The following is a 143833-nucleotide window of genomic DNA, read 5'->3' on the forward strand; positions in this document are numbered from 1 at the left end:
TAAACATTGGAGAACTCCACGTCCAGTCTTGGGCCTCTTCCCTGTTCATCACAAGCACTGCTTAGGTGACCTCGGCCACACTCATTGTTGGCCACAGCCTCCAAACTGGCTTTGTTGCCTCCACACTTGTCCCCCTGCCCTGACCACGCAGCCAAGGTGACTGTTAAAATATGAAGCAGATCATGTCACTGCTTGGCTCAAGCCCCTCCAAAGTCTCTGCTCTCACTCAGAGGAAAAGCTAAGGTCTTTTTAAATTTTTTTTTTTTTTTGAGATGGGGTTTCACTCTTGTTGCCCAGGCTGGAGTGCAATGGTGTGATCTCAGCTCACTGCAACCTCTGCCTCCTGGGTTCAAGCAATTCTCCTGCCTCAGCCTCCAGAGTAGTTGGGATTACAGGAGCCCACCACCACACCCAGCCAATTTTTGCATTTTTAGTAGAGACTGGGTTTCTCCATGTTGGCCACACTGGTCTCGAACTCCTGACCTTAGGTGATCTGCCTGCCTTGACTTCCCAAAGTGCTGGGATTACAGGATTGAGCCACCACACCTGGCCAAGCTAAGGTCTTTAGAACGTTTCATTCGGTGCCAACAGCTCCATCCCCCAACTCCCGTCACTTCTCGATTTCTCTTTGGCCTCCTCTGTTGCTCATCCATCCTTAGCTCACTCATGCCTATTACGCAAGCCAGCCATGCTCCTGCCTCAGGGCCTTTGCACTCGCTGGCTTCTCTGACTGGAATATTTCTCTGGTAATGCAGATGCCTCTGTATCCTTGGAGACGTCCTTATCTTAATTGCCAACTGCCCTTCCTCGCAGTACTAACTTCTTTTCTTTGTTTATGTTTTTCCTTCAGCCCATACCATTCATTATCTATATATTTTACTTACCTTGTTTATTTTCTCTCCTCTAGAATACAAAGTCCACAAGGGCAGAGATTTTTGTCTTTTGTTTTCATGGTTCTGGACTCAAAACCTGTAACAATGCATGGCAGATGGAACATGTGAGAATTTGCTGAATATCTGAATGGCACCACGTGGCCTCACCTAAGGATAGCGATGAAGAATGGAAAAGTTTACTGTGCAAAGATCAATTCTCAATAGCTGTCTACATCTCAGAACAAGAGAAGTTAGATGTAAACCATTGCACAAAGGATTAGATAAAATTTTTAAAAAAATCAGACATTGGAGATGAGTATTGCCATAAGCCATATAAGCAAAACAATCAAATCTCTGGAGACATTAGAAAATAAGATGGAATCTAAATTTGCTGGTGATGTTTACCATTGCTTTGCATACAGGCAAAAGGAAGAGCTGCCCAATTTCTCATGGTTTTTCAGCTCCAGGTGTCTACGGCTAAAATAATAGACAGAGGAACACTATAAAACTTGGCTGAGGTGGGAGGACTGCTTGAGGCCAGTGGTTCAAGATCAGCCTGGACAACATAGTGAGACTCTGCCTCTAAAACAAAACAAAATAAAAAAGAAAACAACTAATTCTGTTGTTGTATTTTTGTATTTTTAGTAGAGATGGGGTTTCACCATGTTGGTCAGGCTGGTCTCGAACTCCTGAACTTGTGATCCGCCTGCCTTGGCTGTTTTGTGTTTTTTTGTGTTTAAACACACACACACACACACACACAAAACAGCAAACTTGACTATAAAGATTATTGCCAGGTGCGGTGGCTCACGCCTAAAATTTCAGCACTTTGGGAGGCCACGGTGGGCGGATCATCTGAGGTCAGGAGTTCAAGACCAGCCTGGCCAACATGGTGAAACCCCGTCTTTACTAATAATACAGAAAATTAGCCAGACATGGGGGTGCATGCCTATAATCCCAGCTACTCGGGAGGCTGAGGCAGGAGAATCACTTGAACTTGGAGGTTGCAGTGAGCCGAGATTGTGCCACTGCACTCCAGCCTGGGCAACAAGAGTAAAACTCCATCTCAAAAAAACAAAAACAAAAACAAGATTATTTTATATAATTTATTCAAGGCCTATATGACTCAGTTCCCTTAGAAAAAAGTCATAATTTTTATTATATTATTGAATATTATTGGCATTATTTGTGTAGCCCTCTTAAGTGAAGTCAATACCAGGATTAAGTAGCATGTTATCTTCATGTCAGACAAACATTATTTGGATTTTATAAGTTAGGGTGAGATACAAATAAGTGAAAATACTTTGTCTAATGAATAATGATGAATCTAAAATAGGATTGACTTGGCCAGGCATAGTGCCTCATGCCCGTAATCCCAACACTTTAGGAGGCTGAGGCAGGAGGATTACTTGAGGCTAAGAGTTTCAGACCAGCCTGGGCAACAAAGGGAGAACTCTTCTATAATGAAAATATGAATAAAAAATTAGCCAAGTGTGGTGATGTTCACCTGTGGTCCCAGCTACTTGGGAGGCTGAGGCAGGAGGATTGCTTGAGCATTGGAGTTCAAGGCTGCAGTGAGCTGTGATTGCACTCCAGCCTGGGCAACAGAGCAAGACCCTGTCTCTAAAAAAATGATAATAATAAATAGGACTGATTTGCATATGTATGCAACTCTTTTGTTACCAGTGACAGAATATGTGTGATTATGTTTTCTAGTCTTGTGACTGCTTTCTTAGTTGTATGTTTTATTTTTAGAATTGTTTCCAGGCTGTGTGGTTTGGAAACTCAGCTCACAGATGTATGAATCTGATTCCAGGGTCTCCAAGAGCTAGAAAGGGCCTCAGAGATCGTTGAGACTGATACTCTTGCATTACAGGTCAGAAAATGCAACCCAGAGACAAGAAGAAACTTGCCCAAGGACGTAACAGCCAGCCTGTGGCTAGGCTGATATTAGAATCCTGTTCTTCCCACTCCGGTCACATGCTACTCAGGAAACTCACCAACAGACCCAAATACTGAGCATTTCCTACCTGTTACATTAGCAGGTTTTGAGAAAGATATATATTGTAGTTAAACTAATCAGCTTTGGGAAAATATGGGTGCAGCATGGAAATAGAGACTGCAATGAGAATCATTGCAGAAATGGCAAAACCCTGGGAATGACGAATGGGCACTTTGCTCTTCCACCAAACTGAACTGTAGCTCTAAGGACAATGACTTCACATCTGTCACTCTAAAGCCTATTCTAGGGACACATCCCCTCTGGCTCTCCCTCGATACATACTTCTGATTATAGTTGGTAATCATGCCCATTAAATGTCTTTGGTTTCTTGGTACACAGAGAGAAGGTAAATAATGGATCATGATTTAGGTAAGAATACACAAATATTTTCCACACTATAAATCTGTTTTCTATTCAGTTAAATATTAGATCATCTGGTAACGGAGAAAAATGTTTGAAAACCCACCTAAGTTAACTTAATAAATTGCATTTCCTGCCTTTGGGGCTTCGAATTTTTAAGTTTCATGTCTTAATAGATGGTGATCAGGATAAAAGTAATATCTCTCTCATATGTGTGCACGTTTAAGTCTGTGTACATCTGCATATAATTCATAGAGCAAGTGCCATGCCAGTATGCTTAGGAAACATAAATGTGCATAAGTGTGCATAAGTGTGCAAAACATAAGACTAGAGTCAAGTTCCTCCAAGCAACTCGGGGTATGGTCACTTATCCATTGTTTTGTCAGGCAGAGTTTGCTGGTGTATGAGTATTCTGGCATAATGTTATGATATTGAAAGTAGGAATTATAAACATGAGTAGGATTTCGAATCCTGTGTATCAAGTGACAATGAGTACATTCATGATGAAAATGACAACAAAAGCTAAGAGTGAAAGAGAAGGCCTTTAAGTGCAGGAGTTTTCAAACACCAATTTTTTTTATTTTTTATTTTTAGTGATGGGGTCTTGCTGTATTGCCCAGGTTGAAGCGCGGTGGTACAACTGTAGCTCACTGCAACCTTGAACTCCTGGGCTCAAGAGATCTTCTTCCTTTATAGTCAGCCTCCTGAAGTGCTAGGATTACAGGCGTGAACCACCATGCCCAATCAAAACTTTTTTTTTTTTTTTTGAGACGGAGTTTCGCCCTTGTTACCCAGGCTGAAGTGCAATGGCACGATCTCGGCTCACCGCAACCTCCGCCTCCTGGGTTTAGGCAATTCTCCTGCCTCAGCCTCCTGAGTAGCTGGGACTACAGGCACGCACCACCATGCCCAGCTAATTTTTTGTATTTTTAGTAGAGACGGGGTTTCACCATGTTGACCAGGATGGTTTCGATCTCTTGACCTTGTGATCCACCCGCCTCAGCCTCCCAAAGTGCTGGGATTACAGGCGTGAGCCACCGTGCCCGACCCCAATCAAAGCATTTAAGCCACTAAAGCTAAATGTTAAAAACAATCATCAGCCAGGCTCAGCGGCTCACACCTGTAATCCCAGCACTTTGGGAGGCCAAGGCGGGTGGATCTCACCTGAGGTCAGGAATTCGAGACCAGCCTGGCTCACATGATGAAACCCCGTCTCCACTAAGAATACAAAAATTAGCCAGGTGTGGCGGCACACACCTGTAACCCCAACTATTTGGGAGGCTGAGGCAGGAGAATTGCTTGAACCTGGAGGCAGAGGTTGCAGTGAGCTGAGATCATGCCATTACACTCCAGCCTGGGTGACAGAGCAAGACTGTCTCAAATAAAATAAAATAAAATAAAATAATAATAATGATCACATGGAAGATGGTGATAGTAAAAATAACATTAAGAATTATATATTCCTCAGGAAGAGCAACCCCAAGGCACATAATTGTCAGATTAAAAAAATACAAAAAGGCCGGGCGCGGTGGCTCAAGCCTGTAATCCCAGCACTTTGGGAGGCCGAGGCGGGTGGACACGAGGTCAAGAGATCAAGACCATCCTGGTCAACATGGTGAAATCCCATCTCTACTAAAAATACAAAAAATCAGCTGGGCATGGTGGCGCGTGCCTGTAATCGTGCCATTGCACTCCAGCCTGGGTAACAAGAGTGAAACTCCGTCTCAAAATAAATAAATAAATAAATAAATTTAAAAAAATAAAAAAATAAAAAATAAAAGAATTATACATATCACGACAGTTTAGGGATTAAGTTTGTATGCATTCTAAGAAAAATCTCCCTTATTTTTAGGTTTCATCTTACTCAGGTGAAATAAGGCATTTTCCTGGCTATGTGTGGTGGCTTATGCCTGTAATCTCAGCACTTTGGGAGGCTGAGGAGGGCAGATCCCTTGAGCTCAGGAGTTTAATACTAGCCTGGGCAACATAGTAAAACCCCAGCCCTAAAAAAAAAAAAAAATAGTGATTGAGTTTAGTGGTATGTGCCTGTGGTCCCAGCAACTCGGGAGGCTGAGGTGGGAGGATCACTTTAGCCTGGGAGGCGGAGGCTGTAGTGAGCCAAGATCACCCCACTACACTCCAGCATGGGTGATGGAGTGAGACCCTGTCTCAAGAAGAAAAAAAAATCTACTTATAGGTTATTTCTGCCCCAGTCCTTATTTTATATTTGCAAATAAATGATGAACTTCAGTTTGAAGACAGAAGTGAACCAAATAATATTCTGAAATTATATCCTCACACATTTTACTGTGGAAACATTTATACACCCACACAAAATCCCACTTATAAAATGTCCCTGTAGGACACTAGCAAAATCCCATGGGATCCCAGGGTTTCAGGAGCATAGTTTGAGGAACCCAGTTAAAAATCTTTGTGCTGGCCGGGCGTGGTGGCTCACGCCTGTAATCCCAGCACTTTGGGAGGCTGAGGCAGGTGAATCACCTGAGGTCAGGAGTTTGAGACCAGCCTGGCCAACATGGTGAAACCCCATCTCTACTAAAAATATAAAAATTAGCTGGGTGGGTGGCGCATGCCTGTATTCCCAGCTACTCGGGAGGCTGAGGTAGGAGAATTGCTTGAAAAGGGAAGGAGGAGGTTGCAGTGAGTGGAGATCATGCCAACACACTACAGCCTGGGCATCACAGTGAGACTCAATTCCAAAAAAAAAAAAAGTTTTGTGCTTACTTCTTTAGAACTATCAGTGTTATCAATTAGAATGATTTTGGCTCCAATTATGCCTTTCTTTTTTTTTTTCATCTTTTAATATATGTATTTTTTTTGTAGAGACAAGGTCTCGCTATGTTGTGCAGTCTGGATTTGAACTCCTGAGCCCCCATGACCCTCCCACCTCAGCCTCCCAAAGTGCTAGGATTACTGGCATGAGCCACCACACCTGGCCTTCCAACTATATGTCTTTTACTCACATTCTTTTATAATAAGTCCCGAGTTAGGATAGCTATAGTATCACTTAACTCAGTAGCTTAACAAGACCATCAAAGACTGGGAATTCTTCCAATCTTTCAACTCTGCCATGTGGAAGCTTCCTCTATGTGGGAGCTTCCTTTATAGTCACAAACTGGCTGCAGCAGCTCCAGACATCTCATCCCTTATATCCCCACTTGGTAACAACCAAAGCCTGGAAGACACAGTAAAGACACAATCTTCTGTTCCTTTTTAAGTCTGAGGAAAATGATCCAGTAGTCCCTACTTCCAGTCATATTTCCCCTTAAATCTCACTGGCTAAAATATTATATTATGTACTCATTCCTAATCATCAGAAAGGAAAATGGAATTATGATAATGACTTAGATAAGTGATTCACAACCCAAGCTGCTCACAGCATCATTTGGGGAGTTTTCAAAAACTGTTAAACTCTAAACCAATTAAATCAGAATCTTTGGAGATGGGCCTGGGCATTAGTATTTTTATAGAGCTCCCCAAAAGATTCTGATTAACGGTGAAGGGTGAGGACCAGTGACTAGTCTAGTTCTTAGATGAGTCGAAGTTCACCTCCTTGGGCAAGGGAGGGACCCAGCCTTTCTTTAAACACGTGGTTGACCTGGAATAGGGAGAGAATGACTTTGCCATGCCCATCACGGTATTGTGGAGATTTAAAAATTAGTGGCCAGGTGAGGTGACTCATGCCTGTAATCCCAGCACTTTGGGAGGCCAAGGCAGGTGGACTGCTTGAGGCCAGGAGTTCAAGACCAGCCTGACCAACATGGTGAAACCCTGTTTCTACTAAAAATACAAAAATTAGCCAGGCGTGGTAGGCGTGCCTGTAACCCCAGCTGAGGCAGGAGACTCACTTAAACCCAGGAGGCAGAGGTTGCAGTGAGCCAAGATCACGCCACTGCACTCCAGCCTGGGTGACAGAGTGAGATTCTGTCAAAAAAAAAAAAAGGAAAACTAGTCAGAGCCGTTGAGGCACCGGCTACTGATACATACTATAAACATGGAAGATGGTTTTTATTTTTGTAATCTTGAGCAGGATACTGCATAATCACTGGACATTAAAGAAACAAATTCCTTCTTGTCTCCTTAGGCTCAGAGCCACTCAGACATTGGGAAGCAAGTTTGTCAAGATGACAGAGAACCAAGGTAATGGATTCCAGTTATGAAACAGGAAGTTCATTCATGAGTTTCTGGCACCCCTCCAAAGTGACGTCTTAGCCAGAAATGGGATAACTGGATTTCCCCACTTCTCTTTTATCATCCTCAATGAGAGTGATCAGATATTAGAGCTAGATGGAACCTTAGTCAAAATCTGGCTACTTGCCCCGTCCCACCAGGTTGCCACCCATTTCAAGTCTGAAGAGACAGAGACACCTGGACCTTATGTAATTACTGGGGATTACCTCAGGAGTCTGTGGCAAAAGTCAGCTTCTCCCCTTCCTGCTTCCCCGCCCTGTCTCTGGCGCGTTCCACAAACGCGCGGCTGTTTCTGTGATCTTACTTAAGCGTATGTAACCTGTGAATGCTGTATAGGAGGTCCTAATGAACATGATTTAGCTTTAACACTCAGTTTTCTAAAGGGACACGTGGGGGCAGCAAATGTTTAGGAAAAAAAAATTCCAGTTCTAGCCTGTACTGTCTACATATGTGTATATACTTGGGAAACGTGTGGGAAAGGGATATTTGAGAGCTTCTTTTTCTTTTTTGTGGTTTACTTATTTGATATTGAGATTGTTTCTGAGCCATGTGCCTCAGCATCGGATTGGGGATTTCAGAGAAAGTGTTAGTCACCGTGATTCAATTTAGCTTCCAAATGTGCCTCTGCTAAGAGACTATTAAAAGCACTCATAAATAGGACATGTGTCTTCTTTGAAAGGAGTGTTTGTTAATTTTGAGTCATATTTTCTTTTTAGAAATTCATGAGATTTGATGTCACAGAGACTGGAATAAGTATAGTCAAACTTATTAGTGAAGATTTCTTTAGGTGTTTTCATAATCCATTTCCATTGTTATGATTATTGATGAATAAAACATTTTCTTTGGTAGATACTTCTTTTTTCCCCCACCTTCATTTAATGTTTCCATTCTTATTGTCAAGTTTCTTATCACTCCCTAATAACTCTCAATCAAATAATGATTCCTGGGTGATTATTCCTGTTTTCCTACTATCACCTGTTGATTTGGAAAGGCAGAACAATACCGTAAGAAGCTTTGCTAATGTATTGAAAGATAAAACGATAATACTAAATACTAAAAGTGATACCAAAAGTGGAGTCCTGGCACTAGTATTATATTGCCACAAAATATCAAGCATGTATCCAACTGTTCAAGACACATTAAAGACACAGGTAATTTGCAGACATATTCAGGCTTGCAGTTTGCATTTTTTGGTTTTCTTGTGGATTTCAGTGGAAGTTGAGGTCATTCATGGGAACCAGTCACCAAAGAAATGTCAGTATTAGAAACCCAAGAGCCATTTCTCTAGCTTCTTCCAGAATCAAGGCTTTAGTGGTAATTTCTATCAACACTGGACATTTCGTTTGCAATTAACAATGAACACATAGCATTATGTTTAATTGCAACCCGTTTAAAGCTGATTGGATGCCCAGGTTTAAGAACATTCTTCAGTCAAAAAGGTCTTTTAATCAGGTCTTTAATCCTGAGCACAATCTAGGACACAGCATCATAGACTAACTCATTGGAGTGTCATCATCTAATCCTAACCACCCCCACCACCAACAGGCCGAATAGCTCTGGGCTCAGTACATACATTTGTACTGGGCTCAGTACACACATCTAAACTAGGCTCAGGATGCACCACTCACAGTGAGGGGCCTTTTGTAATGAGAGCTCTAAGGCTCTAAAATTCTGTTTCTGTTAGTTTCTTCCTCAGAATAAAACTGTGGAACGCATGGTGAATTCCCTCTCTTTGGGAAGTTTGAGCCAGGCCGATATTTAATCACAAACATCACGACTCAAATTCTTCCTACCTAGTGTTGGCAATGGAACACACCAGAACTGCTAAGGCCAAGGAAATCCCATTTTTTGAAGAGGGTTTCCTTTGTTAGCTTCTCTTTCTAGTAGTAAAAGTAAAAGAAAAAAGATGTTAAAGATGTAAATATCCTAGGGTTTTTTGGGTTTTTTTTGGTATAAATATCTGAACACAACAAGAGTATGTAATGTAAACTGGATATGTATTTTTTACATTTTACTTAATCTGAATTTTACACAATCTTTGCTTGAATGCTCCAATAATGAAAGGAGAAAATGTGTATTTAAACCATTTTTAAGTATTTATTCTTTATTTAGTACACTTGAGTTTCATTCGAGCTATATTTTAAAATGTAAAAATGCTAAGAAATTAAAAGCAGTCAAATGCTTTTGTCTGAGTCTTTGTTCAAGGAAGTATCGTAGACAACTTTGCCTTTAAAAGTTCTTGAGGCAAATGAAAACCAGTTTTTCAGAATTAGAAAGACCACAATTAACTTAGTATCCTATAACTTTGGTATTTTAAAAAATAATTCTCAAAGTGGTGAGTCAAGTCAGAAAGGGAACTGTGTGTAAATTGTCAGGTTTTGGCATTTGTTTCCAACTACTTCCAGAGAGAAATTTTCATTTTTATTCTTCTCAGCACTACATTTCAAAGGAAAATCATACAATTCTTACAGTCACAATACCACAGCTAAAATTAATCATAAAGACTGTACAATTTACATCATAAGATTCAGAAAGAGCACATTTTGAGTTTGAAAATAAATGAAGTCATATGTGCTATGTCCATTATTTAAAAAAAAAAAAAAAAAAAAAAAAAAAAAAAAAAAACACCTCATATACCTGATCAGGCCTTGTTAAATTGTCAACATAAATTTCTAATGCAACTTACTATGTTGACATAAATACACAAAAAAGTGTCATTTGAACAGGGCCTCCCCAGGGTTCCAGAGCCTGGAACAATTTAATAAAAAAATTAAGTACTGTTTTATTGAGAGGGGGGAGGAATGAGCTTTTAAAACAAAACAAACCAAAAGCAAAACAAAACCAAACCTCTCCAGACGGAGAATCTGTGAGTTTTGAGCATGTGATTGGAAATCCAGAGGTAGCTTGATTGTCATTTTGAGATCCTTCACAAGTAACCTTGCAGAGCCTCAGACGACTGATGGGCACATCTCTTTTGCTGGATAGCCTTGCAGCAATACGTGTAAAAGTAGTGAGGCTTCACTATTAAGACATTACCAGAGATTAAAACATGGAAATCTGGCAAGTTTTAACAGCAATCGAAGTGTGTGGTTTGGAGAAAAAGCACTGGAGTCTGGAGTCTACAGGTCCCGTCGAGCACACGTGGAAAGGATGTGCTTCCTTTGGGAAGGCAGGAGAGGCTTAAGAGAGTGTCTTCACTTTAAAAAAACACAGCCTTACCTCGTCTGGCAAAATTAAAGTGACAAATCCTGGAGAAAATCTCAGAGCACGCATCACAACCAGTCCCGCCATTACTCAACTTAGACAAACTGAAAGTAAACGGAGCCTTGTCCGAGTCTGTCCGCGACCCTGGGCCCCTCCAGGCAGCGGGAACACCGGGAGGACCCCTCAGGGCCGGCACCAAGGGAACCAGGACCGAGCCCGGCGACTGCCGGGGCTTTGCAAGGCAGAAGGTTTTCAGACTTCCGTCCCAGACTTTCAGGAGACTGGCATCCATTTAGGAGACTCTCTGTCTCCACCAGCCTCTAAATTCTGAATGGGAATAAGCCCAATCGGCTCCCCACCCCCCAGCCCGCCCGGGTTTGGCGCCAGAGCGCCCTCCAGGCAGAGGCCCGATTGCAGCGGGAACCACCAGCCCAGCGGGGGCGCCCTACCCTCGGCACGGCCGTCCCCGCCTCCCGCCGCAGCCCGAGGGGCCGGCCTCCGAGCCACCCGGCTGTGCCACCTGGGAGCTGGCCCGGTCCGCAGAGCAAAGTGGCGGCGGTGGGGCCGGAAGCTGGAGCGCGCTGCGAGCCAGCGGCCAGCGCACCGCCGGGAAGCGACGCCCACCTGTTTGCTCAGATATTGCCATTTCCAGGCCGTGACACTTGGACCCTGAATGGTGATCAGCCTCCTCACCTGAGGCAAGGCCGAGCCGCGGGGCACACATCCTCGGGTAGACTTAGTAGCCAGAGGGTCAGCGGCCGAGGCCGCCAGCTGCGCGCGGATCTCGGAGCACAAGGCGTGCTCGCCTGGCGGTGGTGCCTAAGGCTGGGGTTGCTGCAGGTCCCCGAGGCCCGCTCCAGGAAAGCGCATCCGAGCCTCTCCACCCAGCGACTCAGGGACCTTTAGGTACAAATGTAGGCCGCTTACATCTCTGGTGGAGAGGATATTGTAGAGGGCGCTCTGCCATTGGGTGCGCACCTGATCAGCGAACTTAGCGAGTTTAGGGATGGAGAAGTAGGATGGAGAGGAGAGCGAAATTTCACTCCCTCTAATTTAGCGGGAAGAAGTCTATGATCGAGGATTCCTGGCTTTCCGGACTTTAGATTCAAGGAACAAGGCCCAGGCGCATAGACTTATCGAGCCAGACGGAGACTCCAAGGTAGCGCGTGAGGAGTTGGGAAGACGGGAAAGAAAAGGCAGAAGAGGGGAAACTGGAGAAAAAGAAGCCCAAAGGTGGAGTAAAGTTATGCCCGGTCCCAAGTAAACTTTATTCTAACCTAGAGGCTGTCGCGATTTCTTAGACGTAAAGGCACCCTATGCTGTGCTTGTAAAGCAGTGTCCCACGAAAACCGGGAACGCAGCCGAGAGATATCGGGAAACGCCGAGTTTGTAGGCTCTTGCTTAGCAGTGCTGTTCGACTTGTTCTTAAGTTGGCTAATTAGAACGCAGAGCAGTTTGAGAGGTTTAGTTTTGCCATACTTAGGACTGAGACATGCCCTGTTTTTCAAAGGAGGGACAGATAAAGCCGGGGTCTGAAATTTTTCACAAGGCCAAAGATGAGGAGTGGCTGCAGTTTAGAAAGTGAATCCCAAAACTCTGCTACAGATGGAGGCACACTTTTCCTACATAGCTCCCAAATTTGGGTTTTACTTCCAGATACTCTGATTTCTTTGTGGTGTTGACCCACTCAGGCATCGGGACTTACAACCCTCCAGCTGATTCTAATATGCAGTCAAGTTTGAAAGCCACTGCCCTAAGACATCCATTACCCCCAGGAAAGGTTTTTTGAAGAAGGAGCAGGGACCTGCTCCCACTTAGCTCTTGGCAATTGTGCCAGCTCTGGATCTAGCTCCCTAGTCATCGAAAAGTAGAATCCTTCACCTTACAGGTGTTTTGTTTTTCAAAGTGACACAGCAAAACATTGACTCTCCAGTGGCATCAGCCATGCAGGAATTATGAAAGATGAAGCCAGCTCCCCCAGGCCTTCAATTAGTGCAAATGATAACTTAGCATTGAGAATTCTGCCTGCCATGTACAAGCTCTTTCAGCCACCCTGACTCAGGATATTCCATTAGGAACCAAAGTAATCTCTCAGGGCTAGTGATTGCAGACTTTTCGAGCTCGTGTTAAGGAAACTCAGAGTCTCAGATTCAGGCTGGATCACATGCACTTTCATCCAGATTCCCCCAAGCATCCAGACTCCTCCAAAATGCATCTGCTACGTTAAGACTGGCTACAGAAGAAGCCTCGCTGGTGTCTAGAGTGTCCAGGAGTGGCACTGGGGAACGGAGGTGAGGGGGTGGGGGCAGTATTGGATGTCCAGGATCGTTCATGTACAAACTGAAAACCTGGTTATATTAAGTGGTGAATTACTGATACCAAGACTAGCAAAATAGCCCCTTTTCAGCGGATATGGAGGGGAGGATAATTCTCTTGACCTTTCCTAAAGGCAACTCCAGAGGCAGAGGCACCACATAGAACCCCCCCCCCAAGACCTCCCGCCCCCACCAGGCACCCAGCTGTGCTTGGGTTTGGATCCCTAAAGCGTTTATCACCTCACTCTAGACAAGGCAGAACCTGGAAGGAGATAACCCTGGGTGGCTGCGTTGGGTCAGGGATTACTTATAACTTCCTAGGATTTCATTCTCTCTCTCTTATTTCTGCACCATTTATTTGCAGTGAGAACTGCCTCATGCTTCCTTAACCTCCATCTCTCCAAGAACAAGTGCATAACATGGGAAGGGGGGACCAGGGATTGGAGGGAGCAAAAGCCTCCTCCACTGGTCAAGAATTCCCTGCGTACTCCAGTTGCTGAGGACGAGAAAAGGGACCTTACAGTCTTCAAGAACTCGCTTTTTTACTCCCCCCACCCTCAACGCTTTCTGCTGATCTATTTGGGGGCCTTTGGGAGCATCTTCAAAGACGCTAGGAAAGCAAACATTGGAGAGGGGGCTGCAGATGTGCCCATTCCATAGATACAAGAGAGCCAATCTACACTCTTCCAGCCCCAGGCCCAGCCCTGGACGGGGATCCTGGTCACACCCCGGCTCTGCAGCTCAAGGTTCCCTATGTCTTTCCGGGCCAGTCTGGACAAGACGCGTCCCCGCGATTTATTCTGCATAAAAGTTGGGAGAGTTCCCCTTTCCTCCATCCCTCCCCGGTCCCCTGCCCCCCCACCCCACACTCTGCTGCGGTTCTCTGCTAGGGTTTCCCTCGGGGCAGATTACTTTATGACAGGGTGTGATAAGTGGTGATTTTGTTCCTCTTTTGATGGCAGGATTGCTTTGTAAACAGAAGCGCAAACCCGTTCCGATAGTGGTTCCGCACCAGTGCTCAGCAGCCGCCCTGGCACAGCGGGCAGCCGAGACGGCTGCTGCACCTGTCACCTAGGGCCTAGAGGGCCGGGAGGTCGCTCCTGGAGTGGGCGCACTGACCAGTGACGCGCTCCTCCAGCCTCCAGGGCGTTCTTATGTTCTGGGCCTCTGGGCTTCCCCGCTTGCTGCACACCTCCGGCCTGTACCCATCGCTGTCAATTGAAAGCGTGCATTCTGGTGAGCCACAGTGGGACACCCCTAATGTACACCCTCCCTTCTTCACCTTCTCCCTGGACGCCTTTGCTAAGGGATTTGGCTCATTTTCTTTTCCTGTGGTTGCTGGTAATTCTACTGGTAATTCCTCTGGTCTAATCCAATTGGAGAGTCAAGAGGGCTTCTGTGCCATCGAGGAATCGGTCTGATTGAAGACCCGAAATCCCAGGGTGGGAAAATGCCACTCGACTTCCCTCACCTTCTCCTTTGAGTAGCCCAACTTTCCTTCTTCCTGGCCCTGACCCTGAGGGCCAGTTTACTACTCCAAGGGGGACCAGGAAGGAACTAGAGTTTGAGTTAGGTTTGCTCCGCCAAGGGCAGGGAAGACCAGCCACTATAGGAGATGGGGGAAGAGGAGAGACCAGACCGGCAGCAAGAGGCCACTCAACCTGCCCAGGGATCTTCAGCTCCCCAGGGGGAGAGTGAAGCTGAGGTCATCACCCCAGTGAACTCATTGCTCAGACTGGGGTCCAGATATCCAAGTTCCTTTAAGAAACGTTGGGCAAAATCGCCAGGGGTATAGTGCTTGATGGTAAGTGAAGAGGTGGAGTGAAAACGTGGCTCAAGCAGGATTTAACCCTAAGGCAGTGATTATTCCCTCAGCAACTTTGGCGTTGATGGCGCTGGGAGGAGGATGCGTTCCACCGGCATTTCTGACACCACAGGCCTCAGAGAGCCTGAGCTCAGCATTACCTGAAGCTGGGAGCTCCGCTAAACTCGATACTATGCCATCCCACCCCTCCCCGAAGCTCAGGCTTCCCGCACTGAATGGCGCACAGAAAAGTTTGCGATACGGCCCAGTGTCCCAGGCCTGTTAGCTACGAACCTGCTTCGTGGTGGCAGCGCCAGGAGTGGCTGGGGAACTCCCGCGGCTCTCCCTCTCCCATCCCAGGGGGAGGAGAGGGGATCCGCGGATCTCTGATTCAAAGGATCCCAGAGCCCGCACCTCCCGAGACATTTGGGGTGCGGAGGTGGGTGGCCAAGTGCAGTTAGTGGCCTTGGGTCTGCCCGCACTGGGCGCAGCTGGCTAACCAGACTGGCTGCCAGGAACCTGGAGAGCTGAGGAGGCTGGGAGGCATTTCCCCTCCCCACCAATCGTGGCACCCCCGGAGGTGGCGCTGTCTTGCTGCTGCGGAGCTGCGGAGGAGGTCCGGGTGGGGAAAGGCTCTGAGCGGTGCAGCAGGTGTTTGAGGAGCGAAGGGAGGACGAAGATCTGGCAGGACTGGGGTTCTGAGGAGGAAATCGCAGGAGGTGCAGATGACCAGTTCCCGGCTGGGCTGCGGTGTGTCTAAGAAGGGGCAGTGGGGTTTACATCATCTTGAATAGAACAGGTCTTGGGCGCTGTGAACTCTTCTTGGACCGGGCAGTGTAGACCGTCCTGGACAAGGCTCCGCAGCCTTTCTTGAGCGCATATTGCTGGCCCGGCGCTGTGCTAAGGCTTTTGCGCACATTCCCCTATTGAATTCCCACCAATTGTCCACTTTACAAACCAGGAAACAGGGGTCAGACAAGGTCAGTAACTTCCTCGGGATCACACAGCCAGTACATGTAGATACCAGAGTTGAATGTGGATCCCAAGTGATCTCACTGCAAAGCTAAATTCTAGCTCCAGCATTCCACCTCTCTCCCACGTCGTCCTCCCCCTAGGACGTGCATAGATTCCGAGGGTCCTCTCTGCTAAGGCCTGGGCTGCTTCACTTCCAGTTCACCCCGTCCACTGTCACCCAACCCTATGTGGCGCCTTAGCTTCGCACTTAACCCAGCTCTCAGCTCTGCCTCCCGCTTTCCGCACGCTCGGGTCCCCCACCCCAAAAGTACCTGGGGTGGAGACGGCGCACCCCACGCCCCACCCTGGCCCTGGAACGCGCCCGCCCGTCCTTCCTAGGCTTGGTCGGGCCTGTCCCGCGGGGCCTGAGGTCGCCTCCAGCCAGGGTTTCCCCCGCGCGGGCTAGAGGAAGCGGTCGCGAGCTGAAACCTCCGCTCACTCTTAAGAGAGCACAGCGACCCTCGTCTCCATCCCGGAGAGCAGCAGGTGCTCCCTTCGCGCGTCTTCCACTCTGAAAAGTTAGTCACCACTCTATTTCCACCGTCTGGAAAAAGCAGGGAAAATGTACTGATGACTAATTTATTTACATTTTCACCAAAACAAAACAAAACAAAAAAACTACCCACAGAAACTCCCAGACTTGAGCAAGATTCTAAGGCAGGTTCAAGAAAGTTTTAAATCAACTAGGTTGGGCACTGGGCTGAGAGTCCTTTAGTCCAGGGATGAATAAAATGCGGAAGCGATGAGGGGACTCCAGGGAGAGGCACCGCTACCCCACCCCTGGGAACACCGAGAGGGTGCAAAGCCTCCTGGACAGGGCCCTGGGTCGGAGGCTCGAGAGCACGGTTAGAATGGGGGAGGTTTTGGTGCCTGGGGGACAAGTCTCTGCTCCACAGCGTGGAGCCGACCTTTTACACATATTTGCCTGACGTGTTAGAGAAGACGACTTAAAATTGGTTCTTTGTTCGTCTCTAAGTCTCTGCGACAGCAGGCAGGGAGGGTAACTGGGCCTGCCCCAGGCGCCCCAGGCCCAAACCCAGGACAATTCGATATCCTTGCCGCGGGAATGGGACTGGCACCCTCCCTGCGAGAAAGTGGCCCGAGGCCAGTCTCCTCACCGTCACCTCCCTCCCGGCCAGGTGTGGCTCCTGACGGAGGTGAGCTCCGGGAGCCCCAAATCCTGTGGCTTCTTTTAAGGCTCCCCTCTAATTAGAAGCAGCGGTGAAATCACTTGAGTGATTTTATCTGTCATGGGAAAGCAAACCCTAAACCAAACTTCAGTTGCCCATCCCAGAGCCACCAACGCCCCCAATTCTTCCTTTAAAAAGTTCTAAATGGGAAGATAAAGCTCTGGAAACCATAGAGGAGTGGGGGAGGGGCGGAGAACTGTGAACGTGGGAAGAAGGGGTGGACCTCTGTACAGAAGTGCTAAGTGTGAGTGTGTAAGAGACAGAGTGTGTATGTGTGTGTACAGTTTCTCTTCTCTGTCTAGGGTGGGAGGAGACCAAACCTAGAAGCCAGAAGTGACACAGAATCAGGAACGTCTTCACCTATTGAGCAACGCTTTCATGTGGAATCTAACGCTGAAGTGGCCCTGGGGGGTGACAGAGTCGGATCCGCTAAGGCCAGCCGCGCCCTGCGCCTCGTAGGCGGGTGGGGAGGCGGGGACGGCGACCCATCCCCACTCTGTCCAGGTGCGCGGGGATCATCAGGTCTCTTCTACTGGTCTTGTCGTTTCCCAACCCCTGACCCCTACCCGGGAGTGGAGACTCCTCCAGCTCAAAAGTTCCGAGGGGAGGGGAGCCATGGGTCGAGGCTGTCGAAGCACCCACCACTGGAGTGCGAGAGCACACACACTCAAACCCGCATCGCACCCAGCACACTCCAGCAGTCAGTCCACTTCGGTTCCCGGGCCAGGGACTGACTGGGAAAGCGGGTTGGGGCTGTTGGGAAAAGCTGGAGCTGATGGCAAGATTGCCGCGGCTATAAATCCATCACTTCCCAGGTCAGCTCGGTGAGGCGCTGGGACTGCAGCTGGCGGAGTGAATTCCTGGGCCAGCGCGCATGCGTCGGCAGGTAGCAACCCAGCTCTTTATGACCAGGTGAGATGTTGGTGAGCAGGTAAAAAAGGAGGATTTGCCTAAGCGATTCCAGGGAGCGGGCCCGGCCGAGCCCTACAGCCCATGCCCGGCGGGGACCAGTCGCCAGGAGCGCCAAGCCGCGATGTCCATACTTGCCAAAATGGGGGACTGGCAGGTACGGGGGCTTTGCCTTGGCTGGGGTTGAGGTGGGCGGGGGTGGAGTAGGGGAGGGGGCCGGAGCGGGGAGGAGGAGAGGAAGCGCCGTGGCCCAGGGCAGGGGAGTCGTAGGTGAGGCGCTTCTGGCAGCGCCCAAGAGAGCTCCCAGGAGACAGCAAAGACAGGAAAAGCAGGCGGCGACCGCGGCGCTGGGGGCAAGGCGCGCCTCCCGCGGGGCCCCGTGCCGGGGAAAGTCCGGCGCACGCTCCACAGGTGGCCCGGTGGGTCACTTGTGGTTTGTGCCGTGGCCATTTCCCCCACCCGCCTCCCTACTCAAGCAGAAACTTGGGAGGATGACTAATTCGGAAGGGGGTAGGGCGCAGGCCTGGGGTTGCTGCGCGCGGCAGTGTACGTTCCCAGCCTGCCGCGCCTTCGGGCTCGCGGTAGACCCCGGGGTTGAGTATGGGACAGATCCTGGTGCACCTGTCCTGGTACTCCCAGGTTTCGGGGGATCTAGGATGTGTGGCGAATAGAAAGGGGTCCGGATGGCCGGGTCGCGGCGGCAGAGTGTTTCTTTGGGAGACACTTAAAAGAGTTTGCCCAAAGTTTAGCTACCAACTCACTCCGCTCCCTGAAATGGGTTTTTGCTGCCTGGGGTACGGATGAAGGAGTGTGTGAATGGGGGGTGACGAGGCAGGAGGTCGCGAATTTGCCAAAAACAACGCCTGCGGAACTTGGCTCTGCTAGGCCGCGGGCAACACAAGGCGTCCAAGGCTTGCTCTTGTCCTTCCTGAGTCCCGGATTCCGACCCCGGCCAAGGAAGCATTTGTCCAGTGCTCTCCTTCCAACTTCCAGACGTTTTCTCTTTGGGAAACTGCGGCTTTGGCCAGGTTGGTGGAGGTAAAAGGCTCTGCCTCTAACCGATTTCATCATCAAAACCGCGAGGCCCTGTTTTCGCCCCAACCAAGGGAGACCTGGTTAGGGGGAGATTCTGTGTGCCCAAAACCCCGGGGGACAATTCGAATCTAATGCCCTAAACTCCCCACTCCACCCCAACCAAATCGAAGCCTTGCTACTCCTGGGCGAGCTCTTCTCTTGTTTCAGATTTAGGCCATTAAAAGTAAAGTTCTGAGAAGTGCAGTTCTCACTAAGCTACCTGGAGTTGGAGGAAGAAAGGCCTTTTGCATTCTGTACTTTTCCCCCTTGTACTTATTAATCAAGAGTGAGCTGTTTTATATTCTTCCCCCTAGCTAAGCCTCACTAAATGCTATTTCATCCCCAAGGTTAGGTGAATCTTGTGGTTTAAGGATGCAAATCCCATACCAGACACAAATCCCCAGGAACCCACACCTTGCCCTCCCCGCCCTTGTGGGCTAAAGGCCCTTCCTACCCCTCTTCTTTCGAGGCTGAAGACGGGGAGTCTTTTGATAGCAGTCTTTGGGTTTTGTCCTCAAATCCCAGTGAACTTCGCTGCAGAATTCCTAGGCCTGAGAAGGTGCCTGTTGAGTAGGTTCGGGCCGGGACTGGGCCTCCTGTGGGTTCACTGAGGTTTAGAAGCCGAGAGACGCCGCAGGAGGAGGAAGAGGGAGCCGCCGGCCTGACTCCTGCGGGCTCATAGTTAGGCAAGTGGCTGGAGGCCTGGATCTCGGGTGGGGCCAGCGCATTTGGGGCCCGGAGGGGCCGAATCTGCTGTGCTGGGCCTGTTGGGCTCCCGGCTCCCGCTGGGCATTGACAATCAGGGAAAATAGTCATTCTGGCCCCTCACTGTCTCTTTCTCTGTGACTCTGTCTGTCACACAAATATTCCCCCTTCACCCCCACCCCAGGCCCTTTTAATGTCCACCAAGTCAGGCCTGGATCTTCGACCCCCAACCCCAGGCCTGGCGCTGCTGTCCCGGGGTTCTGGCCCTGCCAGAGCATTGACATGCAATGAAGCGACTTAGCGTGGTAATGACGCTGGCACGAATGCAGCTCGGCTGGCTCCGGGGTCGTACCCGCGCTCGTCCCGGCCTTTCATCAGCGCCTACACCGACACCAGGGGCGGCAGCCCAGAGCCAGCAGGTCCCAATCTGCACCTCAATGGCGCCCTCGGCGGGATTACAAAAACAGTTTAGCAGCCCTGGCGGGTGCGGAGCCGAAGATCTGCGGGGCGCGGGGAAGTGGGGAATTGGGAAGAAGGATTGAAACGGGGTTGCAGAGGATGGAGGGGAGTCTTCACAAGCCGGCAAACAAGGAAAGAAAGCGAAACTTGGAGTTCCCTTAAGCACACTGTGGCGACGTCTGCGGAGTGTAAAAACCCGTGCTCCCAGGCCTAGGATTTGGCCTACTCAGGCTGTGGCCGCTGCTGGGAGGGTGTTGTTGCTCCTGGCAGCCCAGATCCTGACTTCAAGCCACTGCACTGGCGACAGGCCGGGACAGCCCCGCAGGGTCTAGCCCTGGAAAGTCGACCATTTTCTGGACGGAGGGCGGCGCCAAGCCTCAAGGCCGGTTCAGCCCAGGGATTGTGCTCAGTTCAGGTGGGGCAAGGGAGGCCCAGGGCATGGGGAGGGCTCCCTGGGGCTCTGAGGTCCCCTGCCAGCTCTGGCTTCTCCCTAGCTTTTTGGGGCCTTCCGCCTACTCTGCTAGGTTTGGGGAGTTTGCTGGCGTCTTTGGAGGGAGACTTCCCCTTCTGCAGCTTTGGGTGGAGGGGGGAGTTCTCCCTGCTCCTGCCTTCCTTACACCTGTGAAGGAATGCTCCGATCTGCCACAGCTTCCATCCTTTTTTAGGTAAGCCAGGTGGAAATCTGGGCGACTTGGAGATTTTTGAGAAACAATCCCAGATGAATCAAAGGTCCTTACTAGAGTAACTCTGGGGCGGGACCTAGTGTAGTTACGGAGTTTGCGCATATCGCAGAGAGAAAAGACTGAGGTAACTTTCTTTTGGAGGACAAATGAGGAAGCTCAGCCAGGAAAATTAATTACTCTGTATTTCATAGTGTCACATTAGGTCCTTTATTATTATTTTTTTCTTACTTAAAAAAAAAAAATCCCGAAAAGGAAACGGATAAAAAAAGCCCCAGCGGAGCCAGCAGGCCCAGATGAAAAGTCCAAAAGCCCGGACTGACCCATCTGGACAAGGAGGTGGCTTTCCAGGCCTCCAGGTTCCGCGTCAGCCGGGCTTTGCCTGGCGAGCACGCCCGCGTTAGTAGCATCACCAAATCATGAAGGAACTCTCCCTGCTTTAATTAAAAAGGGGAATCTTGGGAAAACTGGAGCAGATTAACACAGCGAAGAGTCTGTTCCTGGTGATTTATTTTGATGCATGCATGAGACGGTATCTAGGCTTGCAGGCGCACACATGTCTATTTCGGCTCAACTTCAGAAGCGGGTGTGCAGCTCCATAGGAGTTCTGTATTCGTGTCCACGTCGCACCTAAGAAACCTTAGCCTGAACACCAAGTTGAACTGTCAGTTGGCCCTAGCTTCACATAGACGGGAGGAAAATTATTTAACCCCTGGAGCTGTCAAGTAACCTCTTCAGGGTACAACTTTTATTTTACATGCCGCAATTAAGGGATCGCAAACCCCAGCAGAGCCACTGGAGCCGCTTGGCAGAATCTCCAACCTGGGGGAAAGCTCAAAGCCAATAAAACTCCCAGGGCGCTGCGGCCCGAGGGGGTGGCTGCTGCGAGCGGAGGCGATCCCTAGTTGGGCAAAAACCCTGGAGTGACTTCGCCGGTCTTGGTTTGGTGGTTATGTTTAATTGCGAAAGGGATAATGATTTCTAATAAAATTGCACGGGGCCAAAAGGGCAGCTCGGATCGTAGTAGCAGAGTTAAGGGAGAAGTGCAAAAAGCCGGGCCCCAGGCGTGGCGGCTCGGACCTGGAGCTGTGCCGGGCTTAGCACAGGGCATCTCTGGAGAAAAGGAAGCGGAGAAAGAAAGGAAAGGGAATGGGGCGGAACTGGGGTAAGAGAGGGGGCGTTGGGGCAGGGGCGCGCAGCGGAGCTCAAGATGGTTTCATCAGTTCGCAGGCAGGAGTGAGCTCTAGAAGCAAGTTCGCGGTGTAGACAGGCCTTTATACCTGGGTCGGAGCGGCCGGCGGCAGATTGCGGTACTGGCGAGCAATTGGACTATTGTTGATATGCTAATGAGGCGATTAGGCTGTTGGTAAAGAGCTGGAAAAGGGAAAAGTTTCTACCATTAGAGGGAGATCTCCGAGCGCACACGGGAGCTCCTTCCCGTCTCTCCTCCTCCTCGCCCTTCTCCTCGCCCTCCTCCTCCTCGCCCTCCTCTTCCTCCTCGCCCTCCTCCTCCTCCTCCACCTCCTCTCCCTCCTCCTCGCCCTCCTCCTCCTCCTGTGCTCACCGCCGGCAGCCAGCACTTTGCGCTTACCCAGAGAGTAGCTCCACTTGGGTGCGAGACGGAGAGGGGCAAATCCATTCAAGCCGATCCATGAAAATGCTTTGGAAATTGACGGATAATATCAAGTACGAGGACTGCGAGGTAAGCGCGACGCCAGCTTGATCATCCATGCGGCCACAGGCTCGGAGCTCGACCCTCCCTCTCCTCCTCCTCTCCTTGCAACCAGCTGCGAAACGCGGGTGGGACAAACTTTCCCCAGCGCAGCGCCCGCCCCTCAGATTCGTCCGAAGAACGCGGGGGAGAAGCTGGAGAGGGAGGTCGTGGATGCTCCCTTCTTTGGTTTCCCTACTTTGAAGCCCGTGTTCCACTTTACTTCCCTTTCTGACCAATTTTGGCTGTGCCTAAGAGTGGGGCGAAGAGAAGAACATGGGCTTTTGAAGCGGTCGCTGGCAAATGGGCACGCGCCTGTGCACTCCTCGTGTATCTTCATCGAGATTCTGAGGGCCCAAGTCATGAGGAACAGAAAGAGAAAACTCTTTTCCCTCTTCAACTTCCTCTCCGATATTTAATATTCTTTCTTCTATTCATTCATTCATTCATTCTTTCCTTTTTTCCTCTCTTCCCCTCACCCCCCATTCTAAAGCGATACTCTTCTGGGCTTTGGAGAAGGGCCCCTGCACTTCGTTGTGAGAAGGGCTGCATCTTCCTGTAAGCGGGTTCAACTTGAGAACACTCATCCCAGCTGCGGGGCTCGCCCCAGAGCCTCTGTGCTTCAAGAAGTTCTAAGTAGCTTCTCCCTCTGAGCTACAGGATCGACGCACCCCACCGGGGCGCGTGGGGGTGGGGTGGGAAAGGTGCTACACGGAGTCTGCTGGCCGCTGGGTGCCGGAGCGCCAGCTTCAGCAGCAGCAGAGAACGACCGTGGGAATCCTTGAGCGGCTGCGTACACCTCTGGTGCCGCGAGCCCGCTGGGCCGACAGAGCGCGCCGCTTTGGAACCCATTTTAAAACCCAGAGTCCCCCGAGCTCGCCTTCTTGAGGCAGCAAGGAGGCCCTAGCGCGACCGGTCCACCCGCAGGAGGCGCTGGGAACGGTTACAACCTTCAGTGAAATGAGCAAGGAGTCCAAGAGAGGGGTTGGGGAGTGCAGGGCTGAAGATTACTTAAATAGGTGGCAGTCCCAACTTTTGCTGGTTTTACTTCTTTTTTGGCATTCGAAGCTGAGAATGTTAAGCAGGTCTGTGTGCAGGCTCAGAGGCGGAGGTCTTGACTTCGCTCGAAACCAAAAATTGGGTTTATGCGAACGATGTGTCACCCGCTCCCTCCTCTCTTTTCTTTCTGAAGACTATTTTAAATCTTTCTCCTTTCAGGCCCCCCACCCCGGTAGATGGGGCACGGGGTGACATCCCAAGGGTACCGGCCCTTCTCTGGGGGGGTCCTGTCGCGCTGGGGGAGGGACGCAGGGATCCCATGTCAGACCAGTGGCTTTGTTTTCGAGGCTGGGGGCGAGCTTTGCAGGCCGGTCGGAATGAAACTGAGCACCTCAGTCTCATAGGACAATTCATACAGTCCTGGTCTGGGCTTTGGCCGGAGGCTGGGGCATTTCACTTTCGCAGAGGCCGAAACCCAGCTCCAGGTGTGGGCGCCCTCGGCGGGCGGGGTCCGAACCTCCGCGCAGCTCTAGGTGCCGACTGGATGGGGTGGGTGGCTAGGCGGGGGATGTACTTGCACCCTAGAGGGATCCTGTGGGGGCAAGTGTGAATGCGTGTGTGATTGAGGCCAAAAAAAAAAAAAAAAAAGAAAGAAAGAAGAAAGGAGAGAGAGGAGAATAAAGTCAAAGCTGTTTCTACAACTTTGGCGGCGGCGGGCAAGCGCCGGAGCGGGGATTTCGGGTTTCGGAGCTGGCTTGGGGCAGTCTGATTGTGCCGGGGCTCTGTAGGGACACGCAGGAGGCGAGGTGCCGCTTGTTCTGACAACCTGGCGGGTAGACTGGCAGAGGCAGCACGCCGGGAGAGCTGGCCGTGTCATCTGGGGGGGCGTCGGGCGGGAGTGGCCCAGCCAGTCGAACGGGTTTTTGCCGGGAGCTGCGAGCCCGTGCCAGCGGCGCCCGGGCTGGGCCGCCTCGCGTCTGTGCGCGCCCCGGCCCGCATCCCGGCTCCCGGTCCGGAATCCCCGGCCCCAGAGAGCCGAGGGCAGAGCGACGGTGGCCGGGGAGCGCGCGGCGCCCCTGTGCGAGCGAAGCTCAGGAGGAGGCTAAGGAGAGGGCCAGCGCCGCGAGCGGGCCGGTCCCCGGAGGGGCGCCGGGTCATGGAGGAACCGCGCGGCAGCCGGCAGCCGAGTCCTGAGTCTCACGCTCGGCTGCTGAGCCGAGGACCCCGCGGCCAGGGAGGGCCGGGAAACGCCTGCCGCGCCGAGAGCCCCACGAGCGCCCGGACGCGGTCCCCAGCAGCTCCTGCCCGCTCTGCACGACCCCCGCTACATCCCGAGGTCTGCCCCAGCCTTTTAGGTCTGATTGTCCTCGCTCGCTTCCTCTCCCCTTCCCCCTCCCCCGCGGCCTCCCCCTCCGTGCGCTCGGGCTGGGCCCCCTCCCCCCTGCCTCTCTCCCTCCCTTCCTCCCTCCCTTTCTCCCTCCCTCTTTCCCTCCCTTCCTCCTCTCGGGCTCTCCCTCCTTCCCTCCCTCCCCTCTCCCCACTCCGGGCTCCTCTCCCTCGCCCACACTTTCTTTCTCACACATGCACGCAGACACATTCTCCCTCTCTGCGCTCTCTCCTTCGGTCTCCCTCTCTGCCTCTTTCTCTTTCACTTTTGCATGCCCTGCAACCTTTTAAAATGTTGCCCCTTCCCTGTGATTCGCCAGACGCCGCGCCGCGGCCCCCCGCGCGCTCGCCCGCTCCCTCTCTCGCCCGCTTTTTGTCTCTCGCGCTCCCTCTCCCCACTCCGATTTGCTACACTGAGACTCCCGTCAATGGACTGCATTGAGAGCCGGCTCCGGCGCGAGTTGCCTCTCCGCTTCACGCTCGATTTCCAGGCATTCTTCCCTTATTAAGTATTCTTGTAATATTAATAGTCATGAATATCTGCTATTAGGAGGCTCCAGGAACGCTGCCCAGCGCGGTTATTAGAAGCTCAAGCGAAGCCGCCGCTAAGAAAAGAGGGGGAGACACGGATTAAGGAACACGCACGCACCCACACACTCACACATACTTTTTCCTTTTTCCTTTTTTGGGGTTTTTCATTTTTAAAGAACTTTGAATCATAACCAGTCGCGGCAGGATAGAGACCGTGGGTTCGACCAGCTGAAGGCGCCGCGCGAATCGGTGGTTCAAGTTCGGATGGATCCGAGCGGGGCTCCCGCGCTCGGGGGAGCGTCGGCGCCGTGACTGGAGTCCTGGGTGGCGCGGGGCTCTCGGCGCCTTTTGTGTGGCGCGCGCTCGGGCGGCGGGCAGCCGGGCGCTCCAGGCTTGCTTGTTTTTTTCCACCCTGACTCGTTACCCCAGACTCTTCGCAGATGTTAGTTCACAGTTTTTCAGCTATGGTGAGTCCCACCCCCACCCCCGTTCCTGTTTCTTTAGGAATTGGATTCTGGAAGCCTGGTGCTGTGGAACTGCCCGAAACCTCGGGTTTTCACGCCCAGCTTTCCTTCAGGACACCCCCTCCATTTGCATCTCCCACCCCACCTTCCGCCTTTCTCTCGCTCTTTTTGATCCCTAAATCCAATGCATTGCCCCCCACCCCAGCCCCCGCTAGACCTCTCGGCGCACGCAGACCTACCTAGCCTCGGCTTCCCAAGGCGTGTTTCTCCCCACGTTCATCTTGATTTTCTTGCGTCTTCACTTGTTCCCGAGATGTTCTCAACATTCGGTGGTTAATCTGTCTGCAGGAAAAGTGCAGCCCGGTGTACCCCTACCCTCGGGGCCTGCGGCTGAACCGCCGAGGGTTCGCAGTCCCTGGAATCAACTCTGTTCGCTTGTTTTGCAAGCGAGTTGTAATAGAGAAACATAAAAGTCAGGCGTTTCTTTTGCCCTTTGGGGCTGGGGTGGAAAGGGCGGGGGCCTCCGCCCCGGGGTGCACCTCTCTCTTTTAAACCCAATAAGGCTGAATCTTTCTATTTTAAACCTTGACGCCCCCCTTTCCCCCATCCAAACCAAAATCGACTCTGTCGAGAAAAAGACTCCTAACTGAGGAAGCGGAAAAGACAGACCCCGATCCTGCAGTTAAAACCTTCTTTAAGCTGGTAATTTAAACGTGTGTTTTCGTTACAGCCCCTCTGCGAAATATGTTTCTATTTAAATAGTAATGAAAGGGTAATAGTGTTTGAACGTTTATGATTTTTTTTCTCTCCAAATAAATGGAAGAGAATAAACAATAACGCGGTGGCAGACAGGTTCAAATCGGGGGAGGGGGGAAAGGGCTGCTTCTGCTGTTTAGTATTTAGGAAAAATTTTAATTTTGCTTAAGAGCGGTTTCATACTGCAGCTTAACAGGCTATGTTTCAGGAGACCCTTTTCTATCTTTTCCCCCCTTTGAAAGAAACGCCTGAAGAGAGTCTCTTGTGCCCCTACATATGATGTCTAATTCCTCTGCGTTTTTGGAAGGGTCTGTTTCACTTCGGGGGTATTTTCTGAAAAGAACTTAGAGCTGTTTTTTTTCCCGGCGGCCAGCCAACGGGAACAGGAGATTTCCCACGCAGGCTTGTCAAGTGGATTTTGTGTGGATAGTTGTAGCTCGACGCCTAATTCCTTGTTCTTTACCTTTCCTCTCGCTGTCTTCTAGGACCGTCACGACGGCACCAGCAACGGGACGGCACGGTTGCCCCAGCTGGGCACTGTAGGTCAATCTCCCTACACGAGCGCCCCGCCGCTGTCCCACACCCCCAATGCCGACTTCCAGCCCCCCTACTTTCCCCCACCCTACCAGCCTATCTACCCCCAGTCGCAAGACCCTTACTCCCACGTCAACGACCCCTACAGCCTGAACCCCCTGCACGCCCAGCCGCAGCCGCAGCACCCAGGCTGGCCCGGCCAGAGGCAGAGCCAGGAGTCTGGGCTCCTGCACACGCACCGCGGGCTGCCTCACCAGCTGTCGGGCCTGGATCCTCGCAGGGACTACAGGCGGCACGAGGACCTCCTGCACGGCCCACACGCTCTCAGCTCAGGACTCGGAGACCTCTCGATCCACTCCTTACCTCACGCCATCGAGGAGGTCCCGGTAAGAGGCCGCGCGGGAGGGAACATAGCCCTCTAGTCACTTACCCCCAGGAAAGGATACCGGGAACATAGTCGGTGGGTCCGGGTTCTCCCCAGTATTTCCTTTTAAAAACATTTTATTTGGGGGCGGGGTGGGGGGACGTTTTGAGGAACCACACAAAGTAGTTGCGAGTTCTGCCCCAGAACAATGGTTCCTGGAGCTCCCTCAAACAATGCCTGAATTACCATTTCCACCAACACAAATAAATCAGACGAATGTCACCATTAACAATATCTTCCTCTCGACGACAGTAAACTGTCTCAATTGCTAAAAGATCTACTTCTACCGCTGAATCTGGCCTGGAGATTTCTCCCTGTCCTGGGAATGATGTTAAATGCAACCAAAAGAGCTCATTAAATGTTCTCAAAATGTAAAAGGAAGTGTAAAAGACATACTAAGAAGATCGGTTTTAACCGGATTTTATAAGCACTAGTGAAACCTAAAAGTTATATGTACACCCTATTCTGATTAAAGAAAAACTCAGTAGCAAATCCAAGCTAAGAGACTTTAAAATGCAGCCGCCTTCTCTTCCTAGGGGTGCTAAGTGGTGACCTCATAAATCATTAGCTGGGTTCCCAATGCCTATCAGAACCTGCTACACCCCATATTAAATTAAATGTTTTGAGACTATTGGGTAATACATTATTTGAGTTCTAATTCAGTTATCAATAAATGCAGTTTAAAATGATTTCTAAATAAGCATGGCATTAGCACATTTACTATTTACAGTGCAAACCAGGCTACTGATAATTTGAAAATACTTTCTGAAATTAAACTTCAACCAGTACCTCTGCTTTAATTCTACATATTTATGGTTTCCTCACAGCCTTCCTGAAATGGAATTAGAGCAAACCAGTAATTTTATTAAAGCTGTAAAGGTTTCTGTTAAAGCTGCTTTTCTTTGGAGAGGAAATGTATCTGGATGTGATTTTTGCTAAAATGCTATTTCAAATTACTGCATCAAATATTGCAGCAGTATGTCCGTTGACAGTTTAATGATTACTACATTAGATTGTAAGGAAAATGGTCAGATGAACTTACCTGCTTGCTTGGTGAATTTAAAACATTATTTAAGTTCCATAGGAAAATAGAAAATTTATTACATCTCTCATTTGGCCCAGTCAGTCACTGAAATTTGTTGGTTATGTTTAGCAGCCCTTGCATGGAAAGCAGGAAAGTAGGCACTTGATCCAGTGTAAGATTTAGTAACCATTGTGTGTCTGTGTGTGTGTGTTCATATATGTTTTTAGAAACTGACACTTAGCAGTGCTTTTTTTGGAAGTGAAATGAGAGGAGCAATAATTTATAAAAGAGCAATTTAAAAATGAACTGGGAGTTATGATCATTTTAGTTCCCTTTTCCAAAGCACTCTGAATCTTTTCCTTGCTTGTTCTTTGAAAATATTTGAATTGCAAAATAATGTTGCAAGCTTTTGGAACTACTGTGCATTAGAATTGCTCTACTTTGCAAAAATATCAAGGTGAATTCTTAACACCTGTGTACTCATTCTTTGTGGCAAAATTGGTCAGTAGGAGAAATTAACCAAAAGATTAAATAAAAACAAGGAAACCCAGTTGTTGTTCTTCCCTCTCCCTCCCCCATCTTTTAAGAAAAAAAATTCTTTCAAAGGAATTTGGGTCAAGAAGAAGGTTGTTTTCAATTTTTTTTCCCATTGCTGCAACAGTTAACCTTTAATAAGTATAACTGCTAAATATTTAAGAAAATCAAATCTATGATGAAAATTATTTAATCATTAATATCTCGGTGGGGTTTTAAACTTAACAGTCTTCCCTGTACAGACAAGGTCTAGAAGTAACACAAATAAAAGTATTATGCCACACTACATTTACTTTATGGGTTTAGGGTGCATGCATAAAGGGATCATATTTCCCCATATAGTTAAAACACAAGAACTGCAGCAGTAGTCATTTCTGCACATTTCTCAATTTAATTATACTTAAATCCAGAAGCACTTTAGGCAAGTTACAAATGAGAGCATTGAGTATAATAAAACCTGTAATAAAGCAACTTAGTACCATCCACCCGGAATCATTGCGATCAGGCACAATTAACAGGAGCATAAATCCAAGACAGAATGGAAAATGTTCGAATCAGTATTATTGTTGGACAAAGACTAGAGAAGGAAGTAATAGTTTTTTAAATGGTAATGCCTGTGTTTGGTAACGATTGCAAAATCTTCTATCTCAGCAGCCCTGGTGCTAATTTGTAAACACAGCCAGACATTATATTGCCTGTCAGTTTCTGCATTAGAAAACATGATTTCATTTTACTTTCTAATCACGTTTTGACTCTAGCGTACACACATATAGCCATCCATCTGTAAAAAAAAAAGAAAGAAAGAAAAACACCCCATATCAACGACAAACCTGCTGTTGGATAACAGGAAAGCAAGCTCAAAGGTTTTTTGTTTTTGATCATTTTCATATTCCTGTAATATCCAAACTGAGGCAGTAGTCTTTTTAAAAATTTATTTGGAGTTTTCCATAAGTAAAGGTGTGTATGTGTTTGCTCTTTATTATACTATCTAAACCTTTTCCAACACTCTCCTGTTACTCCACCCCTGTCATTTCTATTGTGTTTCCTTGGCTTTCGCTGCCTGAACACTGGAATTGCTAAAGTCAGAAGCCGCTGAGGCGCCAATCTAAAGCTAGGTACATTTCTAAATGTTGAACTGACTGAGAATGATTAGGTGCTCCAACACTTGATTCAATTTCCAAAGAAAGTTTTATTCCCCATCTCCACCCCCTTTAAACATGGATTATTTGCTGGAGGAGGAGAAATTGGCCATTGGTGTGCAGTGAAACCTCTTGAGTTGCAAAGCCCCAAATTCCAATAAGCCAAGATGAGATGTTTATATATAAATGTCATTATATGGGAGGAGGAATTTTAGTTCTACACCTTCCCCTCCTCCCATTTTGCAGGGAATATTCATTTCCTTTTGTTTTGATTATACACTTACATCCATGTGTATCCTTTTGTTGCAGCATGTAGAAGACCCGGGTATTAACATCCCAGATCAAACTGTAATTAAGAAAGGTAAGCCATTTCCTTCTGCATTCCAAGCATGTCCTTACAGGCAGAGTGCTATTTAAAAGAACTTGCAGAGCTGTGTTTATTTTTTCCAAATAGGATTTCCTAAAGGCTCAGAATTAGCAAATAGATAGGCACAGAACAGCAATGCTTAAATAATCAGCTCTCAGTATGTTGGTAATGCTAACAGGCTAGCTTTGTTCTGATTCATGATTTGACCATTTAATTTAGTTTAATGATATTTGGACAAACACAAAATGTACAGTAGTTGAACTGACTTGGAAGTAGCATTTCAATTTTGAAAGAGTTTAATAGTTTAATCCATTTCATGGATAAATGTTAAGAAGTGTATAATGCTAAAATAGTACAAATAATTTATTATTAGCGTTAAGGACAGAGATGGTGAAAAGCACTCTTTAGCAGAGAAAAAAAACCACTCATGTTCTTCAGTTCAGCTTCTTGTTAGCTGTTTAAGGGTCTTAGAACTTTGTGAAGTAGGTTAACTAAATTTTAGCTTTTGGTTAAAATTAGCATCCTGAAGATGTGAGGATTATTAGCATATTTGTTCAGTGCAGAAACTGTTAGAAAAGTGTCAAGTGATTTGAATGGACTTGCAATTTGTGTTGTGTTTAGTGAGTAGAAATAAAGCTTACTGGATTAAATGGCATTCACTCTTGGTAGCAGCTTTTTTTTGGTTATGGTAGCAATGTTACATTTCAGGATTCTAGGCACCACCAGAGGACGATGCTATATAAAACTGTTCTCATTTCTAACCCCAATAAGTATATTGTTAGCTAGTTTAAAGTTTCATTTTTTGCATCTGTGAAGTCTTTGTCACGTCAAATTAGATGTGCAAGGGATAAATCTTAAGAGATGCTCTTTCCAAGTCGACATGATAATTGGCTCTTTTATTAGTAATCTCTCAAGAGTTCGTTTAACTCCTATTGTCTCTATTAGCCTCCCCAGAGCTATTAATGTCACAAGTGATCTATCCAAAACCTAGAGCCCCCCACCTCCCTATACATCTAGCATATCCCCATTAAAGAACGCATAAGGAACAACACAGTGATGAGATTGTGTGCATATTATGTCTCCAAATGGAATTTTAAATTATAATGCATACTGTATTCAAATGGTTGTGAATGCATCTGAATTATATTGGTGCTGAGAAACGTTATGCATTAGTATACTTTCTGCCGGTCTTCTGTTTTTGTTTTTTTTTTTTTTTTTTTCTAACAATGGTGGGTCCAACAATAAAGAGCCTATGGTTTTAACTAGAAGTGTATATATACCCACTTTCCCAATGAAGGCGCTTTAGCAGAGGGACTATTAAGCATTTACCTAACAAAAGGGCACGTTGCTAGTATTTCACTGTAGGCCTGTGCGTCCCTCCCTACTCTCCAGTTCAAAACTGGCCTTGGAATAGATCTCCAAAACTGAGACGTTTTCAAAATTGAACATAGGAAAGGGCCTATTTATCAAAGAGATGGGACTTGTGGTGTGGACAACAAAATCCAACACTTCCCAGCGTGGTGCTTCAATTAAAACGGTCGTTTACAGGGTACTTTAGCCATCTAAATTGTCAGCTGATTTTAATAATGGGTCTTTGAAGCAATTCCCCACCACCACACACACTAAACCCCTCACCCAGCAAAACCCCTAAAAGTACAAATAACTTGCTCCGGTTTGCAAATGTAATTCCCCTGCACCCTGAGCCCGTGCTGCTGGCCCTCATCTGGGGCCCACTCCGCTCGGATGCTCAGAGCCTCAGGGGTCACCAATTTCACCACCCATCTCTAGAGAGCACCCTTGACGGCGAAGGGGAAAGAGTCAAGGCAGAAACGCAGGCCAGGCTGGTTGGGGGAGTGCTGGTCCGCCTCCCGGCGCCCGGTGAGGCAAGGAGCGGCTCGAGGCCGAGGAAGGGAACGGAAAGGGAAGTAGCAAGATGAGAACAGAGCCACAGAATTTCCGAGCCGGACGGGAAAAAAAAAGCGGGGGCTGTGGCCCAAGCCTGGGAGCTGGCCCTGGCTGGGATGAGGACCGGGATCGGACAGGATTTGGGGGGGATTCACGACGCCCACACGCGGCCTCCCCTCTGTCTCCGCAGGCCCCGTGTCCCTGTCCAAGTCCAACAGCAATGCCGTCTCCGCCATCCCTATTAATAAGGACAACCTCTTCGGCGGCGTGGTGAACCCCAACGAAGTCTTCTGTTCAGTTCCGGGTCGCCTCTCGCTCCTCAGCTCCACCTCGAAGTACAAGGTCACGGTGGCGGAAGTGCAGCGGCGGCTCTCACCACCCGAGTGTCTCAACGCGTCGCTACTGGGCGGAGTGCTCCGGAGGTGAGGCCTGTCACGGCCCCGCCCGTCCCGCCCTGCGGCCGGGGGAATCACTGCGCTTGCGCTGGGGCGGCGGAGGCGACGCAAACCAGCCTCGCGCCGCGCCCCTCCCTACGCGGGAAAGGAAAGGGGGCGGGGAGAAGAGCGTAGGGCCAAGTGGGCGGGATTGGGGGAGGTGGAGGTGCGGCGAGCGAGGCGGCGCGCGTCAGCGCTCTCCGCTGCCTTCCTGCGCGCTCCCGGGTTCTGGTGCGCGCCTAGTCCGCTGCCGCGCGCTCGCGGGGTCCTCCGCCTCGGCCTGCCTTGCGCAGGCGCAGTTCGCTCTGCCGCGGGCTCAGTCCCGGCCGCCGCAGCCGCGGGGCGCCGTGCAGCCAGCTTTTCACTCTTCTCTCACACCTTGCAATCCCAGGAAAAGTTCCTCTCAGGCACCTCGCTTTGCCTTACCTCTGACTAGGGTCTCCGAGGGTAACCGGTCGTGTCTGGAATAGGGTTTTAATAGAATGGCTTTTAACTAAAGGAAGAGAATGGTGTCCTCTTGAGTCCACACGCCGTGTCCCCCGGTTGCTGTCACCTCCCGACTCCCGTGCTATAGGCGTTTGCATATGACTGTTCCTATGTACTGGGACCCTGATGTGTGCCAGGCTGCGTGCGAGCATGTTTACGTGCATTGTGTGTAGTCACTACCAAGGAATGCAGCTGTTACATACATGGCCAGGGATTCTTACCTCACCCCTGCGAGGTTTGAATGATTCATTTAGTAGATAAGATTTTATAAGGGTCAGCAAGGTAAAGCACCTTTTCTCAGGGCAGATTTCTCCCTGCTGTGGGCTTCCTCCCCCTAGAATTCCACTCCACTTTGTGAGTTGTGGGGCTTGTGTTGAACTTGCCTGGATAATATGTTTCTTCTCCTCTTTCTTCTTTAATCGTGCTGAGAACTTCATTGTTTTGAGTTTTATTCATTTACCTATCTGTTAATGGACCCACAGTTCCTTTCTAAAGGCTATGTCCCATATAAAGTGCATAAAGATCATTTTCTGGAAGGTTTTAACATCAACCTTTCTAGTCTTTTCTTCCTCCTGCACAGTCATTTTGCTTTCCCTTTGTAATCTTTCACTGACACAGATCTTTTCCCTGCCCTCTGCTTTTTCCTTCCCTTCCCCCATCCCCAATATTGGAGACTGTTTACCTAGGGGAGTATAATCTAATCCACACAATTAAAGAGCACTTGAGTAGGGAATAAAATCTGAAATTAATTAATTTGCTGTTTTATTTAAACAATTTATCTTAACCACTTTCTGATTATGGGATTCTATTTAGACATCTGTTTAGAACTGCCTCCATTGTCTCTGAAATCAGTGAAACTTTTAAGGGCTGATATCAGCCTTTGACGTTTCCAGTTAGGCTGGTGACATGGCATGTAAACAGTTGGTGAAATGAATTTCCCATTGGGGCTAGAGCCAGAGCAAGAAACATGAGAGTGATGATAACTTTGGTTACTCAGAACAACCTAACAGCATATCTTGCACAGACAGTTTTAAAGACCCTGTTGGGATTTGTGTGATTGTAACATCAGAGAAAATATACAGTAATCAGTTGAACTCAAGAATACCTCAAACCCTAGAGATCAGGCTGTGTTTGTTTGTTTGTGGTTCTTCTTTAGAGAGTTGGGAAATCAAAACTTTTCAACCTGCCACAAGTGTTGCAATAATAACTAAACATAGGGAGTGCTTTACAGTTTAACAGGCATTTATTTCCTATGAACTTGCTGTACTATTCCTAGGTTTTCCTCCTTTAAATGTCTTGGGGCCAAGCTTCTCAGTTTTTGAAAGCACAGTTTAGGAAGCTTTCACAATGATTTTAATGTAGTACAGAGCAACCCAATGTTTTCTAAATCCCTTTCTTGCATATATTTGTGAAACAGGGCGAAGTCTAAAAACGGAGGAAGATCTTTAAGAGAAAAACTGGACAAAATAGGATTAAATCTGCCAGCAGGGAGACGTAAAGCTGCCAACGTTACCCTGCTCACATCACTAGTAGAGGGTAAGCGAACCCACTTGCTAACTAGAAGGACCTACCTTTTGGGAAAATGAATAATATTTAGTGGCCAGATGTTTGGTTGTATTTTGTGTCAGTTGGGCAGTTTCATCTTTGCAGAGAATGTAGCCAGATGTGAACAGAATTCTTGCATGGCAAAAAGAAACATTTGCATATACTCTTATACCTTCATCCTTCCTCCTCCTTCTCTACCATAAAGTTAGACCTCTCCAGCCTAATTCTGACCTAAACAATGCACAAGTTTAAGAACTGCACATTCTCCAAGTTCCTGTCTCCTTTAAAGGGCTCAGCAGTAAATCACTTACGTTATTCTGACATCTGCGTTTGAGAAATGCGTGACCATTACTTCCTGAATTAATTTGGGAATCTTTGACCTGCGTCCTGATTTAAGACCGTCCTGAAAGCTGAGGGTAATGTGCCCTTTCAGGTTTTTGTTTTCCAAACATATGCTCCCTTATCTCTTGTTTAATTGTGCTTTTCTCTTGGAGAAGAAGAAAAGTGAGCAATTTTTGATTCTAGATTGTGTGGATTTGGAAAGATAAAAGAAACATAAGCATTGCAAAAAGTTCCTCCTTGCAGCTGTAAACACACACACACCCTTCCAAACGCCTCAAAACAAAAAGCCAACCCTCATCCTCACTCCCTGCTCTAGATAAGTGTCACCAGAAGCCACTCACATTCCTGCTGCCTCTAGATTAAGTTTTCTGATACAAGATTGGCCTAGGTTTGGGTGTACTGAATTGAATCTGCAGCTCTCCTGTTTTGCTTTGTGTCCTTTTGTAAATGTCTCTCGCTAACAGGGAATAAAAGTTACTTTAATTACCAGACAGATTTTAAAACTAGCATGTACATTTAAAGAAGTTGTTTTATCTTATTCACATCTTTTATTTGAGGGGATACATAACAATTAAAGTTGTAGTTTGTAAATTATGCTTTAAATGTTTAAAACCATATATTTGAGGAGGAATCCTATGAATTCCATTTGTTGATAATGTCAGAGATTGATAGTAATATAACTGTTTAGAAAATCAGCAATAGTTCAGTGCCAGAAACTGAGCTACAGTAGCATTACATTAAAAATCGTACCAGTCCGTAGAGAACCCACTCTTCATACTCCCAAAAGAATTATATGCCAAGAAAATGGTAGTGGTGGCTTGGGGTATAGCGTGAGAGTTTGTCTGGGTTTGGGGATTGAGTTCTGTAGCAGGGAGGCAGTTTCTGGAGAACTGTTATTGTTTGTGATCCGCTCCATTTTATGGAAACAAGCTCTGCGGAGAGGGCTTTGATGCTCTAATTGGCGCATGCGTTCTTCCGGAGCTGGAGCTAATGGCAGGAAGCCCTGCAGTAAAAACCAACTGGTTCAGGAAATTAAAACCAAAGATTCGAAAATCAACAACACAGACAGACTCAGTGGAGTGACCCTCAAATCCTCTTGGTTAATCGGTTTGGATGAACAGATAATTTATGTGATCAAGTTAAAATGTAACCCCTCAGTTGTTCCCTTCCAGAAAAGCTCAAGGAATAATTATGAGTATCATTTATGAATGTGTTGATAGGTGTTGAAGCTGGAATATAAGAAGCATTTTAAAAGAGAATTTGGAGAAATGCTATTTGGCATGGGGGATGGGACTGGAAGTTGGTGGATGGGATTTACATTTTCAAGTCTTCCTGGCCCTCTAGAACAAGTGGTCATTTTTCCTGATAAATGTATCCACCAGATCCCACAGAGAAGGAAGGAAATAAAATGCCTGAAATGAGAAAACAAGTAGTTTGTGTTTCCTGCCGCATTTGGGGTGAAGGGAATAAGGGAGTTGATAGTGGGGAAGAAGTTGGGATCCCTACTCTTCATTCTCTTGCACTGGCTTCCTCCTCTCCCCTCTTGACAGGAGAAGCTGTCCACCTAGCCAGGGACTTTGGGTACGTGTGTGAAACCGAATTTCCTGCCAAAGCAGTAGCTGAATTTCTCAACCGACAACATTCCGATCCCAATGAGCAAGTGACAAGAAAAAACATGCTCCTGGCTACAAAGTAAGGCATTTACCTCTGCGGGGTCTCTGGGTCTCATTGTCAAGAGAAACAAAAATTGTTTTGCTCTTCCTTCTCTCTTGTTTTCCATTTGTGTTCATCAGCTTTGTTGCAGATATTGAAGTTACAACACCGTCTTATAAATCATAGTCTATGTTAAGGGAGAAATACAGGTGGGATTGTTAGGTTGCTCCCAACTTTTCTCTCTCATCTCTCCCACCTTCTCATTTTTATTTTTTTAAAATGAGTGTGTATGGGGGTGGGACGTAGGAGAGGTTTGCTGGAAGTTGAGGATGGATTTGTGACTACGTTCTTTCAGAAAGACCAGAATCAAATCCTCAAAGGGGTAACAGGCTTACCTATATCACTTTTTGTCTCCTGTCAATATATTCTCCAAGGGCAAAGATTAAACCGTGGCCTGTAAAATGTGCAAGCCAGAAGCTGTCCTAGTTTCAACCCAAATCCTTATTCCATTTCTTACCTTCCTTTCACACCCCCTTCTCGAAAGTACTACAGAGAGAGAGAGAGAGAGAGAGAGAGAGAGAGACAGAGAGAGAGAGAGAGAGACAGAGAGAGAGAGAGAGATACACACACCCCACAGAAGTTTTACTCTACAGGCGAGAAGTCAAATAGGTTTCAAAGTGGCCCAAGTTATATTCCCATTGGTGCCTAGACTGAATAGGCTTCTCCAGGTGGTGTGTGAAAAGAAAATGACTGTTTTGATATTTTTCTGGAAATTAAAAGGCTTGTTGGGAAGCCCCTAATTATCAAAGTTGATGTCACAGGAGGGCATGGAAGCAGAGGGCATAAGCTGAGGCCTTGGGTGAGACCCTGTTTCTGGCCTGGGAACATGAGCCGGCCTTGGAGAACTGAGCCAGCCCAGGTTCCTCGCTTATCCCCCTCCCCAGCCCCCTAGGCCAGGCTGCTGTGGCCCTGGGAAGGCCCCAGCGAGGCTTTGCCTCCCAGAAATCAGAGACAGAGCTTCCTGAGTACAGGCCTCATCTACTTCTGTGAGATTTCAACTTTTTCTTTTCCCCAGGGTTCCAGAGCACACCCATCTTCACAATTTGCAGTATATTTATTTTGACCTATGTGGGGAAAGAGGAGAAATGGGAAATTAAAATGTCTGTTTCTTCTTCCCAAACACTACTTTGAATTATCTCCAAGTAACAGGGTGTGTGTGTGTATGCCTGCTGGTTTTCGTTACTGTTGTTGTTATTTTTTAAAGGCAAAATAATCCCAAGCAAAGTTTTGCCTTTCTGTCCAAATTCAACTGAATTTGATTGGAAGGTGCAGGAGTGGGGACTTCATTCTACACACTGCTGCCGAGGTCTCTCTAGAGGAGCAGGGAAGACGGTCTTTAGGACGTTTTGAATAGGAAGGCTGACGGCTGCAGCAGAATATTGGCAGGATGTTAGTGTTTCTGACTTCCGGTCTGCCTGACTTCTTTCTTTCTCTTCTAATGTGTGAAATGGTTTCCTACGTCTAGGACTAGGACGTCTAGGACGTTTGGTGTGAGGGAGAAAGATGGGAATGGAAGTTTAACATATCTGAGAGGAGAAAGAGAGAGAGTCATTTGTGAAGGTAGGAAGGGCTTGCATTTTAGTAAAGAGAGATGGTTTAGTGACCACTGAGAGGTGCCTGGTTCTCCCAACGTGTGGTCGCACGGTCTGTCCCTGGGGCCTTAGGTGATGTCAGGTGCGGGCGGGATCCCAGCAGTGGTAGCTGCAGGGAGAGAGGTTTTCTCTTTGCTGCTGGTGCTGCCCAAGGTGGAGCCTTATGTCGCTCTCTCTGCTCCACTTGTGCTGCAGACAGATCTGCAAGGAGTTCACCGACCTGCTGGCTCAGGACCGATCTCCCTTGGGGAACTCGCGGCCCAACCCCATCCTGGAGCCCGGCATCCAGAGCTGCTTGACCCACTTCAACCTCATCTCCCACGGCTTCGGCAGCCCCGCGGTGTGCGCCGCGGTCACGGCCCTGCAGAACTATCTCACCGAGGCCCTCAAGGCCATGGACAAAATGTACCTCAGCAACAACCCCAACAGCCACACGGACAACAACGCCAAAAGCAGTGACAAAGAGGAGAAGCACAGAAAGTGAGCTCTCCTCCCGCCCTGCGCCTCACCAGCCCCCGCGCGCCCACCCACCGGCGGGTGACAGCTCTGGGATCAGCAACCCTTCCTGCTGCTGCTACTGCTGCTGCTGCTGCTGCCGCCGCCGCCGCCACCGCTGCCCTTGGGTCCCCCCAGTCTCCGGGACTGCTCTCTCGACTGTCAGTGGGGCAGCCGCTCCGACTCCCCCCTCGACCTCCCCACCCACTCCTACTTCTACACCCCTGTGCCCTCCTGTGGAGCCTAAGAGAACAGAACAGGCCGTGAAGCCAGCAGAGAAAAGTTCTGCCGAGTTTATGAACCCCCCCCTTTTTTTTTAAACGAAACAGCAAATCAACAACAGCAACAGAAAAAAATTAAAAACTTTTTTTCTAAAAAAAAAAAGTAAAAATAAAAAAAAATTATATGCGCTTCATGGGACTGAATCACCACCTTCCCTTACATACTTCAGTTCAGATTGTAGCCATACTTTAAAAAAAAAAAAGCCAAAAGGATGATGACAACATTTTTATCAGTATTGTGAATAAACTTGAACACAAATACACGAAGTTCCATGTCATGTCTTCAGTTGTAGAAGTTTTTCCTCTTTAAGGTAAAGCGACCAACTTGAACTTTCTCTGGCAACACGATTCGCATTTATATAAGGGAATCAGTGTTCACGTCTCTGTATATATTTATTTATGTGTAATTTAATGGGAATTGTAAATATGGTGAGTCTGTTTTAAGCCTTTTTTTTTTAATTTATCTGATCTCATTTACCTCTTGTTTAGTGGGTTTTGAATCTTCCTATTAGTTTTTCATGTGGTTCATGGTACTGATTTAGAAATCCAATGTTTGGGGGATTTTTTTTTCTCTGGGATTCATGAGTTTCGCCCTGTTGTAGCATGTTAAAGGTGACAATGAAACAGCTGGACAAATTTTTAAAAAGTAAAATAAAATTTATAATTAGTATTATTACGTTTAGCTTTTCATTGAACTGAAAGAAAAAAAAGTGATATTGGACCCTGGAAAGATTTTTAAACTTGAGTGGTTTGATAACCCTTCTATGTATTGTAGGGAGAAAAAAAAAAAAGTTTATTTTATTCCACTGTCCTCCCTTAAAAGCATTTGAGCAATAAATGAATATTGTCTTTAAACCAAGGGTTAGGGAATTTTCCCCTCTCTCTCTCTCTTTCTCTCCTCTCTCTTTTTGTTCAAAGAACTTCAAACATTTGGGACCACCTGGTATTCTGTATTTTCACTGGCCATTTTGGAAGCAGTTCTAGTTGCATTGTATTGAGTTGTGCTGGCAGTAGTCTCCATGCCTGTCAATGTATCATAGTCCTTTGTTGCCCAGATAAATAAATATTTGATACGCTTTATGTCGATTTTTTTTTATTCAGTGGCTGTCTTTACCCAGGCGTATTTTTGTTCTTGGCAGTATTTTTTATTCAGTATGGTTACAGTAATTGAGTTTAACTCTCCCTTGGCAATTGCTCCTTGCAATAAGCAGCTGAACCCATTGTTTCCCTCAAGTATAATAAAAACTTACTTTCAACTTGGAGTTCAGAGCAGGGTATCATTTCGATATTCCACTGAGTCTGTATTCAGACAAATGACACAATAAAGCCCGATGTATTCTTTTGGATAAAAGATTGTTTGTACTGCTAAAGGAATGACATACTGTCTTCTCCTTACTAGAAACATTAATTTTATTATTAAAAATAAAGTTTTATTTTATTTATGTTGATCCTTTAGGTTTTCATTTGTGTTTTGGAAAGCAAAATATAAAATCTACAGGACCAAATGTTAAGGATGACCAGGAAGATGGAGAAGAGAAGAACAGAAGAAACTTCCCACCAGCAGCCCTCCCCTCCCCCCCACCCCTGTCTAATAGCGCCCCCCCCCCATAACTGCTTTGGAATTTGTCTCAGAGGATAACTGAGATTTAAATTGTTTGTTCATTAGCACAAACCACTTCAACGTTCACTTGCTTGCCCAGGCTATTTGGTGGCTAAGACAAGCAAATGAGCTAAGACCAGCTCCAGTTTTCTGACAGAAAAGGAATAGTGGCAGAAATATACATAGAGCAGGGAAAGAGAGGGCAAACTGTCTCCCATTTATTTTCATATTTTATTTAGAGATGTTCTCCTGTAGCTCTCGAGGTAGAGACAGGCGTTAGGAATGATGTTGATCCCTTGAATCTTTCCTGCTTGCCCCCTAAATGCCAGCCCACCCTTTCCTATCACCAGAGAGCTCCTCTTAGGACCTTTTAGAAATATAAAACCTTCTCTGAGGTGGGGTGGGAGGATGGGGGAGGGCTGTGAAGCCGGCCTCTCGTATCTGTCTTCTACAATAAGAGGACTGTGTGCTGAGCTCTGAGAGAAGGAAGGACTTCCTGTGCGTAAAGATGGCGAATCCAGACCTTTGTAAACTGATTTGGAAATTCTTTGCTTTGGAAGGGAAGAGGACTTTTTAACAAGCAAAAGGAGGTGGTTAACTGGAAGGTTTAGAGGAGCGATCACAGAACAAGTGTCTAGGTAGACAGACTGGTGGAGATTTAACATTTGTTCCTGTGGTCTGACATTGTGAAGGACCAAGGAAGCAAAGCATTAGAGAATGTCCATTTTGCAGCCTTTTGCTTTCTAATCTCCTTATGGAAGGCAGTGTAAAATCAATCTCGACAAACGAACGAGAGTTGGTGGAGTCTAAATTCTATTTTCTGAAGCCAGAAAATTCATAACAATGGTGGGTTTAAAAAAGAATTCAAATGGAAAGTGTATTCTCCGAACGCAAGGCGGCAATTGTTTTTTAAAGCGGTTATTTATTATTTCCTAGAGAGACTGGTTAACTGTAACGTAGATGTAACAAAATAATGAGGCGAATGAACCCTAACTGTACATACTCTTGACAGAAATGAAATGCACACAGCATTGTAGCAGGTGAAGTGAAGCATTGTCTATCAGGGCTGTTTTTCTTGGCTGCATCTCAGATTGTGTGGGGGATCCTAACCTCAGGCACAATAGCATTCATAAACAGCCATACATTGCTGCTCTGTCTCCAACGACACATAAATACTCATTTTAAAACGAAAACAATCTTATTAAATACCATTCATTCATATCTGGATTTACAGATGCTTGTTATGTTGGAAAACCTGAACCCAATATAATCCTTGCATCCTGAGAAAGACAGAAAGGAAATGGTGGGTTAGAACATTACAAGGTCATAATAAACAATGGTTTCCAAATGCAGAGAATTAGCTATTTTTATTCGGTAGTTGGACATTTTGAGGATCTTGATATTGACTCCTTCTCTTTTTCTTTTTTGTTAACAACAAAAAAATAGAAGTTATGTATATTTTTAAGAAATGGGAGGATTAGAGAGATTATATTAAAAATAACTTTTGTTGGATTCACCAAAGGCTATGTAGATTTTGGCTTTCTCTGTGGTGACCGATGTATACTTTCTAAAACACATGGTGATTGCTTGACAGGACAGGTGTTTGTAAACTAACAGCAGTGATTCTTTTTGGACTAAGCTAAATTAGGATACATAGTTGAATTATAAGGATGCTTGCTGCCAGGCTATGCTAATTACCACACCCAATTTTTATGGAAACACAATGCCCCTTGGAGTTTGGTAGTCATCATTACCTCCTCTATTCTCTAACACCCTTTAAAAATTGCAATCCCATCCATTCCTCCCCAAAATCGAATATTAATATAATTTGTGTTCTTGATGGAACTACCATCAGGACTGCAATGCCCCGCAGCTGAAATAATATTTAAAATAGAAGGGATTTGACATTTGAGAAGTCAGTGGCTTGAAATACCCAGTTGTACTTAGCTAATTCAGTCCTTAACCTCTGGTTTCAAATAAATCAATTACAGTCGATTCCACTTCAGTTCAGAAGTGCACAGGGTTTTAGTTAATTGAATACATTTTATTCACTTGCTAGGAATATTCATTTATCAAAATTCCAAATTTAATATACACTTCTTTACAACTCAGGTTATGTTAGACTGCACAATCAGATCAAATTTGCCCTGGTTTCCCCAAATCCTGCTGTTATAACATCTACGTTTTACCACTCTTTGAAAGAGACAATGTCTCCCCATACCTTTTGTCAGCCAAAAGTAAATTCACAATAATTCCATGTCAGGCAGGAGAGCTACTTTCCCCCACGAAGAAAAAAATCATCTGCGGTCATCAGCCTTGTGTTAAGTTTAAATAGGTTAAGAACAAAGCTGGATTAATTAAGTTTTTTAAAAGTATAGACTTGAAATAAAAAAAAAATTACGCATGGTTTCCATTAGAGCTTAACTTTGCAGCAGCTGACAGGTATGACAGCATTTTGTGGTCTTAAAGCCACAGGCTCCTTTTCTTAACCCTCTCTCTTTCTCTGCCTCCCCCCTTGGCTTTTGGAGAAGTACTTGAATAAATACCCAATTTTTAACTGAAAGCAGTACAGTTAAATGTGCCCAAATGAAGTTGTGCTTTAAACAGATATTGATGTATGCAGTGTTTTATATTTATTGTTTGTAGCATCCTGCTGGCAGCAGTTTACTGTTTGGAAAGGAAAGGGGTTAATTAGCGTCATTATCAATCACTAATGCTTGCCTAACGTGTCCAAAGAATAATCAAGTTAGAGGACGGCATGAAGCCAACAGCTGCATCATCCCAGTTACAGATCTCCTAAGCCACTCAGTTATGGGGTTGAGGGGCAGGGGGAGGTACAGTGGGGAAGATTCCTCATTGCTTGGGTAAAAGGGCTGCAAAAATCGGGTCAACTCGCTAGAGATCTGAGAGGCAGAAAGTACAAAATAAATAACCAGCTTTTTCATGGTCTGCGTTACAGGTGCAGAGATGGCAGCAGTTCTGAGGCGAGAGTACTGAAATTTGTTCTTTAATTTACTTGATTATCCAAGTTGTGCATTTGAAGAAACACATCCATGTTTCCCTGTTGCTTAGTGCTATGGGGGGAAATAAATCCAAAAGTCAAGCAGACAAGAAAAAAATGAAACCCACGCATACCACAGACAAGCCCAATTCAACTCCTAAAAGCACACAACCACCCCATTCCAGAAGAATGAAACCATGGAGCACAACAGGTAATATCAGTTCTCACACCTTTGCAACTCTTCTTAGGATATTCCAGGATATTTTTCCTTGTGAATTTCAGTGAACAATTCTTTTCTGTACGAAACTTGGTTTACTACCTGAATTGCAAAGGTATGCCATCTCAGCTTCCCATTATTATTACTACTCTTTTTTTTTTTTTTTTTTTTTTTTTTGAGACAGAGTCTTGTTCTATCGTCCAGGCTGGAATGCTGTAGTGAGATCTCGGCTCACTGCAACCTCTGTCTCCTGGGTTCAAGCAATTCTCCTTCCTCAGCTTCCTAAGTAGCTAGGATTACAGGCGCCTACCACCACGCCCAGCTAATTTTTGTATTTTTAGTAGAGATGGGGTGTCACCATGTTGGGCAGGCTTGTCTCGAACTCCTGACCTCATTATCCACCCACCTCAGCCTCCCAAAGTACTGGATTATAGGCGTGAGCCAGGGCACCAGCCTATTACTACTCTTAATAATACTCTCCTCCCTGTGACCCCCCTCAGGTGGGAAACTGAAAAAATTTGACCCTGTTATGGGTTCCTTTTTTCAATGTCTTTAAAAACATTATTTGCCAGGTTAGCCATGAGTTCAAACTGATGATCCCATTAACGATCAGGATTGGTTAACTGTTTTTCTGAAGGCAGGGGAGAACAAGTCTGAGGTGAAGTATTTATTCACATGAACCCTTGTATGATTGAACAAGACATTGATTTCTTTCTACAAAACCAGTAGCCCAGACTCATCTTTGCCTGTGTGGACACAGATGAGAAATATTCATAATCGCATCATGCACTGAGTCTTACCCTCAAAGAAGTAACTGATGTTTCACATGGAAAGCATCAGAGCGGGAAGAGAGAATGCTGGGTTGGAAAACTATAATTCATGTCTATGGGAAGACATGTTTGAAAAATAATAAGGAAAGGTGGAAAGAAAAGTGATTTCAGGCTGAATTTGGGAGGCCTAAAACTAAACTTTAAGTTTTATTCATGTGTAAAATTTTTCTTTTTCAACTTTGATGCCCGAAAAGGACTGCTCAGCACCAACTTAGTGTTCACAGAGAGGTTTATTTCTTAACAAAAGAGCAATATTTAGTATATTGCTGGAGAAATCTGGAGAGAAACAGTGGCCCAGGGAGATGACCTTTCCACAGTGCACACTTGCAACAGGGATCGCCTTTTTTCTCTCACCAAAAAAAAAAAAAAAAAGTCTATAGGACTTTGAGGAAACTTCCCAGTCTTACTTTGACTTTCTTTTAACGTCCACTTAAAGGGGTGGGAATATTTTCAACAGCAGGGAGGGAGCTTTAAAAAGTGACCCAAACTAAGCTATGCTTTTGCGGCACTTGATTTTTCTATGGCAATAAAGATCACTTCCTTTGAATTCCCATAACAAACCTAAACACATGCCCTCAACTGAAGGTGGTCCACAGCCTCTGTAGGAGCGATCCTGGCGTGTCTATCACGACTAAGTTTTACAAGTCAAAAAGCCCAGACCCTCCCGGTGTTTTTTGTTTTTGTTTTTGGCCTGAGAGCAAATCTCTCCAAACTCTCTCTAGAGTTGGTCTCATCACCGTTTTAAAAACCAACCTATCCTCGGGATATGGATATATACACACGTGTGCGTGTGTGAATGAGCGTGTGTGTATTTGATCAAACTAAATTTAGCTAATATACCTTAAAATAATTTTCCTCCCTGGGGCACTGAGTTAACGCTAGGATCAAATTTCCTGTTGCTTTGTCAGCTACCAAATCCTGTTTCAGGATTCCCCCCTGTCTTTTTGGAGTCCCCAAGTCTGGGCTGCGCCTTTGTCCGCAGCGTGGAGTCAGTCCCCAGCGCCAGAGCTCAGCTCCAGGCTCCTGGACCCCTGCCTAGGAGGAGGGGGCGCGGTGCACATCCCCCTCACTGGGTCCCACCTGACCCGCCCAGGACCCCTCCTGCTGGCAGGGCGCTGTGCTAGCTGAATTCCCCGAAAAAATCCTGCCGCGCGCCCCTTTGTATTAGGAGCAATTCACAACTTGATTTTGACGGTCTGGCGTTGGGCGGGGAGGGTGGGGTGGGGGGAGGGGGGAGGGGACTGGGTAGTAGAGGTTGCGTGGGGCGGGAGGTTACAGTCTTGCCTGGGCTTGGGCGGCGGGTAGAAGGACTGGCAGGGGCTGGAAGGACAGCCAGGGAGGGAGGGAAATGTGGACGTCCTGGGCGGCGGCCACTGGCACTCGCGTCCAGGTTAGACCCAATTAAACCCAGTAAAACCCCGAGAAATAGGTTTGGGACTCGCTCGCGCCTCGCGTCTCCCTTAGCGCGCTTGCGGGAACAGTGAGCGAGAACCGGGAGGCTCCAGGTCAGAGTTTGAAGGGCCTTCTTTTTCCACGGGAAGGGCGCTTTAATTAATGAGTGAAGGCAGGACCTGGGAAACTTTCTGGCTCCAAACTCCCAAAGCAGCGCGAAGTTTCAGCATCCCTCGGTCGGGTGTCTAAGCAGATAGAGCTGCGTGGGGACTGGTCTGCGGCACCCGCACCCGTTCTCTCCCACGCGGCCTGTCCGAGCTTCCAGCCTCGACCCATTTCGTCAAATATCTGACTGTGGGAGTCGTCTTCCGGGGCCTTCCTCCACCTGGGCCCAAGACATGGCGGGGAACCCGCGCCGCCCTCCCAGCGCCTCCTGCCCAACGCAGTCTTGACCATTAGGCATTTGCATCTTTACAGTCATTAAAACCTTGTTTCATTGCAACGAATCGGTTGACCCTCCAATACGCGTTCGAGCGGACATCCCGGATACCTTAGTAGTGGGAAATTCCATAGGGGAGCATTTATTTGACCCCCACTGGGTCTTCACACCCATCCCGGACGCCCCCTCGGGATCTCTGAGAGGAGAGCCTGGAGGGCCGCTCCTCGGGGATCCCAGGGCCATTTGCACCTCTGGGCATCTACTCCCCTCCCTGCCCGCTCCTCCCCCAGCCCTCTCTTCTCCGCCACTCTTCTTTGTAAAAAATGCACTCCGACTTTTCCGGGGCGGGGGCGGGGAGGCAGGCGGGGTTGGGCTGAAAGGGGGGGCTTCGCAGATAGTTGATATTCCGGGTCCAGCCGCTCTCCGCGCTCCCATTCTCTAAGCTCAGCCGGGGGGAAGTGTCGCCCCGGGCCAAACATATGCTTCTTTCCAGCGCGCTAATCCACCTTCAGCGTGGAGGCATAATTGCTCGAGTGTCCATGGATTCTCGGCGCTTTGTCCCTCGCTGGCTCCCATCAGCCCTGGCACACGCCATTTCAATCAAATCTTTTCAGAAAACTGTCTCCTTTTATCAAGTCCCAGCCCCTGCGAACGACGGGAGCATTTAACAAAACACCCTCCGTGTTCCGCCCGCCTCCCTCGGCCCTGGCGGAGCAGGGAGCTGCGATTATTGCATCAACTTTTCACTGAGTTCAGTCTCTGAGAAAGGGGGTGAGGAGGATGCAGAGAGACAGACGGAGCGAGAGCGAGCACAAACGAACGACCAAAAAGCAACATCAGCACCTCATACCCCAAACGGGTCTTTTCTAAGCCCTTGGTGTCAGGTGTATTGGAAAGAAAGGTCAAAGGTCACCCTCAAAGAGAAAACATGTTTCATCTTTTTAATTTTTCTTTGAAACCACAGAAATCGACAGCTTCTGTGGAGTGTCTGGGCAGCCCAGTGGGATAAAAAGACAGAAACCAGCTCTGTGAAATGGGCCTAGCACCTAGAAGGGTCCTGTCTAAAGGGCATTATTGGTGGTCTCCAACTCGAAACGCTTTGACAAAATATCTCCAGTTCTGATTTCCATGTACATATCCAATCTCTCTTTTCCTGCCGGTGACAGGCTTGAATAAAAGTTGAATCTGAAGATTTCTGCCTCGGTTAATGCGGAAGTCTCACACACTCCTGATTTTGTATTTTGGCTGAATTCCTAGCTTCAAGAGAAAAAGCTTTTCATTGATTAGGAGAAAAAGAATAGGAGGAATGACAGTGAACAGATGAATTCTCAAAAAGATCTTAGAAGCAGATAGGAAATATTTTTGACGCTGGAGAAAAAAAGTCAAATGGAAAAGACTGGACGTGAGGTTTGATTTTGTGTAGCAATTATTATGCAAATAACACACAAACAGAAGAGATTGTAGTTCCATAATGAGAACACAGCCTTGCTGCTTGTTTATGAAATGAGAACGTCAGGGTAACATACAGTTTCCTTCAAATCCCCAAACACTCCATATTGATACTGATTTAAGTGACTTAGGTAGTTACTTCTGCAGCATTTTTTTTCCCCATGATGATCAAGGGGAGGAAGGCAATGTAAATGGACATGGTTCCTTGTTGTACAGTCTTAGAGCACAGTGGGCCTTGGTGGCGTGAAGTAGCTTCTTGGTGAGTCTCCCATATGTCCAGGCTCATATGTCCAGGCTAAGGAAGACTGTGAAGGGCTTGAAAGTGATCAGTTGTTTCCTCTTAAATGGACCCTTCAGTGCCAGCCCTGCTGGCCTTGGTCCACTTTCAGATTCATTTGAAATCATTGCAATCTCCTGGATTAACTATGGATGAGCCAAATTCACTGTTAACGTTGACATCCAGGTGTTTAAGTCAAACCTCCACCATCACAGTTTTAAGACAAGGTTGGCAACATGCTGCCTTAAGTCATCTACAGAGTTCATGCTGTGGGATGAGAAGTGATAGGACTTTGGGGCAAAGGCTGTCCTGACTCATCCTGAAAACTAGAAAATGAGGTACATTTCATAGCTTAGTAGCTTCATGTCTTAAGAACAAGAAACCACTTTGTTATGGTTATCAAACAGTAAAGGATGGATAACATCCTTCAAAACCCCAACCACAAGAACTGCCAAGAGAAAGTGAGGGTGATTCTTAAATTTTTATTCATTTGCTTATATTATGATCTTTTTGTAATTACAGAAAAAAAGAAAGACTCAGTAACACCAAGACATCCTCCAATCCCCATTTCCACATCCCTATGCTTACTTGGGGGTGAGGGTGGGAGTGGGCAATGGATTCGGAAGGGAACAGTGACCTTGAAAGGAAAAAAGAAGTTAAATACTAACCACCAGAATGGCAAGGGCGAAGAGAGCCCCCGGTGCGAAAGACTATACTCAACAAACATAGTTTTTGCATATTCTATTTCCTACCACCACCCTCCATAGCCAGTTGAATGGAAGTATCCAAGATAATGGTTCCAAAAAGGCTATTTCCAGGGACTATAGGCAGCATGGGTGTGTTGAGTCTTAACCTTGAGGATGTTGCTTCAAGTCAGAATGGTCTTGGGAGAGTCTCATGAAGTTCAGAGACTGGGAGACTGAGTAGGTTTCTCTTCTTGCAACATGAGACATGATCAGGTGGTTCCAGCTTCTTGGATCTATTAGAACAAGGTGGGCTTGGGGGAGACCCATTATTAGGAGACAGCGAGTTATCAGGAAACTCTAACCAGCCATGGGACTGCATCTATTAAACCATAGGATAAAGTTCTGATGAGAAACTTCTAAAATTAAACCAGCCTCATTATTAAATGAGTCCATTCTTGGAAGGCTTCTTCTTTTCAAACACTCAAAGAGATCAAGGTCTCTCCAAACCCCATCCCCACCACTGCTTCCCATCTCTGCGCTTTATAAGGTTCTGCAGCATCTTGCTGGTTTAGCTCAGGAAAGCCAGGGAGAGGGCTGGGAGGGAAGACTGGAGTGGCACTCCCTTACACGCTCTGGGAAATCTTGTATTCCTTAGTGACAGCTTAGAAATGGGGAGAATCCACCTGCCTGTTCCTGCAGGGGCCTTTTGCTACTACCTCAATCAGGAGATTTGGAAGGAAGGCTGTTGCTAATTGAACAGGGGGGTACCTCGGGGAATCCTGGGACTGGAAAATCCCTTGCTATACCTTCTAGTATAACTCCCAGCCCTTGAAAATTAGTGCCATATCAAGAGAATCAAGTCACTGGTCTGTGATTGGAATGTTGGGTTACTTAGGAAAACCATCTCAATTCGTGTTACTAAGTTTGAAGAAAGCTCTTCTAAGGAAAGAAATCTAGAAACAAGAGTTCAGAGATCCCTCTTGAATCTCCCTCTTACCCATCATCTCCCCTGCTCCCCTCACTGAGCATTTTGGCTGAACTTACTGTTTCTTTGTTTTTCCCTCTTTGCTGAGAAAACTTTAAGAACCTTCCACTAGGCTTAGATTTAACCACAACCTTTACTGAATCTGGCTTATGAAAACCAGACTTCTCTAAGAGACGGGTCTTCTGGCAGCAATTAGTCTGACTTTTCTTTAACAAAATTCTTTTTAATGCCATTCAGAAAACAGGTCGGTGGGTAGGAGTCTGTAGCAGGGAGTGTGTATGTGTGTGGGTGAGTACAGGAGAGAGTAGCTGGGGCGAGAGGATGATGTTACAGAGTGCCAATTTGTATGATTTGGTGGAAAAAAGTCCCAATGTTAACACATTAACTTTGGGAGCTGTGAAATATTTAATTAGTGCACGGGTTGGGATCCTATTAAAATTGGCTCTATTTCTGAAGGCTGCCCTGAAAATCTGCTTGTTCCTTTCAGGCAAAGTGTAAAACAGCGTTGCCATCTCTCCTTGCCACGTAATTATTTAAAACAGTTTACTACAGCAGTTTGTCTTTAAAAAGCAGAGCTGCCTAGAACAAACAAAAGAAAGATCCAATTAGTGAATTTTCAAATGTAGAGGATTCTAGGGGTAGATATGAGGGAAGGGAGAGAGAACTTGGAGGAGTGAGGGAACAATAGTATGTCATCAGCCCAGAAGCAGCTTTCTCAGTTTCTGACTCCTGGGGCAGCAGCTCAGCCCTAGAGAGACCCTCCTCCTCCCCACACGTATTTAAAAATCCAACCCCACAACACACACAACAAACAAGAGACCTATTCATTGAGTCTGCAAAGCCACCTTCTTCTCGTGGTTATGCAAATATGAAATTGAATCAACTGGCTATAACTGTTCAGTCCATTGCTGAAATATGATAGAAAAAAAAGTTGAGTATTCCAAGGAAATTGATTCCAACAGTTCATTTTCAGTTGGTGTGGATGTCTGCGTGTCTGAAGGTGGAGACACAAACACATTTTGTTAGAGTTGAGGCTGCCATTCTGAAAAGCAGCCTGCAATTTTAGATATCCCCTCTACCTTCTCTCCTGGGGAGATAAGAATTTGAGCCATTTGAGACTCAAAGCACCAAACTCTGGGCAGCCCATCCCCTGGGGGAGAGGACTCCTCTCCGAACTCCCTCCTCCTCCTGGTTTCCCTTCCTTGACAGGATCCGAGGTCCAACTGAATGAAGAGCCCACCCCGGTCGGGAAGACAGTCAGCTCCTGCATTCAATCCTGCCCATAGGAAGGAAGGGTTGTGGAGACGGCCGGCGAGCCCGCTGGGAGCAAACACAGGCTACCCTTCACGTTCAGACCTGGGGCCAGGACTTTCTTTAGGCTAGGGAGATTGCTGCGTCTTGTTCTGGAAAACCAGGGGACACTTAGGGGTTCTTTGACTTCTCTAGGCCTCTGGAGTAGTTGGTTTAGCAAACGTATGGACAGCCATGCCGGCAGTACCTCAGTTTCCCTAATGCGGAGACTAAGGCGGGAAGTTTTTGAGAGGACCAGGGAAACCCTTGTTTCTTGGGAAATCAACCGGAGGTGGGGAGGGCGGCAGGAGGAGGGAGATCAGTCTCTTCCCTGCAGTCCAAGGTGGTGTTTCCTGCCGCGGGACCTGGGCAGAAACCCAGTAATCCAATCCCAGCCCAGAACAAGACGTGGAGCAAGCTCTCCGCCACCATCTTCATTTTACTCCTTGTTAAAAAACAACAACAACAACAAAAAAAAAAAAACAACAAGAAAAAAAAAAATCTTTCTGCACACCCAATACATCATTTCAATAAGAATGACTTCACTTTAATAAAGATTTAATACGTTAAATCTGTCTTTGTCGCTGATTGATGCTCCTTTGTCTTGAAAACGATTTGGGTTTTACTTATCAGGAATTCTGGGGGAAATGCTGTAATTCAGAGTCGCGGGTTGCTATTATTGTTTGGTAACACTTCCTGAAGAGGAAAACATCCCCGTGTGCGCGCTGACACGCACACGCGCTCACGCTCAGAGGCCTGCTGGCTGCTTCTCCTTAGGCTCTCCGGCGTGGAAACCTAGAAAGCTTTCCTGAACTGCCTGGGACGTGGGGGCAGGGGAGTGCGAGGACAGGAGGGGGCGCGGGCTGGGAGGGGTGGGATGTGTAGCCGAGCGTCTGTCGGAGAATCATTTGCCCTGAATCACAAATTTTCACGGCTTAAAAAGAAAAGGTAAAGCTAATGTCTGGCTCAATTAATAAACATGGTAATTTCACACCCGGAGAAGGACATAATTTCATCCGAGCGCTATCGGCGCCATCACAAAGGGTCAGGGCGCAGCTGCAGCGAACCCAGGTCATTACGGAGTCGCGGAGCGGCTCCCGCGCCCCGGCCCAGCGCGCGCCTCGAGGCGAGGAATGGCTGCGGGCGAGGCCGGGGCTTCCCCCGATAAAGGACTTACCCACCGTGCGGGAAATGGAGCCGCTTTCAGACGAGGAGTAATCAGCTCGCAGACGTAGCGCCCAACACGGCTCCCCCTCCTCCCGCCTTCCCTATTTACTTTTAAAAATAAAAGATGAAACAAGCAAATACCCTCTCCCTATCATCTCAGTCTTTCTCTTCCCTTCTTAGGTCGTTTTAGAACAAAACCACGACCAACACAATATGCAGACGCACACATACCTATTTTTATTTTTTGGAGGCAGTCTTTGATTCGCTGTCAATAGAAACCTATTGTATTTGTAAATTTCAAGACAGTTGTAGTTGATAAATTTCTGGTGTCAAGACTTGGGGCCAGGAGCTGGGAGACAAGATATTAGCTTCAATCTCATAATCTCTTAATCACATTACACTTTAAGTGAGAATGTGTAATTTCACCCATCAATGATTTATTTAAGCATTTGGAGCACAATTACTTGTCTCATACACAAATAGTGACTGGAGCATTGTTTGCTACAAAGGCACCCTGAGATTTGGGAAACAGAACATATCTTTTCCATTCCATTACGTGCCCCACCTCGGAATCAAAATTCATCTGTAATCGAGACCCGCAGGGCCAGTCTCCTCAAAGGAAAGGGTCCCAAAGGTAAACCCACCCGAACCACAAGAGGGACGCCCTTCCCCTTTCTTTGGATTTAGATTTTTAAGCAGATCTTCAAAGCTAAAATAAATGCCCATTAAATAGCTACATGCAAATAGGATGGAGCTGGGCAGCTAAACACACAAAGCCCATCTCACATAAAACAAAAGCATGATTGATGGCAACCCGGATGCTCGTGTGTTTGGAAAAAAAATTATACTTGTCCAGTCTCCCAGGTGTCTAAATTATTGAAGAGCGATGTGCATATTTCAATGGGAGAAGGTGGCCGAGGTTAGGGACCCGTGGTCCGCGCGAGGAACGTCACAGCGTGGTATATTTTTGGGCTGAGAAAGGCTCCCGTGCAAAGAATTTTAACACATTCTTCTCTGGGCTGCCGAGGAGGCAACGCTAACCTGACAGCTCCGGGGCAAATGGTTAGAGAAAATGGATCGCTTTCCTCGGCCCGGTATCCCCCATCGCCCCACCCAGTCCCGGCCCAGGGCGGCGGGTCCCTCGGCTAGGCTGACCGCGACGCCGCACACCCCGCCCAGGCTGCAGAGGGCGGTGGGCAGGGCCCAGGAGGTGCAGCCGCTGGGCGGGGCCTCCGCAGCAGCGGGTGCGGATTCAGCGGTACCCAGCCCAGGCGGGTGCATCCACCCGCGACTTGGCTGGGAGCCTCGGGAGCTGAGCTGAGTCTGGGGTCTGCTTCCGTCAGCAGGGCCCAGGGTACTCGGCCCCTGAGGGTGGCGCTCGGGGAGTCGGCCTTTGTTCTGGCACTTTCAGGGCCTAGGAGTTAGGCAACTCTGGGGAGGTGCGAGGGGACGCCCCGTCGGGCGGGGGAGGGCTGAACGGTGGGGGCCGCGCTCTGAACCCGAGGCACAGCTGGGGGAGCAAGTGCAGAACCGGGCAGCTCCTGGGATTTATTGAAGCAGAGTGTGGTAGCGCAGGTGGAAATGGAGGGAACTTTGCAGTATCTCACTTTAAATCTAAAAGCAAACATTTGAAAATAAACACGAATCTGTTGTCTTCTTTCTGCGTGTTTTTCTCTGCGCTCTTCCTTGTTCCTCTAATTCCGTTTCTCCTCAATTTCTGTCTGTTCTCAACTCCCCAGCCCATCTCTCTCTATTTTTTCTCTCTCCCTCCCTTTCCCTCCCCTCTCTCAGCCTTTATAAATATACCAAAGAGAAAAACAACCTCGGCAATTCATGCTCTTAGCCACACGGAGAGTGGATCTGCTCTGCGGGGATCAGGCGTGACCGCCTGTTGTCCGCGAGGGAACAGACGCCCCTTTTCCTGCTAGGCTGCGGGGAAGACCCGCGTGGGCCCCTATATTGTCCTAAGCGTGGGGAAAAACCAGTGTTTCCCACGCATGAAATCCTAACTTCAAACTTGAATCCATCTTTCTGCTCAAGTCAAGCTTAGTGGATTCATAATAGCAACGACAAAGAGTAATTACATATTAGAAAACAAAACAATAATTACACCACCAAGTTGACACACCAGTCAGCGAAGCACAGTCGCCTGGGTTGGAAACAGCAAAGCCCACGGCGCGCGCGGCTGACTCAGCAAATCGGAAAAGCCCGCAGCCCGCGTCCACGCCGGCCCAAGCTGGACAGCAGACGCGCCCCTGCCTCCAACCCAATCACCTACTAACAGGCCTTAGAGGTTTCCCTTAATAAGATCTGATTTGGGAGCTGTCTGGCAGAAAAGCGTGTCACAAGTACCATAGAACCATTTCTTGGAGAGATGTTTTGTTTTTTAATCAAGATGGACACACAGATTCTTGAATTTGAACTCGTGTTTTATATTTCCACATGTAGAATAGAAAAAGCTGGTCTTTGCATGTTAATTTCTCCCAGCACCTGTCACTGGGTTCCTGGTTACTTTTATGGCGCCCGCAGGCCAGAGTCCTCGCGTTTCCGCTTTCCTACCCCAAGAGTCAAAGCTCAGGGGCGTTTTTTTTTTGTTTTTTGTTTTTTTTTTAATTTCCTGGGTGTGTGCGAGGGGGAGTGGGGGCTGGGGGGCGGTCGGGGGGTGAGGAGGTTACAGGCTGGTGATTGGCCTGGACTTGGGACGGAGCGAGAGGAGCGTGTTCCTAACCAAGGCCCCTCGCAATTGTGACCACATTCCCAGTTCCTCTGGATCAGCGGTCGGGGAGGGTCCTTTTTCGGGCATTGTTCCCCCCAGCCCCTTTCAGGGGATCCAGCGCGTCCTCTGAGTCTTCCCGGGGCCCAGGGCTGGACCGTGGATTCGAGATGTGGACGGCTGAGGAGTGTCTAGGGGCAACACCCGTCGGGACTGCCCGCAGCCCGGGGCTCACCGAGGCGGACTCCACTTGCCGTCCCGGTGTGAAAGCAAACACGTTCTGTTTGGGCCAGGAGCCCGCGGCTGGAAGATGCAACTGAGCTGGAAACACCGGGCCTCAGTCTGGGAAAGACCGAGCCGGGGCTTCTATTCGGCCCTCTCCTCCCGCTTCCCCCAGGCCTGTCTTCCCAGGGTTGAAACCCGCCCCAAAGGCAAGGGGAGTTGGGTTGAGGGCGTCAGTGCGCTTGTGTCAAGGGGGGGTCGAAGGACAAGAGCCTATCAGGGGACCGTGCCGCGAAAGGCGCCAGCATGCCACGCACCCTGAGCCCTGGAAAAAGCCCAGAGCGTCGTCTTAAGCCCCAGACAGCAGGAGTGTTGAGGCCCGGGGACCTGCCGCAGGCTGCCCTTAGCCAGGCGAGGCCCTCCGCAGGCGGCGAGGGAGTCGGATTTGGCCAAGAAGAGGAAAGACCACAGTGACCCGTGGTGGGCACCTGGGTCTTGGGGAGGGTGGAAAGCCGGCGGGCACAGCCAGGAAAGCGCGCGGGGCCCAGCGCCCTCTGTAGGGCGTACGAGCCTCGCGCTGGGTGGACGGCTCTCTTTTCATCCCCCAGGACTCAGGGAAGGACAAAGGACCTATAAAAAAAATCTAACAACAACAACAAAAAATATCAGCTTGACCCCCAAAAGAACACTGTTTAATGAGGTGGAAAATTCTTCCACACAAATTGCTTTTTCTACTACTTTATGAGAGTTCATAAATGTTAATGAAATCCAGTTACCAAAAAGTAACATACATCATTGCCGCTGAAGGGAGGCAGAGGAAGGAAGGTGGTGGTTAACGTACAATCATAATTAAAATAACAGCAGTGGCAGCAACAATGCTGCCTATGGCTGATGTGGTTGGAGGCTCTGTCCAGAGCCGCACCGTTGTATCCGATCTGGGTCGGCCACGGGTGTTTCCCTGGACAGGAACAACAGTGGCAGCAACGGCACCACCCCAAATGTAGAAGTGCAGAAACCGGTGGGTCAGAGTGGAAATAAAATCACAAAACGCTCCTGTTTCTTTGCTTTTGAAATAGAAAGCTTGTTACAGACTCAAACTTCTTCAAAATCTATGCAGAAAGAAGAGCCCAAGGCAATGCCCAGGAGAAGAGGAGGGGTTATTTAGAGGGTAAGCTCCTATAGCAAGCTATTGCCAGGCTAGAGTGCAGTGGTGCGATCTTACTGCAACCTCCGTCTCCCGGGTTCAAGCGATTCTCCCGCCTCAGCCTCCCCAGTAGGACTACAGGCGCGCGCCACCTCGCCCAGCTAAGTTTTTTTCTTTTCTTTTTTTTTTTTTTTTCTGTAGAGACAGGGTTTCACCATGTTGGCCAGGATGGTCTCCGGCATGAGCCACCGTGCGTGGCCTTTTTTTTTTTTTTTTCTTTCTGGAGAGAGTTTCCCAGGCTGGAGTGCAGGGGCGCAATCTTGGATCACTACAACTTCCACCTCCCAGGTTTAAGTGATTCTCCGGCTCATGAGTAGCTGGGATTACAGGTGCCCGCCACCATGCCCAGCTAATTTTTGTGTTTTTAGTGGAGATGGGGTTTCACCACGTTGGCCAGGCTGCTCTGGAACTCCTGACCTCAGTGATCCACCCGCCGTGGCCTTAGCCCCCACGCCTGGCTGCCTTCTGGCATTTCTATGCCCAGCACCCAGCCCAGAGTTTGGTACATAGTAGGTGTATGTTGAATAAGTGAATGATTCAATGGACCAACAGCAGAAAGTTAAATAACTCAATGAACAATCTCCTTGATAATATCTGAAGATGAACTAAGATGCTCAAGCACTCAGTATTTTCAATATTCACCAAATATTTTCTGATAACATATTACATGTCAGGAACTGTTCCAGGTCCTGGAGGTACAGTAAGCAAACAAAACAGACAGAAACCCATCTTCTTATGAAGCTTATATTTTGAGTCGGCCTGTTTTAGTTGATTTATTATTTTACATGGCTGGGCAAATGGCCTCCTGTCTAACTTTGGGAAAATAATTTTCACTCTCCAAATTCTTCTTTATGAAATGGAATTGAGGAGAGAGATGTGAAGTCTACTGATGAAAATCATATAAAGAATATGGTTGGAAGGAAGATGTTTTGTATTTCCTTAATGGAACCATTTTTCTATGGCTTTTTTTGTTACAAGTGAAATGTGTGTGTGTGTATATATATATATGTGGCGGGATCTTGGGTCACTGCGACCTCTGCCTCCTGGGTTCAGGCGTTCTCCTGCCTCAGCCTCCTGAGTAGCTGGGATTATAGGCATGTGCCACCACGCCTGGCTAATTTTCTATTTTTAGTAGAGGCTCCATGTTGGTCAAGCTGGTCTCGAACTCCTGACCTCAGGTGATCCGCCCACCTTGGCCTCCCAAAGTGCTGGGATTACAGGCATGAGCCACTGAGCCCGGCCAGGAGTCAAAAATATTTATTTATTTTTAAATAGCTAGGACAATTTGAATATTTTTCTGTTTCCCTTGAGAGCTGCTGGAATCACGTATTTTGGATTTGCACATATTTCTTAATATTTTATGTAATCCAAAGACAAGTACTTTCCTAACAAATAAGGAATAAAAAATACAAGTATTAATACTAATAACTATTTTATTTATGTTTTTTTTAAGCCATTATCTTTTGCTAGTTATTGCACTCAGTGCCACATAGGCTTTACCTCATTTAAACTCTCAGCAATCCTTTGAGATAGATGAGGGAAACAAGGCTGAGAGCAGGTAAGTGATGGGGCTTAGTCCACCAGTGAGAAACCAGAAGTGTCTCATCTGGAACTCAGGTATCTGTTACAGTAGCATGAAGAGTCTACTACCCTAGGAGTTCCAGTCATTTGCCCTCAGTTTTCTTGTCTATAAAATGTAGTTAAAGGCTGGGCGAGGTGGCTCACGCCTGTAATCCCAGCACTTTGGTAGGCCGAGAGGGGTAGATCATGAGGTCAAGAGATTGAGATCATCCTGGCCAACGTGGCCTCTATTAAAAACACAAAAATTAGCTGGGTGTGGTGGTGGGCACCTGTAGTCCCAGCTACTCAGGAGGCTGAGGCAGGAGAATCACTTGAACCCGGGAGGCGGAGGTTGCAGTGAGCCGAGATTACGCCACGTACCACTGCACTCCAGCCTGGCGACAGAGCGAGACTTCGTCTGGGAAAAAAAAAATGCAGTTAATATCCATTTAGTCTACGTTATTCACAGTGTGGTGAAGATAAAATTTCATCTATTTATGAAAACACTTTGTAAATGTTAGAATGCTCCGTGAATATACTGTTGTTTTTGTTATTATCATACGCGGTTTCGTATCTGTAATTGTTAGTACCTACAATAATCTACTCTGCAGCAGCAATCACGGAAATTGAACTTTACCTGAATGATTGTTTTGGAACATGAGTGGTAATGGATCTGTTAAGAATGAGAGAGACTCCTGGTTTAATGGAGGAAATACTGTTGGAGAGGACTTGGCCGTTCCCACTGAGTCTCCCTGCATCCTGTGGGATCTCAAGGTCTGGCAGGAGTGGGTTTCTGGCATCTCCCTCTCAATCTTTTTTAGGGATATTCTTCCTCCTAATTGCAGGGTGCACTGTTCTGCCTTGCCTGGGCCATTAGCCCTGCTGTTGGCCATCACTCTAGGCAACCAGGCCAGGCACAACAGTGAGAAAGGTTAAGTGTTCATTTTTCTGAGTAAACTTGCAATGCTGCTTTGAGACAACTTAATTACTACTTCCTGCACCCTATTGTATCTGGTAGAGAAATGGTCACAAAGACATCAAACAAACATCAAGTCTCTGTCACTGCCTTCTGCACCTGTCATCCTCCAAAAAGTAGGCAAGACTTTGTGGGTGTTTGGAAACCTAGTGTCTTTTCACAGTAGTCACTTGGCTGAGGCAACACCTGGAGATGCCTTTAATGTTCGAACCTCGGATCAGTTAGTCAAGGAGTGAAGAGGCAGAGCTATTAAGAACATTCCGGCTTCTGAATTGTGCCAATCAATCTTTATATTTCATTTATTCATCTGTTCATTCATTTATTCAACACTTGTGAGCTTTTTCTAGGAAGTAAAAAAAAAAAAAATCCCATTGAGGATTTTATTGCCTGGTGGGAGGCCGATTAATACAAATATAATTACAGAACAGTGAAGTAAGGTCCAATAAAGATTTATACACAGAGTGGGACTGGATTGGTTACTCATTTTGATATATGGAATTAGGCTACAGCATGAATCCTTAACTGGGGTGATATTGTCTTCAAACAGGCAAAAATTGGTTCCTGGGAGATAAATTCCAGATATTACAGTGGTCTGTGGTCCTTCAGACTAATCCTACCTGACAAAATGTGACTCCTTTGTATGTAATTTCTCTTGTTAGATTTTATATTGAGGGGGCGATAATAGTGAGAAATTGAGAACCGTTGGGATAGACAGGGGAATTTAACTCAGTAACTCAAGCTGAGACTGTTTAATACTACTAGTTTAGGCCAGGCACAGTGGCTCACGCCTGTAATTCTAGCACTTTGGGAGACCGAGACGGGCGAATCACCTGAGGTCAGTGGTTCGAGACCAGCCTGGCTAACATGGTGGTCTCTACTAAAAATATAAAACCTGGTCTCTACTAAAAATACCTGGTGGTCTCTACTAAAAATACAAACCTAGTCTCTACTAAAAATACAAAACTTAGCTGGGCGTGGTAGTGCATGCCTGTAATCCCAACTACCTGGGAGGCTGAGGCAGGAGAATTGCTGGAACCAGGAGGCAGAGGCTACAGTGAGCTGTGATCTTGCCACTGCACTCTTCTGCCTGGGCGTTAGTGAGACGCCGTCTCAAAAAAAAACAAAAACAAAAAACTACTAGTTTAGCTATCATGGCTGACTTGTCCAGTTGGTTAAAAAAGCAGCAACTACTTTGTCTGCTTTGTCCAAAAATTATCATTTTATTGATTTAAAAATCCCCCTTATTCATGACTTGATGTAGAGAAATACCTCACCCCATGCCTCATAAAATAGAGAATGAATTCTCAAATATCCCTTTAGTTCCCTCAGAAATTAGTGAACTTGCCAGCTGTGGTGGTTCATGCCTGTAATCCCAGCACATTGAGAGGCTGAGGTGGGCGGATCACCTGAAGTCGGGAGTTTGAGACCAGCCTGACCAACATGGAGAAATCCTGTCTCTACTAAAAATACAAAATTAGCTGGGCATGGTGGCGCATGGCTGTAATCCCAGCTACTCAGGAGGCTGAGGCAGGAGAATCGCTTGAACCTGGGAGGTGCAGGTGGCGGTGAGCTGAGATTGCACCATTGCACTTCAGCCTGGGCAATAAGAGCAAAACTCCATCTCAAAAAAAAAAAAAGAAAGAAAGAAAGAAAAAAAAGAAATTAGTTAACCCTAGAGAAGCACTGAAAGCAACATTTGGCCTCAGTTTCCCTGCTGCAAAACCAAGCTTCTAGATAAAATACTGACATCCCCAGAAGGGTGAGCTTTTGGACAGATGAATTTCCATATTATTAATTACAAGTTAATAATATGTTGAATTATTGTGAATTTGCAAATGTTTCCTTTTATTTATGCAGAGGTTAAGATATCAACTTTTTTTTTTTTTTTGGGACGGAGTTTCGCTCTCGTTACCCAGGCTGGAGTGCAATGGCGCGATCTCGGCTCACTGCAACCTCTACCTCCTGGGTTCAGGCGATTCTCCTGCCTCAGCCTCCTGAGTAGCTGGGATTACAGGCACGTGCCACCATGCCCAGCTAATTTTTTGTATTTTTAGTAGAGATGGGGTTTCACCGTGTTGACCAGGATGGTCTCGATCTCTTGACCTCGTGATCCACCCGCCTCGGCCTCCCAAAGTGCTGGGATTACAGGCTTGAGCCACCGCGCCTGGCCCGATATCAACTTTTAAAACACAGAGGAAGCAATAAAATCCAAGGCTGGGCATGGTGGGTCACACCTATAATCCTAGCACTTTCAGAGGCCGAGGCGAGTGGATTACCTGAGCTCAGGAGTTCGAGACCAGACTGACCAGCATGGTGAAACCCCGTCTCTGCTAAAATATAAAAAGAAAGGCAATAAAACACAGGGTTGTCCGTAATTTATTCTTTTGGTTTGCAGCTTTTATCCTTTGGGCTAACTGTAATTACCACTTCTATATTTTGCCTAAAGCTTAACCTAAGAAATTGCCGAGCCCAAGATCTGAAATTTTGGAGACAGCTTTGGAAGGAATTTTTCACTATATAAAGACATTTAAACAGTAGAACATAAGACAGGTTGGAAAATGCGCTAATAGACTCTAACAATCGAGGAAGCAGAAATGATCGTAATTACTGAACAAGTGAGTGAAGAGGGGGAGGAAAGGTGGCCTGAGGGAGAAAAGGGGATGAAAATGGTCACAAAAATAGCTTTACCTGAAATGGCCTCATGTACAAAGAATAATAGCACCCCCTTTTCCCCCTTCCACCAAAGTTTAAAAAATAAAAAGCCCTGCCACCCACACAGACGTCCTGGGTAGTCCTAAGGAGTCAGTGAACACAGGGGGGTGTGCTGGCAGAAAATCTGGCTTGGGACTCGTTGCAACAAAGGGCAAAGCGCAGTCAGCTGGAGTTAGTGACTTCTCCAAACAGGGTTAAGGGGGCGGGGGTGGGAAACAGCACACAGTACTTCTGGAATCGCATTTCAATCCATCTGGTGCAGAAGGCTCTGTCTGGGGCCATGGGTTGATATAAACCTTTATATATAAACCCTTCTTGTGTGAAGTGGCCGCTTGTGCAGTTACATGCCACAGTCACATAGACAGGGACACAAAAGCCATTTGTTAATGCTTCAGACAAGGCTGTAGGGGAAGCATGAGAAGGTTGACCCACATTCCTGAGCGAATGTAACAAACAATTCTTCTCATTCACACCATATGAGTATTGACTGTTTTATTGTAGTCTTGTTATTGTGGCTGTTACTCCTTTAATGACACCATTTCCAAAAGTTTAAAAGTTGACTGCTAACATTTGCTTCGCTCTAAATCTTAAAGGAAACTCATTTTTAAACTCCCAAATATTTCTATCTTTTTATCTACGACATTAGATCTCTTCAAGGAAATAACCCCACTCTAAAGATAGGTATGCTTGGAGTTGTCTGTGGTTTAGTGGAAAGAGGAGTGGGTTTGGATGCTGAGGAATTGGCAGTTTTGGGCTGTGGGTGAGCCACTTACAATGGGTATATTTCCAATTCTTCATCTGTAAAATGACCATTGTAATATATACATATATTATATATGATACACACACACACATAACCCATACGGATTTTGGGTAGATTAGGTGAAATAGACTACCATAAAACTGCAGAGTGCTTTGACAACGTAAAGGTGGTTTTATCATCAGGCTGGGAATGAACTAACACGAAGACCTTCCCTCTGAGAGCCTCATATCCAGGTATTCTTCACTCCAGTCCACCGGCCACACTGGGTTAATGCTGAGTGTTTCATTGTAGCCTAGAATTATATTCCTAAACATGGGTCCACTTACATCAATTGCCTCCTCAAAAAACTGCAGCAGTCCCTCTTTTGTAAAAATTAACTTCCTCTTAGCCTGGCAGGTAAGCTCTTTCCCATTCCCACCCCAAACTGCCCTTCTAGAATTTTGTTCCATTAAATGCCTGCAAACACCCTATGTTTTGGCTGCTCCAGTCTTCCTGCTTTGCCTTGAATATGTCAGGAACTTATAGGACACCTTCTGACCTTTGCTCAGCCTAGAATGCCATTCCTCTCACTCAGAAAATGGAAAAAAAACTTTCTTATCCTCTAAATCCCAGCTTACAAATTCATCTCTAATCTCCGCAGTCAGAAGAAATTGTCTCTGCTCCTGACTTTTTATCGAATCTTTCTTGTAACTTTATTGAACCCTGCTTTAACTCTGTTTGACTCCTGCTGCTATGATCCTGGTATCATCATTACTTATCCAATATCCTTTATCTTTATAATAAAGTTAATAAATGTAATGTTCATGCTTCACTACAATGAGGCCCTGTTTAATAAGGCATGGGGAGTAGTCTCATTCTGTTTTGTGTTGGGTTAGTTGTTTACGTCTGTTTCCTTTACTGAGTGGGATGACAAGTTTATTGAGGGTAGGGCCTATGCTTTACATATATCTGTGTTCTCCATAGTGATTGGCAGGGGATCTTGCATCTAAAGTAACTATTCTTGGCTGGGAAAATGTTAAACAAGAGACAGTCATCAAAGGAGATTTGGAAATCAGTTTGTTTAGAGAGAAAAACGTGTTTTTAAAAAGCAGTGACTAAATTCGGTTTCCTGATTTTTCAATTCAATAGACCTTTCTCATTTTTATTTTATTTTATTTTATTTTATTTTGAGATGGAGTCTCGCTCTGTTACCAGGCTGGAGTGCAGTGTTATGATCTTGGCTCACTGCAATCTCCGCCTCCTGTGTTCAGGTGATTCTCCTGCCTCAGCCTCCCAGGTAGTTGGGACTACAGGCGCACCACCACACCCAGATAATTTTTGTATTTTTAGTAGAGATGTGGTTTCACCATGTTGGGCAGGATGGTCTTCAATCTCTTGACCTCAGGTGATCCACCTGCCTTGGCCTCCCAAAATGCTGGGATTATAGGCATGAGCCACCTCAATCGGCCAATAGGTCTTTAAAAAAAAATCAAGTATTGAATTTCTTTGTCAGTGAAGACATTGTGCTGAGTTTTCATGTTGGGTTTTCTGTTAGCAGAGTCCTCAGCAGCCTTCCCACTTCCCTGAAACCCCCCAAAACTCTGAATTTTTGCCAGCAAACACTTTAACTGTTTTTTCATTCTGGCAAAGCAAATCCTCCAGTATTTTGCAGTCGAAATATCAGCTGCATCGTGGATGATGGCTTTTTCGCCCTGAAATTTCCCATGGCTCTCAAGGTGAATGGGTATCTTCTGAATTAATGATGGCACCATTAGGTTTTATTGAGTAATTAATAAATGCTGGGGAGGGGAATCCTGGGTGAGACATATTTGCTCCTTCCTATATTCACTGGAGAGAAACTAAACCCAAAACGAAGTATGCTTTGGGCCAGTTGCGTAAAAGTGACTCTGTGTCAGTGGGATCCCACTATGGCTGTCCCAAAGTAATAAAAAAATTAGGGCATGACATGCATATACTTATCTTGTATATTTTTTACTTTTCTTTTGTATGCTGGGAACATTCTAAAAGTAAAATCAACCCCAAAGCAAGCACACCCAAGTGCAGACAGAATTTTCATACAATAAGATTTCAGACTACAGTCTGAACACAGAATATCCCTTTTCCAACCATGCACTAATTTGTGACAGGAGTCTTTTGAATTTTTTTTTTTGAAACGGAGAGTCACTCTGTCTCCCTGGCTGGAGTGTGCAATGAACACTCCAACCTCCATCTCCTGCGTTCCAGTGATTCTCCTGCCTCAGCCTCCCAAGTAGCTGGGATTACAGGTGCCTGCCACCACGCCTGGCTAATTTTTTGTACTTTTAGTAGAGATGGGGTTTCGCCATGTTGACCAGGCTGGTCTTGAACTCCTGACCTCAGGTGATCCACCTGCCTTGACCTCCCAAAGTGCTAGGATTACAGGCGTGAGCCACCGCACCAGGCATCTTTTAAAATTTTTAATGTTATGCATTTCTTTTTTGCACATGGCAAGAAAAAACAAAACAGTATGAAAGTAAACACTACAAAAAATTTCCCCATCCTGTTTATTACCAGTTGAATGGCCTCCCTCAAAAAGATATGTTGAAGTCCTAACCCCTAGTGCCTCTGAATGCACCTGATTTGGAAATTGGGTTGTCGCAGATCTAATTAGTTAAGCTGGGGTCATGAGTCAGGGGACCCTTGATACAATATGACCAGCGTCCTTATAGGAAGGAAGAGGGAAGTCTGGACACAGACACAGACAGGAAGAACACCTGTAAAGACAGAGGCAGTGAGTGGAGCGACGCATCTGCACGCCGAGGATCCCCAAGGACTGCCAGCACCACCACCAGAAGTCAGAAAGAGCCAAAGAGGGATTCCACGCAGAGTTTTAGAGGGAGCATGACACCTTGGTTTTGCTTTTCTAGGCTCTAAAACTGTAAAATAATAAAATAATAAATTCCTTTTTTTGTTGTTGTTTAGAGACAGGGTCTTGCTCTGTTGCCGAGGCTGGAGTGCAGGGGTGGGATCATAGCTCACTGCACTTTTTTTTTTTTTTGAGACAGAGTTTCGCTTTTGTCTCCCAGGCTGGAATGTAATGGCATGATCTCGGCTCACTGCAACCTCCACCTCCTGGGTTTAAGTGATTCTCTTGCATCAGCCTCCCAAGTAGCTGGGATTAAGGTGCCTACAACACGCCCAGCTAATTTTTATATTTTTAGTAGAGACCAGGTTTCACCATGTTGGCCAGGCTGGTCTTGAACTCCTAACCTCAGGTGATCCTCCCTCTTTGGCCTCCCAAAGTGCTGGGATTACAGTCATGAGCCCCTAGGCCCAGCCTCACTATGCTTTTGAGCTCCTGAGCTGAATCGATCCTCCCTTCTCAGCCTCCCAAGTAGCTGGGTCTACAGGTGCATGCCATTATGCCTGACTAATTTTTCTATTTTTTAATTTTGTAGAGATGGAGCCCTGTCATGTTGCCCAAGCTGGTCTTGAACTCCTGGCCTCAAGTTAGCCTCTTGTCTTGGCCTTCCAAAGAACTGGGATTATAGATATGAGTCAACACTGCCTCCAGCCTAAATTTCTGTTGTTTTTAGTCACATGATTTGTGGCACTTGGTTATGGCAGCTGTAAGAAACAAATACATCATTTTTCTATCTTTGGGTTTCTCTGTTCAGAGGCAATCAATGTTAGTACCTCTCATAGTTATATACAGCATATATATATATATATATATTTAATTTAAAAATCAATGTGTTAGTTTTTCAATAGATAATGTATTCACATGGGTCAAAAATAAAAATACATAAAACATTATACAGTCAAAAATTTCTCTTAGTTCATCCTTTATCTGCCTATTTATTTATTTATTGAGACAGGGTCTCACTTTATCACCCAGGCTGGAACACAGTGGTGCAAACACAGCTCACTATAGCCTCTAACTCTCAGGTTCAAGTGATCCTCCCACCTCAGCTCTGGAATAGCTGGGACCATGGACTTGTGCCACCATGCCCAGCTAATTTTTGTATTTTTTGTAGATACAGGGTTTCACCATGTTGCCCAGGTTGGTCTCGAACTCCTGACCTCAAGCAATTCTCCCACCTTGGCCTCCCAGTGTGCTGGGATTATAGGCGTCCGTCACTGCACCTGGCCTTACTGTAATTTTTTTACTATACAAACTAAAAAAGCTTTTTTAACCTTTTGGTCTCTTTGTAATAATACTTAGCTTAAAAAACATATTGTACAGCTGTACAGTATATTCTTATTCTGTAAGTTTTTTTCTGTTTTTATAATTATTTACTTTTTTCTCCCTTTTAAAACATTGTTAAAAACCTTAAGACACAAACTCACACATCTAGGTCTACACAGGGCCAGGATCATCAATGTCAGTATCTTCTGCCTCCACATCTTGCCCCACTGGAAGGTTTCAGGGGCAGTCACACATGGAGCTGTCATTTCTTGCGGTAACAGTGTCTTCTTCTGGAATACCTCCTGAAAGAACTGCCTGGGCTGTTCCACAGTTGCCTTTAAAAAATGTGAGTAGAAAGGTACATTCTAAAATGACGATAAAAAGTATGGTACGGTAACTACATAAGCCAGTAATATGGTCATTTATTATTGCTATCGAGTGTTATGAGTCATACTTATAATTGCATGTGCTCTACTTTCACATGACTGGCAGTGAAGTGGGTTTGTTTACACCAGCATCACCACAAACAGGTGAGTAATGCATTGCACTAAGACATTGCAATGACAACAACGTCACTAGGCAATAGGAATTTTTCAGCTCCATGATAATCTCATGGGACTGCCATGGTATACGCAGTCTGTCACTGAAACGTCATTTTGTGTCACATGATTGTACAGGTTATAGCTTTCTATCTTCTTCTTCATAATAGAAATCTATTATACACATTGTTCTTCACCTTGTCTTTTTTTTTTTTTTTTCCTGCTAGAAAAAATATTTTTCCATCATTTTAGATTCAAAATTCCTCTAGCATGGAAACTCACGAATATAGATTCTCCTTCATGGTTAAGGAGAAAGGAAAGTGAGGCCTTCGTCAAGATCACCTTCCATCTCAGTGTCAGAATTACGCTTACTTCCTAGGTGTCTGTACTTCAGGACTCATAAGTTGTAGAAGAAATATGCCAGCCAAGGCTGAGAATGCCTAGAACACTGCTTCTTGTATGGGAAGATCCATGGAAACAAATTCATGGAAACTGGGGTGGCCTGCGACTGAAGCTTCCAAACCCAAGTAGCCTCTTGGGATTGGTGGCATGGAGAAGGATGACTGGGAATGGGTTGGCCTTTCATGTCTCCATGATACCGAGGAGTCTTTATGGTTTGGTGGGGTGCTCAGAGGGAGATGGGCATCCTGATGTTTGATAGCCATGCGATTCTGGTGGGCTAGAGGTTTTCTGATTTATGGAGGAATGGTTCAAGAGAGCATGGGGTTTAATTAAAAGCACTGGCTTCGAAGCTGGTTGTTTGGATTGGAATTCCTGTTAGCAGCTGGGTGACTTGCCCTTGGTACTAAACCTCTCTGTATTTCAGATTCATCATCTGCAGAATGAGGATTGTGATGAGGAGTAAAGGAAACCATTTGCTTGAGTGTGAACAGCCTGTCTGGCACTTTAATGTTAAGACGGCAATGAGAAGAGGAAGGTGAGGCTGGAGATGATGGATTGAGACCTTTGGCAGTGCTGCAGGATGAATTTAAGAGAGCCACTGCCTTAGGTTGCGCTATGCAGGGATTTTTTTTTTTCTTGTTTTTCTGAATGGGTTAGCCTGACCTCCTTCAGCAAAGGCTGGTGGGGACTGCGGTTGCATAAGATGAAAATACATGGGCCAAGGGGAATTTATGTTCATTTTGACCTCAATTAACTCATAAAACATATAAGAAATTATATGCAAATAAGTACCAATTATTTTCTGTCAGGATCGTGTGTCAATTTTTGCAGTCTTGGCATCTACATTATGCCGGGTCACTTGATCCTCAATGTTCCACACTGGGGCCATCACCCCCAATTCATTTAGTACCCACCAATTTCCTGACAGCATTGCCAATTTCAGACTATCTTTCTATTTATTCTTTGTTCAGATCCTGACTGCCCTTGTAAACTTCCTTATTGCCTAGAACTGGTAAGACAGCACTTATAAATTAATAAAAATGTTGCCTTTTAATATATCAGCAAAATGACTGGAGAGCTAGCTGTTGAATTCGTTAATATGTATTCTTAGAGATTTTCAAAGCATCTCCTAGAGTTTCAGTGCACAATTCCTATTAAAGCTAAATGTGATTGGAGTACAAGCCCTCAAAAATTCCTACCCACAGTTCTCCTTGGATCTGTTAGGACAACAGCCCTCCTCCAAATTCAGATATTTGCAAAAATCAACTTGAACAAAGAACTCTAGAAGCACAAGCAATGTTCCATTTGTCTGTTCCTCCAACAACTGTTTGCAGAGTATCTAGTGTGTGCCGCCTGTCTCCCAACAATGACAACTATATGAAGAAAAAGCTACTGGCATCCCTGATAAATGGAATGTATACAAATAATATATTGTTGGTCAGGCATGGTGGCTCACGCCTGTAATCCCAGCACTTTGGGAGGCTGAGGTGGGCAGATCACCTGAGGTCGGGAGTTCAAGACTAGCCTGACCAACATGGAGAAATCCCCGTCTCTTCTAAGCGTACAGAATTAAGTGGGCGTGGTGGTGCATGCCTGTAATCCCGGCTGCTCCGGAGGCTGAGGCAGGAGAATAGCTTGAACCCGGGTAGTGGAGGTTGCTGTGAGTTGAGATCGAGCCATTGCATGCACAGCCTGGGCAACAAGAACGAAACTCTGCCTCAATAAAATAAAATAAAATAAAATATTGTTAAAATAAGCATACACTTATACGGATCAGTGTTTCATGTTGTCAGTGTAGCATGCTTCTGTCCTATTCAAGGTCATAGTTATCAACAGCATAGGATCTAAGTTGTGGAGAAATGGAGGCATTTTTATGTCAAATTCATCTTATGAGATGAGAGCATCTCTGAATGGGGTAGCAGAGACAACCTATATAAATGTTGAGACTTTCTGAATAAGAATGTTGAGCCTCTTCTTGGTCAATAATGCTGAATCAAGAAGAAATTGAGCCTGGCAGCAACCCTTAGCCAACTGATGAAGGCTGAGGGTCTCTTGTGTACTTCCAAGGACAATCTACCTATAGGAAGTAAGTATTCCTGGGTAAGTTGTTCATTGAAGTTTGACTCGCCTAGAACTATGTTATCATCCAGCTTGTAATTCTTCACCAATGCCACAGGAATAAAATGGATTTTATTAAAAAGGTTTTAAAAAGTCAAGATATTGCTATGAAAACATTCTTTAGGCTGGTAATCCTTTGCAAAAAGGAAGTGAATGTAGTCTTCTCTTAGGTGTTCTTAGTGGGCCCTTACTGAGTTGCAATCTCATCTTCTTTTCCCTCTGTCCCCAAGTTTTTTTTTTCACCCTGTGTTGACTCTTCTAAAATTTTGCCAATGATGGCCGGGAGCGGTGGCTCACACTTGTAATCCCAGCACTTTGGGAGGCCAAGTTGGGCAGATCACCTGAGGTTGAGAGTTTGAGACCAGCCTGACCAACATGGAGAAACCCCCATCTCTACTAAGAATACAAAATGTGTGGTGGTGCATGCCTGTAATCCCAGCTACTCAGGAGGCTGAGGCAGGACAATCGCTTGAACCTGGGAGGCGGAGGTTGTGATGAGCTGAGATTGCACCATTGTACTCCCTCCTGGGCAACAAGAGCGAAACTCCATCTCCAAAAAAAAAAAAAAAAAATTATTTTGCCAATGAATGATGTCAAATGGGCTGATCTAAAATGTTCAGAATGTCAACTTTGGTAAACACCCAAACTATATTTTGAGTTGAGCTTCCAGAATCTCATGTAATCTGCAGTATTCCTCAAAGGTTACCACCTGACCTTCTGATGGAAATTTGTTGCCTTATTGTTTCATCATTACAACTGACTTCTTTAAGCCACAAAACAGATCTCAGTGTTTTCCTTATAAAAAATACTTTTGACCACAACTGTCACTCTTTGGGGTATGATGGCAGTAACTTCTTTGAAAAACCACCAGATACACTAGAAAGATGGTGGAGCAAGAGAAAAAAAATCCCTTTGGTTCCAGAAAATCTCCTGAAAAAGAGGAAGGCTTATCAAGCCCTCAAAGACAGTCAGGCAAATCAGGCACTTTTTGGCAAAGAAAGAGCAGAGGAAAGGAAAAGGACTCAGGTTTAAGCGACTGGAAATGTCATTGCTACATGATTCCTGGCGGCAGAAACGTGACAAGCTGCGTCTCACCTTGACTAGAAGTGAAACCTAATGCCTTGGAATTGTCAGATAAACATACCTTGGCTTTTTTTTTTTTTTTTTTTTTTGATACAGAGTCTCACTTTTTGCACAGGCTGGAGTGCAGTGGCAGGATCTTGGCTCACTGCAACCTCCACCACCCGGATTTAAGCAATTCTCCTGCCTCAGCCTCCCCAGTAGCTGGGATTACAGGCGCATGCCACCATGCCTGCCTAATTTTTGTATTTTTAGTAGAGATGGCGTTTCACCATGGTGGCCGAGCTGCTCTCGAACTCCGGACCTCAGGTGATCTGCCCGCCTTGGCCTCCCAAACTGCTGAAATCATAGGCTCCTTGGCCTTTGCTGTACTCATCAGAAGGATTAAGGGGTGAGTTTACTGGTGCAGAGAACCATTGCAAGACTTCGCCGGAAGAAAATTTTTAGTGGCGTTTTTATAAAAGTCGCCCTCAGAACCTAAAAATGCTGCATATAGTGGAACCTTATGTGACCAAGAGATTTCCAAATGTGAAGTCTGTCCGGGAACTCATTTTGAAACCCCGACAACATGTCTGTCCCTCTGACAGCACAGCGATTGAGGAGCACCTGGGAAGTTTGGTGTCATTTGCTTGGAAGACCTCATTCATGAAATTGCCTTCCCAGGGAAAGATTTCCACGAGATCTCGTGGTTCCTGCAGTCTTTCCACTTCTCCTCAAGGAGATGGGTTCACCTGGCTGTCAGTGTGAACGCACCAGTCAGCTCATCCACCAGCTGAACTAGATCCAGAATATCTGAAGGCACAGTGCAGGGGAAGCGTGTGTTTTTGTTTTTGGGGGAATTATTATTAGGTATCTTCAGAGAAGATAATTTCCTCTTTTATCTTCAAAAACGGAAAGGGTCGGCCGGAGAACTCACGGCGACGGGCGCGGTGCGGGGGTGACTGAGCTAGGAGCCTGGCGGCTGGTGTGCGCCAAGCGTCTGCCCGCCCTGTGCGCCTCCCAGGCCGCGCACTCCAGATGCTGAGAGGGTGCTGAGGACAATAATGAAGTATTTCCTGGGACTGAGCGTTCGCCGCCTTGTGGCAGCGGTACCCTAATTTCTATAGCAAACATTTTCCGGCCGGAAGACGCAGTACACCGGGAGGTGACACGTGACCGGAAACTGCTGTTCCGGCGACTCCTGACCAAGACCAACCGGAGGCCCTGTTGGGCCGAGCGACTGTTTCCCGCAGTGCTGCTCACTGGTGTACATCCTGGAGGACTCTGCTGTGGACCCACAGAATCAGACCATGACCACCTTCACCTGGAAAGTCAACCACGCCCGGTCGATGGTGGTGGAGGAACGACATGTTTACTGTGTGAAGTCTGACAATGGGCTGGACCGAAATCCGCCGGGAAGCCTGGGTCTTCTCTAGCTTATTTGGTGTCTCCAGGGCTGTCCAGGAATTTGGTCTTGCCCCATCCAAAAGCAATGTGACCAAGACCATGACGGGTTTTGAACAGATCTTGGTGAAGTTGCAAGGCGAGGCCCCTTCCACAGCGCTTGTTGAGACAGCCCAGGAGGCCAAGGACCTCACCAGCAAGGCGGCCACTAAGAACAGCAGCACTTTGGGTAGCCAGCCCACCGCCATCACAGCACCCCAGACAACTTGGCTTAGTCCCTCTGCCCTCCCTCCATTGTAGTTTATCGTTAAAAATCAACTTCCAGCTTCCAACCACCCCCAAAAAAAGAAACGGAAAGGAGGGTTCAAAGAAAAGACAGTAGATTATTCGAAGCAGGAAAAGGTCCTGCTTTGTTGCATCTTCTGTCCTAGGGTTTAATGTTGGTAAATGAGTAACTCGAGCATTTATACAAGGCTCCCTAAATCTCCTGTAGCAATGGACCAAACCCAGAGACATAATTGAATCTGGAGATTTCTGGGGTCTTGCTTTGAAAAGCTTTGAAATACATGTAGGAAGACAGGCACACAAATAAACGTTGAGTTGTCTCTGCTGTGAAAAAAAACAACAAAACACCAGATTGGCAGGGGGGGTGGGGGTGGGGGGGTGGTTAGGATCTACCAGTAAATCATTATCTTAAAGCTTTGTCAAGAGCCTTGATCTAAAAATCACTAGAAAAATGAAATCAAGGAACCAGTAAAATGGACCAGATTCTTTGAGTGTGAATATGAACTTTCAATGTCCCACTGAAACACCAGATATTTTCTGTCTTTGCCTCTTCATGTTCTAAAAGATGTAAAGTCTTTCGTATGCAGAAGGTAATCGAAAAGCCTGAACCGCTGAAGAATAGTCCTTGAAGTAGCTTCCTGCCTTAAAAGACAAGATAACAGCGATCAATGAAGGCATCATTCTGCACTTGATCCTTGACCGGTAGAACGTGTCATACTCTTGTAGGCACCCAATAGTCCCATAGATTTTTCTCTTTCTTTTCTTTTTCTTTTTCTTTCTTTCTTTCTTTCTTTCTTTCTTTCTTTCTTTCTTTCTTTCTTTCTTTCTCTCTTCTTTCTTTTTCTTTCTTTCTTTCTTTCTCTTTCTTTCTTTCTTTCTTTCTCTCTTTCTCTCTCTCTCTCTCTCTTTTCTTTTCTTTTCTTTTCTTTCTTCTTTCTTTTTCTTTCTTTCTTTTTTTTTTGATAAACACAGGAATTGATCCTTCTTGTCCTAAAGCTTGAAACTTAATTTGTTTTATCTCAGTTCCTTTCTCAGGAGTGGCTCCCCAGGCTTCTCAAATAAAAAGTATCAAAGAACTGAAACTCAGCAGATCACCACAATGAGATGTCAGACCCCTTATTTATCATGATTGCTTCCTTGTCCCTCCCTAGTTCTTGTTTCCTTACACATTGTAACATTTCTTCCTGAGTTTTAGCTGGTCAAGGAAAGAGATTGGAGACTGATCTCCCATCTCCTTGGCTGCAGCATCCAATTAAAGCCTTTTTTCCTGGGCAATACTGTTGTTTCTGCCATTGGCTTTCTGTGCAGCGAACAACAGGGGTTTTGGTAACACAAAGAGGAAAACTTCCCAAGTGTATTGTTATAGGACTGAGTACCATGGGAGAAATGGAAACAATAGACATCATCCCTGGATGAATCAGAAATGACATGAATCACATCGCCAAGACCTGTTGGGGGAGTTTGGGTTCATGACGGATGAACTACTCAGAGCCTTGGGAAACATAGATAGACGATGATGAGCCCAATTTCCCCACCTCTGGCAGAGGGCAGTGGGGTTGTTTCAACTTGTGCTGACAGTGAGGAAAATCTCCCCTCCTCATCCACTCCTCAGTGATGGGGTCTAGTAACAGCATCTTTAGCTGTTGCTCTACAAGGGGGCTTCCATGTGGTGGAAGCATGGCAGACCCCCACAGCATCTCTGGTGTGCCTTTTCCTTTTTTCTTTGCATGTGCAAACTGTGCTCATTTTCTTTTTCTTTTTTTTTTAAACTGTGCTCATTTTAAAAGATTCCTTCCAATCCATAACCTCGTCCATGAATATTCCAGTATCTATTGATCTTTCCCTAGTTTTATTTCTAGAACTAATTATCATGGTACCCCTCACCATGGCTATCTGTTTTATTATCTGTGTGCCCAATCTTTTCTAGTCAGTTTGCAGTTTCTACTGGTAGAAACTGTATTTGAATTTAATTTTTGCTTGTTAGGTTTTCCTTTTAGGGCCTTTCTCATGGGACGAGTGAGTTAAAGAATTAATACATGCTTGATTTTTCTATATGTCACCCTTGGAAATTCTAGTTTCTTGATGATCTGAGACAGACAGTTGCAACTTCTTCCCTTGAATGCTTCTTTGAGACTGTTAAAACAAAACAAAACAACTCATGTCCCAGCTTTGTTATGTTTTGAGACAGAGTCTTGCTCTATCACCCACGCTGGAGTGCAGTGGTGCCATCTCAGCTCACTGCAACCTCTGCCTCCTGGGTTTAAGCAATTCTCGTGCCTCAGCCTCCTGAGTAGCTGGGATTACAGGCATGTGCCTTCACACCTGGCTAATTTTTTTGTATTTTTAGTGGAAACAGGATTTTACTAGTTGGCCAGGCTGGTCTCAAACTCCTGGTCGCAAGTGATCCTCCCTTCTTGGCCTCCCAAAGTGTTGGGATTACAGACGTGAGTCACTGTGCCCAGTCAAGTCTCAGTTTTTGATTCAGAAAACATGATCATGGTACCTCATCATAACAATTCTCCAACATATCAACTTTTATCAGAGGGTTGATTGCTGAACAATTTCCAAGGGAGTTTTAATAGCCAATAGCTTCCCTCTTACAGGAGAGGCAAACACTGTGGTCTCCTAGTGAGACCCTTGCTCTCCTAGTCAGCAAGCTGTATTATCATCATCATCTAACAAGGTGAGTACCATGATAATTAGTTTCTAATGAGAAAAGACTGAGGTTACCTCCCTTAGAAGAATGTGCTACTGTGTTGGTTTCTGTTGATCAGCAGGAGACGCAGAGACAGGGGTTTCACCATGTTGGCCAGGATGGTCTTGATTTCTCGACCTCATGATCTACCCGCCTCAGCCTCCCAAAGTGCTGGGATTATAGGCATGAACCACCATGCCTGGCTGTGGATAAAGTTTTATACAGTGGGTTTTAATCTTGTACAAACCAGAATCCTTTTGAGAGTGAAAAGAGATACTAAAAACAATTAAAATATTAATTGACCTACAATAGGAGAAAGCTGGGACTATCCCAGGAAGTATATTTGAAAGCTCTGAACCTTCTCTAAATAACTCACAGATGCATTTGCTCATGAAATTGTGCATATAACCTTTGAGGTTTCATAGAGACTTCCTGAAACCAACTGAGGAATCCCGTTGGCCTAGAGAGAAGAACCAAAGCCTAAAAATCCCTGATTTGAAAATTCTGTAATTTACTTTGTGCTAGAAATCTTGCTGCTGGTAAACATTTTGGCCTAGGCAACATAAGCAAGACTTTGTCTCTATTAAAAAAAAAAAAATGGCTGTGTGTGGTGGCGTGTACCTGCAGTCCCAGATACCGAAGAGGCTGAGGAAGAAGGATTGCTTGAGCCTGGAGGTTGAGACTGCAGTGAGCCATGATAGCACCTCCACACTCCAGCTGAGTGACCAAGCAAGACCCCCTCTCAAAAAAGAAACAACAACAACGACAACAAAACCACTCCAAAACTTTCGTTCATCCTTTCCATGACTCAGCATTCATTCATTCATTCATTCATTCATTTATCGAGACACAGTCTCACTCTGTCGCCCAGGCTGGAGTGCAGTGATGTGGTCATAGCTCACTTTCTGGATTCAAGCGATCCTACTGCCTCACCCTCTCAAGCTAATTTTTTTTTTTTTTTGAGGCGGAGTCTTGTTTTGTCACCAGGCTGGAGTGCTGTAGTGTGATGTCAGCTCACTGCAACCTCCGCCTTCCAGGTTCAAGCGATTCTCCTGCCTCAGCCTCCCGAGTAGCTGGGATTACAGGTGTGCCACCATGCCCAGCTAATTTTTGTATTTTTAGTAGAGATGGCGTTTCACCATGTTGGCCAGGATGGTCTCGATCTCCTAACCTCATGATCCGCCTGCCTCAGCCTCCCAAGGTGCTAGGATTACAGGCATGAGACACTGAGCCTGGCCAAGCTAATGTTTTTATTTATTTTTATTTTGTAGAGATGACAGGATTTCCCTATGCTATCTAGGCTGGTCTCGAACTCCTGGGCTCAAGTGATCTTCCCATCTCTGTCTCCCAAAGTGTTTGGATGACAGGTATGGGACACCACACCTGGCCAACATACATTTACTGATCACCTGCTACTTCAAGCATTTTGCTGAATCATGGAAAGACAAGAATCGTTAGAGTCCTTTTCCTTGAGGCACGATCCTTCATGTTTGAAAGGCGGATAATTGCAATGATTCACTAGGAGTATTAGTAAAGTACTGCCATGGCTTAAGGAAGAACATCCTTCCTTAATTCAATTTCTGGATTCTCTTTTTGAGTCCATCTTATTTCTGGGGCTGGCAAAGAGATGACACCTGAACTGAGTTTTGAAAGTTTAGAGATATGTTGCTAGTGATAGAAGACTGACAAAAATATCCAGTGTGTGTGAAGCAACCAGCCCTTTGCATTTGCTCCAGATGCAGAAACCAGAGTAAATCTTACAAGCTTGAAGACCAGTACCATTGCTAGGCAGCGTAGGACAGGGGTTAAGAATGCAGCTTCTTAATCCAGTGACCAGGTGTAATGGTGAGTTTTATGCGTCAACTTGGTGAGACCATAGTACCCAGCTATGTAAACACTAGTTCAGATGTTGTTGTGAAGGTATTTTATAGATGCGTTTAACATCTGCATCAGTTGACTTTTAGTAAAGCAGATTATCCTCCATCCTGTGGGTGGGCCTCACCCACTCATTTGAAGGCCTTAAGAGCAGAAACTGAGGATTCCTGAGGAAGAAGAACTTCTGAGCCTGGGCAACATAGCAAGACCTTGTGTCTACAAAAATAAAAAAAACTAGCCTGGCATGGTGGTGTGCACCTGTAGTCCCGGGGGGACTACAGGAGGCTGAGGCAGGAGGATTGCTTGAGCCCAGGAATTCAAAGCTACTGTGAACTGTGATCGCACCACTGCACTCCAGCCTTGGAGACACAGCAAGATGGAAGGAAGGAAGGAAGGAGGGGAGGGAGGGGGTGAGGGAGGAGGAGAGGGAGGGTGGGGACTGTAGCGTCAATTTCTGCCTGAATTTCTAGCTTGGTGAACTGCCCTACAAATTTCAGATTTGTCAGCCTCTGCAATAGCGTGAGCCAATTTCTTAAAATGCATCTATCTATATCTATTTTCTATTGATTCTGTGTCTCTGTTTCTCTGGAGAGCCAGGGTTGGGGATTGTGGTTGGATCCTGCATCTCAATCCTGATTTCCATACTTCCTGGCTGTATGACTTTAGACAAATGACTTCATTTGCCAAAATATCAATCTCTTCACATGTAAAATAAGATAATAGTAATTCCCTTACAGGGTTGCTGACAGGATCAAATGAGCTAATGCATTTTAAGTACTTAGCAAATTCCTAGCCTGGGTTAAGGCTTCAGAAATGTTAGTTCCCATTCTATCTTTGGTTAAACTTTTTTTTTTTTGGTCTTGTTTTAACTAATCTGAGGGGTGGAGATAATACAAAATTGTGCATCATGATAGCCTGAGTTTTTCTGGGGGACAGAGCGTCATGTTTGCTTTTGGAAATGCCTTTGACCCAGCATTTTCTATCTGCCATATGAACAGCCACAAGATTGTTCTGCAGCTGCCACTTCACCAGCAAAGTGGGTCACCCCCAAGTGGGCTGAGGAAGTGATTCTGGGAAGCACAGTCTGGACACAGGGCCTGGTCACCGGGGAGCAGCAGCTGTAGATAGATCGCTGCAGTGACCCTGGGCTCAGGGGACACATTGGGGGTTCTGTTTGAATCCACACACTGTGTAACCCAGAAAGCGAGAAGTAATGCCCTAAACAGCATCAAACTCAGAATACATGAAGGCTACTCACCATCGGCTGTCCCTTGGTTAAAATGGACTGCTCTGTAGAGGTGCCCATCTAATATTTACTGTGTTGAACCATTCAGTACTTTTGGTGGATCATCGTGCTGCATTTGTTTGTGCATATGCTTGAAGTGTACAGAAAGTCTGTATGGCAGAAGTTCGCTGAATGAAAAAGCCCAGTGTCCAGCCTATAATATCAAGCACTGTGCCATTCTTGGCCATTGGAGACATCTATGCCCCTGGGGTGAATGGAGGGGGAGGCCCCAGGTGTACGTTCATGCAGAGTATAGTGATTTGGTTGTCAGAGAGCACAGCTAGAGAGGCAGTTCAGTGATGCCCCTGCATGCATGCTGGCTAATTTGCATGGTCCTGGAAGGGGTCGCTGGTTGATTGTGACAGTGGTGATGTTTGTTTAAGGTTACTTGAGTCTAGATCAGTGAGGCTGTTGTTACTTGAAAAGGGAAGTAGTAAAACCACAGTTTTCAGTTTTTGGGGAATGGTTTTATATAACAGGGACTAACCTGGCAAAAATGGGGGGCCAAGGCTCTCTTTCTCAAATTTATTTATTTAGAGATGGAGTCTTGCTCTGTCATCCAGGCTGGAGTGCCGTGGCATGATTGTGGCTCACTGCAACCTCTACCTCCTGCCTCCTGAGTAGCTGGGATTATAGGTGCACGCCACCACGCCTGGCTAATTTTTGTATATTTTAGTAGAGATGGGGTTTCACCATGTTGGCCAGGCTGGTCTTGAACTTCTGACCTCAGATGATCTGCCCGCCTTGGCCTCCCAAAGTGCAGGGATTATAGGTGTCAGCCACTGCACCTGGCCCTCAAATATTTTTACAAGCACAAATGCCTAGTAAGTTTAGTAAGTAAAATGATGATTAGTGGAAAATCCTTTTTTTGATATAAGGCGTAGGTATTTACCTTTTTTTTTTTTTTTTTTTTGAGACAGAGGGGCATAGACCTCTCCATTGGCCAGGAATGGCACAGTGAGCTGAGATCATGCCATTGCAGTCCAGCCTGGGTGATAGTTCATCTCCTGAGTTCAAACGATTCTTTTGCCTCAGCCTCCCAAGTAGCTGGGACTATAGGCATGCGCCACCACACCCGGCTAATTTTTGTGTTTTTGTAGAGATGGGGTTTCATCATATTGGCCAGGCTGATCTCAAACTCCTGACCTCAGGTGATCCTCCTGCCTTGGCCTCCTAAAGTGCTGGTATTATAGGCATGAGCCACCGCACCCAGCCTAGGTATTTGCTTTATATTCCAGTTCCCACTCCCTCTGGCCTAGAGCCTGACCTGGTACTGCTCAGAAGCTGATTGTGATTGAAGGGATCCTTTCCAGCCTGTATGGACCCAGGGCCACACATCCTACTGGGTCAGACTGGACAAGCTTAGGATCAGTCCTGGGCCAACTGATGATTTTAGGTCTGTACATCAAACACTTTAGCTCTCCTACTATTTGAGCACACAGTAGGATTGCACTTCTCAGCTCCCTGGTAGTTGGAGGGGCCCTGTGGCCAATTCTGGCCAATGAGATGGAATGGAGGTGACCTGAGTCGCTTCTGAGCTGGACAGCTTAATCACCTCTGTGAGACCCTCTGGTGTTCACTTGTCCTTGGGAATAGCCACTGGCAATGTTTAGGATGTTCACTTTTCCTTTGGCCTGTGGTCCTAAGTGGTTACAACAGGAAGACCCCACCAGATAACAACAGATGGACCTATGGCATGCTCAGAGAATAAATCCTTTACTGAGCCATCCATGGAGGTTTTGGGGTTGTTCCTTGTGTAACATAACCTGATCTGTCCTGACTCGCAGGAAGGCTGATAATTGAATGATCATAGAATGTCATGTAACCAAACTTTCTTGCATTTCTTACATGTATTTGCATACTGAAAGTTAGTCTCACATTTATCTAAAGATATTCAGTGATTTTTTCATCTAGAGCTTCCTCAAAATATAACAGATACAGAACCCTGATAGACCTCTTTATCTTCTTCTTCTAGAAGTGAATATTTGAGAACTTGTTTGGAATTTGGCCAGGGTCTAGAAGTGAGAAGGTAAAGTATTTGCAAGTTACTAGTTATCAGAACTTGAAAGGATCATTGGAATGGATTGTCCAAAACTTTAATTTTACCAAGAAGAAAATCAAAGCTCATAGAAACGAAGAGAGTAATTTAACCAAGGTCACAGCTTGCTAGTTGGTTAATATTAGAGACAGGACCAGGAATCAGGGCCATTGGTTACATTTTATTTTTCTGTGTAATGAAGGGACGATGTATAAAGGTCAAAAAGGAGTATGCTGACCTCATAGTCAGCTCTGCCCAATAGAACCATAATGCAAGCTATCAATGAGCTATTTTTTGGTAGCTACGTAAAAAAGTATAAAGAAAAAGATTAAGTTAATTTTAATAATCTATTTTATTTAAACCAATATATCAAAAATATTATTACCAAAGGGTTGATTTAAGAAATAAAATAATTAAAAAAGCCAAAAGTAGTAGTACATTTTAACATGTAATCAGTTTAAGAATTGTTAATGATATTTCACTTTGTTGCACTAAGTCTTCCAAATCTTATGTGTATTTTATTTATTAATTAATTAATTTATTTATTTATGAGATGGAGTCTTGCTCTGTAGCCCAGGCTGGAATGCTGTGGTGTGATCTTGGCTCACTGCAGCCTCCGCCTCCCGGGTTCAAGCGATTCCCCTGCTTCAGCCTCTTGAGTAGCTGGGACTACAGGTGCATACTACCATGCCTGACTAATTTTTTGTGTTTTTAGTAGAGACAGGGTTTCACCATGTTAAATGGATGAAATCAAGATCATCCATCAGGATGGTCTCGATCTCCTGACTTCACGATTTGCCCGCATTGGCCTCCCAAAGTGCAGGGATTACAGGTATGAGCCACCATGCCTGGTCCATCGTCCAGAATTTGTAGAGGGAGGGAAGAGAACTGGAGGGAAACTGTACAACGAGGACAGGACAGGTCAGATTCTTTTCTCCTTGCCCTTTTGTTTGCCACCTCCCCCTACCCCTTTTCTTTTTCTTCACTTTTTTTTTCCCGCTATTGTTGCCCAGGCTGGAGTGCAATAGTGGGATTTCATTTCACTGCAACCTTCACATCCTGGGTTCAAGTGATTCTCCTGCCTCAGCCTCCCAAATAGCTGAGATTACAGGCATGTGTCATCAAGCTCAGCTAATTTTTTTGTATTTTTAGTAGAGATGGGGTTTCATCATGTTGGCCAGGCTGGTCTCGAACTCCTGACCTCAGGTGATCCACCCACCTTGGCCTCCCAAAGTGCTGAGATTACACATGTGAACCACCACAACCGGCCTTATTTATTTTTCTGAGACAGTCTCATTCTGTTGCTCTGGCTAAAGTGCAGTGGCACCATCTTGGCTCACTGCAACCTCTGCCTTCTATGCTCAAGTGATTGATTCTCCTGCCTCAGCTTCCCGAGTAGCTGGGACTACAGGCATGCGCCACCATGCCCAGCTAATTTTTGTATTTTTAGTAGAGATGAGGTTTCGCCATGTTGGCCAGGCTGGTCTCAACCTCCTGAACTCAGGAGATCCACCTGCCTCAGCTTCCCAAAGCGCTGGGATTACAGGCGTGAGCCACTGCACCTGGCCCTGATGTTTATTTTACAATTAGAGCAGATCTCATCTGGACTAGCCACATTTCAAATGCTGAACAGTTACATGTGGCCAGTGCCTACACTATGGGACAGCACAGCTCTAAATTCCTGGAGGACAGGGGGATTTCAAGTCAGTTACCCTTGTTAAATACCTGAATTTGTGTCGCACATGATGACGTGTTTCTCATTATCTTCATGTGGATACCAGACACCATAATACTTGGCCCCTTGTCACTTCATAGGGATGTGAAGGCAATTAATGAGATCATGTCTGAATTCAGCAGAAGGTTCTGTCTAAATTCAAGGTGCTATTCTCTTTTATGCGTCTGTGGGGAAGTCCCATTAGCACCCATGGGAACTATGCACGTTACTGTAATGGAAAAACAAACATTCCTCATCAGGCAGGGAAAAATACTAGGTTACTAACAGGGGTGTGCTCTTCCGTGTGGGTGGGGACTTTCTGCTGAGGGGTGACGGAGTTATAAAGTCTTGTGCTATCACACGGGTGAAGAGTCCGATCTCGGCGGGCTGCTGGGCAGGGGAGGTAGAAAGGTAAACTAGTGCGTGGTGGAGGTGTGGGATGGTATAGACTATTGTGTTCAGACCTCACCTGTGCCCAGTGCCTCCTCTCATGGCAGGGCCCTAAAGGAACAACAGGCAGAATGCTGCTTTTCTACTGTCCAGAATAGCTAGTTCAGATTTACTTTTCTGGCTGATTCTGAACAAGTTCCTATTAATCGAGCTATGGGGTGAAACTTCCCAGGACAGCAAAAGGTGCTACTTTCCCTCCTGTAGGAACTCTCTCCAAATTGCAAAAAGTACCAGTTACTCCCACCAAATGCTGGAACTCATGCCTGTTGCCTTCTTGCGTCAATCCTCTAGTGTATTTGGTAAGGACTTTGGAAGCCTTTAAAATAGTACTCTAAGGCCAGGTTCCATGGCGTGCCTGTAGTCCCAGCTACTCGGGAGGCTGAGGTGGGAGGATCGCTTAAGCCCAGAAGTTTGAGGCTGCAGTGAGCTATATCATACCTGGGAATAGTGAACACACTCAAGCCTGGGCAATATAGCCAGAGTCTCTCTCCACAAAAATTTATTTTAAAGAGTGCTCTAAGCCATGGGTCGGTGTGGCTTGCCTTTCTAAGTTAGACTATATCTTTTAAGAAATAAATTGAGTAGACCAGGCGTGGATGAGGCAGGTGGATCACAAAGTCAGGAGTTCAAGACCAGCCTGGCCAAGTTGGTGAAACCCCCATCTCTCTAAAAATACAAAAATTAGCTGAGTATGGTGGCATGTGCCTGTAATCTCAGTTACTCTGGAGGCTGAGGCAGAGAACTGCTTACACCTGGGAGGCGAGGTTGCAGTGAGCCGAGATCGCACCACTGCACTCCAGCCTGGGCAACAGAGTGAGACTCTGTTTTAAAAATATTTCTCCCATAGAGATGCAAAGTATTTCTTTCTATTGTTAAAGATAATCCCAAATATCATAATTTTATTGACCAGTAAGACATTACCCAGTTTTATATTTAACAAGCTCCTTTCAACTTTTTTTTTCTGATAGGATAAATATTCCTTTTCTTCCCTCCCTCCCTTCTTCCCTCCCTCCCTCCCTCCTTCCCTCCCTCCCTCCTTCCCTCCTTCCCTCCTTTCCTCCTTCCCTCCTTCCCTCCTCTCTTCCTCTCTTCCTCTCGTTTTCTTTATTTCAGTCTCACTCTGTTGCCCAGACTGGAATGCAGTGGCATGATCATGGCTCACTGCAGCCTTGATCTCCAGGCTCAAGTGATCCTCCTGCCTCAGCCTCTGCAAGTAACTGGGACCACAGGCACATGCCACCATGCTCATGTCACCACACTCAACTAATGGAAAAAAAAATTGTAGAGAAGGGTCTTCCTATGTTGCCTAGGCTGGTCTCAAACTCCTTGGCTCAAGTGATTCTCTCACCTTGGCCTCTCAAAGTGCTGGGATTACAGTGTGAGCCACTGTGCCTGGCCAGTATATGCCCATTTTCAAATGCTCTTGGAATCATCTTTATCGTCTTGTTTGTTCCCTCATTAGAGAGTTAAACAGATCTTTATATGTGCTTATGTGTATGTTCATATGAGAGTCAATGTAAAGAATTGTGAGGGGTTGAGGTTTTACCATACTTGTAGGTTAACAAGTTAACCTGTTATGGTTTCATGGATGCTGGCAGAAGACATGAAACTCCTGGGTCAGAGACAAAGGACTTTATGATGAATGGTACAGCAAGCAGCATGAACACCAGCGCATTTGTGCATTTCTGCCGGTTCCCCTTCCCCCTGCAAATCCCATAAGGGTGACATGGATAGATCTAAGGAGGTCCCTATACATTCAGTGTTTCACATTATACTAACCATAAGGAACTTGAATCTTATATGATGTTTAGTAAGCCTGATTCCACTTTTCTCCAGAGTGAGACACTACCTCTGCCTCCTAAGGCTATTTGTAAACGCCTTGTAAGGGCAGCTTGGAACAAAGTACCTTGCTTGTAAGATGTATAGAAACTTAAGAGACCCACGGAGAATTGTCTCCCAACAGTCAATTTTTAAAAATTACAAATTGATTTGAAAAAGATGCATCAGGCTGGGTGTGATGGCTCATGCCTATAATCCCAGCACTTCGGGAGGCTGAGGCAGGTGGATCACAAGGTCAGGAGATCGAGACAATCCTAGCTAATGTGGCAAAACCCCGTCTCTACTAAAATACAAAAAATTACAAAATTAGCCAGGCATGGTGGTGGGCGCCTGTAGTCCCAGCTATTCAGGAGCCTGAGGCAGAAGAATCACTTCAACTGGGGAGGTGGAGGTTGCAGTGAGCCGAGATCATGCCACTGCACTCTAGCCTGGCCACAGAGCAAGATTCTGTCTCAAAAGAAAGAAAGAAAGAAAGAAAAAGAAAGAAAGAGAGAAAGAAAGAAAGAAAAAGAAAAGATGCATCAAAGCACAAAAGAGATGGTAATTAATCTGTTTTATTACCAAAGCTCTACATGTCTTGAGATGCTTAAAATACTTATTGTGATAAAATTTTAATAGAACCCTAAAACTACAAAAACTTTAAGGCAATTAAAACACTAGGCTGTGAGCAATTTAAGAGCAGGGACCATGTTTTATTTGTCGTTTTTTTTTTTTTTTTTTTTTTTTTTTAAATCATTGGAACCTAACACAGTGTCTGGCACCTAGTAGGTATTCACCAACATTTTTGTCAAATTAGTGAATACATAAATTATAAGAGGGAGAAACCTGCTGTTTATCTCTTTCTTACCCAGTTTCTCTTTGGTCCTTTCCTCTTCTAGCAAACAAAGCAGATATCTGTTGAACTCATTTATGCCCTTTGCTTCAGCTGCTTGTTCCAATAACTTATTCCATATGTTTATTTCCTTTAGTGTGAAAAGATTTGGCTCAAGCTTTCTTTTTTATTTATAGTTTCCTGAGTTTTCAGTCCTGTCTCTGCTCGCCTGTTCCCTTTCCCGTACGCACACACCCGGGAGTGTGAAGGAGCAAGTGCTGACAGCTACAACCGCGATTCACAGGTTCTTGAAAGGGTTGCTGTTGTTTCTGGACAGTCATCCCGGGTTGCTGTCCCCAGGCCAGCAAGACCGACTGCTTAGCCTGCAGCCTGGGCCCACACTCCTGAGACACTCTGCTGCTATCTGACTGGGTCCATGCCCTCTCGCTCCTCAGGTGAGTGCTGCCCATATGGTGACAGAACGAAATGGGGACAGACCCACTGAGCTCCCACAGGGGCCCAGAAGTACTTGACAAAAGGCTGAATTTGGAAGGGCACGCTGAGTCAATCTACTGGCCCAAAGGAAAACCAGAGATTAGAGATCTATGTTTAATTAATAGGGGATGAGGAAGCCATTTCCAGACTCACCCTGTACTTTCAGAAGCAAATTATGAATTATTGACTCAAGAGGTAGGCTTTAGAGTGAAAGGTCCATTTTTGCATCAATTTAGGAGCCTAAACAAATGTTGAATGGCACACTTTCTCTTCTTTCTTTTTTTTTTTCTTAGACAGGATCTCATTCTGTTGCCCAGGCTGGAGTGCAGTGATACGATCATGGCTCACTGCAACCTGGAACTCCCGGCTCAAGCCATCCTCCCACCTCCGCCTCCCGAGTAGCTGGGATTACAGGCATGTGCCACCACAACTGGCTAATTTTTGAAGTTTTGGTAGAGAGGGGTCTCCCTATGTTGCGTAGGCTGGTCTTGAACTCCTAGCCTTAAGCAGTCCTCCCACCTCCTCCTCACAAAGTGCTGGGATTACAGGCGTGAGCCACTGTGCCCAGCCTAATGGCGCATTTTCTGATCGGGCATTAGAATGCACAAGGGTGGAGCCTAGTAGTGCGCTCCTTCTGGCTGGTTTAAGGCAGGCAGATGCTTGTGGCTTCAGGGATGCGTAGCACACCTACAAGCCGCAGAGTCACCTTTTCCCAGTACCCCACTGAGGCCACATGTAAAGTACCTTAGTCTGGGTTCATCTTGTTTTCTCTCTCTCTCTCTCTCTCGCTCTTTAAATCCTCATTAAGCTCCAAGCAAGAGAAGGAACTGGCCCTTCTCTTGGTTCTGAAAAGGTGGACGATGACTTGCATATTTCAGGAGAGTGGTGAGGCTCACCACCTTGATAGCTATGTTTTCCCTGGGTTTCCCAAAGGAGGGAGGACGAGGAACAGATTCTTGTCAGGTTTTGTTCCAGTGAGGGCTGGGCAGCAGCGAAACAGGCTGCCCGTTAAGTCCTTAGTTGTCCAAGCTGCAGAAGGAATTCTGCTTGATATAGGAGGCTGGAATAGATTATGTCTAAAGTATTTTCTAAAAGCACGGCTGAGGGTTTCCCCACATTCACCTTTCTTACAGGAGGGCAGTATGATGTGTTGATCAAAAGCAGAAGCTGAAGCCAGGCAGTCTAGATTTCAACTCTGCTACGGATAGCCTGTGCTGTGTAGCCTTAGGCACAAGTCTGTGCCTCAGTTTTTTCATCTGTAAAATTGGCACAATGACAGCAGAATCTGTTTCATCAGTGCTGTGCTGCCTCATCTCATGGAGCTGGTGTAAAAAATAAGTGAGTTAGGCTGGGCACTGTGGCTAACACCTGTAATCCCTGCACTTTGGAAGGCTGAGGCGGTTGGATGACTGGAGCTCAAGAGTTCAAGACCAGCCTGGGCAACATAATGAAACCGCATCTCTACTAAAAGTACAAAAGATTAGGCGAGTGTGGTGGCATGCACCTGTAATCCCAGACACTCAGGAGGCTGAGGAGGGAGGAGGATGCTTGAGCCTGGGAGGTGGAGATTGCAGTAAACCGAGATTACGCCGCTATACTCCAGCCCGGACGACAAAATGAGACATTGTCTCAAAAAACAAAACAAAACAAAACAAAACAAAACAAAACAGGAAAAACAAAACAAGAAATAAGTGAGGTAATACAGAGAGTATGTAGAACAATACCTGACCCAGAGTCTGAGACTGATAAATGATCACTATTATTAACTGTTTAAAACAAATGGGAGCTGGATGTGGTGGCTCATGCCTGTAATCCTAGCACTTTGGGAGGCCAAGGTGGGTGGATCACCTGAGGTCAGGAGTTTGAGACCAGTCTGGCCAACATCGTGAAACCCCATCTCTACTAAAAATACAAAAATTAGCCAAGGGTGGTGGTGGGTGCCTGTAATCTCAGCTACTTGGGAGGCTGAGACAGGAGAATCACTTGAACCCAGGAGGCAGAGGTTGCAGGGAGCCATTGCTGTGCCACTGCAATCCAGCCTGGGTGACAAGACTGAAACTCCATCTCAAAAAAAAAAACCACCAACAACAAATGAAGAAACAAAAAGTTTCTGAGTCCCCTTCTTTCTTGTGATAAGCGGTGGGGTGCTTTCTGTCATTTCTCCTCATACATCCCCCCAGATTTGTGGGAACTGGGCAGGGCAGGCGGACAGAGGAGCGAGCAGCAGAGATGAGATGTGACAGCAGGAAGGTGGGAAAGAATCAGCTCTTTTCTGAATATTCTGCTTCCTCTCCTTTAGCTCCCTCCTTGGAGCTGACAAACATGTCCACATCCCCTTAAACCTAAAATCATCTACATCCCTGTACTCTCCTCTCTCAAGATGCTAGTCTGTCTCCTTTCTACGTTGGGAAATTTCTTGAGCAAGGAAGCCGCCTTCTTTTTTCCTCTTTGGGTGATTTAATGTACTTAACATGGCTTTGACCAACATTAACATCTCCAGTCGTGACTTTTCCCTGTCATCTGTTCCTGAGGTTCCAAGGGCGTTTCCAATATGAAATGCATCCCAAACCAAGCACTTCGTGTTCCTCCCTGAACCAGTTGATCTTCCTCCTGCTTCCTCTTCCATTTGGAATACTGCCGTCACCACCTGTGCAGCCTCTCCGACCAAAAACCTCAGAGTCATCCTTATTCATCCCCTTCCTCAGCCTCCACATCGAATGAGTCACAGAGATTTTACTGGAAGATAATTCCTAGCACGTGCTTGCTGAGTCCTCTCAGACTTGCTTCTTAAATCTGGCTTCCCACCCTTCATTCCATCGCCCCTCTCTGTTCTGTTCCTCACCGTTCCCTTGAGCTACTGCACCTGTCCAGCTGCTCCCTTCCTTCCACCAACATCTCCCCCTGCTTGCGCCTGAATGTGTCCTGCCAAAAGGCGCATGTTGACATCGTACCTCCCAAGGCGATGGTGTTAGGAGATGGGGCCTTTGGGAGGTAATGAGGTCGGGAGGGCAGAGCCCTCGTGAATGGGATCAATGCCTTTATAGAAGAGTCCTCAGGAAGCTGCCTTGCCCCTTCCATCACGTGAGGGCACAATGAGAAGGCACTCTCTATGAACCAAGAAGTATGTCCTCACCAGACACCAAATCTTTTTTTTTTTTTGAGACAGAGTCTTGCTTGGTCACCTAGGCTGGAGTGCAATGGTGTGATCTTGGCTCACTGCAACCTCTGCCTCCCAGGTTCAAGTTATTTTCCCACTTCAGCCTCTCAAGTAACTGGGATTATAGGTGTGCATCACCATGCCGGGTTAATTTTTGTATTTTTTTATAGAAGTGGGGTTTCACCATGTTGGCCAGGCTGGTCTTGAACTCCTGACCTCAGGTGATCCACCCACCTCAGCCTCCCAAAATGCTGGGATTACAGGCATGAACCACTGCACCCAGCCACAAATCTATTGGTGCCTTGATCTTGAACAGCCCAGTCTTCAGAACTAAATTTCTATTGTTTATAAGCTACCGAGATTATAGTAGACTCTTGAATGACATGGGTTTGAACCGCCTGAGTCCATTGATGTGTAGATTTTTTTCAATAAATTACTAGAAAAGTTTTTGGAGATCTGCAATGATTTGAAAAAACTTGCAAACTGCTGTAGCCTATATGGCAAATATAGGCAAAAAATACCGAAAAAATTAAGGAAAGCTATGTCATAAATGCGTAAAATCTATGTAGATACTGGTTTATTTGTTTGTTTACTTATTTATTTATTTGAGATAAAGTCTTGCTCTGTCGCACAGGCTGGAATGCAGTGGCACAATCTCGGCCCACTGCAACCTCCGCCTCTGGGTTCAAGTGATTCTCCTGCCTCAGCCTCCTGAGTAGCTGGGATTACAGGCACATATCACCACGACCAGGTAATTTTTGTATTTTTAGTAGAGACGGGGTTTCACCATTTTGGCCAGGCTGGTCTCAAACTCCTGACCTCGTGATCCACCCACCTCGGCTTCCCAAAGTGCTGGGATTACAGGCGTGAGCCACCTCCCCCGGCCAATACCTTTTCTTTTTAAATCATTCAGTTTCAGGTATTCTGTTATAAACAACAGAAAATGAACTATTACAGAATCATGGTGTGGAGGAAAAAAATAACAGTAACAAAAAAAAAATGGACTAAGATTCCATTGGAGAGGTAGTAGCTTTTAATAGCTATAAAAGTAGACCAGGTGAGCCGGGCGCGGTGGCTCACGCCTGTAATCCCAGGAATTTAGGATGCAAAACTGGAAGGATTGCTTAATTTCAGGAGTTCAAGGCCAGCCTGGGCAACATAGCAAAACCCTGCCTTTACAAAGAATTTTTTAAAAATTAGCCAGGCATACTGGCATGTGCCTGCAGTCCCAGTTATGTGGGAGGCTGAGGCGTCCTAGCCACTTGAGCCCAAGAGTTCAAGGCTGCATTGAGCTGTGATTGTGCCACTGCACTCTAGCCTGGGCAACAGAGCGAGAGCTTGTCTCTAAAAATACCTTAAAAAAAAAAAAAACTATGAAAATAGTCTGGGTGTGGTGGCTCACACCTTTAATCCCAGCACTTTGAGAGGCTGAGGTGGGAGGATCCCTTGAGTCCAGTAGTTCAAGACCAGCCCAGGTGACATGGTGAGAGCCCGCCTCTACAAAAAGTTTAAAAAATAATGAAAATAAAATGATAATAATTATTTAAAAAATTGAAAATAACTACGACTCCTCACAGTGAGTATCCTTTAAACTGAAACGAAGGGAGAAGATGCTGTGGTCTGAATGTGTTCCTTCAGAATTCATGTGTTGAAACATGATCTGCAATGTGGTGGTATTAAAGAAGATGGGGCTGTGGGGTGCGGTGGCTCCCGCCTGTAATCCCAGCACTTTGGGAGGCCAAGGCAGGTGGATCACAAGGTCAGGAGTTCGAGACCAGCCTGGCCAAGATGGTGAAACCATAATTTTACTAAAAATACAAAAATTAGCCAGGCATGGTGGCAGGTGCCTTTAATCTCAGTTACTTGGGAGGCTGAGGAAGGAGAATTGCTTGAACCCAGGGGGCGGAGGTTGCAGTGAGCTGAAATTGTGCCACTGCACTCCAGCTTGGGCGACAGAGTAAGACTCCATCTCAAAAAAAAGAATATGGGACTTTGGGAGGTGATTAGGTCATGAGGACGTCATCATCATGAATGGGATTTGTGCTTTTGTAAAAGAGGCCAGAGGGAGACTGTTTGCCCCTTCCACCATGTGAGGGTGCAGCAAGAAGCCACCAGCTACAAGGAAGAGGCCCTCCCCAGGCGCCAAATCTGCTGCACCTTGATCACTATTGTATTGCCACACATATAAAACTGTCATAATTGTGATTCCATGCTGTGACATTTAGAATCCCTGGCAGAGAATGCCTTCTTCCAATCAGCAGAATTGCCAGTCATTACCCCGTCACGACATCTCCTTCACCTCTCTTGCTAATCCTGGACATACTTTATCAACATTGCCTGCCCCTGTTATCTTTCAGATGTCTCATCATGAAGTCAGCTAGGTCAGAGTTTATTAGATGTTGTCTTCTATTCATCTTCAGAGCTCCACCCAGTTCCACCCTTATCTCTATCTGGAGTCTCATCTTGGGCTACACCTTTGTGACCACTTCCGTTCTGCTCCCCAATCCTTACTCCTGAGCTCAGCTGTATCCACTTTCCCATTCATCCTGTTAACACCTTCTTCTGGTTGGTGACTTTAAGCTAAAGTGCATGTAACAGACTAGTGCACGTTAAGTTATAGGTCTTTAAAATCCCTGAAAACATATACCGTGAAGATTTGACATCGTCTGCTTTTGCTTCTCTGACCCTGGGTTAACCTCATCGGAGCTGTTCTTCACATCTCTTTAGATTTTTTATGTAACCTGGAGCCTCTCTACACATTGTTTTGTCACCCCCCGCCCTTTGTTTAACCTAGGCTGCTAAAAACAATCTTTTACACTGCAGTTTTTAGTACTTCTATAGTTTTTCTTGTGTATAAGTAACAATTATTTAATCAATCCATTCTTATTATGCATAGATGTTTTACCCAGTTTTTCTTACTATAAATTACCCTACTGTGAACATCTTCATGACTAAATCATTGTTCATTTCTCCAATTACATTTTCTTTTTTTTTCAGACAGAGCCTTGCTCTGTTGCTCAGGCTGGAGTGCAGTTCCATCATCTCGGCTTACTGCACCTTCCACCTCCTGGGTTCAAGCGATTCTCCTGCCTCAGCATCCTGAGTAGCTGGGATTACAGGCATATACTGGCACATCCAGCTAATTTTTGTAATTTTAGTAGAGATGAGGTTTCACCATGTTGGCCAGGCTGGTCTTGAACTCCTGACCTCAGGTGATCCACTGGGACTGGCAACCCAAAATGCTGCAATTACAGGTGTGAGCCATTGCGCCCGGCCTCTCTGATTACTTTCTTATGGGAAGTTCCTAGAAGTAGAATTTCTGGGTCAAATTATATGCATACATTTAAGGTTGTTGAAGATTGCCTAAATTGTTTTACAGAAATGTTACCTCAGTTTGCTACCATAGTGGAAGTATGGAATAGTTTCCTGTGAATAATTCTTAGAAGTATGGGATCACAGAATTCACCCAGGGCATCACTAATTAGTCATGTGATCTTTGGCAAATCATATAACCTTTATCACTCCCAATTGCATTCTATTAAAAACAAGGAGTTGGTTTAGACCTCTCTGTTCTTCCTTCACCTACTGCTTCTGTTTTGCAGCTATTATGGGGTGCAGCACATTCCTGAATGTTCTCTGGGGCTCTCAAATGGAACTTAGATAGTAAAGCCTTAAAACAGGTGAGTAGCTGAAACAAAGATGAGGATTTCTTTAAGTTTTCTCTTGGGAGAAAGAGAGGATTTAAGGCTGGGTATGGTGGCTCAGGCCTGTGATCCCAGCACTTTGGGAGGCCAAGGTGGGTGGATCACTTGAGGCCAGGAGTTTGGGACCAGCTGGGCAATATGGTGAAACCCTGTTTCTACTGAAATTACAAACATTAGCGGGTCATGGTGGTGTACGTCTGTAGTCCCAGCTACTTGAGAGGCTGAGGCAGGAGAATTGCTTGACCTCAGGAGGTGGAGGCTGCAGTAAGCTGAGATCGCGCCAGGGCACTCCAGCCTGGGGGAGACTGTCTTAAAAAAAAAAAAAGAAGAGGATTTACTATTGCGTTCACTTTGGTCTTTTTTTTTTTTTTTTTTTTTTTTTTTTTTTGAGGTATAAGTCTTGTCTGTCGCCAGGCTGGAGTGCAATGGCACGATCTTGGCTCATTGGAACCTCCACCTCCTGTGTTCAGGCGATTCTCCTGCCTCAGCCTCCCCAGTAGCTGGGATTACAGGCACCTGTGCCCATGCCCTGCTAATTTCTGTATTTTTAGTAGAGACAGGGTTTCACCATGTTGGTCAGGATGGTCTCGAACTTCTGATAGCAGGTGATCCGCCTGTCTCATGATCTGCCCGCCTCAACCTCCCAAAATGCCCGGATTACAGGCATGAGCCACTGCACCTGGCCTGGTCTCTTACTTATTTTTTCTTTTTTTTGCAGCACTCAGGACTTAACAAAAAATTGCCTTAAGTCTTGTCCCTACCTCAGTAAGTAATGTCAGGTACATCTATGACCACCATTCCCATTGTACAGGTGAAGAAATGGGGGACATGGACGGTGACAATGTGCTCAACTGTAGAGGGTGAGTCAGAGGTCAGGAGAAATGAGCAGGTGGGGCTGCAGACACAAAGGCTAGTCCTCAAAGTGCTAGTATCCTCCTGCTCTGCCTCAGGACATTGTCTATCCAGAGATGTTATGCGGACTGGTAGATTCAAGGCTTTCAAATCGCTGTCCTCCAGCAAGGCTCTAGGGTCACCCACAGTCATGCACTCTTTCCTGGATTGTATGTGTCTGTTCTGCCTTTTTTTCATACCTTTGGCAATGGGTATTCAGGCCATCAAGGCATCTCTGCCAAAGGATAAAGCCTGATGCATGTACTGACAAACTCAGACAAGGGCTGGTAGAAATTAAGTTGAAAAGAATGATGACATGGTAGCATCAAGGGCAGCAATAAATGAAATAAATACTTACAAAGTTTTATTGCCCAACATTTATGTCACCGGTACATGGTGTTTCATATGTGCTTGCTGAATGTCGGGTTGTGCCAGGAGGTGCAAAGATCAATAAGTCACAGGTCCTTCTCTCCAGTACCTTATAGTCCAACAGAGGAGATAGATGAGAAAACAAACACAACAGTAAAGTCATAAATAGAAATTTACACAAATACCAATGTAGCGCAGAGGAGGGAGTGATTAACTTGAAAGTTATACCAGAAGAAAACTTCAAAGTCTACAGGATCTGATGGATTGCAGGTGCAAGGCCCTTTTAGAACAGCTGCACTCCTGAACTTTTGTCTAACATGAATTTGTATGTACCAAAGCCTATATCATTTCATTATACAACTGGGTGTATGTGTATTAAAATCACATTTGATAATTCAAATCATTAAATGACCTAATAACCCTTTTGCTTTGCTTTCCTCCCTTTCTCAGCAAGCTTTTAACTGAGCAGTCATATTGGATTGGAGAGGCATTTGTTTCTAACAAATTGACACTTCATTATTTTCCATTGGGAGCAAATGCGTACCTCCTTTTGATCACTCAGAACTTGTTATGCAGAACAAGAAGAAGGCCCTGTGTTAGAATGATCATTTCCTCTGAATTGGAGAAAATGCAGAAATACTGAAGAGACTGAGCCTAATTATTTCAGTAAATGAAGCAAGAGGGTGGGACATGTTACTGAAACATAGGGCTGAATGTAACTTGAAAATTATGAAAAGAAGCTTTGGGATAAAGTGTATCGAGTTAGTTTGCTGGTTTCTAAGTTCTGTAAGAGTGCATTTTAGTGTATCAGGTTTCTATGTAACGAGGTGTGTATGTGAGAGTGATCTATACAAATCTACTTCTTAAGTATTTCCCAAATGATCTGTGACATTTAGAGGGAACTCCATGGGAGATGAATACTAGAAAACTCTCTTATCTGTATAGAAGAAAAACGTTCTGTAATGTTAATTGTCATAATATTTCTCTTGTGGAAAATAGACGGAGAACTCTAAGGTTGAGAATAACAGATGTTTTCTATATTAAAATGTCAAGAGCTGTACTGAGGAAGTTTGTGGACAGGGTGGTAGGTAAGATTTGCATTTGCAAAGAAGGTTAAAATATTTCTGGTTTTTATTTAGATTAATAAAATTTCAAGTACTTAATGATTTACTGATTCCTTTAGAGTACCAAGCAGAGGCATTAATTTACTAATGATAGGAATATTCATCAGATAAATAAATGCTTCTAGGGGTGTGTATGTGTGTGTTGTGTGTGTTTGTGTGTGTGTGTGTGTGTGTGTGTGACACAAAGTCTCACCCTGTTGCCCAGGCTGCAGTGCGGTGGTGTGAACATAGCTCACTTCAGCCTCGACCTCCCTACCTTAATCAATCCTCCTCCTTTGGCCTCCTGAGTACCTAGGACTACAGGTGCACACCACCCCACCTGGCTAATTTTTTGATTTTTTTGTAGAGACAAAGTCTCACTATGTGGTGCAGTCTAGTCTCAAACTCCTGGATTCAAGCAATCCTCTCACCTTGGCCTCCAAACAGATAAATGCTTTGGTTTTGAAACTACTACTCCAAAACACATGGAAAACTGGGTTTGAAAGAAATTAATTATCCATTTAAAATAAATGTACAATGCTACGGGGTAAATAAAAACCGTGACTACCGCTATATATCTTAGTTTAGAAGCTTTTTTTTTTCAGAACAGGGTCTCGCTATGTTGCCCAGGCTGGAGTGCAGTGGCTATTCACAGGTGCAATCCCACTACTGATCAGCACGGGAGTTTTGTTCCATTACCCCTCCTTAGGCAACCTGGTGGTCCCCCACTCCCGGGAGGTCACCATATTGTTACTGAACTTAGTGTGGACACCCGATCGGCATAGCGCACTATAGCCCAGAACTCCCGGACTCAAGCGATCCTGCAGACTCAGCCTTTTGAGTAGCTGGGACTACAGGCACATGTCACCATGCCAGCTTTTTTTTTTTTTTTTTTAAATAGAATGATGGAGGCTGGGTACTTATAATCCCAACAGTTTTGGGAGACTGAGGTGGGCGGATTGCTTGAGCCCAGCAGCTCAAGACCAGCCTGGACAACATGGCAAAAACCCATGGTTAAACAAACAAACAAAAAAACAATTCAGGCCGGTGTGGTGTAGCTGTAATCACAGCTACTTTGAAGGCTGAAGAGAGAGGATCTTTTGAGCCTGGGAGGCAGAGGTTGCAGTGAGCTGAGATCATGCCACTGTACTCCAGCCTGGGTGACATAGTGAGATTGTGTCTCAAAAAATTAAATTAAATTAAAACAGAATGAAGTGTTCTTGAAGACAAATACAACTCACTCTGGTGCATAAAAATGTGTACAAGTTCTTTTGTCCCAAATGCCACGGAGCTGGTGAGAAGCTCATGGTGAGCATGGTGAGAAGTCTTCTAAATTCACCCCAGATTGAAATGGGGGCACCGGGAGGAAGTGACTCACCTGGAGTGACAGACAAGGCAATTATCCACACAGAAAAGAGGACTCCAGCATTCTGGAACTTTCCCACACTAACCCTTAGAAGGAAGAACATCCCGTACTCCACACTCCACTTGTCTTACCCCACTAGACCATCTAACATTTTTTTTTCTTTGAGATGGTGTTTTGCTCTTGTTGCTCAGGCTGGGGTGCAGTGGCACAATGTTGGCTCACTGCAACCTCCGCCTCCTGGGTTCAAGCAATTCTCCTGCCTCAGCCTCCCAAGTAGTTGAGATTACAGGTGTCTACTATGTCCACATAATTTTTTTGTATTTTTAGTAGAGACAGGGTTTTACCATGTTGGCCGGGCTGGTCTCGAACTCCTGACCTCAGATGGATCTGCCCGCCTCGGCCTCTCAAAGTGCTGGGTTTCCAGGCGTGAGACACTGCGCTTGGCCCATCTGACTTTTCTAAATTTTATTTATTCAGGAAAATAGACAGATGATGGCATTTCTCTCTCTCTCTTTCTCTGTCTCTCTCTCTCTTTGACAACTGGTAATCCATTTATTAAAATAGCTGACTTAAGCATCTGCAATGGTGACTTCCACCTCAACTCCTGGCTCAATATTGATGGAAGTAATCTACTTAACAATCTCAGAAGGACTGTGCAAGTCAATGAGTCGCTTGTGGATTCTCATCTGGAAACGATCCCATGTCTTATAGGACCTTCACCACAAGGGGTTTTCCTTGTGATTCTCAAAGTGTTGGTAGGCATCCGAACAGGTCCTTTCACTTTGAGATTCTTTCCCTTTGCTCCTCTGATCAAATCAGCACACACCTTCTCCAGGGATTTTACGTTGCGGCTTGTTAGAGTGATTCGAATTCAGTGAGTTGCCACCTTCCACTCCACGGGTGTTTTCCCAGTATCCTTAAAAGCCATGGCTGCTGCTCGGCTTCCTGACCGACTTGTTCCTCAGTGAGAACGAACAGCGGTGAGTCAGGAGCAGGAGCATGCAGATCCGATCTGCAACAACTACCACCGTGCCTTCCTCAAAGAGCTGTTGTTTTGTGGGCAGTTCTGTGGGAAAGAAGCGCCCCTTGCTCTGTTTTCAGATACTTACTTTTCTTTTCAGTGACAGAGACGTGCTCAGGAAGCCTCAACTCACAGAGGCTGCCCACCTTCTTCATTGATTTCTACGCGCCTCCAGGATCTCTGAAACGAGAAGCCCTGCCCTTCATATGTTTAATCAGATATTGCAAAGTGGACCTGAGAACTAGCCCCTCGGCAGGAGATTGTGAAGGCGGCCTGCGTTTTGATCATGCTGAACTGCTGTGATTTGTGACTGGGATAGATTAAAGACCCACAACAAAAATGAGTGCTGGGTATTGCTGACAAAAGAGACTTCTGTAATCTCTCAGGCAATAAGTATTTACTGAGTATTTACAAGGAGGTATGGGTTATTTTGAGAAACTCTTTTTTTAAATTATACTTTAAGTTCTGGGGTACATGTGCAGAACGTGCAGGTTTGATACATAGGTGTACACCCGTCATGGTGGTTTGCTGCATCCATCCCCTCGTCATCTACATTAGGTGTTTCTCCTAATGCTATCCTTCCCAATCCCCTGAAACCCCTGCTATCCCTCCCCTAGACCCTCACCCTCTGAGAGGCCCTGGTGTGTGATGTTCCCTTCCCTGTGTCCATGTGTTCTAATTGTTCAACACCCACCTATGAGTGAGAATATGCAGTGTTTGGTTTTCTGTTCTTGTGTCAGTTTGCTGAGAATGATAGTTTCCAGCCTCATCCATGTCCCTGCAAAGGACATGAACTCATTATTTTTTAAGGCTGCATAGTTTTCCACGGTGTATATATGCCACACTTTCTTTATCTAGTCTATTATTGATGGGCCTTTGGGTTGTTGCAAGTCTTTGCTATTGTAAACAGTGTGCCTGTGTCTTTTTAATTGAATGTTTTATAATCCTTTGGGTATATAACCAGTAATGGCATTGCTGGGTCAAATGGTATTTCTAGTTCTAGATCCTTGAGGAATCACCACATTGTCTTCCACAATGTTTGAACTAATTTACCCTCCCACCAACGTGTAAAAGTGTTCCTACTTCTCCACATCCTCTCCAGCATCTGTTGTCTCTAGATTTTTTAATGATCGCCATTCTAACTGGCATGAGACGGTATCTCAATGTGGTTTTGATTTGCATTTCTTTAATGACCAGTGATGTTGAGCTTTTTTTTCATATTTTTGTTGGCTGCATAAATGTGTTTTTTGAGAAGTGTCTGTTCATAACCTTTGCCCACTTTTTGACGGGGTCATTTGGTTTTTTCTTGTAAATTTGTTTAAGTTCTGGAAACTCCGGGACTGCATCTGTCTCACTCACTGGTGTGTCCCCAGGGACACACTAGTATCTCTGTCTCGCTTACTGGTGTCTCTCACAGAGGGAGTGGCACATAAACATATAAACGCTAGACATAAACACCAGTTAAATAAAGGCACATGTGAACAAATGAGTGAATAAATGATCAAGTGAATCTACTCATTCAGTCCCTCAGGCTTTGTAACCCTGGTTCCAAGAACAATGCCTGCCATAAATGAGGCGATCAATAGAGGTTTGGTTACATGAGTTAATCCAATCAAGCATTAGCAACTTACCCAAGTATTCTGTTTGACTATTTGTGACCCTTAACAATTTTCCAGTACCGTTGCTATCTAATAATTGGCATATTATTTCTGCACCCTACATCTACAGAGGGTCCACTGTCGATGCCAGCATTACATTTCCCATGTTCCTGCTTGGCACACCTGTGCAGGTGGCATGGTTTTAGCAGACAGATCCAGAGAGAAGCATCTGCATTACAGTTAGACTGGAGGAAAAGTTTTTGAGACTTTAAGGTAACCAGCCTTATCGGGGTCACAGACTGTGTATGGAGAAGAGGTCCTGACAGCTCAAGTATTGTCTCCTCTGACCAGAGTTCTCCTTGTACAGCGTATTTCTGCTGTGATAGAGAAACAGTCTGGGTGGCACAGAGAGAGCTGAAGACAGGACATGGGGACTCTCCCTGCAGAATACAGCACTAGAGAGAATGTTAAGTGTGGAAAGAAAGCTAACAGTAATTCCTATTGGTGATCTCATTTAATATTCACAGACACCTAGCACACAGATATTACTATTATTATTCCCATCTTATAAGAAGCTGAGGCCCAGAGAGGTTAAGTAAATTACTTAAGATTAAATAGCATAGATGGCAGAACAAACATGCAAACTCAGTAAGTCCAGCTCCCTCCTTCCTTCCTTCCTTCCTTCCTTCCTTCCTTCCTTCCTTCCTTCCTTCTTCCTCCCTCTCTCTCTTTCTCTTTCTTTTCTTTCTCTCTCTCTCTCTTTCTTTCTTCCGGGTCTTGCTCTATTGCCTGGCTGGAGTGCAGTGATGCAATCATAGCTTACTGCAGCCTTGACCTCCCAGGCTCAAGCAATCCTCCCATTTCAGCCTCCCAAGTAGCTGAGACCACAGACATACATCCCTACATCCAATTAATTTTTGCGTATTTTGGGGGATAGATGAGGGGCTTCACCACATTGCCCTGACTGGTCTTGAATTCCTGGGCTTATGATCCACCTGCCTTGGCCTCCCGAAGTGTTGGGATTACAGGTGTGAGCTCTGCACTTGGCCCTGACTCCATTCTTAACCACCATACTACATTGATGTACCTGTCCTCTTCACTTGGCAAATCTTTATTTATACAATTTGGAATAAGGCAAGCATTTACTGTAATAGGATGTTTTATTTGGACTTTTTTTTTAACTGTCTTTTCCTATAAGACAAATCCCGTAGCATAAGACCTCAGAAACCATAATGTAACAAATCTCTGATGACTATTTGCAAATTATTTTTCCAGTGTCTTCAAGAATAGGGTCCTGGCCTAAGAGAGTAAAATCACCTGCCACAGTGGTCCTGGGCGCTAGGACTTCCCCCTCATTCTGTCGCCTTTAGGGATGGGATAGCCAAGAAGAAAGGCCAAGCAGATTACTTGAGAACGTGCCACATTCATGGGAATTCAGGAGGTCTTGCTAGGCTTCTAGTGGGCACCGCTTTCTTACAATGCTAAGTGTATATAATCTCTTTTATATACTTTGAGAATACACTGTAATTGGTACACTCTGATAATCAAAGCAAACTTAGTCACACATAATAGACACCACGGAGAGGTGTGCAGTGGGGTGAAACTGTAATTTATATTGCTGTGTTACACTAGTTTCAGCTTCCGTTTTTATTTTATGCTTGAAATGTGGGCTAAGATTGCTCCTGTTGCAGTTTTTAGAGCTACTTCTTTGACCATGTTTGGTTTGGCAGTTAAGAAAAAAATCAACAGCGGGATTACATTTCAATGGCACAACACCTAATCCTCAGGCAAATGATTTGTCCACGCTTAATATAAAGTACTTAGGATGTATTGTTTGATGTGAACACTAGTTCTAATAAAATGGTGCCTGAGGTACAGTTCTTTAACTTGTAATACCCTTATTTGTGTTGGCCTGTACACATTGGATATAAAGCCATTGTGATAAAATATATCTTCTTTAGTCTGATAAAAAGAAAAATCAGAGTAGAGGATCCATAGCAGGAGAGAGAAGATTCTATAAAACACGAAGTCCCTTAGGATGTTTGCAGTTGGCATTGAGGACACGCCCGTCAGCAGTTCTCTGATGGGCACTGTCCCATTGTCTTGGAGGAGCGAAGGTTTAATCACTCAGAGAACCTTATTTAAATCTAACAGTGTGCTGAACCCAGCTCCATTTAGCTGCTGCATTTGGGAAGCCTTTCTAACTGGAAGGAGCTGCTGCGTCAAAATAGTGGATGGCAAGCACAAAGGAAGGTTAAAGGAAGCAAATACAATTCAGCTTACCTTTGATAGCAATGTCTGCCCTCAAATATCCACTTGTTATAACCTTTTTCTCCAGGACCCCGTGCTGCTTAGAAGCATGCAAGGTTAATAATAGCAGGCAAAAAAATGCGAGGCATTTCAAGACGCAACATTCATCTTACCGTTCCACTAATGCCGGGATGACAGAAAGTCACTTTCAACCTCCTTTCCTGCTGCTTATATTACCTGCGTGTTGTGCGCTACTCCTCTAAGGTATTGGAGACTGATTGCTGTTCATGTGGTGTTATAAGAAAGCTAGGCATATTTGCCATTATCCTCATCTGATTTAATGCTTATAAATCAGCGAAAACTCCGCTTCAGTCCACTCCTCTCTGTCTCTGAAGAGCAGACACTCAGTAATAGCTTCATTCCCAGTTCATCTGATGACTCACTTCCAGAATACTGGTGATTGAGAACCTTCTCTGTAATTGCAGCTTTAGCTAAAGGATGAAAAGTCATAGCATCTGAATTAAAGTGATTTGAGTTTTCAGGTTCCCGCCTTACCCTGACTCATCAGCAACTCTTCAAAAGTTGTAGGAGAGGTGAGTTTTTCAATGAGATGCTGTGCTTTTTTTTTTTTTTTTTTAAATTTGAGTTGTAGTTATAATTTCTATCCTGTAGAAAATGACTTATGGAAGAGCAAGTGTTCGAAGGTTGCTTTTGGCTTAGATTTTTATTTTGAGGCCACGTGCTTAAATCCATGAAAGTATTGTGTTCCTTTGACTGAAAATCTGGAAGTAAAAATGAAAAAAGGAATGGCAACAGGCGAAAAGAGGAGGTAGGATGGGAAGTCAATGCCTTCCTTCACCTCAGCTAAATGGCATTGCTTAGCCATCCCAGCACTCCTAGAAGCCGCAGGGGCCAGGCGGGGTGGCTCTTGCCCCTAATCCCAGCCAGCACTTTGGGATTACAGCATCCATAGCCCAGGATTTAGGAGAGCGCAGTAGCCATGTGCTCAGGTACACAGACCAGACCAGGGACTGTGCTTGAGGCTTCCCAGGGCTTTTTCCAATCAGCACAAGTGAGATTTCTCCAGAAGGCCTCTTCCCAGATCAGGTTCCCATGTGTGGAGAAGAAGCTAGGAGCAGATTCCTGGCTAAGAGGTAGAATTGGAAGCACAGGTTAAAAAGGGAAAATAAAGAATGCTTTTAATGATTGGAAAAGAGGAACTCCTTTGTTCCTACAAAAACATCTCTCCAATCAAATCCCCAATGTTTTCCTATATTCTTTCTTTCTTTCTTTTTTTTTTTTCTGAGATGGAGTTTCATTCTTGTTGCCCAGGCTGGAGTGCCATAGTACGATCTCGGCTCACTGCAGCCTCTGCCTCCCAGGTTCAAGGGATTCTCCTGTTTCAGCCTCCCGAGTGGCTGGGATTACAGTGATGGACCACCATACCCGGCTAATTTTGTGTTTTTAGTAGAGATGGGATTTCACCATGTTGGCCAGGCTGGTCTCGAATTCCACACCTCAAGTGATCCACCTGCCTTGGCCTCTCAAAGTGCTGGGATTACAGGTGTGAGCCACACGCCTGGCCTATCCTTTCTTACTTTTCAATGTTTAGTTTGATGCCCAGGAGTGACGCTGAGCGAATTCTCCTCTATCAACTCCTTGCCCTGCCCCATGTTTGTGTCCACGCTAGAGTTCAAATCCTTTTTCAATAGGCTCTAAGATGCCATGCCCATCTGTCTGTTGACTTGGAATTTTGTTATTCTGTTTATACAATCTCAGTTAAATGAAGAAAGAGATGGATTGGGTTTAGGAGTCTTTCACTTACACAGATTTTTTTTTTTTTTTGAGACAGTCTTGCTCTGTCACATAGGCTGGAGTGCAATGGCGCAATCTCAGCTCACTGCAACTTCTGCCTCCCTGGTTCAAGCGATTCCTCTGCCTTGGCCTCCCAAGGAGCTGGAATTACAGGTGCATGCCACCATGCCCGACTAATTTTTGTATTTTTCGTAGAGACAGGGTTTTGCCATGTTGACTAGGCTGGTCTTGAACTCCTGACCTCCTCGGCCTCCCAAAGTTCTAGGATTATAGAGGTAAGCCACCACACCCGACCAGAGATTTTTTTTTTTAATTACAAATGATAGTTTTAAATATGAAGCTACCCTCTTTCGTTTTTCAAAACTCCTTCAAGACAGATAGGAAGGGAATTTACTGTTATGCAGCTACCTGGGAGAGGGCCTGCTTTTAGCATCAAGATCCCTATTATATGAGCAGTAGATAATTTAAAGCCACTTGTGTAGCTATTCTTTATTAGAAAAAGAAAGGCTTAAATTGAGAATTCAGAATCCTTTCCCAGGGAAGGAAAAATTGCCTCTCTAGGATATTACAAGTAAGGGAAAAAAATGCAACTAGAAACTTGATAAGATACTTAACTGTGCCTAGCATTGTTATTGATATGAAATGCCCGTTACGGTCAATATTTTAAAATTCCTAACTTACTTTTAGTCTCAGGTAGTATACTTTTACTTCTAGAATTTTCAAATAGATTTAAAATTCTCTTTCTGGATGACTATATTCTGAGGGTATCGGTAGCAATTCTCTGAAGTCAGTAACTTCCTGATCCAAATGTTTATCGTTGCTGTCACTAGGAGGGAGTGGGGTGGGGACGGTGGAGGAGGCTGGAACTCAGAATCACTCTTAGAGAAGAATTTTCTGTGGTTTTCGGGGATTGGCCTTCAGAGTTCAATTTGGTTTATCTGATCACTACTCATGCCACTTGCAAAGAATTGAATAAAGACGATTTCTACTCTTCTCCAATGTAACAAGGGAGAAACTTAAGTCTAGAGAAGAGAATGGGCTTTCACACGGCCCTTAGATGCCTCCTGGACCAGAATGAAGAGTGAATTGTGTGTGGCGGGGGGAGTGGAACGCTCCTGTATTTGACTAAGGGGTAGGATGGGTGTAGGTCAGTATTATAAAGTGAATCAGATTGCTGCAAAAGGTCTCTTTTGGCTCCAAATAGGTGTGAATGTGCGAGTGTGCAAAAGAGAGAGCGAGAGAAGAAAAACAAGCTGGGTGAGGTGCCTTATGCCTGGAATCCCAGCACTTTGAGAGGCCAAGGCGGGTGGATCATCAGGTAAAGAAAGCGAGATCAGCCTGGCGAATGAGGTGAAACCCAGTCTCTACTAAAAATGTAAAACTTAGCTGGGCGTGGTGGTGTGCGCCCAGAATGTAATTCCAGCTACTTGGGAGGCTGAGTCAGGAGAATTGCTTGAACCTGGGAGGCAGAGGTTGCAGTGAGCCGAGATCACACCACTGCATTCCAGCCTAGTGAAAGGGCGACACTGTCTTAAAAAAAAGAAAAGGGAAATGTCCTCAGCTGGGCCTTGTTTCAGTCAGCAGTAGTGAGTGCCTCTGTTTCACCCCTAACTTACTTTTCCCAACTCATTAAGCTTCAGATTTCTTGGGCTTCAAGTCACCAGACAAAGCAGAGTTGAACACTTGAAATGTTGAATAAACAAAATTCAGGAGAGTTCCACCATTCACGTTTCTTTCATCTTCTCTTAACCTTCTGAAAACCTCAAAAACCTGTCCACTTCCGTCCATCCCCACTGAAAACTTGCCACTTCCCTCATCCTCACGGAAAACCCGCCCGTGTCCCTCCATCCCCACGGAAAACCCGCCCGTGTCCCTCCATCCCCACGGAAAACCCGCCCAGGTCCCTCCATCTCCACGGAAAACCCGCGACTTCCCTCATTCCCGCGGTGGCCACTCCTATCCAGGTTGCCATGATTTCTCTCTAGACCTCTGCAGGGGCCGCCTAGTTACTCCCCCATCCCCATCTTGGCTCTCTCGGACCTCCACACCCCAACCAGACAGCCTTGTGGACAACAGAAATCTGAGTCTTGAATGCACCTGTTTAAAACCCATCTTTAGTGCTTCCCCAGTGTCCTTGGGACGTGATTGAACTTTTTTCTATGGTGTACAAGGCGCTCCCTATGGAGATCTCAGTGTCTGGGGGAGCTGAGCTTCCATTTCTTTTCTGTGCCCCAGGAGGACATTTTCCTCCTCCTCTGGAAGGGAGCCTAGCTCACTCATTTCCATCTGCTCCGAGCCCTTCTAGCCTTGTCATCCTTCACGACTAGGGAAATTAGTGCAGGTTTTGTGGGATGCTCCCTCCTCAGACCATGGGGGTCCCTTCCATTGCAAGATTTCACGGTACGTGAATATCCTTCCATGACACCAAGTTATTTACCTTTCTAGGCTTGTAATAGCTTGTGGAGGTTTGTCTACCCAGAAGACTAACAAGCTTGATGTTTGCTTATAAACAAGAGTAGGGGTCACACCTACTCAATGGCTGCCCGGAGCCCTCAACGTGTGCCAAAACACAGCAAGTGCTCAATAAAAATATGTGAATTAATATGAAATCCAAGGGCTGGTGATCTCAGTTTTTTGTTAATGGTGCAGACATTGTGTTAAAAAAAAATCCAGGCCTCCCTGTCTAAAAATACAAATTTGCCTCACAGAGATCCCAGGACTATCTGGAATTCCCCTTCCCCAGTGTTTTTGGAAAGAATGAAAAATAGGCTAATTAGATCAAACAAGCAGCTGTCCCTTTGATGTCCCCCCACCCACCCCCCTCCTCATATATGCAAATAGGTTGCAGAAAGGGAGAAAGCCAAGAGCCAAAACACAACTCCAGGTATGTTTGGTTCTCCCTAACCGGGAGACAATAAGAGCATTCTTCATTTTTATTGTTATTATGATTCAAAATGAACTAAAGAATGCAGGGGCTGGCGGGCTGGCATGGGAGACTTAATTCTTTGGAGTTAACAGAATAGGGCACCAGTGAGGGGATAGGCAGGTGAAGGTAACCCTAGAAAGGTAAATAACTTGGGAAAAAAGTCTAGAAAGCTATGTTTTATCATCGTTCTCCTTCACACTCACTGTGACCTTCCCATCTGATGATGAATCTCTTCTGCTTAGAGGTATTTCCCTTCTGGAGCCACACATGGAATCATGGGCCGAGCTTAGGATGAGCACCATATCCCTCCTCTTACAGGGCTCGCAGCCATTCAGGGAACCAGGCAGGTACCAAAGCAATTTCAACAGCCTGTGACGTGTGCTATGACAGAGGCAGCATGCTCTGACGGGAGTGCAGAAAAGACGCTTCTCACAGGTGGCGGGAACAGGTGGCTGGGGCTGGAGGGTGAGTGGTCAGGGGAGACTGACTTCTCAGCAGAGGTGATATCTAGTTAGACCTACAGGACAAGTGGGATTTGGGGAGACGGGCAGGTGGGAGCATTGTGGCCTTGCAAACAGTGTCTTACATTGTTTGGAAGTGTGCATGTCTGGTGCTGTATGGACTATGTCTACTATCAGGACATATCGAGAATAGTCACAAGTATATAAGGCCTGCAAAATTAATCAATATACAAAATCAGCAGCTAGGAGTCATCTGACAGTTCCAAAGCATCTGCTTGAGTCCTGCAGATTTCATAGAGCAAGTGCCAGGCTTTCTCCTATCACTGTGCTGACCCTGTGCCAACGCCGACTCAGACCGAATGTGATCAATCGAGATCTTCCAGACAGATTGATCTCACCGTGAAATGCCTCACATGCAATGCAGGTTACACAGGCCAGTCTGTGCCTGCCTCCTTCCAGTTGACCCTCTGATCATTTCTACAAGGCAAACCCCGCTGCTGTGACTCAGGCAGCCCTGGGCCCCTGCCTAGCAATCCTAGTGGTTATTTGCACCAGATGCGTTTCCAACGGGTCACCTGCTGAAACACCTTTCGGTAGGATAAACTACACATTAACCAGATACTTCCTCCTGCCCTGCCTTGCTGTGGATTTGGTGGAATAAAATGCAGAAGCTGTGCTTTTTTCCCTCCTTCTTCTGGTGACATTCTTTCTTGTTGCCTCCATAAAAGGTCACCATTGAAAGGACTGAAGAATATGAAAAATGATGTCCCAGTCTCTCTCTTGGAAGCACTACAGTCTTAAACAATGTGATAAAAGACGACGAGGAGGAAGACAGAGGAGAGGGAGGAACAGGAGCCAGAACAGCAGGGCTCTGAATTTAGAAACCTGGCCGTGCTTTTTGGATCTGATTTGGCCGGAGAATGCAAGCATCAGATAAAAATAACAAGTCACACAGTAGAGGACAGATCTCCGGCTTCTCCTGTGCCCGGGGCCGCACATGCCCAGTGCGTGCCTCTTTGGTCTAGAGGCGCAGAGCAGCCTTCCCCAGCAGAAGGCTGGAGTGAGAGAGGGCCTGTGTTTGATGTATGAGCTTTGGCTTGCCGTCGTGAGTCACCCCAGAACTAGCTGCAGGCAAAACAAAAATCTTTTGTGATTAATTAGAAAAACTGGACAATTATGAATTGACTGCACACAGCCAGGGTATGGTAATATAAATAGTAATGACTCCGGCAGAGCCTGATGAGCTCTCGTGTTTATGTGAGATCACTGGGGAAAAGCACATGTTTAACGTGGAATCTGCTGAAATAGGGTGATTTTTGATGTCTGATAATTTAGAAATCTTGACCAGGATTCCAGGGGACACCATCCGGAGGAGTCTAGCTGCGTTATCCCACCACCCCTCCAAACATGGGTCTCTGTGCCAAATGGACTGTTCTTTCTATTTTCCTTTTCAGCAGCTCTATGAAACTGCTTACATCTTTTGCTAACCCCGCTGCCAGGACATAGAGTAACTGTTGGCTGGTTATTTTGCCCTTTTGGGGCATTTGCCTCCAATGTGACACTCTCAGAGGACTTGAACACAGATAACGTTTTTATTCTGAGGCACTTGTTGGTTTTTATCTTCAAGGGAAGAAGGAACCACTATGAGTGAGCTGTTTTACCAGGGAAAGGGAAGATCAGCATATTATATAGTGAATTTTTGGGTTGATGATTTATTCTGCTTGGGGAGTGCGAAGTCGAAAGATCTCTACAACACACAGTCGAGCAAAGCTTGTAAAAACCTTTAGATGTCAACGCTGTGTTTTTTTGGCATGATTTAATTATGTCACCCAACCTCCCCACCGCATGAGCACATCTTACAGAGTGAAACTAGGGAATGATTCTTTTTCAAGGAAGTTTACAAAGAAAAATAATTAAACCTTGACAGTGCCTGCAAATGTCCAAACACAAATTTCCTCCAGTGATCATTTTTTAACCACTGGGGTAAGCGAGTTATCCTTTGTCCTGGGGCAACATCGTGTAGCCAGCAGTGGTCACAGGCCCAAGAATCACAAAAGAAAAAAACTCTGTCTGTCTGCTGCCTCCTCCAGCATCTACCCCGCTTCGATAAAACACCTTTCAGACCTTTGAAATGTGGTTTCTGCCAGGCAATTAACTCGTCTTAACGTGCATTCTACATAACCAAGTGCCTTTTCTGGCCCTCTGTTTGCACTGACCGGCGTTCACATTGTTTTCTATTATTATTCAAGCAGCGCCGCCTCAGTAGTAAACCCATTGACCATTCAATCAGAGCGGTGGCTGCTGTGGATAATTAAAAGTTCCCAACCTCTTACCCCAAGGCCAGGCTAGAGCCAGTCAGAGAGGAGCCAGGTCCCGGCAGCTCAGGGACCAATCGATCAGCTGATTAACCCTTCTTACTGATTGGTTAGGGCTGATTGCATCTCCAGTAAAGAAATCTCTTCTGGCCCTGGGGCACTGAAGGCAGCTATACATTCAGGGTGGCTGAGGGGACTGCCAGCGACGGCAGTCACTGTCCAAACACAAAGTAAAGGGAGGAAAAGAGAAAAACTCCGAATGCAACATTTTAAAGATTTTATCTCTCCACCACTGTTTTATCCCCACTAGACTCTCTTTGATTTTATTTCTGGAGTGAGAAGTCTCTGTCTGAGATTCAGGAATGGCAGAAAAGATATTTGGTATGGCAGTTGCTGCTACGTAGCCTGTGAAATGGAGGATTCTTTTTGACAACACTGTCCCCAAATGTCCCCTTGCAAAATGGCTGATGTCAGAAAGTACACACCCTTCTTAAAATGGGTCCCTCTCCTAGAAGATGGCTTGTTGACCAGTCGACTTTGACAGGGTTTGTATTTGCTGGCTCGTAAATATTTATACTTGGGTCGGCATAAACAGTCTGTTTTCCATCGTGCTGACATTTGGGTACAGTGAGGAAAATACACTGTATTGTAACAGAGGCATTAAAAAAAATTGCTACCCCGTTGTTGTCTTTGAAGGGAGTAGCTGAGATGCTATCAGACAGGTGTGGTGGACAGGCCATTATGAGTGGCTCGTCCGGTTTTCTTAAAGACTGATTTCCTCGAATTTGGTAGGAGAGTCCTGCCAGGGAACCCCTTGTGAAAACGTTATCTCTGCTGGTCCCAGCCTTATCATTCTATCTGCAACAAAGGGGAAAAAAGCTGAATTTTGCAAAGCTGACTTTGCAATATTATCTTTGCCTCTGTCTTCGAGAAGGCCAAGCTCCCACTGACGTCAATTGGCCTGCAGAGAATGTGCGGGCTCAGGCCCAGTGTGTGTCCAATGCCTTGGTGGAAAATGCAGCCAGCAGATTGGAAAACAAATGTTTTCAAAATGCTCATGTTTTGCCCTTATTTTGGGATACTTATTCATGGAACTGCAAGGACAGAAAATGAGGAGACATTTCCAGGAACTCAAACATTATCTACCCTGCAGTGAAACTGATGGCAACAGAGACTCATCTTAGATTCTACCGAGGGCGAGTTACATGGGAGGGGCTTTATTTTAAGGTGCTTCCTCAGAGTGGGGTTTAGGAACTGCACGCGTTGTGAATTGTTACAGGCACCTTGGGGATGTAGCTGTTTACTTGCAGAGATCTGCTCTTCCACTGAGGCTGAGGGCAAACAAGCAGGTGTGAAGCACTCTTGGGAAAGAGCTCGGAGACCCTGAAAGGAAAAATATTGTAAGAACACAAAGAATGATAATTATGTTTTCATTATTAGATGAACCAAAGTAACCAACAATTACATGACCCTGGACATATTTATTAAAATCTCAAGGGTCTCAGTCTCCTGGTCTTAAAGCAAGTTTATGAGAGTGCACACACAAACACACATGCACAGATTTTATTATGGACTTGTAGCTATTTAATTCTTCAACACATAACATTTCTGAAATCAAAGCTGAAATTGTAAAAATCATGTGCAAGCCAGATCTGTAGGTCATTACAGGAAAGGAAAGCATTGCCAAACCTAAGGAGGCATGAACTAATAGCATGGGACCTGTGAATACAATCACCATTTAGTGAGAGCTTAACTATGACACTGTTACATATAATATAGAAACTAATACGTGTGCCTATTCTTGGTCTGCTTGAAGCTTACAGTCTGATTTGTCTTATAAATGTTGCTTATTAAAAGGTCCACAGGGCCACTTAGAATTTGATTTTTTTTTTTTTTTTTGAGATGGAATCTCCTTCTTGTTGCCCAGGCTGGAATACAATGGCACAATCTTAGCTCACTGCAACCTCTGCCTCTCGGGTTCAAGTGATTCTCCTGTCTCAACCTCCCAAGTAGCTGGGATTACAGGCATTTTGTATTTTTAGCAGAGATGGGGTTTCACCATCTTGTTCAGGCTGGTCTTGAACTCCTGACCTCGTGATCTGCCTGCCTCAGCCTCCCAAAGTGCTGGGATTACAGGCATGAACCACTGTGTTCAGCCATTTTTTTTTTTTTTGAGACGAAGTCTTGCCCTGTTGTCTAGACTGGAGTGCAATGGCACGATCTCAGCTCACTGCAACCTCCGCCTCCCGGGTTCAAGCAATTCTTCTGCCTCAGCCACCTGAGTAGCTATGACTACAGGCGTATGCCACCATGCCCAGCTAATTTTTTGTATCTTTAGTAGAGACAGGGTTTCATCATGTTGGCCAGGCTGGTCTTGAACTCCCGACCTCATGATCCACCCGCCTTGGCCTCCCAAAGTGCTGGGATTACGGACATGAGCCACAGCGCCGGGCCTAAAATATTTTGAATAAAGTGCCTCAATGTGAAACGACTTCTCTATGCAAAATTTCTGTGCAGGAAGGAATAAAATAGGTCTCAGAAATGAGTAAGGTAAGTCTTCTTAATATTTTGAGGCTTTGCTGCTCTGGGCACCTTGCCTATGGAGTAGCCCTGTCCCACAAGGAACAATAAAAATAAATAAATAAGTGAAATAAAATACAAAATTTGAGGTTGGATAAAATGGACCATACTTGGGAAACTGGGTTATGCTGTTTTTTTCTTTCTTTTTTTTTTTTTTGAGACAGAGTTTTGCTCTTGTCGCCCAGGCTAGAGTGCAATGGCGCGAACTTGGTTCACTGCAGCCTCCACATCCCAGGTTCAAGCGATTCTCCTGCCTCAGCTTCCAGGCGCCCACTAATTTTTGTGTACTTTTAGGAGAGACGGGATTCACCATGTTGGCCAGGCTTGTCTTGAACTCCTGACCTCAGGTGATCTGTAATAGGTGTAATCCCTATTACAGGCATGAGCCACGGTGCCCTGCCTGGACACTGGGTCATTTCTGATACATAGCATAACAAAAAAATCTACTGATTTCTATGGTTTGGGGATAATTTTGCAGAAATTGCTCAGTGGAAGTATTTACTGTGCATGATTTTGGCATGATTTCTTAATTCTTCTTTCATCGTAAAAAGAACATAGTATCCTATACTATCAAAGCCAAATACAGAGCTTTATTTAAAATCAGGGCAGGCTGTGAAGTGCTTCCTCATCTTGAGCAGCATGTGGGGTTTCTGAATATGGAAGCCATATCAACAAACAGTGGCAACAGTTTGACAGTTTGTGCAAACTGAGAGCCAGACTAAAAGCAGGTAGGATTCCTGGGAAGGAAGCACTGTAATTCGAAACTCAGATTAGCCGTTTTCTCCGTAGTAAAACAGAGGCCACAAAGTATACCTACTCACTCAGCAGACCCCCTGGCTGTGGTAGCTCCCTTTGAAGATACATTTATTTTCTAAAGAAAGCTGGTAAAAATCACTGACTATATTTAGCGTATGAAATGAATGTGATTGATTTTTATTTCAGTGATTCTGCTTATATAACTTTTTTCTTTGCCTGTTTTTTTAGACAGAGTCTTGTTCCGTCGCCAGGTGCCAGGCTGGAGTGCAGTGGCGTGATCTCGGCTCACTGCAACCTCCACTTCTTGGGTTCAAGCAGTTCTCTTGCCTCAGCCTTCTGAGTAGCTGAGACTACAGTCACGCGACCCCACGCCCAGCTAATTTTTGGATTTTTAGTAGAGACGGGGTTTCACCATGTTGGCCAGGATGGTCTTGATCTCTTGACCTTGTGATCTGCCTGCCTTGGCCTCCCAAAGTGCGCTGGGATTACAGGTGTGAGCCACCACACATGGCTTCTTTTTTTTTTTTTTGTGAGACAGGGTCTCCCTTGCCTAGGCTGGAGTGCAATGGGGCGATCTTGGCTCACTGCAACTTCCACCTGCCAGGTTCAAGCGATTCTCCTGCCCCAGCCTCCTGAGTAGCTGGGACTACAGGCATGCGCCACCACACCTGGCTAATTTTTTTTGGTATTTTTTAGTAGAGATGGGATTTCACCATGTTGGCCAGGGTGGTCTCGAACTCCTGATCTTAGGTGATCCACTTACCTCAGCCTCCCAAAGTGCTAGGATTACAGGCATGAGCCACTGCACCTGGCCTAGAACATTTATAAGTATTGCTCAGAAATGTCCAAAATGTGGGAGTTTTGTTTTTCAAATACATGAAACAGAATTCAGTTTTTCTTTCTCTACTCTTTTTTTTTTTGGGTGGGATGGTGGGGGAAGTTTTCCTAATAGTATCCAAGAGATCATGCAACAATAAACTCAACCAAATATCAAAGTTCATTTTTTTTTTTTTTGAGATAGGATCTCACTCTGTTGACCAGGCTGGAGTGCAGTGGCATGATCACAGCTCGCTGTGGCCTTGACCTCCTGGGCTCAAGTGATCCACCTACCTCAGCCTCCTGAGTGGCTGGAAATACAGTATCACTGTGTTGCCCAGGCTGGAGTGGAGTGGTGCAGTTTTGGCTCACTGCAACCTCTGCCACCTGGGTTCAAGCGATTCTCCTGTCTCAGCTTCCCAAGTAGCAGGTTACAGGTGCCTGCAATCGTGCTTGGCTAATTTTTGTATTTTTAGTAGAGTCGGGGTTTCACCATCTTGGTCAGGCTGGTCTTGAACTCCTGACCTCATGATCCACCCGCCTTGGCCTCCTAAAGTGCTGGGATTACAGGTGTGAACCACTGCACCCAACCCTAATTTTTAAAATTATTTGTAGAGATGAGGTCTTTCTATGTTGCCCAGGCTGGTCTTGAACTCCTAGATTCAAGTGATCCATGGCCTCCCAAAGTGTTGGAATGACAGGTATGAGTCACCATACCTGGCCTCAAACTTCATTTTGTATGGAATCTGTGAAACAAAACAAGAGTAGCTGCTCACTTTTCTCAGCGCCCACTTAATGCTCTGATCAATTAATTCAGAATAGTAGAAGTGTAAGTGGCTACTGGAACGCATTTGTTTGGAAACAGTACATCCACCTAAATGATTCAGATTTTTTTTTCCAAAGCCTCAGATATGGAACATTAAAAAGCCAAAAAGTGTCCCTTGCGTACAAATTTTCTTTTAAATGGACCAGAATGCTATGTTTGCCTTTTGCTGTCTCAGTCTGCTTAGGAATTCCTAATGAGTAAACCATAGCATTTAACTGTAAAATATGGTTATGGCTCTTAAATGTGGGCTACATTTAACAACCGTATATTGATTTTTTTCTTGTAATTTTATTTCTGTGAACATTTCTGTTTTCTTAATTAGTAGCCTTTTAGAGAAAGATTTAACATTCTATCAGAGGGTTTGGCTTCTGTGATACAGCTTCTCAGGGGAGAGAAAGCTCTAGACCCCTAGCCTTCTTCCTCTGTCGGGGAGGAAGAAGGCCAACTCGCTATGCATACGTGTGCAGAGGTACACACACACATGGCCCTCCCTCCCTCGACTGCCAACACAATTAAGACAAAATAGCGCTGGTGAACCTGGCGACCAAACTCAACAATCTCCAATTGCACACTCACCCTGTAACGGGAAGAACTGTGTACCCCATGTTCCTTATTAAACCGAAGTATTTTATTTAATGAGCATGACTCACGAAAGGTGTTGCCATAAATCATCGGCTGGTTTACAAACTCAATAACTAGGCTTCCTGCTATAACTAGGCTGTGCACACCTTAAATTATTAACACGCCAGGGCCTTAAGGCAGATCTTTGATGATGATGATATAAACACTGTGAAGACAAGGTGCTCTCTCAGCAAAAGATTATTGACTCTAATTACCCTTTACCACAGGAAAAAGAAAAGAAAAGACAATAAAATATGAGGGAGAATTTAAATCTAAGATTTAATTTTATGAGGAGCTTTAAATGCCCCCACCCCGCAACTTTTTTTCCCTTTCTTTTCTTTCTTTTTTTTCTTCTTCTTTGGGGCTGCTGTACCCACCCGACTGCACGGCTGTTGTATAATGACAGCCCATGGTTGGCTAACCTTAAAAGGATGACAGTCGTTAAGAAGAAAGGAGGGAAAAGAATGGAACGCGAGAGACTCTGCAGTGGATATCATGTAAATTCTTTGAAACGTGATGGAAAAAGGCCAGGGGGAAGAGAAAATGATAATACACTGGAAAGAAATCCCAGCTTTAATTGTTTTCATGGATCTACGTAATAAAAAGGTTAAAGGACTAATATGCTCGACTCCAGTCATTTTGGTTAGTAAACTAGAACTTCAGGTCAGCTTTTTAAAAGGAGCAATTTGCTCTTATTACGTGCTTGGGTTTTACTGCGTCCTCATTACACAGTTGTTGGAAGGATGCAAAGAAGTTAAAATGAGAGAGGCTTAATGATAAGAGAGCTTATTAAAAAATGAAAATCCAGCCAAATGACACATGGCTCGTAGTCGAAAAAATAATATGTGTTTCCTTTTTGGGTATTTGTGGAAAGTGGACATATCAGCTGGGCAAGGGGTCCCTAAGACGAATGAAAAGTGGGAAAAGAGGCTCAATTTAGCTTCTTGCTGTCAGGGGCTTTTGTTCTGTCTTTCCCGGCGGTTTTGCAGATTTCTCACTTCAAGGGCTGACTTTCTGCTCAGTCATTGTCTCTGCAGGCTAAATTGTTGGCTCAAATTTCTACCATTAAAACAACCGCAAGTTGTCATCTAATATTTACTTATGGAATCATTCTAGAATGTTGGAGTTGGAAAGGACTTTGGAAGTGATCAACCTCTTTATTTTGCAAAGGTGGACATTTCAGCCCTGAAGGGTGAAGTGATTTGGTCAACATTTCTCCCATCTCTGCAGACATCTGAATGAAGGTGGAACACAAATCAGCCTCTTACTGTGTCCAAAAGTGGTATTCACTGGAAATCTTCTTAGAAATAATAGGAATGTGGTCAGTGATTGGGAAATTCACTATTGGCCTCATCCAAAAAATAGGTGATACTGATTACTGTATCTGTCCTGGGGATATTTAAGGCAGGTCTTACAATCCAATGAAACTGTTAAAATATGATCAGAATGTGGAAAAAAGAATCTGTGATACAGTTTTCAAACTCTTTGTTTTTAACTTAAATAGCTTTGCTAGATTTTAGGATCATGTAAGATTTTTGGTAAAGGACAGATTCAGGGACAGAAGAATCTGCTCCCAAATCCTATTTTCTCTAGTATTTCTTGGAAGCCACCTGTGCATCTATTCCAGTCTATTCTTAGACTGCTAAGGGACAGAAATGAGGAAGCTATTACAGGCATTAGGAGCCTTCTTCAAGAGACGTTTTGGTGCACCTGTGCTGGTTTCACCATCCAGTAAAGATGCTGAGTGAGTTGTGGCTGTCTTACCCAATACAATGCACCGGTTGCATCTGTACCAGGTCTTGCTACAGAGCAACCCTTGGGGACCAGGGATCATGCCTGCCTTCCCTGGATAGAAAAGGGTGAATCTAACAAGGAAAGACACACATGCTTTTCAATATTTTTGGGAAAATACCTTCACAGTTACATCTCTCTCTGGTCATTCTCTTCCTCTCCATGCTGGATCACCACTTGAGACTGGAAACCCAAGACTGACTATTGATCCTCAGACTATTCCTGACATTTCCCAGGAGCCAGAGTGTTCTGGTCAACTTCCACTTGGGATTTTCCAGTTGCCTTTGTAATTATAATATTTTACATGGGGCTTCCAAAACACTTCTATTGTATAGTCTTTTTTTGTGTGTGTGTGTGTTGAGGAAAGGTAATGTAATTTTGTCCTTCCTCACTAAATAATGAGTGTAATTCAACTTCCTAGTTGAATTATGCCTCAGAGGTAACCACACATAAATATTGTGAGAAATAGTTTCTATATGAGGTATATCATCATACAGCCTCATAAAAAACCTAGAATTCCTTGGGCTGGACATGGTGTCTCATGCCTGTAATCCCTGAACTTTGGGAGGTGAAGGTGGGCAGATCACTTGAGGTCAGGGGTTCAAGGCCAGCTTGGCCAACATGGTGAAACTTTGTCTCTACTAAAAATTGCTGCACATAGTGGTGCACCCCTGTAATCCCAGCTACCAAGGAGGCTGAGGCAGGAGAATCGCTTGAACTTGAGAGGTGGAGGTTGCAGTGAACCGAGATCGCGCGCCACTGTACTCCAGCCTGGGAGAGAGGGTGAGACTGTCTCAAAACAAACACAAAAAACAAAAAACCCTAGAATTCTTTTTGGATGACCAAGTGGTATGCATTGTTATTTTGTAGAAGGTAAAATATTCTAGCATTCATGAAATACATTAATACTAGAACAGAAGACCTAAAAATACATGTGTATACATACAAGATGTTAGTATACAATATTCATTGTAAAACACAAAATTTACTGGTTGAGACCATTTCTAGCTCTCTGCCTTGGGCTGATTGTAATGCAAAGAGCCACAACTGGGGACTCTTCTTGAGTAGCTTTTAAAGAGGCCTGGCCTGGGGTGGGTTGACAAGGCTCTTTCTAGCCTGAGCGCCTGGGCTATTTGCTGAGAGATGGCCTGGGGCAGAGCGCGACTGATTGCCCCCAGTGGCCCTGCTCTCAGGGGTCAACCCAGGGCTTAGCTGCGTCCCCTCATCAATCTAACCTGGGGAAGGGGAACTAACAGAAGAATGTGTCTGTATGCATCTGTTCTAGGAGCACAGGAGGGCAGGAGCTAGAGTGGCAGCTGGGTGTGTACCAGGGTTCAGGCTGTTCGCTGCTGCTCCCCAGAACCAAGGCTCCCTGCTTCATTTCAGGATCAGAGACCATAAGAGCCCACACTGCTGCTTCTAAAATTGCCAAGTGTTATTTTGTGACTTGCGTAACTCTTGAAAAAAGAAAAGCAACTCATTGTTTTATTTAAGTAAATAAAACGTTACATTTTATTTAATATATTTAAAAATATTTAATTAATTTAATTTTCTTTTTCTTTTTTCTTTTTTTTTTTTTTTTGAGACGGAGTCTCACTCTGTCACTCAGGCTGGAGTGCAGTGGCTTGATCTTGTCTCACTGCAACCTCCACCTCCTGGGTTCAAGTGATTGTCCTGCTTCAGCCTCCTGAGTAGCTGGGATTTCAGGCAAGCGCCACCATGCCCAGCTAATTTTTGTATTTTTAGTAGCGACGGGGTTTCTCCATGTTGGTCAGGCTGGTCTCGAACTCCTGACATCAGATGATTCACCTGCCTTGGCCTCCCAAAGTGCTGGGATTACAGGCATGAGCCACTGCGCCCAGCCTTAATTAATTTAATTTTCATTTAGAAAGTATTGCATGCTCGTGCAGTCCTATTCTATGCATACATAAGCAGATAATCTTTCAAAGAAAACAAAATTGTGATCCTGCCCTACATTCTGGGGTTCCTTTTCTTAAACTTAAAGAAATAATGGAATATTTCAAACACATACAAGAGAAGCAAACAGCATATAATCAAACATCTTGTGCTCATCACCCAGCTTTAGCAATGTGCAACTAATGGCTAACTTTATTTTATCTCTACCTAACTCCCTCTCCCGCTAATATTTTGAGGCAAATTTCAGTTACCACGTCATTTCACTGTATACATTTCCATTGCCTTCTGTTTCTAAAAATTGTGATAAAATGTGCATAACATAAACTCTGCCTCTTTAACTATCTTTAAGCGCACACTTTTTAAGGTCTTTTAGGCTAACTGACTGCACCGTGGACTGCATGGTAACCTCTGTGACCCGCACGTACACTCCGGATGAGTTCCTGAAACTAGAAAGTTTGAAGTTAACTGGAAAACCACAAAAAGGAGAAGAATGATCAATCCCTGCAGGCACCTAATTAACTTTGAGACATTCTTCTATTGTTCCTTATTCCCACCTCAACTGATAAGGCAACCTTGGTCAACCTCGAGACTCCAGACCCTACAACCCCCTTCCAGGTTGCAAAAGCTGCCCTGAACTGTAACTTCTGTAACTTTCCACTGCCTGCCTCAAACCTATAAAACCAACTCCTATCCCACCACCCTGTGCTGACTTTCTTTTCAGACTCAGCTCACCCACACCCAGGTGAATAAACAGCCATGTTACTCACATAAAGCCTATCTGGGGAGCCTCTTTGTTTAGAGTCTGTGTTTAACACACTTCAGAGGCAATGGATATATTCATATTGTTGTGTAATCATCACCACCATCCATCTCCTGAACTCTTTGAGCTTGTAAAACTGAAACTCTCTGCCCATTAAACAATAAATCCCCATTTTCCTTTTTTCCCAGCCCGTGGCAAATACTGTGCTACTTTCTGTCTCTCTCTCTATATATATTTTTTGAGATGGAGTTTCACTCTTGTTGCCCAGGCTGGAGTGCAATGGTGTGATCTTGGCTCACCAGAAACTCTGCCTCCCGGGTTCAAGCAGTCCTCTTGCTTCAGCCTCCTGAGTAGCTGGGATTACAGGCATGTGTTACCACACCAGGCTAATTTTGTATTTCTAGTAGAGATGTTTCTCCCTGTTTGTCAGGCTGGTCTCGAACTCCCGACCTCAGGTGATCTGCCCACCTCAGCCTCCCAAAGTGCTGCAATTACAGGCATGAGCCACCATGTGGACCCAGCCCTGTCTTTATAATTTTTATTACCAAAAATCATATGAGAGTGCCTCATATCTGTGGAAGCATACAGTATTTGTCCCTTTTTGTCTACCTTACCTCACTTAGCATAACGTCCTCAAGGTTTATCCATGTTGTAGCATATGCCAGAATTTCTTTCCTTTTATAAGGCTGTGCATTCTGTTTTATAACCTTTTTGTTCATTTAGTAAGAAAACAGTTCGGATATGTTTAACTCTCAGGCTTACATATCTCTTCCCTAATAGGTATTATTGTTTGCTTTTGATGTGTTTATTTGGAAAGATATTAAATAATTGATTCCTGGAGAGAAAGCATTCTTTTCTGCCACAAAAGCCATGAGTCACAGCAGGAAGAATGTGAATGAGCTCTGTGCCTTCAGTAGCTTAAAATCACCAACTCAGGATGCTTACCTTCAATGTGTGCATTTGTGCAATTTCGCACCTGTATGCTACATATATTTTGCGTTCTCTGTATCACATGCTAAATGCATCCTAAGATCAGAAATTTTTACAATACTTAACCATGCATCTTCTGTGGATGTAAAAGGCAGACAACCTGAGGATTTAAGTACACCTGATGATATATAGAGGAGGCTCATACTCCAAGCCTGAAGCATGTATCTCACAGGAGCCCCAAGTATTTTTGGAATTAGCTAATTAGTCTTCAAAATACCCCTGGAATGATAGGTGTGCTTAAAACCCTGATTTGGTCATTATACATTGTATACATGCACTGAAACATCACACTGTACTCCATAAATATGTACAATTATTATGTGTCAGTTAAAAATAAGGTAAAACCTACAAACTAAAAACAAGACCCTCCAAGACCCCACAACCCCAAAATACTTCATTTGGGTTCATAATCAAATACTAGATTATAAAGCATGAATTGCTTTCACCATTGGACAAACAAGGAAGGTATATATGAGCAAAATTAATTGGCACCTATAAAAAGACAGAGATGCACGGTAGGACTCTCCTTTTGTCTCTGCACTTACTATATCTGCTGTCTTTTTTTTTTGGCAGGTGGAGGGGAAGGGTCTCACTCTGTCGTCCAGGCTAAAGTGCAGTGGTACAATCATAGCTCATTGCAGCCTTGAACTCTTGGGCTCAAGGGATCCTCCTGCCTAAGCCTCCCAAGTAGCTGGGACTACAGGTATGCACTGCCACACCCAACTAATTTTTCATAAAATTCTTTTTTTGTAGAGACAGGTTTTTGCCATGTTGTGCCAGCTGGTCTCAAACTCCTGGGCTCAAGTGATCCTCCCTCCTTGGCCTCCCAAAGTGCTAGGATTATAGTTGTGAGCCATGGTGCCTGGACTATATTGGCTGGCTTAATGCCTGTTCTACTGTGAGCCACAATCTCTTTTAAAAACTAAGAAAGAATAGGAAGGCTGGGCGTGGTGGCTCACACCTGTAATCCCAGCACTTCAAGAGGCCAAGGTGGGCAGATCACGAGGTCAAGAGATTGAGACCTTCCTGGCCAACATGGTGAAACCCTGTCTCTACTAAAAATACAAAAATTAGCTGGGCGTGGTGGTGTGCGCCTGTAGAACCAGCCACTTGGGAGGCTGAGGCAGGAGAATCGCTTGAACCTGGGAGGCGGAGTTGCACCGAGCTGAGATCACATCACTGCCCTCCAGCCTGGTGACACAGTGAGACTTCAACTCAAAAAAAAAAAAAAAAAAAAGAAAAAGAAAGAAAGAATAGGAAAGCCCTGTGCTTGTCACATAGTAGGCACTTCTTATCTGTTGAAGGAAAATCAACAATGAATTTGTCTAAAAGATGTGGCCGAGGCTAGGGGACTGAAGAATGATCTGATGCCTCACAAGGACATCTTCCCCATTCAACCATCCTCTGTGAATGGTGAGCCAGCCTGCTGGTCTACTGCCCTTCCTGTGGGGCGTGATGCTGTAAGGAAGCCCTGCCTGAGTTCTCATGGCACTTCCAGTAGGAAACCGCCTCAGGCTGATCTTTTTCCACAGCTGATATGCTGGATTTGCCCCATTTGTTTCCTTCTGGTCCAGGCTCTGCCCATACCATTTTTGTCTTCTCCCTTCTTTTTGGGAAAACAAAAGAGGCAACATGTATAAAAGATGGGAGAGAGCAGTAACGAGCTTAGTCTAGTGCTTCCTTTTTACACGTGAGTAGTACGTGGTCACACAGATGGCAGTATGATAACAGCTCTTTCTCTGTCCTGCGGGCTTCCGTCCTGCCCACCTCCAAGTCACCTCCTCCATAAAAGCTTCTTGTCTGAAGCGCTCATCTGGGGGTTAGTCATCTGCTGGCTTTTGGTCGCCATTCGTGGTTGCCTTTTGTGGTTATTTTATTCTGTATTGTTTTTTAACCTCTCATGATTTACTGTTACTCCCTCAATCTGATGGCCACTTCCTGTGCAACTGGAACAGGACCGTGGGTTGTGCATCTGTGCAACTACACACAGGCCAGGCATTCAGGATGTTTGTACTGAAGGAACAATGGCTGTTCATCGGAGGACAAAAGGAGGGACAATGCCCTTAGCTTAATCACATGAGGTCACACAGACAGAGGTGGGAGTAAGATGGAAAACAAGGCTTCACTTTTCCCGCCTAGAATCCATGGGGACTGTTCTCACCTAGCATCTAGAAGAAAGCAAGGCAGAGCTGACATGAAGATTGCGCTGCATGGAATGGTGCTTCCTGTTCTCTTAGAGGTTACTGTTACATGGAGAAGCCATATAAATCGGCCACAGCCTGTGAAGCTACTTACCTGGAATACTCAGCTGCTGCCCAGATGAATATTGGGCTTTCTGAGTTTTGTTTGTCTGCATTTAATTTTAGTAGAGGAGCCACATTTCACCTACAGTCTTTTTCTTTCTAGACTGCTTACCACTTATCTTTGGGCTGCTAATGGTTTAATAAAAAGGCTTTGAGATGTTGGCAGTCTTTGTTTGAAAAAAAAAAGCTGCATGGCCTAAGCAGCTGTGATATTACTTAAGGTAGATGACAACCCACCAATCTGATTTGCTAAATGTCTCACTGAAGCATGCCAAGTGGATCATAAATTAGACATGATAACTAAATTTTTTTTGATATCACCAGAGAAGCTTAATCTGAATGCAGTAGTACATAAAACATTTCTGTAATGAGGAATTCACAACTTAAAATATAACGCTTTTGTAACTCTGGACCTCTGGGGGAAAAAATAAAATGAGTCATTAAGTCCGCAAGAGACAATATACGCATTCAGCTTTAAATGTGCTCACCAAATAAGTTCTTTTCCCTATGATGTGACTCTTTCCTTTATAGAAGAACATAATCATTCTATTGCAGAATAGTTTATTCCACTGGGTAGTGGGAGCTATCAGTTCATACCTGTTTTAATATATTTGTCTACTGAAAATGATATTTATCTTTTTGCAGTATAGTTTACACGCTTATAAAATCTCTTATATATGAATGTGTCGACTCTAGAGCTGCTTCCTGAAACTTCAGGCCGATTATTGGCTTATAAGATCAAAGAAGGGCAAGAATGCCAACTCCCACCTTCCCTCTACTAGATTACATTTATGGGGATTAACTCCGTACATTATTCAATGTATTTCTTAAGAATTAAATTAATTATAATGCATTTGGATTCCCTGAGCATTCTCACAATTAATTTGTGCTATTGAGTTATCAAATATCCCTTTCTTAAGGGATTAGCTCATTTCTGATATTTTGCACTGGTGTCCCAAGAAGTAATTTTGGACGAAAAAAATTGGATTCTTATTCCAAGGATTTGTTTTTAATCTCCAAAGGAATTCTTGGAACACTGAAATAAGATGGTACAACAGTGGCTAATCCCTTAAGTAAGAATACATGATCACCCAATAACACAAATCAGTGAAATTAATGGGCAAAGAAAATGCTCTCATCTTCTCGTCTTTTCTTTGCATACCAAGCACCAAGAGAGTGCCTCTGTGAAATGCATAGTTCCTAGATCCTAGAGGGCTATTATATTTAATTCTTAAAAATGGCATATTTTAATAGCTTGTTTTAGGTAATCAGATATCACGGAAAATACCCCAAATTAAAAAAAATCTTAGTTTGAGTTTTAAAAATTCTTTTCTTTTTTTTTTTTTTTTTTGAGACGGAGTTTCACTCTCGTTGCCCAGGGTGGGGTGCAATGGTGGGATCTCAGCTTACTGCAACCTCGATCTCCTGGGTTTGAGCAATGACTTGCCTCAACCTCCTAAGTAGCTGGGATTACAGGCATGCACCACCACGCCTGCCTAATTTTGTATTTTTAGTAGAGATGGGGTTTCACAATGTCAGCCAGGTTGGTCTCCAACTCCTGACCTCAGGTGATCTACCTGTTTCGGCCCCCCAAAGTGCTGGGATTACGGGCATGAGCCACAGCGCCTGGCCCCTTTTCTTGTCTTTTTCTTGTTTGGTGGCAGTTGTCACTGTTGAAAGAGTTTGAAAGCAAGGCGGGAGATTGGGTCAATTCTGCACACCAGGCATCACAGCAAGCTGGACTGTTTTCTGTTGGGACCCTGTTAGACTCTATAGGGCTTCTGGGCCTTTTAGAAACGGCAGCCCTTCTCTGGGTGGTCGCTGCACTAAGTACATGTGCTTGGCCTGGTAGGTGAAAGGTGAGCCGTATTTCTGTTCCCACTTATCCCCTTAGCCAGAGGTGCTTGTGCAGTGCCCAACCTGCACATCCATCTTTGAGGACATGAGTCAGAACTAACAAAACCACAAAGTTTGTTTCCCTCTCTCCAGCAGGTATGTGATCCTTTTTGTTTGGGTGAGTTTGTTCTTTGGTGACTCAGCTATTTTCTCTTGGATTTTTTCTCTCCTGTCATCATGGACTTGGTAATTCTGTCTTGATATCTTTGATGCAAGCTCCCTGAAAGAGAATTGGCTAGGTGTGGCCAGTGACCTATTGGTAGAGATTGTGTGCCAGGCAGTTTGTTAGCTCTGTGTACCCACTCCTGAACCAATCAGCCCCACCTGGGGCAAGAATGTCACAAACTCTAGCAGAGAATGCATCCACTGAATATCATTATGAATAATGTAACCTGCGATAACACTGTTCGCTCTGAATTACATCTTGGGTAAAGTGGCTTGATTTATAGTAAAAATACGAAGTAGTGTTACATGAGAGTTTTCTCTTTTGATACCTTGGGAAGAAACTGAAATGTATAAATAGTGTTTTTCCTTACTGAAGGAAGCAAAATTTAGTGTACTGATTAATTATTATTATTTTTTAGGCAGAGTTTTTCTCTTGTTGCCCAGGCTGGAGTGCAATGGCATGATCTCAGCTCACTGTAACCTCTGCCTTCTAGGTTCAAGCAATTCTCCTGCCTCAGCCCCCGAGTAGCTGGGATTACAGGCATGGGTCACCATACCCAGCTAATTTTGTATTTTTACTAGAGACAGGGTTTTCTCCATGTTGGTCAGGCTGGTCTCAAACTCCCAACCTCAGGTGATCTGCCTGCCTCCGCCTCCCAAAGTGCTGGGATGACAGGTGTGAGCCACTGCGCCCTGCCTAGTGTGCTGATTAATATTAAATACTTGCAACCAACTAATGGCCTCCTTGTGTCATGACTAGTATTACTTAGTCACTGTATACTATGCCAATCCCATATCCCAGTCAATAGCCTTATCATCTTACTTTCTAAATATATATGTTTCAGCCTTTCTGTCGTCACTGTCATTCACATGCCTTTATCATCTGTTATAATTATTATCATAATTTTCCTGCTGTTATGTCAGTTTGTACCTTTGCCTCTCTTTTTTTTTTTTTTTTTTAGACAGGGCCCTGCTCCGCCCTTGTTACCCAGGCTGGAGTGCAGTGGCGCTATCTCGGCTCACCGCAACCTCCGCCTCCTGGGTTCAGGCAATTCTCCTGCCTCAGCCTCCTGAGTAGCTGGGATTACAGGCATGCACCACCATGCCCAGCTAATTTTTTGTATTTTTAGTAGAGACGGGGTTTCACCATGTTGACCAGGATGGTCTCGATCTCTTGACCTCGTGATCCACCTGCCTCGGCCTCCCAAAGTGCTGGGATTACAGGCTTGAGCCACCGCGCCCGGCCCAATTTTTGTATTTTTTAGTAGAAACAGGGTTTCACCATGTTGGCCAGGATGGTCTCGATCTATTGACCTTATAATCCGCCTGCTTCGGCCTCCCAAAGTGCTGGCATTACAGGCATGAGCCACTGTGCGGGGCCCTTTTTCCTCTCTTTAAACCACCTCTCGATTGCCACCAGAATGACATTTCCAGAATACAGACTGATCCACAGTCACATTACTCTGACTTACTGTGTGCTGTACAAGGTCTTCCGTGATTTCACTAGCTCCTTCTCGACCTTTGAGGGTTCTTCCTACCACTCTCTTGAATGTTGGTTAATACCTCACATTTTCTTAAACCTCTGCATTTTTATTTGATGGAAAGTCCTTTCTCCTTTTCTTCATTGGGCCAACTCCTACTTGCCATAAAGGGTGAAGTCTGTGGGAAACCTTCCTCACTCCACCTACAGAGCTACGGCCTCTTTTCTGGGAGCTCCTAGGGTTCTGCGTATCTTTTGAGTTAGAAAACATGGAGCTGAGTAGTAATTCCTGTTTTCCACATTGTGTCAACTACTGCACTGTGGGCTTTTTGAGGATAGTAACTCAGTACTCATCCCTGTAAAAGCCCAAGACCAGCCAGGCATGGTGGGTCATGCCTGTAATCCCAGTACTTTGGGAGGTCGAGGTGGGAGGATCACTTGAACCCAGAAGTTCAAGACCAGCCTGGGCAACAGAATGAGAACTCATCTCTGCAAATAATTTAAAAATTAGCCAGGCGGCTGGGTGCGGTGGCTCAAGCCTGTAATCCCAGCACTTTGGGAGGCTGAGGCAGGCGGATCATGAGGTCAAGAGATCGAGACCATGGTGAAACCCCATCTCTACTAAAAAATACAAAAATTAGCTGGGTGTGGTGGCACACACCTGTGGTCTCAGCTACTGGGGAGGCTGAGGCAGGAGAATTGCTTGAACCCAGGAAGTGGAGGTTGCAGTGAGCCGAGATCGTGCCACTGCACTCCAGGCTAGAGCCTGACAACAGAGCGAGACTCTGTCTCAAAAAAAAAAAAAAAGAAAAGTCGGGTGTGGCACGACCTTGTGGTCCCAGCTACTCCGGAGGCTGAGGCAGGAGGATCACTTGAGTCAAGGAGGTTGAACCTACAGTGAGCTATGATCGCACCACTGCACTCCAGCCTGGGTGACAGAGTGAGATCCCATCTGAAAAACAAATTAAAAAACCCATACCTATCAACCAGACTGACTCCTAAGGTTGCTCCATTGTGTGCTTAATTAAAAACTTTTAGGCCGGGTGCAGTGGCTCATCCCTGTAATCCCTGCACTTTGGGAGGCCAACACGGGCGGATCACCTGAGGTCAGGAGTTTGAGACCAGCCTGACCAACATGGCGAAACCCCATCTCTACTAAAAATACAACAATTAGCCAATCGTGGTGGCATGACTTGTAATCCCAGCTACTGGGGAGGATGAGGCAGGAGAATTGCTTGAACTCAGGAGGTTGCAGTGAGCAGAGATCACGCCACTGCACTCCAGCCTGGGCAACAAGAGTGAAACTCCGTCTCAGAAAAACAACCACCACCACAAATTTTAAATTGAGTTGAATGCAATATACCTTGTTTTTAAAGGTTCTTCTACAAAAGACACTGAGTTTTTTTTTGAGTAAAGTTTACTTCCCTTTTTACCCCATCCCACAGCCTCTACTTTAGGAAAAACAGGATAATATTCCTTCTCTTCTCTCTGTCTTTTATTTTATGTCTTTATGAAGACATAAAATTCTTCAAGTCTTTTTAACCAAGAGAAAATTCTGCCAATTCTATTCTTCGAATCTTTCTTTAGTATTGATTCTCAAATGTGATCTGATGATTGAGATAAAAGGAAGTCTAAAAACTTAGATGGTTTTTTTTGAGAGTGTTGCAGTCTTTCAAGTTTGAGTGATCTCATACCTTAAACATTGAACTCGCGTTAGCTTCTTGGAGGGGCCAACTTAAAAGGATTTCCTGTTTGTGAAATGAGGTCTAGTTTGTCTGAGAGTTAGGTAACCCTTTATGGCTTTCAGGCCAGAGAGGAGAGTCTCTGGTTGCAGCCTGGAGACAGGAGTCTCGCCCAGGTGGCTGTTCTGTTTTGAACATGCTCCCAAACATGGCCAATCCCCAGTTGGAAAGGAGTCGTTTCTTTCGCCTTTCAACTCTGTTTTTTCGTTAGCTCTCACATGCCGACATGAAACCAATTCTTCTATGGTTGACAATCCAAACCTTCCCTGAGGTCCTTCCTCCCTTCTTTCCCGCCAGCAAGCGATTCTCTTATACCAACACTTCAAGGTGTCTCCAAGGTCGCCTTTATAACTCAGTTCAGTGGTCACCTACCTCAAGAAGTTGATGGGCTGTTTGGGTTGATTAGGAGTGTTTCTCTCTTTTCCACATCTCTTAAGAGAATATTCTACCAATGCGTCACCAATTTGAGTTGCTCGTTTGTTATTTTACTTTAAGCAGGCTCTACGTTATAATTTAACGGCATAATGGAATCTCTATTCTAGTTGACAAGCACTGTGGTGCAAATGATTTAATTTACTAGCTTAAGCATTAGGCTACGTATTATTGTACTGATCAGTCATTGCATACTAAAATCACTCATCCTTAATGTAATGATTTGGTATCCCTACAGAGAATTCCAGTCATCAGAATGTCATTAGATACAGTAAAAAATGAAAATTACTATTACACAGCAGTAAACACTATTAACTGTTAGTTAAAATAGCATTTAATTTCGCCATGCAAGAGTTTACAAATTTCCACAGTTTACTTGGTCCTCGAATAATTGTCACCACAAAGTTAATGACACTTCTGCCAATGAGAGGACAGAAGGAGGGGGCACCAAAGCTGAACTGGTGTTTCCACATGGCAGACGCCATATGGTGACAGTGCAGACTGCGTGGCTATCTGGGGCATTTCATTGATCAGGAAAGGAAGCATGCCGGTGTCCTGAAAATATAAATCAGGGTAGAAGGGTTCATGCACCTCCCATATACAGAGGCGCATCAGGCATCATTGGGAGGAGGAGAACATGATTCCTTTTGGGCTTGCCTTCTCTTTCTCTGTCAGCCCAGGTTTGCATTCTGGGGTTCCAGAGGTCTGCTACCATGCTCATAACCTGAGGCTGCCATAAAATTCTTACAAGTATCCCTAACTGTTGGCTCCAATAAGTCACCAATTGTTAGGGACTATGGATCTGGTTGGAAAGTGTGTATTTTTGCACGAAGCTCGCCAACCCCACACTTACAAATAACACCAGCTTAAGTTGCAAAACATGCATTTGCCTTCACATGGTCCTTCCCTGTGGCAGCCTGAGTCCAGCATTCCCCAGCTTTAAATAAAATCAGCAGCAACATCTACGATGCCTATAAATGTGGGCACTCTGTGGGTTACTTGGCTCCAGAGCTCTGTCTTTATCCAAGCTATTGTGATTCATTTTCTTGTTTATTCCATAACTGCATGTTACTGAATAAAATGTTGAACTTAGATATGGAAGGGGACACCAGGGACCCCTCTGTATATGTAAAAGGCAATAAAAACAGAATAACAGACTGTACCACTTTCTGCTTTGTGTATGCTTCTCATGCCAACTTGAAAGAAAATGATAGTTGAAAATGACCAGCCCTGGTAAGGCAACGGTAGAGGGAGGAAACGGTGCCCAGTTTGTGGGATCTTGAAAGACAGCTCTAGTAAATGCCAGCCCTAAATCAATGAAGTAGCAGTCACAGGGCCGGATATGTGTTCACACAGAGGGTTTCCAGTTTGCAGTATGGTGCCCGCCAGCCACCTTTCATCAAGAATATGCAACGGAGAGTTGCCTGGAAATGGACTGTTTATTACCTGTAGCATGGCAGAGTGAAAATACTTGGCAGCCAACAGAGTGCGGTGTGTGGGGAGACATAAACACGACGGCTGAGGTGGCAGTCCAGAGGCCTAAGTGATATATGTTTGATTCTGTTCCACTGATCACTCACAAATTACAGAGTCCCATTATGATGGGCCCTGAAATGGTATCATTCAGAGTAATTGCATCTCTTTATCCTAAAAACAAAACAAAAAACAGAAGCGTGAAGAGATACAATAAAAGTTACTGCCATTCAATAAGAAAAAAAAAAAAAAAAGGAACATGCATTTGCTATCCCCATCTGACTCAGGGATCACCTGAACTTCCTATTTTTTTTTTTTTTTTTTTTTTGAGACGTCTTGCTGTGTCACCTAGGCTGGAGTGCAGTGGCATGACCTCGGCTCACTGCAACCTCCGCCTCCCAGGTTCAAGCTATTCTCCTGCCTCAGCCTCCCAAGTAGCGGGGACTACAGGCATGCACCACTACACCCAGCTGGTTTTTGTAACCAAAGACACATATGACCCTTTTAGTGCTGTAACTCTGCCAGACTAGGCTGGTTGGAATTGGTTCTGGCCAGTCCTGGGCAATCTTCCCCAAGAGAGACAGAAGTGCCGCAGGTAAATGCTGACTTTAGCCGAGACCTCAGTATTACTAGCAGGGTGGAATGTTGCAATGAATATGATTTTCACACTTCTTTTCATTGACTTTCTCAACAGGTAGGATGAGGGCAGTTGTAAAGGGAAAGAATTCAGGAGCCCTTCGTACCGTGACACTTTTGGAAGAATGCTTTCAGTCTTTGACCCCCAAAATCACTCTAAAGTAAGTGTGTCCATTTTACAGATGAACAATCCACCCTTGGGCTTTCAACCCTAGCAGAGGCAAAAGGATCCTATTGCCCTCAGGTCTAGACAGATACATCTTGAAAAATAAGTTCAGGGCCAGGCGTGGTGACTCATGCCTTTAATCCCAGCACTTTGGGAGGTGGCCGAGGCAGACAGATCACGAGATCAAGAGATCGAGACCATCCTGGCCAACACGGTGAAACCCCGTCTCTACTAAAAATACAAAAAATTAGCTGGGCATGGTGGCATATGCCTGTAATCCCAGCTACTCAGGAGGCTGAGGCAGGAGAATTGCCTGAACCCAGGAGGCGGAGGCTGCAGTGAGCTGAGATCGCGCCATTGCACTCCAGCCTGGGTAACAAGAGCGAAATTCCGTCCCAAAAAAAAAAAAAAATAAATAAAATAAAATAAAATCAATTGAGAATGAAGAGGGCTTGCAAATAAACCAAACTGTTAATCTTTACTAATTGGTTTTTGATGGATAAGCCTGACTTATGAGGAGTTTTCTTAGCCTTCAGTATTAAGTTGTAAAGCAAGCTCAGAAAATAATGCATTTATACGTACTATGTAATAATGTATTTTTTGGGGTAGCTTAAAAGATAGATGTTTATTATATGAGATAATAAATGTGTAAATGCCACAAAAAGTTTAAAGCACAGTATAACAGTTCAGATATTATTATTACTACTTTTTCCTGTTAAAGAACACTGCTTTATAATAGAACTTATAGCAAGGTTAGGCAATGGGTCCACAAAAATTCTTCTTTTTTCTTTTTTTTTGAGATAGCATCTCCCACTGCCCCCCAGGGTGAGGCTAGAGTGCAGTGGCGCCATTTTGGCTCACTGCAACTTCTGCCCAGGTTCAAGCAACTCTTGTGCCTCAGCCTCCTGAGTAGCTGGAATTACAGGCACATCACCATGCCCAGCTAATTTTTGTATTTTTAGAGAGATGGAGCTTCACCATGTTGTCCAGGATGGTCTGAAACTCCTGACCTTAAGTGATCTGCCCACTTGACTTCCCAGAGTGCTGGGATTACAGGCAGAAACCACTCCACCCAGCCATCTACAAAGATTCTTAACCACATAGAAATGAAAAGAGAAGAGCATAGACCTGAGAGGGCTACAGACCTGGGATAGCCTGGGCTATTCCAGATTCTCATCTTTTGACCTCACCCTGCTTTTCTTTGTTATTTCCCATTACTTTCCAGCTAGAGTCCTTCACTCCAGTTGGCTTTGTCTCCTTATAGTCCCACAGGACTACTGTATTAGTTCATTTTCATACTTCTGTGAAGAAATATCCAAGACTGGGTAATTTACAAAGAGAAAGAGGTTTAACGGACTCAAAGTTCCACATGACTGGGGAGGCCTCATAATCATGGTCAAAGGTGAAGGAGGAAAAAGGCATGTCTTACATGGCGGCAGGCAAGAGAGTGTGTGCAGGGGAATTGCCCCTTATAAAACCATCAGATCTCGTGAGACTTACTAGCATGAGAACAGCATGGGAAAAACCCAGCCCTATGAGTCAGTTACCTCCCACTAGATCCCTCCCATGACATGTGGGGATTATGGGAGCTACAATTCAAGATGAGATTTGGGTGAAGACACAGTCAAACCATATCAACTGCCTTGGCTCCTCCTACTCTTCCAGTATCTTCAACCAATTCCTGCTCCTAAAATGTCTTTCTCTAATCTCTCTGCTTTTCCAAATTTCACTTCTTATAGGAGGCTTCCTTAATTGTCTCCTCTTTCCTAAAGCCTTGCTTGTTTATTAACTTTGTCAATATTACCTGATGTCTATTAAGGGCTCAGCTCTGTGGGGGATACAGGGATGAATCAGGCATGGGACGTCTACCCAGGGATGACAGTAGCTAACATGGCATTTACCATATGGCTAGCGTGATTTCAAATGGTTTTAAAGATATTAACTCATATGATCTTTAAAATGAACTTATGACATAAGTGCAACTATTCTTTTCTTCATTTTATGAAATGGGAAACTGAGAGGCCTAGAGATTAGGTGACTTGCCTTTGGCTGCATAGCTATTAAGTTGCAGATCTGGGACTTGGAACCCAGCAATCTGCAGAAGGAGCATGACAAGTATTGACAAATTTATCTGTCTGAGTTTCAGAATGAAGGTTCCAGATGGTTCAAAGATTCTTACAGGGCCTGATTTTTCCCGCCACTGGGAGCTGGCCTCTCTACACCTGGACTTGCCGGATCTTGAGGATTTAGGGGGTGGGACAGTGCAGTGGCTCTCCCCACAGCTGGCAGGAGGCCCAGGTTTGTTGTTGTTGTTGTTGTTGTTTGAGACAGAGTTTTGCTCTTGTTGCCCAGGCTGGAGTGCAGTGGCATGATCTTGGCTCACTGCAACCTCCGCCTCCCAGGTTCAAGTGATTCTCCTGCCTCAGCCTCTCAAGTAGTTGGGATTACAGGTGTGCACCACCACACCGAGATAATTTTGTATTTTTAGTAGACACAGAGTTTCCCCATGTTAGTCAGGCTGGTCTTGAACTCCTGCCCTCAAGTGATTAATCCACCTTGGCCTACCAAAGTGTTGGAATTACAGGCATGAGCCACACACCCAGCTGAGTCCCAGGTTTGAATTCTAGCTCCACACTCATGAGATGTGTAAACCGGGGCTAACTTATCTTTCTGTGCCTCAGTTTCTCATCCATTAAATGAGAATAATGATGATAATGCGAATAACCTCATTCGTTGTAGGAATTAAATTAGATGATGTATTTAATAAGCAGAATAGAAGTGCCATATGAGTGTTAAGTATTAATATCACAGAGATAGAATTATGTAAAATATTTATTTCTTTCTGTGACTTATTTTGTAATGCCTTAAGAAACTTAAATGTTCTGCACTGGAATTGTCTTTTGGACATCTTTGCTACAAATGCCACAGCAAGGCTGTAAATGTGTCACATGGCTCGATTCTGTTTTTAACTGCAATGTAAACTCATTGAACTGTCCTTTCACGTTTGACGCTCCATCAGTTGACTACCTTACACAATTTTCATACAAACATGATTTCCTCTGAGGACATCTGCAACAGACTGGAAGAGTTGTTCCCAGCACACATCTATAAACGTAGTCTTTAAGACAGACCCTTTTCCATAGCTCCTGTGATCTTAGTAACATGGAGAGCAAACTCATTATGCTCATGGCTGTCTACACAATCAAAATCAAGAGGAATTAGTGATTTTATTAGTGTTGTACATGGACAGATTTCAGCTTAGCAAGTGCTTGGGGAAAATAAAACTGGAACCATTTAGAACTGGAGCCATTTTTTTCCCCCTTGAAATTATCTAGAGAACATAACAGTCTTTGGAAGAAGTGAATGAATCTTTGGGGTGTGAGAGAACTCTCTTGTCTATCCTGTCTCTTTTTCCAGGTTCTTTCCCATTCTCACCATCACCGGCTAAACAGAATACAATCCTGTTTTCAGTATTTTCATGACTCTAGAATTTCTTCACAAGGAATTTTTTTTTTTTTTTTTTTTTTTTTGCTGTTTCAAGGAACGTGACATAAGGTCGGTGTATCTTGGGCATTTTCCAAGGGAAGGTGGGCACTTCTGGAAGTATCTGAAAGTCCTTGCTATCTTACAACATGATTCACGATTTGGCAACAGGAACCCCAAAGACAGTATACGGTGAAACCGTGGAAATGCTGTTTACGTGCATCCTGAATGTTCCCACAAGTACGTCACTCACTTTATTTTCTGTTGATGTTTGGTTTTCTTTCTGAATACGGGTGACTTCCCAGACAGTGTTTCTCCAATAGTGTTTTTACTCTTGATGCATTTTTGATGAATCCATTCTTTGGGAATACAGTTTCTTTTCTTTTGAAAATTATTGTTTTCAAACAACTGGGGGTCACATCAAGGGTTAGGGCTTCAACATATAAATCTGGTGGGGGTGGAAGAATGAAGTACAATTCAGTCCACAACAGATATCTTTATAGACATTGTACACAAAGTTTCATTGTCAGTAGGCAGTAAGGGTTTCAGGGGATAATGGTGATGCAATGTTTCTTAGCCTTTAAAGTTAAAAGATCCTCACGGGCCGGGCGCCATGGCTCACGCTCGTAATCCCAGCACTTTGAGAGGCCAAGGCATGTGCACCTGAGGTCAGGAGTTCAAGACTAGCCTGGCCAAAATGGTGAAACCCGATCTCTACTAAAAACACAAAAATTAGCTGGGTGTGGTGACAGATGCCTGTAATCCCAGCTACTCAGGAGGCTGAGGCAGGAAAATGATTTGAAGCCAGGAGGCAGAGGTTGCATTCCAACCTTGAGGAGTCCACGCCACTGCACTCCAGCCTGGGTAACAGGGTGAGACTCCATTAAAAAAAAGATCCCCTCCGGGCGCGGTGGCTCAAGCCTGTAATCCCAGCACTTTGGGAGCCCGAGGCGGGTGGATCACGAGGTCAAGAGATCGAGACCATCCTGGTCAACATGGTGAAACCCCGTCTCTACTAAAAATACAAAAAAATTAGCTGGGCATGGTGGTGCGTGCCTGTAATCCCAGCTACTCAGGAGGCTGAGGCAGGAGAATTGCCTGAACCCAGGAGGCGGAGGTTGCGGTGAGCCGAGATTGTGCCATTGCACTCCAGCCTGGGTAACATGAGTGAAACTCCGTCTCAAAAAAAAAAAAAAAAAAAAAAAAAAGATCCCCATGAGTACCCTGGGCGTCTTATTTAGTTGCAGATTCTGGTCCAGTACATCTGGGTAGATCCTGAAATTCTGCATTTCTGGAGCGAAACTAGCTCCAAGGTGATGGCATTGCTTCTGCCCCATGGGCCACACTTTGAGAAACAGGGTGTAGGAGATATTTGAAATCACACCAGGCATTGGTTATTCCAGAAGCATAAAACACAGGGCCTTTGTGATGTTAAAATTATTGACAAGGTTGGGGCCGGCAGAAGAAAGGAGAATGTAATAGGAAGAAAGAATGGTAGCCCTGGGGGTCTCTGGAGTTGACTGGATGTAAGCGGGCTGGTGACTTGTGGGCATTATGCTCTGTCCTCTTCTGACTGTGGATTCTGTTCTGTCCCGAGCAGGGCCTTTGCTGGGGCTGTCTGGGCAGAGCTCTTTCCATTAGAGACTGGGGATGGGGAGAAGTCCAGAAACAGAATGAGGGGCAGTGATACGGTTTGGCTCTGTGTCCCCACCTAAATCTCATCTTGAATTGTAACCCCTACATGTGGAGGGAGGGAGGTAATTGGATCATGAGGGCAATTTCCCCCATGCTGTTCTCATGATAGTTCTCAGGAGAGCTGATGGTTGTAAAGTGTTTAGCAGCTCCTCTCATTCATTCACTCACTCTCATCTGCCACCATGTAAGATGTGCCTTTGCTTTTTCTTTGCCTTCCACCATGATTGTAAGGTTCCTGAGGGCTCCCCAGCAATGTGGAACTGTAAGTCAATTAAACCTCCTTTGTTTATAAATTACCCAGTCTTGGGTAGTATCTTTATAGCAGTATGAAAACAGACTAATCCAGGCAGGGACTGGGGACAGGGTAGGCAGTGTATTTCCTACATTACTTGATAATTTAAAACCGTTAAGCATTTTTCTGGTAGTTCATATGATCATGTCATGTCACAATATCCCCATATGGAGTGCGTGGGTCAGTGTGGCCATGTCACAGTGTCTACTTGCTTTGTCTTGCTTTGCTGCAGTGGCACCAATGTGCTGTTGCAATGACCTCAAAGCCTCCAGCCAAGCCCTCTCTTGTCCTCCTCTTTTCTTTTTGGTCTTGTATCTTTCTCTTTGCCCTAAATCCCAGATTTATGTTTTATGATCTTGTCATGTTTGATATCAGCTTGTATTTAATGACGTATTTATGTTCCTGACACCCTGAACTATACCTGTCTACTGCCTAAATTACCCCTATCCCTGGCTGAGCGGTTTAGGAAGGCAAAGAGTATCTGGGGATAGCATTCTCTTTATTAAAAGAGATGTTGCCATAACTGTTGACACTGCTTGATCTGCTTTACTTAAACATTATTTTTTTGTTATTTCTTAGTTTAGGGTCTAATTTTCCTATTCGTATTTGTTAGAATTATCCTCTAGGTCCATCTTAAAAACTACATCTACTAATGAAAATGTTGTTCTTTTTTTTTTTTTAAACCTCATTGTGTGTGTTTTCAGTGTAATGTTAAAAGATAAGAGAGAAGGAATTGTCAATAGAACAAAGAAAATTCAAAAAATTTAACTTTGACAAGGTGAAGTGTATACGCTGAGAAAACAGAACTATGTTTTTCAGGCTGGTCTTGAACTCCTGGACTCAAGCAGTCTTCCTGAATTGGCTTCCCAAAATGTTGGGATTACAGGCATGAGCCACCATGCTCAGCCTGCCTTATTTCTCTTTCTTTCTTTTTTTTTGTTGAGATAGATTCTCACTCTGTCATCCAGGTCAGAGTACTGTGGTGAGATCATGGCTTACTGCAGCCTCAACTGCCTAGACTCAAGCAATTCTTCCACTTCAGCCTCCTGAGTAACTGCTGCACCCAGCCTGCCTTGTTTCTTAGTTGTTTAAGATGAGAGGGTAAAACCAATTCCTTCCACAGCATTGTGACTGGAAGTGAACACACTGAGGTACTATTCTCATTCCCACTTTACTGATGAACTGGCAGACTTAGTGTGGTAGAATAATTCATGCAGAGTCCATGACCAGGCTGTGGTAGAGGTCTAATGTCTACACAGCTCATGCTCTTAGCAACCACCAAACGCTGATTCCTAGGATGACAGATTCTTAACATAAGACTAGACTCCACATATCCACTCTTACCTTGCTTTACGTCCCCAACAATAATTGATTTGGAGGATTAACATTATTTAGTTTAAAACATGTAAATAGTGTTTCATAAATGGATGATGTTCACACAAATCCCTAAGGGCAAACGCAGCTTTTGTTGATCACTTGCCCCCAATTTCTCATATATGTGAAACTTTCTTCATCTCTCCTTATCATCTTTCCTTCCTCCCTTCCTTCCTTCCTTCCTTCCTTCCTTCCTTCCTTCCTTCCTTCGTTCCTTCTTTCCTTCCTTCCTTCCTTTCTTCCTTCCTTCCTTCCTTTCCTCCCTCCCTCTCTACCTCCCTCCTTCCCTCCCTCCCTCCCTCTCTCCCTCCCTCCCTCCTTCTTTCCTTCCTTCCTTCCTTCTTTCCCTCCCTCCCTCTCTCATTCCCTCCCTCCTTCCTTCCTTCTTCCCTCCCTCCCTCCCTTTCTTTTCTTTCTTTTTGAGATGGGGTCTCACTCTGTCACCCAGGCTGGAGTGCAGTGGAATGATTACGGCTCACTGCAGTCTTGACCTCCCAGGCTCAAGTGATCCTCTCACCTCAACCTCCTGAGTAACTGGGACCCCAGACATGCGCCATCATACCTGGCTAATTTTTTTTGTTTGTTTGTAGAGATAGGGTTTCACCATGTTGCCCAGGCTGGTCTCAAATTCCTGAGCTCAAGCTATCTGCCTGTCTCTGCTTCCCAAAGTGCTGGCATTTCAGGTGTGAGCCACAGCACCTGCCTCATCTTCTTACTATACATTTATTTATGAGAGGAATTTAAAAGAAAAACAGAATTAGGTCTAAAAATTACAGGTTACATAAGCACAACAATAATGTGGACTTGCCACAAGTGTGCATGGTACACAGGTGACAGCTGAAAAATAGAACAGTAAGCTTTACCTTATTCACAATTTGCTTGTCAGCAGTAATTCTTTCTCTCCATTAGAGGAAACATTAAGACAAAAGAGAATGACATTGCAATAGGGATAACCAAAGATCTTTTCTAGTTTTAAAGTTAAAAATGAAGTCAATCCTCTGGTACTTAAAATTATAACATACCATTAGTGCGTTGCTGGGATGAGGGAGCTGCTATCCCCCACTTTAGTGGTAGGACTTGATGCAAACCTAAATTTGATCATTGTATTAGTTTGCTAGGGCTGCCTTAACAAAATCACAGACTGGGTGGCTTAAATAACAGAAACATTTTCTCACTTTGGGAGGCTGGAAGTCCAAGATCAAGGTGTCAGTAGGGTTGGTTCCTTCTCAGACCTCTCTCCTGAGCTTGCAGATAACCACCCTCCTCCTCCTCCTCCTCCTTCTTCTTCCCACCTTTTTGCTGTGTCCTTACATGGTCTTTGCTGTGTCTATCTGTGTCCCAGTTGCTTCTTTTTATAAAGACACCAGCCCTATTGGATTTGGGCCCTCCCAATGACCTCATTTTAACTTAATTACTTCCTTAAAAACCCTATCTCCAAATACAGACATGTTTTGAGATACTGGGAGTAAAATCTTCAACATATAAATTTTGGGAGAACCCAGTTCAGCCCTTAACAGTCATTACTATCTGGAAAATTAGGCAGGCTATTGAAACTTTCTGATCTTCAACCTGACAAACATAGTTCCTTTACAGAAGGCTGACTGCTTTGTAAATCTGCACTTATTAGGGACTAAGCTGGCTCGTTCAGGCCATTAAGCGCTTCATCACTGTTTTGGCCTGCTTGTGTGGTCAGTAAAAAGATATATATATATATGAGAAGTCAAATATGTATTGTATATGTCTATGTGTATATATATATGTGTGTGTGTGTCTATAAATGTGTGTGCATATGTAAATATGCACATAAATATGTGTGCATGTATATATAACATATAATATATTATATATAATTATTTTATATATTTGCATGCTCAGCAAATATATATTCTATATAATATGTAATATATATACACACATGGACACATATTTATGTATATTTACATATATACACACATATATAGACACATGCATATATATACATAGACATATATAATACATACTTGACTTCTCACTTTATTACTCCAAAAATATACTGTACTTTTAATCTTTGGTTGTGTATTTATTTAAACCACATCTACAAATGTAGCTATCAACATTAGTGAACATAAATTTGTATTCAAAATCTGTACTCAAAAACTGCATTTTTGAATTCAGAATACAAAATTTGTATTCAAAAATGTATTTAGAGATTTATATATAAATATACATATATTTTATTATTAATTTTTTACCATTCCAAAGGCGCATCAACAAGTAGTGAGATATTTCAGCTGCTCTTCCACATAAGATAAATTGTTCTTCCAGGGCACCAAGGCCCCTCTTAGCCAGTGGATTCTCCTGGTGTGCTCAGCAATACCCTCGTGCTTGGGAGGGGTTCATCCATCCCAAGTCAGGGAGCAACTTATTTCTGGCCATTTCCTTACCTTCAATCAGCTGAGGAGCTTGTGCAGTGCTGAGCATGCAAAGGATTTTGCAGGGGAGCTCCTGCAGCTCCCTGGTCGCCTTCATTCACCCTGGTGCATGGTATTCCGTAGGAGCTGCAGCGACATACAGCAGGGCATGAGATGGCAGAGCCAGCAGAGAAGCTGCCAGAAGGGCTTATCTCAGAGGCCCTCTGACTGCCGGGATACCCCAAACAGAGGGCCAAGTAGGATAGTGTAGAAGCCTTTCTCTGTGACATATCATACAGATATGTCACCTTTGTGACCCTGGGCTTCTTATTTGACAATTTTCATTTTGGGTGGGTCAGGAAGAAAATGAGATCTATTTACCGTGAGACTGAATTTGGCTATGCCTCCTGCTTCTGGTAGGCGGTTTTCTTTGTGAATCTGCCTATCTTATTTATTTCTGCAACATATTTGAATTCTCACTTTATTACTCTGAGAATATACTGTAATCCTGATTCCTGGTTGTGTATTTATTTAAACCACATGTACAAATGTAGCTCATAAACATTAGTGAAAATGAATTTACATTTGAAAATCTATTAATCTAACCATATTCATTATATAAGTGAACCAATAAATAGCAAATAAATCAAACTATGTGAAACAATAAAAAGGAATTAACCAGTATCATTTAAATAATTACCATCACTAACAGTCATGACAAAGCCTAACAAATTAACACTGTAAGGATATTCTCATTTTAGTCCCATCCTTACAGAAACAGCAGCAGACTTCAAATGGATTTTGGAAACCATTTGAGGAAAACAGTGGAAACCAAGGTTGTTTGGGCCTGAGTTTTTCTGATCTCCTGGGAGTGTTTAAATGTTTAAATCTGTAAAGGAAGATGGATCTCCTTGAGTCTAGGCTTGGCTTCTCTGAGTTATTCCCCCTTCTCCTGGTTTTACGGATCAGAGCACCTTGTAGCCAAAGCTATGTGGCTCTGACAAGGTCATCTTCCTCTTTTTCTTTCTCTTATTAGGAGATTGTTCATTTATTTTTATTTTTTAACTTTTATTTAAAGTTCATGAGTACCTGTGCAGGATGTGCAGGTTTGTTACATAGGTAAACGTGCGTCATGGGGGTTTGCGGTACAGATTATTTCATCACCCAGGTATTAAGCCTAGTACCATTAGTTATTTTTCCTGATCCTCTCCCTCCTCCCACCCTCCACCCTTCAGTGGCCCCAGTGTGCATTGTTCACCTCTATGTGTCCATGTGTTCTCATCATTTAGCTCCCACTAATAAGTGGGAACATGTGGTATTTGGTTTTCTGTTCTTGTATTAGTTTACTAAGGATAATGGACTCCAGCTCCATCCATGCCCCTGCAAAGGACATGATCTGGTTCTTTTTTATGGCTGCATAGTATTCCTAAACGTATACGTACCACATATTCTTTATCCAGTCTATCACTGATGGGCATTTGGGTTGATTCCATATCTTTGCTACCGTGAATAGGGCATCAATGGGCATATGCATGCATGTGTCTTTATAATAGAATGACTTATATTTCTTTGGATATACACCCAGTAATCTTCATTGCTAGTATGTACAAATATGATTGATTTTGTATGTTTATCTTCTATTCTGGACCTAGCTGACTCATGTATTAGTTCTATGAGTTTTTTGTTTGTTTGAGACAAAGTCTCACTCTGTTGCCCAGCCTGAAGTGCAGTGGTGCAATCATGGCTCACTGCAGCCTTGAACTCCTGGGCTTAAGCAATCCTCCTGCCTCAGCCTCCCAAGTAGCTGGGACTATAAGCTACATCACCATGTTTGGCTAATTTTTTTTTTATTTTTGTAGAGATGGGGTCTTGTCTTTTTATCCAGGCTGGTCTTGAACTCCTAGGCTCAAGTGATCCTCTCACCTCCACCTTTCACCATACTCAGCCTATTTCTATGAAACATTTGTAAATTTCTTAGGCTTTCCTATGTAGACAATTATGTTTTCTACTAGTTTTGTTTTGCAGTTTAATTTCTTCCTTTTGATATATATATATATATACATATATATACCTTTACTTCCTTTTCTTGCTTTTTGCACTGGCTGCAACTTCTAACACTATGGTGAATAAGAATGATGAAAGTGGACATCCTTGCTTTGTTTCAGCTCTTAAAGTGGAAAGCATTGTCTTTCATCATTAAATGCTAGCTGTAAGTATTTTTGCATATGTTCTTTATAAATCTGAAGAAGTTCTACTCTATTCCTATTTTTCTGAGAGTTTTAATCAAGAATTGGTGTTTAATTTTGACAAAGATGTTTTGTGCATTAAAAATATAATAATGTAATTTTTCTTCTTTTTTTTTTAGCCTGTTGATTGATTTTCAAATATTGATCCAGCCTTGCATCTCTGGAATGAATCTCACTTGGTCATGATATATACTTCTTTTCACATTGCTGAATTCTGTTTGCAAACATTTTATTAAAAAATTTTCTGTCTATATTCATGACACAGGCTAGCTGTCTGTGGTTTGCTTTTTTCATAATAGTCTTTGTCTGGTTTTCACATTAGGGTAATATCAGCTTCATAAAATGAATTGGAATGAGTTCCTTCTTATTCTACTTTTTGTAAATGTTTTATAGAATTCTTGTTAATTCATCTTTAAATGTCTGGCAAAATTCACCAGTAAAATTGTTTGAGCCTGGAGGTTTTTATTTTGGGAGTGCTTAAATCACAAATTCAATTTTTAAAATAGTTTTAAAACTATTTAAATTATTTGTTTCATGTTGAGCAAGTTGTGGTACTTTATCCTTTTAAAGCATTAGTTCATTTCTCCTAAGTTTTCAGATGTATGTGTTGAAGTGGTTGGTAGTATTCCCTTCTTATGGTTTTGATATTTTGCTGTTCTATCAAAGGCAAAAAATTATTCTCAACATTTGTTAAAGAATGATAAGGCAGATTATTCAAAGAGGACGACTACAATGGAGTTTTGTAGTAGGAGAGAGTGATCAGGCTCAATTCTGAATACAACAGGACAAGTGGAGATTTATAGCCCCAGGAGCAGGGTGAGCAGTGGAGGGGGGAGGTCAGTAGATGGAAAATTACTAGGAGGAAACTTCAGGGTTAAGGGGGATTCTGGCTAAATTGGCTTGACAGGATTATTGCCAAAGGCATGTAAGAGCGATAAGATATCATGGGTAGGGGATAAGGAATTTGATCAGTTATTATGGGTGGGGGATTTTCACTAAACTGACTCAGCTGGATTCTTGTTAAAACTGGACTAAACAGAGATGAATATGGAGGCCCCCAAATTAGGGCCTAGTCAAGAAGAGAGTTCATAACTTCCATTGTTCTATTTCAGTTCTCTAATTCTTTTCTTTCTCTCTCTCATTCTGTTATTGAGCCTATGCAATGAGTTTTCTACTTGGGTTACTGTGTTTGTCAGTTCTAAAACTTCCCTTTGGGTTTCACTTATATTTTGTATTTGTTTGCTGAGTGTTCTATTTCTTACTGAAATTTTCCACAGCTTCATCTGTTCCAAGTGTGTTTGTTATTGCTTATTAGAGCATTTTATGATGGCTGCTTTAAAATTGTCATCAGGTAATTCTGACATCTCTGTCACCTTGATATTGTTATCTGTTGGTTGTCTTTTTTCATTCCATTTGAGACCTTTCTATTTCTTGGTATGATGCATGATTTTCAGTTGAAGCCTGGACATTTTTTGGTAGTATGTCATAAGACTCTGTATCTTATTTCAATCTTCTGTGTTGATTGGCTTCTTCTGATGCTCTGTGACAATGGGGGTGGTGGTGTCTCCTCATTACTGTCATATAGGGGAAGAAATCTAGGGGGTCCTTGTTAGTGCTGACAGAGACAGGGAGATTCAGCTCCCCACTAGGCATCTACTGAGAGCTATGTGATGGGGAGCATAGTAGTGCCTTATCACTGTTCCTGTGGCCTCCACTCACATTATGTCCTGATGCAGATTAATGTTCCAGCTCCCTATTTGGCCTTCTCTGAGGCTCACCATCTTTGTAGGTATGTTTGAACACTTGTTACAGCCTTGTGAGTGTGAAAGTCTAGGCTTTCCACCTGGTCTTTGCCGGCGTGGGTGTGGTAGGGATTCAGATCTTCTGTAGGATTTTGCTGGAGTAGAATGACTACGGTCTGCAAGT

At 45.0% G+C, this 143833-nt stretch overlaps 1 protein-coding gene, 2 long non-coding RNA genes and 2 pseudogenes across 5 annotated transcripts; 2 read left to right on the forward strand and 3 right to left on the reverse strand.

Moving 5' to 3' along the window:
- Positions 1-6312: 6312 nt before the first annotated feature.
- LOC116531288 lies at positions 6313-9331 on the reverse strand. The gene is made up of 2 exons (XR_004260351.1): positions 8494-9331; positions 6313-6430 (listed from the first exon to the last, which is right to left on the reverse strand). It is a non-coding gene; the product is annotated as an uncharacterized LOC116531288 (long non-coding RNA).
- An 8070-nt stretch (positions 9332-17401) lies between these two features.
- Positions 17402-40900, forward strand: TFAP2A (transcription factor AP-2 alpha). 3 transcript variants are annotated; one of them, XM_032249965.1, is made up of 7 exons: positions 17402-18039; positions 27133-27567; positions 30612-30663; positions 32765-32996; positions 34912-35030; positions 36932-37073; positions 38882-40900. In XM_032249965.1, the coding sequence occupies exons 1-7, from the start codon at positions 18007-18009 to the stop codon at positions 39168-39170; spliced, it is 1302 nt and encodes a 433-aa protein (XP_032105856.1). In that variant the 5' UTR covers positions 17402-18006; the 3' UTR covers positions 39171-40900. The 3 variants fall into 3 exon arrangements, with proteins under 3 accessions (XP_032105856.1, XP_032105855.1, XP_032105857.1); XM_032249964.1 differs by lacking the exon at positions 17402-18039 and adding an exon at positions 22218-22502 and having other exon boundaries at positions 38882-40542; XM_032249966.1 differs by lacking the exon at positions 17402-18039 and adding an exon at positions 25079-25894 and having other exon boundaries at positions 38882-40542.
- LOC116531284 lies at positions 20968-24448 on the reverse strand. The gene is made up of 2 exons (XR_004260348.1): positions 22392-24448; positions 20968-22174 (listed from the first exon to the last, which is right to left on the reverse strand). It is a non-coding gene; the product is annotated as an uncharacterized LOC116531284 (long non-coding RNA).
- A 15136-nt stretch (positions 40901-56036) lies between the features above and the next one.
- Positions 56037-72914, forward strand: LOC116531387 (annotated as a pseudogene).
- Positions 72915-97227: 24313 nt separating this feature from the next.
- Positions 97228-97686, reverse strand: LOC116531277 (annotated as a pseudogene).
- Between the last annotated feature and the right edge of the window lie 46147 nt (positions 97687-143833).

The sequence above is a fragment of the Sapajus apella genome, unplaced genomic scaffold, assembly GCF_009761245.1.
Source record: "Sapajus apella isolate SASKATOON/1434 unplaced genomic scaffold, GSC_monkey_1.0 scaffold70, whole genome shotgun sequence".
Classification (NCBI taxonomy): domain Eukaryota; kingdom Metazoa; phylum Chordata; class Mammalia; order Primates; family Cebidae; genus Sapajus; species Sapajus apella.

Coding starts and splice junctions, on each gene's coding strand:
- TFAP2A (XM_032249964.1), top strand. CDS start 22,452: ATGAAAATGCTTTGGAAATTGACGGATAATATCAAGTACGAGGACTGC. Junction 22,503..27,132: donor TCAAGTACGAGGACTGCGAG/GTAAGCGCGACG, acceptor GCTGTCTTCTAG/GACCGTCACGACGGCACCAG. Junction 27,568..30,611: donor ACGCCATCGAGGAGGTCCCG/GTAAGAGGCCGC, acceptor CTTTTGTTGCAG/CATGTAGAAGACCCGGGTAT.